At 43.9% G+C, this 144,179-nt stretch overlaps 1 protein-coding gene across 2 annotated transcripts; it reads right to left on the bottom strand.

Moving 5' to 3' along the window:
* Positions 1-35,953: 35,953 nt before the first annotated feature.
* Positions 35,954-110,494, bottom strand: SLC38A4 (solute carrier family 38 member 4). 2 transcript variants are annotated; one of them, XM_075014017.1, is made up of 18 exons: positions 110,441-110,494; positions 69,265-69,325; positions 66,888-66,944; positions 64,729-64,959; positions 63,470-63,560; positions 60,377-60,492; positions 55,757-55,830; positions 55,550-55,642; positions 52,725-52,806; positions 52,535-52,617; positions 52,370-52,428; positions 51,234-51,506; positions 51,033-51,112; positions 49,044-49,144; positions 48,058-48,182; positions 42,819-42,963; positions 40,047-40,144; positions 35,954-38,636 (listed from the first exon to the last, which is right to left on the bottom strand). In XM_075014017.1, the coding sequence occupies exons 4-18, from the start codon at positions 64,845-64,847 to the stop codon at positions 38,535-38,537; spliced, it is 1,641 nt and encodes a 546-aa protein (XP_074870118.1). In that variant the 5' UTR covers positions 64,848-64,959; positions 66,888-66,944; positions 69,265-69,325; positions 110,441-110,494; the 3' UTR covers positions 35,954-38,534. The 2 variants fall into 2 exon arrangements, with proteins under 2 accessions (XP_074870118.1, XP_074870110.1); XM_075014009.1 differs by lacking the exons at positions 66,888-66,944; positions 69,265-69,325; positions 110,441-110,494 and adding an exon at positions 66,529-66,561.
* Between the last annotated feature and the right edge of the window lie 33,685 nt (positions 110,495-144,179).

Raw genomic sequence — 144,179 nt, 5'->3', positions numbered from 1 at the left:
TGCACTGGCCCCTCTCCCCCCAGCTGCTCTCAGTGCCCCCAGGTCCACCTTCCCCCATCACTCTTCAGGCTCTTCTCTTCAGAGACTCCTTTTCCTGATAGTGCTGCCTTGCAGGGCACAGGTGGAACACCATACCTGAAAAGGACCACAAACACAGGGCTCCTGCCTCGGCGAACTCCCAGAGGCAAACTCCCTTCCCTGTTAGCTGCTGCCCCTGTTCGCTGTTCACAGAGTTTGCTGAAAGCTCCCTTCTTATAGAGAGAGCTACTAGCTGGTGAGGCCTGGCTCAAAGCCTTGCCTCCAATCTAATCAGCCCTTGAAGGCTCACCTGGCAGGGAACTCCCCCAGTTCACACCTTGCAAACTGCTCCTCTCTTCACAACACAAGCTCAGGCACACAGGCAGCTGATCAAACTGCCCTTCTTTGCAAAGTAACACAGCTGCACAGACAGACAGTCACCCACCAGCTCACCACACAGCCCCCCAAATCCCACACTCACCCAAGCTCCTCTAGGACGCTTTGCCCAGAGGCAAACTCCCTTCCCTGTTAGCTGCTGCCCCTGTTCGCTGCTCTACTAGCCCTCCACACCTGTTAAAAGATAGAGCTGGATACTAGTGTTTTTATAAGACTGCCCTTTCATGGATACCAAGAGCTGAAATCACAGGGTGGCAGCTGAGGCTACCAAGAGCCGAAATCACAGGGTTTTGCCTCAGGCCAGACCCACAGCAGTAGATGCTGCAGGTGGCTTGTAGGAGGAGCAGTGGACGAACAAACAGCAAGATGAATGAGTGGCCGGTAGGAGGAGCAGCAGATGGACGGACAGCAGGACTGGTGGATGGCTGGTAGGAGCAAGCAGAATGCTGGCCCGGTGCAAAGGTGGTATTGTCTCAGGTTCCATGAGGGAATGCATCAATGTGAGGTGTCAGGGCCCACATGGACTTGACCAAGTTATAAGTGGGGCATTTGAATTGGGGTGTGTGGAGAAAGTTGGGTGTGTGGATTGGCTTTTTACAGTATTGGACTGGTGAGCCTGAGAGGCCAAGGACACTGCTCAGTGCAGTTGAGCTGGGACAGTTACTTGAGAACTGGTTATGAACTCTGGGTGTGATAATTTTCCCAAGCTGATCTAATTGACTTTTCTGCCTCTTTTATTAAAAGTCCTTTTCTACACTCAGACTCTGTGCTTACGAGTGGGGAAGCATTGCCTCTCCGAGGCACCCAGGGGTGTGTGATGTTCCCAGGCTACTGGGTGGGGGCTTGAGCCGGTTCTGTGTGAGATGGATGAAAAGGAACCCCTAGATGTTGAACCCGGACCTGGTTGCTGCCAATTCCTTCTGGCAGAAGGGTTACATCTAGATTGGAGAAACGTTGGAATTCGGTGGAGGATAACCACTGGTGTATTATTCAATGGGCATACCGCCTGTGAGGTCATATGTAGTGTTGCTGTAGACATGTTTCATCCCAGGGCATTAGAGAGATGAGGTAAAAGAGGTAATGGTCTTTACTGCACAAATTTCTGTTGGGGAGAGATACAAACTGTCATGCTTACGCAGCTCTTGGGCAGTACAAACACTTGTCTGTCTCATCAGCCGAAGTTGGCCCAGTAAGACAGATGACCTCACCCACCGTGTCATCCATTAGGTTAGTCATTCACTCTCTCCTCTAGCTCCTGCCCCTTGTACTTGAATAGACAGCTGCTTTTGCCTTTGAGATGTTTTCCCCGATGTAATAATAACTCATTAGCCTTTTATATCTTAAATGTGCTACACAAATATTACTTACTTCATGGGGGAGCCCTGAAGACTAATTAATGAAGCATTAAGACTTGTAGTGGGGTGGAATGGCCACTCACTGGCCCAGAAGGGGAGGAACCTTTCCGGAACCCATTTTGTGACTGAGTCTGGTTCCTTCTAGTCACCTGAGCAGAAGTCAGGAGGCAGGGCCAGGACTATAAGGCCCAGCCTGAGGGCTCAGTAAAGGTCTGCCCTCCAGAGGAACCTGAGGTCTGTTCCAGGCTCCTGGACCAGGACGCTGAGAACCGGCAAGGAGCCACAGACTGGTGTGGACCTCCCAGACCCCAGATGACTCTGGAAATCCAGAGAGACTGTCTGAACACCTGGGTACACGCAGAGGGGAGATTGGGTGTGGCCCAGGGAAATCGTGAGGACCATTACAGGTCCATGGGTCAGTGTGTTGTGGTCGGGATTCCCCGCTGACCTGTGCAGCAGGTTGTGCTGCTGCAACCAGGGCCGCTGGGCTGGGATATGGTGGAGTGGGCAGGTCCGTATCCCCCCTGCCACCTACTTGCTGGGTGCCAGTCCCCTCTCTCTGCCAGCACAGGCAGAGTATCTGTTGTGTGCTGCCCTGCCCTGAGCTCAGGCCTGGGCCTCCTGAAAGGTTGGGCATTGCCCCGTCCTGAGCTCAAGACTGGGTTCTTTTCTGGAAGCCTTATGTTAATTCCCTCAAACCCTTGCCTCTCACCCACCTGGGCAAGGTGGAACTCCTCTGAACTAGTGTCTTGGGGTTGTTTGGTCCTCATGGCAGTGGGGCAGGATGGCTGCTCACTGACCCAGGTGGGGAGGAGCCCTTCCAGGAGCTCAAACCTGCTAGAGACCACATTGCCCTTGAATTGCATTTCTTATTCTTGCCTTCTAGCTTGCTTCTTGCTCTCCTTTCCTTTTCATTTACTCTTATTCTTCTGCACTCTACCTAATTTTACTGTTGGATGGAGCTGCCTGATTTATGACATCAGATTGCCTCAGCTTGTTTGCGTGAACTCCGGCTATGCTCACTTCTAGCGGTGATAAGTAGGCATGCTGTGCTGTCTGAATCTGCAGCACAAAGCTACTGTGACATAACTTGGCTATGATCTGAAGAAGTGGGCCTGTCCCACCAAAGCTCATCACCCAACAAATTATTTTGTTAGTCTTTAAAGTGCTACATGACTGCTGGTTTGTTTTGTGACAAAACAACTGATGCATTACTGTGGGCAGCTTGGAAGTAAAGGGGTTTTTAGCTGCTAAAACCGCAAGCTCCAAGCTAAAAATGTCTATTTCAAGATACTACTGATACAGCAGCAAAATGATTTAATTTGGCAGATAAGTAAGGAGCATATTTTTCCTTGTACAAGTCCTTCGTTTCACTGTCTGCAAATAAACACCCAAAATCTTTCTCTGTACTGTAATAATTTTGTATTGGACTTCTGGTGTTAGGAAGAAACAACACACCAGGGCTGATAATTCTCCTAAAGGTTACGCGAATGTCAAGAGGAAAAATAATGTGCCATTAATCCTTCCCCAATAAATAATGACCTGTTACCATTGGCATTAAAAATAGTAATTGCAGCTGTCTAGTGTACGCAGATGGACACATCTACTAAACACTTGTGTCTGCAATTTTCATGTGGGATTTAATCCAAGCCTGTGCTATATTTGATTCTAACAGACTGGCCAAATTCTACAGGTACCACACACTGGTGTGTATGGCAACCTTTGTATCCTTAGAATTTGTGATGTATCCTTTTAACATGAGGGAATGTATTGGCCTAGTTCTGATGTCATGGATACATGGAAATTTGCATCAGTTGAGGCTCTGTCCCATAGGCTGTCCTGTGCAAAAAGGATTATAATATAAATTGTCTATTCTGGGCAGGAGAGATTCATAGATTCAAAGATCCTTAGCTCTTTGCTTCATTTCTTTTAGTTCTGCTGTTGTTGTTTTTAGTGTTTTTTTAGGCAAGCCAGCCCTGAAGTCATGATAAGGACCATAATAGGCATACTGATATAGTAGTAAGAACTCCCTTATGATGCAAAAGAAGCTGTCCGTTACATTCTAAATGATCTTGAAAAATATCAATGTCCCAAAAATCATAGAATCATAGAACAGTAGAATTGGAAGGGACCTCAAGAGGTCATAGAGTTCAGTTCCTTGCCTTCTCAGCAAGACCAACCACCATCTAGACCAGCCTCGACACGTGTCTATCTAACCTGCTCTTAAATACCTCCAGTGGTAGAGATTCCACAACCTCCCTAGCTAATTTATTCCAGTGTTTAACCACCCTGACAGTTAGGACGTTTTTCCTAAAGTCTAATTTAAATCTCCTTTGCTGCAGTTTAAGCCCATTGCTCCTTGTCCTGTCGTCAGAGGCCAAGGAGAACAAGTTTTCTCCCTCCTCCTTGTAAACCTCTTTGAGGTGCTTGAAAACCGCTTTCGTGTCCCCTCTTAGTCTTCTCTTTTCTAAATGAAGCAGGCCCAGTTCTTTCAGGCTACGTCTACACGTGAAGCCTACATCGAAGTAGCTTATTTCGATGTAGCGACATCGAAATAGGCTATTTCGATGAATAACGTCTACACGTCCTCCAGGGCTGGCAACGTCAATGTTCAACTTCGACGTTGTGCAGCACCACATCGAAATAGGCGCTGCGAGGGAACGTCTACATGCCAAAGTAGCACACATTGAAATAAGAGTGCCAGGCACAGCTGCAGACAGGGTCACAGGGCGTACTCAACAGCAAGCCACTCCCTTAAAGGGCCCCTCCCAGACACAGTTGCACTAAACAACACAAGATCCACAGAGCCGACCACTGGTTGCAGACCCTGTGCCTGCAGCATGGATCCCCAGCTGCTGCAGCAGCAGCCAGAAGCCCTGGGCTAAGGGCTGCTGCCCATGGTGACCATACAGCCCCGCAGGGGCTGGAGAGAGAGCGTCTCTCAACCCCTCAGCTGATGGCCACCGTGGCAGACCCCGCAATTTCGAAGTTGCGGGACGCGCAATGACTACACGGTCCCTACTTCGACGTTGAACGTTGAAATAGGGCGCTATCCCCATCTCCTGATGAGGATAGCGACTTCGACGTCTCGCCGCCTAACATCGAAGTTAACTTCGAAATAGCGCCCGATGCATGTAGCCATGACGGGCGCTATTTCGAAGTTAGTGCCGCTACTTCGAAGTAGCGTGCACGTGTAGACATGGCTTCAGTCTTCCTTCATAGCTCAAGAAGTTCTGTTCTGACAGTTTTACTCTTGTCAGAGCCTAGATTACTGGATGATATTCAGTTCTTGAGCAGCCGGTGTGGCAGCGATGGAGAGAAGTACCGTAACATTGAGACAGAAGCCCCTCAATTTACCAAGGGGAGGCTCACAAGTGATGTTCTGTAGGGTTGAGTACCTCAGTCCTTGTGCTATGGCCTGCACAAGCAGAGTCGGACAAGTACGGGGTGAATTGACCACTAAATCTCTCTTTAACCCTGAGAGTTTTCTTGGGCCAAGAGACAGAATCTGGTAAAGAAAGGGTGCCAGGATCTATGATGGGGATAATTAGATCTAGTGGCTGGACCCAGGAGGTTAGAACTGGAATCAGGAGTTCAGCGCGTGATTGGAGTAAGGCCAGAGTGAGTGCAAGGCCTGGTGAAGAATTAGGAACAAGGCTAAAGCAAGGGCGAGGTTAGATTAGCCTAAGACTTGGCAAGTCTATTTCCATCATCAGGCGGGGGGAGGGTCCAAGACCTAAAGTGATGTGGAGCAGCGTAGCAAGTTTGTGATTCACTGGCACAGCATCTCCTGCTGGTCACACTGGGAATTAACTCAGCTCAGTGCAGGAGTGCCTTCTTCGGGCCAGTGTCTTTCCTGCTGTTACCTGTTGTCTGTTCTCTACTGCCTTCAGGACCCACACCCCTCCCAGACCTTGGAGCCCTTTCCTCAGGGTACTGCCCTGCCACAGTGGCCCCACACTCTGAGGTCTTCACCCTTAGGGAACCCCTCACCTCCCAAACCCACCTGGCTTCAGTGACCCACTGCATGTCATCTAGACCCTGCCCTAGGGGCAAACTGCAGTCTGAAATGGCCATTCATCGTAGGCAAGCAGGTGTGGACTTGCTGCCTTTTCCTACCCTGGCTGCTTCCTTGCAGCTCTACTACCCTTCAGACCCCCGTCATTAGGCTTCAGCCTAGGAGTATTCCCCTGGTTCTCCCTGCCTTTCCCCAGCACTGCTCTGTTCAAAGTACCCTTCTAGCAGGCAGCTAGGTCTCTCTTCATCCAAAGCTAGAGTGACAGTGTTCTTCTCACCAGGAGTCCTTCTTATAAGGACCTAGCTGAGCCACAATTGGCTGTGGCTAGCTTCACTCTAACTGGCTCCCAGAACAGCCCTCTTCAACAGCTGTTTTTAACCCTTTTTATCCTGGAGTGGGGTGAGCACCCTTCTACAAGTGGACTGAGCTACTGTTCCTTCTTTGAGGCCTATGTACTTGTCCTGAGAATCAACTGACCAGTTATTGGCTTGTGGATTGGCTGGAATCTATCACAGGCATGACACCACAGTCTGTGACTTAATTGGACTTTGTTCAGGGATGACACATCACTGTACAAAGGAACAGTCAAAGGTGCTTACAGGATTATTTCTGAATTACTTGACGCGTACACTTCAGGTACATTGGTAGAGTCCAGACTTTCAGTGTGAAGGATCCTCTTTGCCCTTCACTTGATGTCACCTTAAAGGTTCAGGTAAAATATTCATTTATTCAAAAATGTGACTTTTTAAAAGTCTAAATAGTCATTCAAAGCATTGAAACAAAATGCTTATTTACCCTGAAGATAGCCTCATGCCTTCTGTAAAACTTTCTCCTTTATTCTGGGACTGATAATGTAGGACCTTAATGCACAAGAAAAGCAATGTAGCAGAAAGTTAAGAAAAATGTAAGCTAGACCTTGATAGCCTGTTTCTGTGATATTAGATCAGTGGTGGTGAAAGACAATTCATATACACTGTGACAGTGCTGTTTCAAAAAGCCTTTCCTGCAGGCCATATCATATGGCTACTGAGAAAACTAAGTGAGCTGGGGTGAGAAAAGTCTCCTTCATGGTTACTAACTGGTGAGGAAAGAGGATAAGAGGACATGAGGTTGCTGGAATAACACAAGGATCTATACTATGGCTGATACCTAATAGTATTAATCCTTTGAAAGAGAAAACAGTGCAGTGCAGCAAAATATATGGATAAGAGTTTATTTGCCTCAGTCACTTCCAGAAGCTCTTTAAGTTGACTATGGAATTTATACAACGTCTTACAATGCTAGCGTATTAGGTGACATGATTGCAAATTAACTTTAATACAGACATGTGAAAAATAATGCATTTTGGAAAGGATAATTTGAGTTAGAAATTAAATGAGGCCACTCGGGAAACTAATCTAAATATCATTATGGGCGGTTCAATGAAAACATCTAGTCATTGCACACTAAAGATAAAATCAAATAATGTTAGAAAGGGATAGCATATTATTGAACATATTATGCTGCCATAATATTTGAATAGATAGAGTAGCCTAAGTTGAACTCAGAATGCTGAGTTCATCGTGACCTACTCTAATTCAAAAAGCATGTGGCAGAAAAACAAACACGGGTGTGAGAGGTATTATAGGAACAATGACCTATTCAGAAGCCATGTGATTGGCTGGATCATACTTTGGACTTGACATTTTAGGAGAGCTGGGTTCAAAGCCTGGTTCAGCTCCTGAACCACTCTGTGACCTGGAGAAAATCATTTTACCGCTGTGTGCCCTTTTCTCCTTTTATCTGTTGTCTGTCTTTTTTATTCAGACCATACATTCTTTTGGGACACGGCTTGTCCTTTTACTGACTAGACACACTGGAAATAAGACACAAATGGTGACAGGAATTAACAAGTGAATAATTTACTGAGGGCTGTGGAGGATACCGCATCACTGAACATTTTAAAATTAAGATGAGATATTTTTCTAAGGTAGATGCCCTTGATCGAACAGGAATTAATTGAAAGAAATCCTATGGCCTGTATTAAGCAGGAAGTTAGCCCAGATAGTCGTGACGGTCCCTTCTGGTTTTAAAAAGATATGAATTTCTGTGTGTTTGCACATTGCCTAGCCCAGTGAGGTCCTGATCTTGATTTGGACCTATAGATAGGCACTGCTGAAATACAGTCTTCCCAAGCCTTTATTATATGTTTCAGAGTAGCACCTTAAGGGGAGATGAAAGTAGAAGGCCTGTTTTTAGCATGGTGACATGGCCGAGGACTGTGAAATATTGAAAGACACATCAACGTTCAATCACTTGTATTTACCCTTTGCAATACTATAAAAACAAGAGGACATTTCCTAAGATAAAAAAAGCAGCATTACTATAAAGTATATAAATATAAATTATATAAGTATAAACATAAATTATAAATGGCACATGCACTATTTGGACCACTTAATAGAAAACAGGAAATCTACATGTAGCTTTTGTATTGATGTAAATTGATCATTCAGCAATGTGACCATACAGAAGATCAGATGCTGTGGTCCGGTTATCAGAGGGGTAGCCAAGTTAGTCTGTAGCTTCAAAAACAACAAGTCCTGTGGCACCTTATAGACTAACAGTTTTAGCGCATAAGCTTTCGTAGGAAAAGACCTACTTTGTTGCTCTGCAGATACTACTCATATGTGACTATTTTCAGTATGTGTTTAGATCCCTTTGCTTACAGGGATCTTATGATCTTCTGGATGTGTAACAAATTACACGGCTTGGCTTTCATATAATAGTTTGAACACTGGAGTGCCATGTCGTAAACAGGTGAAAAAAATTCTTTAAAATCAGATTACTAACCCACATGTGTGTGCAATGGCAGAAAGGCTATGTCTGCATGACAATTATATTTCAAAATAACACAACCACACACAAAATGCATTTCCAAATAGCCCCCAGCTATTTTGAAATAGCATTTCCAGGTCCATAGCGGAGCACCATTGGAGCCCATTATGGTCTATTTCGAAATAGGTGTTATTTCTCAAAAAATGAGATTTACCGGAATCGAAATAACTAATTTTGAAATTAAATAATACTTTCAAAATATTGTGCACATCATTTAGATGCTGCCAAAGTTATTTCTAAATAACTGCAGTTATTTTGAGATAGCTTGGTCATGTAGACATAGTCAAACTGCCCTGACAACTTCATAGGGTAGATTCTGACCTGCCCCATGGATGTGGTAGCCCAGGAGAGGGTTAAGATGACCTTAGACCACTTTCTTGTCTCCTGCATTAAAGGAAAGTGCCAGGCCCAGAACAAGTATCAGAGAGGTAGCCGTATTAGTCTGTAGCTTTGAGTACAACAAGAAGTCCTGTGGCACTTTATAGACTAACAGATAATTTGGAGCATAAGCTTTCATGGGCAAGGACCCGCTTCATCTGATGCATCTGATGAAGTGGGTCTTTGCCCACGAAAGCTTAGGCCCAGAACAGTGACTTACCTGGCTTTCAACAGCCTTGCTGTAGTCTGCTCTGAGAGTAGCCCAGCATGTTTCTTTCTAGCTACACTCTTGCCCTCGAGCAATGGGAATGAGGAGTGGTGTAGAACTGGGGAAGCCCCCTGCACATGAGGTATTTTCCAGATCCACCATTGCAAGCCATCCATTCACCTCTACAGTAATGAAATGGCATAAAGGGAATGGGTCACAACTGAGAACAAGTGCTAACCTGTTTATCCTTGCTCTACTAGTGATGTCTGATCAGAGTCCTGAGTAGAGACACCCATGGTCACGTAGAAGGTAAGAGAAAAAATATACCCAAAGGATTCCTAGCTCTGTCTAAAAATTCACCTTTATTGCGTGTGACCTTCAGTTAGCCCCCCCGACGAGGTGGATAAAGGGGGGCATTTGCACCAAGACTTGGAGATTCAAAGGAGCCCAGAGCTTTCTGCTGCGGCTGCTGCTATTGCAACAAAAGCTGGACCCCCAGGCCACTTTGAGTTGCTGTTAGAGCACTGGAATGTTGCTCCATGTAGCTCTGATGGCTGGGGATGAGGGGTTGGGAGGAGCTGTATTGTGGCCCGGGCAGCTCTAAGGGCTGACTGCTCAAAGCCCCACGCCTTCTGCCTGAGGCTCCACTCCTCGAAGGGGCTGGAGTGCCTCCCCACACCTTGCCCTGCGGCCCATGGTGGCTGCTGGCCCTGCTGCCTTCAGTACCTTCCAATAATAACCCCTCCAAAAAAGGTTAGCCAGCCTGCCTGGAAGAGCTGGAACAAGAGCTGATTAGAAATGATCTGGGAGATTTGGCAACTTCATAGCTCTATTTTCTTGAGCCAGAGCAAATCCCACACGAGCAAAGTGAGCTAGTCTCCTCCCAAGCATTTGGGGAGAACTATTTGTCTGTTAGAATATAGGATACTTTGGTTGCCAATAGAAATCAACTTGTATTTATTTAAATTAACTGCAGTATTTCCTATAATTTACACAGGGTGTACTGCAATTTGACGCCAAATACCACAGCGCTGATGTGTGTGGTTGCTAGTTTCTTTTTAGCTGCCTGTGATTGCTGTCCTTTGAGTGCTGCTTGATGCTGATTGCAGACTTTTTTTTCGCTATTCGTTAAATGCCTATTTAAGCATGATGGCTGCTATAGTTTATACACAGAAATGAGAAATTAAAGAATACAAGAATCTTTAAAATTCTTATATTATGTTAGTACATTAATCTGATAAACAGCAAATAGAGTCTCTTTCTTTTGTGAATTGTTCAGAGAAGATTACTCCAGCCACACTATGCTGGGGAATGTTATACTGTTTCCTCAGGAATAAGATCCCTGTGTGCCCATGGAGATGAAAATCTCCAGCCTCCACTCTTCTAGGAATATCATGTTCAGAAGTACTGCTGGATTTCAACACGGAGGCAGCTGCATTTCGGTGCTAAATGAATGATCTCTTCTGTTATACTCCATCTGAGGAACACTTTGGGAGCCTTCAGGATGAAAGGCATTAGATAAAATATTTGCAGATGCTCAGCCAGACTATCTGATTTGCTTCCGCATAGGGCGTGGTGCCAAGCAGGATGTGGAAGTGGGGACTCTTGGCTTTGTTGCATGCTATCTTCTCCCTCCCACCCCTACCTCTGTTTGTGCAGAAGCCCTTCAGAGGGTGGGAGAGGGCGGGTCAAGGTTGGGAGAGACAAAGCTGGGAGCAAAGCTTGCCACCTGAGATCATTCTCTTCAAACTGGAGGAATTGTTCAGTAGCCTCCCTATTGGCAAAGTCTTTCGTTGGGATCCTTTCAATACAGTGAAAATCCACTAAACAGGAGGAGGATTTGGGGCAGTTCCTCGCAGTGATTGCCTGGTTACCTTAAAAGGAACATTGCTTCTCTGTAAGCGTACATATCTCAGGACTTCATGATTTTGGAGAAGGGAATTAACTCCTTCCCTCCGCGATCATGGTTTCTGCTGGGGAGGCAACACATATTCTCAATAGAAAGACTAAGAGAAACTGAGTTACAGTCCTTAGTTTTCCATCCCCTTCATAGGTCTACCCTGTGCGATTAAGCTGTTGGTATGTTTGAAAAAGTTGACTATCATTTTCTTCAAGATATTTCTAACAAATTTTATTTCCTTAAGGTCCTGTGGATCAAACAATTTAAAAATAACTTGCAAAAAGCTATGCTATTTCCAAGCAAAATACTATACAGAGAAATCTTCAGAATGGCTTGTCTCCAAATTCAGAAAGACGACGTCTAAAAAAGATCTGACAGGTACTGCTCATACAATTTGTCTGGACAAGCATTTATGGAGCAGACAATGATGAATGCAGTAAACACCAACACTAACTAAACATGAGAGAGTGTTGTACAAGCATTTTAAAACTTTATAATTTGTTAAAACAAACAAACAAACAAACAAACACCAGGAAAAATAGTTAAGGTCTTAACATATTAGATTTATATGCAGTATTGCAGCAGAAGATTAGATGCACAAGGTGGGAGAGGTAATATCTTTTATAGGACCAGCTTCTTTTGGTGAGAGAGACAAGTCTTCAAGCTATGCCAAGCTCTTTTGTGGCTGTGGGAAACTTACGCCAGGCATACACTGCAATGTACTTCTGTATAACTGTATCACTCAAAAACAATGAGAAGTCCTGTGGCATAATTTAGACTAACAGATATTTGGGAGCGTAAGCTTTCATGGGCAAAGAAAAGACCCACTTAGTCAGGTGGTCTTTGCACATGGAAGCTTATGCTCCAAAATATCTGTTAGGCTAAAAGGTGCCACCGGACTTCTCGTTGTTTTTTGCGGATAGAGATTAACATGCTACCCCTCTGATTCTTGTACCACCCCCTGGAGCAACAGAATTATACCAACGTTAACTCCCTACATAAATAGCACAATAGCCGCGTCTACATGTGCTGGCTACTTCGAAGTAGCGGCGCCAACTTCGAAATAGCGCCCGTCACGGCTACACGTGGCAGGCGCTATTTCGAAGTTGACATCAACGTGAGGTGGCGAGACATCGAAGTCACTATCCCCATCACGAGATGGGAATAGCGCCCTACTTCGACGTTCAACGTTGAAGTAGGGAATGTATAGTCGTTGCGCATCCTGCAACATTGAAATAGCGGGGTCCGCCATGGTGGCCATCAGCTGAGGGGTTGAGAGACGCTCTCTCCAGCCCCTGAGCTCGATGGTCGCCACGTGCAGCGGCTCCTTAAAGCTCCCCGCCCCCTGCCTTCCTGTGCAGGAAGCTGAGAGAGTGTGCAGGCGGCAGCCCAGCCACGCGGACAGCCTGCACGCTCCTCTGCAGCCACCAGAACCCCCCAGCGCTGCGATGGCCACCCCCAGCCCCCTAAGCGCCCCCAGGGCACCCCCCGCAAGGGGAGCCAGGGCTCCCAGACCAGCAGCCAGGCAGGGAAGTGGCAGCGGGGCCCCTCCTGGACGGAGGCCGAGCTTCGGGACCTGCTGGGGCTCTGGAGTGAGGAGGAGGTGCTCCAGGTAATGGGGAGCAAGAGGCGGAACGCGGATGCGTTCGCTCGGCTGGCCGAGGGCCTGGCCTCCCGGGGTCACCCTGCCTGCACTCCGGATCATGTCCACAGTAAAGTGAAGGAGCTGCGGCAAGGTTACGCCCGGGCCCGGGATATGGCCGGCCGATCTGGAGCCGCCCCCGTCATTTGCCCCTTTTACAGGGAGCTCAGGGCCATCCTGGGCCCCCAGCACACCTCCTCCCCTCCGGCCACTCTTGATACCTCAGCCGACGAGCCCCAGCAGGCCCTGGAGGTGGAGTCCGCCCCGGAGGCAAGCTCTGCACCCCGGGGGCCCCCCCAGGAGCCCACCCCTGGGGCACCGGAGGAGGAGGAGGGGGAGTCCTCCTCCAGCGACGCAGGGCTGCACATCATTCTGCCATCAGGGAGCTCCAGCAGGGCGTCCGCCCACTGGGTGTCCCCCGACCGTGGGAGCAGACCATCAGGTATGTACCCCCCCAGTGCACACCCCCGAGGTTGAGGGGCGGGGGTAATAGATATGACCAGGGCCCTCCACATGCCCAGATGACCATGGCCCCAAGGACAGCAGTAGCATGTCTCTCACGGGAGTGCATCAGCCCCTGCCCCCCTAGCAGGACAGTGCCATGCTCCATCCCTGGGGATGGGGGGAGCGGAACCTAGGGTCCCCTGGGGGGAGGGGGTGGGACACCCATCATCATCATCATCAGCATCTCCCGGGGACGGGGATGAGGAACCTGCAGCAGAGGGGTGGGGGGACAAGGGCTCGGCTCGAGGCCCACACTAATGGCTGTCTCCACTCTTCTTCCCCACCTGTGTTCCGCAGCTACACCATCGGAAGGACCGGAGAGCGCCGGCGAGGTGTCAGTGGTCCCGGAGAGCCCACCGGGGCCATCACTCCAGGCCAGCCCCTCGTGGAGCACCGACCAGCCCCATGGTGGGGACGACGGCAGAGCCAGCCCCACTCCTGGACGGCGACAGACCCCCAGCTGTTGGAGATCTACCATCGGCAGCTGGAGGTCGCCGAGCAGCGCCTGCGGGTGGAGGAGCGGAGCTTTCAAATTCAGGAGCGGGCACTGGCCTGGCGCCAGGAGGCATGGGGGGCCTTTATGTGGACATTCGAGCGTATCGCGGACTACCTGGCCCCCCATGCCGCGCCGGCCGCCGCTCTGCCTGCCCTGCCTGCTCCACCCGCTGCTCCATCCGCTGCTCCATCCGCCGTCGCACCACCACCCGCCACCGAGGGCCCTTCCACCGAGGGGGACCTGGGGCCAGCTGACACCCGCCTGTCTTATCTCCCGGTCCGCCCGGCTCCCAGCCAGCCCTGGCCAGGGCTGAGGCCAAGGCATGGGTTGCGGCCACCCACCCCCAGCGCTGGACATTAGGGGGTGTGGGGCCCAGGATGTGGCCCCCCACCCTTTGTATATATCCCCTTCAGTTTTATCTTCTTTTATAAATAGTTTCTATTAGACCCCTGTTGTTATGTTATTATGCTGATACCTGCCCCCCCATGTACATAGTTCTCCCCTTCCCTGTCTGCCCCTTTTTTTCTTTCATCTTATCTGACTTATAATATATATATATATATATGTAATATTTATTTGGCCTGTAAATAGTTAGTTAAGATAATAATAATGAGAGTTCAACATATATCTGATCTGACGAACAAATGTCTGCTTTTATTTACAAGAAAAAGGCGGGGGGTTGTGCTCTTGGGTGCTCTGTGGTGTGGGTGTAGGAGCAGTGAGTGTTGTGGAGGATGGGGGGGATGCAGTGGGAGGCCTGCCAGCATTCACCCCGAGGCCTCATCGACCTGGGCCCGCAGGGCCTCCTGGACCCGGGTCCCTTCAGGTTCCACCTGGCAACTGAGGGCAGCGGGTGGCTGCACATCGGCCCTGCCAGCCTCCACAGCCCAGCCCTGAAAGAAGGCCTCCCCCTTGCTCTTGACCAGGTTGTGGAGTGCACTGCATGCGCCCACAATCTGGGGGATGTTGGTGGGGCCCGCATCAAGGTGGGTGAGGAGACACCTCCAGCGCCCTTTGAGGTGGCCAAATGTGCACTCCACCACCTGGCGCGCGTGGTTCAGGCGCATGTTGAAGCACTCCTGGCTGGCTGACAGGTGGCCCGTGTACCGGTGCATGAGCCAGGGCCGGAGGGGGTATGCCGCATCTGCGATGACGCAGAAGGGCATGGTGGTGTCCCCCACAGGGATCTCCCACTGGGGGATGTAGGTCCCTGCCTCCAGCTGGTGGCACAGGCCCGAGTTCCGGAATACCGGGGCATCATGGGTGCTGCCAGGCCAGCCCACATAAATGTCCAAGAAATGGCCCCGGCTGTCCACCAAGGCCTGGAGGACCACAGAATGGTAGCCCTTCCTGTTTAGGTAGCATCCTCCACTGTGCTCCGGGGCGCGGATGGGGATGTGGGTCCCATCCAGAGCCCCGAAGCAACTGGGGAGGCCCAGGGTGGCAAACCCCACGATGGCAGCATCCAGGTCCCCAAGCCTCACGAGCCTGTAGAGGAGCAGGGCGTTGATGGCGCGGACGACCTGCAGGGGAAGCACATGGGAGAGCACCAATGAGGGGTGTGCAGGGTGTGTGTGGCCCTCCCCTGCCAGAGCCCCCCTCCCTTCCCCTGCCAGGGCTGCCTCCCCCCGTGGGTCCTCTTACCTCCATGAGGACAGCCCTGACGGTGGCCTTGCCGGCGCCAAACTGGTGGCCCACGGATCGGTAGCTGTCTGGAGTGGCCAGCTTCCAGACAGTGATGCCAACCCATTTCTCCACACTGAGGGCACGCCGCATGAAGGTGTCCTGGTGCCTCAGTGCGGGGGTGAGCCACTGGCACAGCTCCAGAAATGTCTGCTGGCTCATGCGAAAGTTCCTGAGCCAGCGGTCATCGTCCCACTCTCCGAGCACCAGCCACTCCCACCAGTCGGTGCTCATGGGGTAGCTCCACAGCCGGCGGCGTATGAGGTGGGGGGGGTGCTGCAGAGGTGGGGGTTGCGTCCTGCTCCCCTGCAGGCAGCTCCTCCTCTGTGGCAAGGATGTGCTCAGCTGCCTCCTGCATGGCATGGAGCAGGGCGAGCACTGCTCCTACAGGGGTGTCTGGGTGGACCTTTGGCTGCTGCTGGGGGTCCATGACTGCATCGCTCGAGGTGTGCATGCCTATGGCTCTGCAGACCGCGTGCTGTGCAGGCTGCGTGTGTCTGGGAGGGGCCCTTTAAGGGAGCAGCTAGCTGTTGCCCCGAAAGCGCTCGTCCGCCCTGTGACCCTGTCTGCAGCTGTTCCTGGCACCCTTATTTCGATGTGTGCTACTTTGGCGTGTAGACGTTCCCTCGCAGCGCCTATTTCGATGTGGTGCTGCCCAATGTCGACGTTGAACGTCGACGGCACCAGCCCTGGAGGACGTTTAGACAATGTTCATCGAAATAGCTTATTTCGATGTCGCTACATCAAAATAAGCTATTTCGATGTAGCGTTCACGTGTAGATGTAGGCTATGTTGTCACGAGAGCTTCTCTCACTGCCATAGCTGCTTCCTTTCGTGGGAGCTGGAGTAATAACCCAGCAGGAGAGCTCTCTCTCAATAGTTTAGAGCTTCTTCACCAGATGCACTACAATGTATGCAAATTTGTAGTGTAGAACTGCCCTTTGAATAAGTTTTCAGACCTTAAGAAGAGCTTTGTGTAATCTTGAAAGCTTCTGTCTGTCACCACCAGGCATCTGTGCAATAAAAGGTATTACCTCATCTATCTTTGGCCTAATATTTGATGGCTATTTCCAGGGTACCAGAGCCTTCCAGTAGAGGTCATTGTTGTTCCAGCTGATTTGGCTCTGAAAGGTTTTACTGCAGAATTAGGCATATATACAAGAGTATCAGTACCATATAACACGAAAAAATAAGGTTTAAAGAAATCACATTGTTCCTGACCCAGCAGCCACTCATGCTGAACCTTACACACATGAATAGATAATGAAATTAATCATGTGCACAACTGCTTGGGGTATGATAAATTAAACCAATTTGCCTGAATAAAAGTGCCAACTTTGGAGGTACCTTGTTCCACGCTTTATTTAAAGCACGTAGTTACATCCTAGTACCAAAACATTCTATCCATGGATATATAATGGAACATCCTAAACGTAGGATTGGGTCAAAGCTGCAAATTGCTGAAGTGAGCCCTTACTGGTACTCACTGCTATGTCTTTGCTAGCCGTGTGTATGTGTGTGCGTGTGTTTTAATATCCCATTCAGTACTAGATAAGATTGTCTAATCAGTGGATATCAACCTCTTCCATAGTAACATCTCTTCTCTTTCCAGCCATCTGTGCCATTTAACTGTACTTGAGATACATTACCCCCTGAATGGGAAGTGTAGCATAGTAACAATTCCCTGACTGTTGTTTGCGACTTATGTGATACATAATTACCTTCTTTTCCCAGCAGATACTATTGTATAAAGCCTCCACTCAGTCTAGTACAATGAAGAAGTAAGTTCTGTAACTCTCAGTCATTGCTGGTTCTAAGTCCGGTAACTTTCTGTAAGCTTTGTAACAGTAGCATTGTTTTGTAGATGTAGCTTTATTCTATATGGTTGCATTTTGTTTCTTGAGCTGATTTCTTTCTCTGAACTTTCCTTTGTGTGAATGTGGAAAGAGTGAATGTGTGCGTGTGTATAATGGAATCAGTCCTCGAAGCCAACTTCTCTGGACAACCAGCTGCCAACAGTACCTTGATGGCCAGAGAATAATAGGAGCTGAGCCCTGCAAAAGCATCCATCCAAGAAGGAGAATGGGGCCCCATCAAGTGAAGAGCAAAGCTCCATCTGTTGTTAGCTGATGATCCATGGTCATACACAGTCCTGAGCCCGTGGTGATGACGCAGGGTCATAGAGCATCCTGGGGCAGTGGGACTGGACTGAAACATATAAACAATGGGTGCAAAACTATAGGAGTTTTTTTTTCTGTTTCTTGGCATCAGCACTCTGCAGAAATTAGTATCACCTGGCTGGGGTGGCAGAAGGAGGCTCTGGTCCTGGGTCCTGCTCTGCCTCCTCAAGACAGATGGTGCTAACTGCTCCTGAGTACTAGAACTGACAAGAGAGCAAGCTGACAAGGGGACCATACAATAAGCTCACTGCCTCAGAGTCATTATTGCAGACAGGCACACTGTACCCTGCTATGCCTTGGCTTTCTCTGCTGTCCCTGTGCAACGCTTCACCTGCATGAGTTTGCCTGTGTATGTGTGTGGGTGTAGAGGGGAATGAGTGCATGGGTGTGTGCTTGAAAGCTGGTTCCCCTTTCCCTTTTAATCCAATAGTGGCATTTAATAAAATACATGTAAGTGTAACCTTGGGGTGGTCTTTCGTGGAAATTAGGGTAACAGATAGGATATGTATGTACAGCAGGTCTCTTAAAAACCAACAAGTGGCAGCTGGCTCTGGATATTGAGAAGATACTGTGAGGGATGACTTTCCACATTAAAAAGAGGAAAACGTATTGCATAGCATGAATTAGGTCTTTCATCTTTCCTTTATCACAAGGAGACATGTAAATTCAGTTTCTATGGCAATCTGTTTACTCTTTCTTTCAGTCTCACTGGAGAGGATTTTTCCTCCTTTTCTTCCTGCTGGGCAAAGGTGTTATTCAACATCCTGTTGAGTCTGTATGCTCCCCAGCTTGAGAACTAAAAAGTTAGAGGGCTAAAGACTTATTCATTGTGTTTGACTCTTCCAAGGAATTACTATTTGCATGCTTACCTGATTACACAGAAAATTCTAAGTAATGCAAATTCAAGTACAATCACGTACATTAGACCCATGATTTATGCAGGGATGGCGTTCTTCCAACCCCACGTAAGTCAAATTGCCCGCACAAAGTGGGAGAGCCAGGAAACTGATGAGGGCACCAGCCCTGGTTAGTTTTCTGGTTCCAGGGAGTGGAGGGGAGCTGGGAACCAGGTGGCAGCCTGATTTCAGGCTTTCCTCCACTGGCGGGAGCCAGGAAACTGACCAGCACATTGCTAGTCAGTTTCCTGGCTCCAGCCAGCAGGGAGCCAGGAACGAGGCTACCACCTGGTTTCCAGCTTCCCACCACTCTAGGTGCCAGGTGCAGCTTCAGCATGGCTGCTCACAGCTGGGGGAAGCCAGGGAGAAGCCACAGTGGTGCATGTCTGTCTGTCTGCCCGGCTTCTCCCCCGCTGGGAGAAGCTGTGGCTCAGCAGATAGCTGCGGTGCGTCTTCTCCTAGCTGGGGAAAACGAGAGAGAAGCTGCAGCAGCGCAGCTGTCTTTCTCTCTGGCTTCCCCCAGCTGGGAGAAGCCTCACTGGGCAGACAGCTGCAGTGAGGCTTCACCCAGATGGGGGCAGCTGGTGAGAAGCCCCAATGTCAGACAGCCGCAGAGCAACTTCGAGTTGCGCTTAACTCACATTAATCCAAACTAAAACAAAAAAGCAGTCAAGTAGCACTTTAAAGACTAACAAAATAGTTTATTAGGTGAGCTTTCGTGGAACAGACCCACTTCTTCAGACCATAGCCAGACCAGAACAGACTCAATATTTAAGGCACAGAGAACCAAAAACAGTAATCAAGGTTGACAAATCAGAAAAAAATGATCAAGGTGAGCAAATCAGAGAGCAGAGGGGTGGCGGGAGGAGGGGGGGAAGTCAAGAATTAGATGAAGTCAAGTATGCAAACGAGCCCCTATAGTGTCCCAGAAAATTTGCATCCCGGTTCAAACTACGTGTTAATGTGTCGAATTTGAATATGAAAAAGAGTTCAGCAGTTTCTCTTTTCAAAGCAGACTGAAAATTCTTCTTCAATAAGACACAAACTCTTAAAATGTAGCCCACGGACAGCTTTGTTCACATTTCTATTCTGGCGATACCATCACTGGACCTAACCAGGTTATTCACAGAATCACGGGCACGTTCTCATGTTCCTAACTAACATCACATATGCCATCATGTGCCAACAATGCCCAGATGCTTTGTATATTGGACAGACTTCAAACTATCTCAGACCAAGAGTTAACGGGCACAAAACAGACATAAAAACATTCCTAATCCACAAACCAGTTAGTCTACATTTTAATGGATGGGCCATTCTGTTAATGACTTAAGAGTTTGCGTCTTATTGAAGAAGAATTTTCAGTCTGCTTTGGAAAGAGAAACTGCTGAACTCTGTTTCATATTCAAATTCGACACATTAACATGTGGTTTGAACCAAGATGCAAATTTTCTGGGACACTATAGGGGCTCGTTTGCATACTTGACTTCATCTAATTCTTGACCTCTACCCTGCCACCCCACCACCCCTCTGCTCTCTGATTTGCTCAACTTGATAATTTTTTTCTGATCTGTCAACCTTGATTACTATTTTTGGTTCTGTGTGCCTTAAATTTTGAGTATGTTCTGGTCTGGCTATGGTTTGAAGAAGTGGGTGTGTCCCACGAAAGCTCATCACCTAATAAATTATTTTGTTAGTCTTTAAAGTGCTACTTGACTGCTTTTTTGTTTTGATAGTATACAGACTAGCACGGCTCCCTCTCTGTTACTAATCCAAGTTAAGTGCCACTCAAAGTCATGAATTTCAGAGGTTTACTGTATATTTCTCCTTTGAAATAAACCCCTGCTGTGTTCCCTCCAGCGGGAACTGAACAGAGTCCCCTTCTTCTCAATTACACTTTGTGAAAGTTTCAGAGGACAAATTCAAAGACAGCTGATTGCAATGACCCGCTGGGCTCATCCTCAGATCAACAACTGAGCTGGGGATTCTTAAACCATCCACGTCAGCCAAACTTACAGGAAACTAACTTTGATCATAAAGGAAATGTGCCCTGATGATTACTTCAAAATATCACAGTAGGGAAACAGATTTTGGCTCATCTTGTGCTTCTACACAGGGGACAAGGGGGAGACATAAGGCAGCAGCACTTAGAATGTGCACCACAGAGTCCATTTAACTCTCACAGTGAGGCAAAATATGGGTGTATCTTCACTTCTCTTTTCCCTCCTCCCCCAGCCATAAATGGAGCTGCATATTTGTGCTGGCATATTAGGGCATGTGTGCTGCACTAGGAACAGGGCTGGCACAGTTTACACACTGCAGCAGAGGAGAACTGGAGTATGCTTCCCAAGCTGCTCCTGGACTAGTATAATAACACATTACCCCATGCACTGGGCTTTTGGCAAAGCCACTACTTGTCCTTAGTTAGAGATGGAAACATTAGTTGGAGCTCAGTCCCTGCAAATGCAATTGATTATTCCAGATGAAGACTGTAAATGTCAGATTTCAAGACTGACAGTACATTTGATCTTACTCAAAAGAGCACGGTGAAAACAGCAAACCTAGAGTTTGATGTATTTGTTAGAGCTTAATTTCTAAATTTCACCTCATTTTGGGTAGTTTAGCCAACCAGCCCTGTATTGATTGTATCAGATACAATGAAGTTGCTGTTGTGAATCATTCAATCACTCTTTGATGAATTTGTCAAGGTATATGCAGTGTCTCATTCACAGCATGAGGATTTTCGATGTGAGTGCCAATGAGTTTGATGGGCAGCTGCAGAAAAGAGGTCAAAAGCAGGCTGGAACATAGCAGCATGTTATGAAGCAGTGTGACTGCATCATTCACTTCCATACCCAGCTTGCTCAAGCAGTTTGAAGGGATGTTTAAAGAGACAGCAGTACATGTGGTGGCTCACAAAATAAGTTACTTGCGAGCTACTTTGTGCTGTTCATCACTAGAGCTATATGACTAGCTTATTTTTTGTTTGTCAGTTCCAAAAAGTTTATGAAGGGGAGTGGATATGGTTCAGGGAAAACTGAAACTGAAATTTTTCAGCAAATCATAAAGGTTGGAGAGGTCATGTGTCTGGTCAACTGACACATTTCATCTCAATGTTTGGGGTTTTGAATCTTTTGTGAAATAAAAACAAGGAAATGAATGACTAGATTCAGAAAACATAAATGCTGTGTCTACACTAGCACCCCTCTTTTGAAAGCGGGATGCTAATGAGACACTTCAGGATATGCTAATGAGGTGCTGCAATGAATATGCAGTGCCTCATTAGCATAATGGTGGCTGCGGCACTTCAAAAGTGCCCCTTTCAATCTCGCACAGATCATCTACATGGGGTCCGTTTCGAAAGGACCCTGCATGCTTTGAAATCCCCTTATTCCTATTTGGTTATAGAACTAAGGGGATTTTGAAGTATGCAGGGTCCTTTCGAAAAGAACTCCATGTAGATGAGCTGCGAGCGATTGAAAGCGGCGCTTTCGTAGTGCTGTGGCCGCCATTATGCTAATGAGGTGCTGCATATTCATTGCAGCACCTCATTAGCATATCCTGAAGTGTCTCACTACCATTCTCCTTTCGAAAGGGGGCTACTAGTGTAGACCCAGCCAAAAGGAGATAAGTGCTCTCTTTTGCCTGATACCCAGTGGCTGGGCCTTCTGTGAAAAACCTGGATTTAAAGTCCTCTTCTGGAGCATGGGCTTGCACACAGGTCTACACTCGTCCAGTTAATCATCTTAAAAACCAGTCTAAACTGCTGGGGAAGGGTGACTCTCTTAATTTCTCCTGCTGGTACATAGATCTGGCAATTGTTTCTCATGGTAGTGACACAGTAAGTTCTGCCTGTAGAAAGAGACATTCAGATGTTGTACAAAGATCATTTTCCCATTGAACTGGTCTAGAAAGCATGAACTGTAAGAGAAAATTGAAAGAACTGGGCTTATTTAGTCAGAAAAAGAGAAGACTTGTTGGACCCTTGGGTAAGATGTGTGTGTGTGTAGGACGGCTTGGTGCTGGAAGGGGGAGGACCTCGTGTAGGAGGGGTGGGGCTGGGGACAGCCGGCTCTTAGCACTGCTGGAGGGCACTACATCCTCACCCCCCAGGCAGCCCTTAGAGCCTCCTGGAGCATGCCACATGGCACTCCAGCAGCAATTTAAAGAACCCTGGGCCCTTTTGAATCACCGAGCCACAGGACAACTGCTCCATTTGCTCCCGTCAGCAGAACTGTTCTACCATATGCACTTTCTAGGAAAGAGGCAACACTTCACGAAACATTAAAACATCTATGTTCATCTCTTTTTTCCCCTCTGATCAGAAATGTACCAATCAGAGTTTGTTATAGTTGGGTTTTTGATATATCTGAATTGCATGCAGTTTAAAGGAGCATTGTTGTAGCTATGGTCATCCCAGGATATCAGGGACACAAGGTGGGAGAGGTAATTACTTTACTGGGCCAAACTGTGCTGGAGAAATAAGCTTTTGAGCTACATGGAGTTCTTCTTCAGGTTGAGGAAATGTATGAAGAACACCACAGTGAAATACAAAATCCAACAGAAAGCTTAGCATAAGTAACTAGCACGGTGAAGAGGCCTGTTAACCCCACCCTGTAGTCACAGGATAAGAAGAGGGTTACCGACTGTGAATCCATAAAGGTCATAAAATCAGTGCCTTTAATTAGACCATGATTTTTAGTGTCTAGCTAAATTAAGAATTTAAGTGCCCATATTCAGCTTTGGAACAAGTTGTGATGGTTTCCTCTGAGGATGTACTGAGAGGTCAGATATAGAGTGACTGCTTTGTGAAACAGGTTCACAAGGTGATAGGGTTTTTGTCTCTTCTTCTTCCCTTAAAACAGTGAGAAAATTAGTAAAATTATATAAACATTTATATGTTTAACTCTCTCCATGCAGTTGCCTATCGTACAGTTGATTAAATCTTATGACCCAAAATATTACTGTGGGTTCAGTGTAAAAACTACTCTCATTATTTTTTTAACTTATGCCTGTGAAAGGATCAGCTTCTTAATATCAAATGAATACCTTGATACACACACACATACACACACACACACATTTTTATTACACATCAGCAATATATTTCAGTATGGCTGAGTATAAAATAGAAGAAAAAGATAAAAGAGAAAGCTACCCACAACTTGGAAGAAATTGTTAAGTGTAGCTTGTTAGCTGTTGTTGTTACTCAACCTATATAAAACACAAAGAGCATCTGTTGTTGGGCCTAAGGCTTTAAAAAATGTCTGAATTATGCTAAGATTCTGGCCTGTGCATAAAGGTGTGTCACATTAAAAGAATCATATTTTCCTGTTTTATCACTCCTGGAACAGGTGGTGGGTGAGAACATGGGTTTCCTGGACTGCAAAGATTTGAGATTTAAAGAACTTTTACGTTTCCACATCATGACAAACCTAAGACCTTCCAAAACATTTTGCAAAAATCTTGCTCTCCACCCCAGTCTCTCCGGCCCAATGAATAGTTATATAAAAAACGAAACAACAAGCAATACTGAAAAAGATCTACCCCAGGATAGCCAGGTGATCATGGTACAGACCTAGAAAATGTAGGGTCAAGTTCCTGCTCTGAATCAGATAGACCAGAGACTTAATTCTGCACCTCTCCTTTCCCCATTCAGAACCATGATCTGGGTTAGACATATTCCTGAAGGTGTTATCACATGGTATAATCTTTAGTTCCTGGAAATGCCGGGAGAATCCTGGCGTGTTGACAGCCCTAATGTGGAGGTTCAGCCAGTCTCTCACGTCTTGATGATGAATACAGTTGCGGACCTGAGAAACCTTCCTGCTGAAAGTTTGTCAACCATTTCAGTTCTTACAAAGTTTCAGTCCTAACAAACTGGCATCTGCTGATGAAAGGTCATTTTGTCAAAAAGTTCCTGAACAGCTCTAGTCAATGTAGGATAGTATTTTGGAACAAGGCCAATCAGTTTTTGCATACTGTCCATCAAGGAGCACATGCATTTCCAAACACATAGTGATAATTCTGGCGAATGTATCTCCGCATCAGCATTTCCAAGTGGAGAGATAGGTCTTCTTCACCCGGTATGCCTCATTATGGCTGGCTGAATCTGGGAGTTAGCTCTCACCCCATCTGGCACACCTTTCCGGCACAGCTCTTTTTAACACCAGCTTCACGACTTAGCCTTCCAGCTATATCCCTTTATAGTGCTCTCCTTCCAGAGTAACAAATTGCAAGTTGTCTGGTTACTGTCTCAGATGGTTGCTGGCAAGTAGGCTGTGCTAGTGAGCTCTTCTGGTAGGAGCATTGGAGGGTAGAGAGAGAATCCAGAGGGACCTGGATAAATTGGAGGACTGGGCCAAAAGAAATCTTATGCGGTTCAATAAGGAGAAGTGTAGAGTCCTGCACCTGGGGCAGAAGAATCCCACACGTTGTTACAGGCTGGGGACCGACTGGCTCAGCAGCAGTAAGATGGAAAGGGACCTAGGGGTTATGGTGGATGAAAGGCTGGATACGAGCAAACAGTGTGCCCTTGTAGCCAAGAAGGCTAACGGCATACTGGGGTGCATTAGGAGGAGCATTTCAAGCAGATCTAGAGAAGTAGTTATTCCTCTTTATTCGGCACTGGTGAGGCCACATCTGGAATATTGTGTGCAGTTTTGGGCCCCCCACTATAAAAAGGATGTGGATTTGCTAGAGCAGGTTCAGCGAAGGGCAATAAAAATGATTAAGGGTCTGGAGCACAAGACCTATGAGGATAGGCTGAGGGATTTGGGCTTGTTTAGTTTACAGAAGAGAAGACTTAGGGCTGATTTAATAGCGGCCTTTCACTTCCTGAAGGGGAGCTCTAAAGAGGAGGGTGAGAAACTGTTCTCAGTGGTGTCAGATGGCAGAACAAGGAGTAATGGTCAGCAGTTGAAGAGGAAAGGTGTAGGTTAGATATTAGGAAAAACTTCTTCACCAGGCGGGTGGTGAAGCATTGGAATGCATTGCCTAGAGAGGTGGTGGATTCTCCATCCTTTGAGGTTTTTAAGTCCCGCCTGGACAAGGTCCTAGCTGGGATGACTTAGTAGGGGTTGATCCTGCTTGAAGCAGGGGGCTGGACTAGATGACCTCCTGAGGTCCCTTCCAACCCTGTGATTCTGTGTTCTGTGAGCAGTGTCAGAAATGCTTGAAAAAGGATAGACAGTAGTTTATAGCAGAGTTTCCCAATTTTATTTGGCCACAGAACCCTTGTAAACTGAGAAGAATTTTGTGGAGCCCCATTCCCAGGCTTTACCCCCTTTGGCTCCCAGACCTGTCCCCACACCTCTAGGCTTTATGTGCCTCAACCTCCAAATCTGTCCCCCTCATCCCCAAGCTTTACCCCCATCCCACAAACCCGCCCCCTGCATCCCCAGGCTTAACCCCTCTCAGCCCCAAACCTGCCCCCCCATGCCCACGCTTAACCCCTCCAGCCCCAAAGTTGCCTCCACCCCAAACGGGCCCCTGGAACATCTGTGACTCTGGCTGGGAAGCCTATGCCAGATGGCCATGTGCTCCCAGTGGAAGAAAGGCTGGCGTGGAGGTGTTCTGCTGGTGGGAGTGAGCCGAGCCATGCTCACCAGAGCGGTGTGGCTGCTTGGGGAGCAGGGAAAGTGAGGGGGATCTCTGTGGCTCCCTGTCCCGATGCCACTGAAATAATGGAACTAAATTCAGTTGGTTTAACAGCCGGATCCCTCCTGCCACCCTGATGGCCGTTAAACCAATTAAATTGAGTTCTACTGTTTCAGCAGCTGCAGGGCAGGGAGCCATAGAGGAATCAGCTAGTGTAATGGAATTCTCTTGTGGAATCCTTTTCTTCACTTCATAGAACCCCGGGGTTCTGAGGAACACCATGTGGGAAATGCTAGTTTATAGAATGCTGTTTGAAGGCATTATGGCTATTTTGCTTTGAACACTCATTGTTTTCCATTTTTTGTTTCTGTCAGGTGATACATCTTAACAAGCAGCTCTAGGAACTAACTTGAAAACTAGTGAATATATGAGTCGATGAAGCACTAAAGGAGATCTTCATTAAGCTGTGCAAACTAACTGTGTTGTAATGACCCCTGAAAAAAGGGAAAACTTCATGACAAACCTGAAACTCAGGCAAATTTTACCACATAGATCCTTGAGCATCACACACTTTATGGTGACCCAGAACGGAGGTTAGAATGAAACAAGGCCAATTTATAGTTGCATGTTTGATTTGGTTTTTGACTCTGAATCAGTCAAAATTTGGCAGTTTCAGTTGGTGCTAGTTGGAGAGGTCAGCCAGGTCTCTCATTCATACGTAGCTCTGCAGCCCCTTCCATCCCCATGTGTCCTTGCACCTCCACTGCTCCATAACCATGTGCCTACACTTCCATTCTGCTCCTGCCCGTCTGGCCTCTCTCACTAGCCTGTCTGACACTCCCCACCCAGCACCCCAAGGTGCCCTGAGGAAGCTGGCTCTCTCTGCCTCAGTTGGCTGTGAGCTGCACCTTTGCCCAATTACCACGGCACCCTCTCTGGGGAAAAAGGGAGTTATTTTCTGCTGGGAGCTGCTTCTGTTCTTGAACATAAGAACGGCCACACTGGATCAGACCAATGGGAGGCACTGCCACCACCCCTTAAGGCATCCAAAGGTCCACTCCACAATGTTGTAGGCCTGGCTGATGTGGATGTTGAAGGCCTCCTGGGTGAGGGTTGAGGTGGCCGATACAGGGCCACATGAGCCACGGCTGTAGTGGGTAGGTGGTATCTGCCACCATGCACAGTGGCATGATGGTGTCCCCAACTGGGCACTCCTTCTGGGGGATGTAGGTCCCAGCCTCCATACGCTGGCACAGGCCAGAATTCTGGAATACCCAGGTGTTGTGTGTTTGGCCTGCCCAGCCCACGCACATGTCCATGAACCAGCCTTTGTGATCCACCAGAGCCTGGCAGACTATTGAGCGGTAGCCCTTGTGGTTAATATAGTGACTGGCACTGTGAGCTGGTGCATGGATGGGAGTGTGCGCCCCATCCAAGGTGCCGAAGCACTTTGGGAAACAGAGTGCTGCGAATCCCTTGATGGCAGTGTCCAGGTCCCCAACGTGGATGGCTTGGTAGAGGAGCATCGCGTTTATTGCATGGATGACCTGTACAGGATGGAAGACGTGCTCTCGTGAGGGCATGGTGGGGAGTTCCCAGCCCCTGCACCCCTGCCCCCTCCCAGCCCCTCATGGCCGATGAGTCCCCCTGCTCAGGAGCTCTCTCCGCCCCTCCATGGCAGGGTGTGACCCAGCCCCTGGATTACCACCATAAAGACAGCCCCGATGGTGGCTTTGCCCACCCCGAACTGATGCCCCATTCAGCAGTAGCTGTCCGGGGTGGCCAGTTTCCAAAAAGCAATAGCAACCTGCTTCTCGAGGGGGAGAGCAGGCTGCATGCTGGTGTCCTGGTGCCTCAGTTTGGGGGTTAGCCAGTGGCAGAGCTCCTGTAAGGTCTTCTGCTCATGTGGAAGTTCCACAGCCATCTGGCATCGTCTCATTGCCCCAGGACCAGCCACTCCTACCAGTATGAGCTGCTGGGAGGGCATGTGCGGGAGGGATCCAGGCAGAGCGGGGTTCCACGTCCGTGGGAGGGGCCACTTGTCCTTTCGAAGAGGAAGGGAGTGGCCGTGATGACTGTGCACAGCAGCTGTAGCACAGTGTCCACAATATTGGGGTCTAAAGCCAGGAGCAGGCACTTGTCCTCCATTGTGCTGCTGTGCTGGGTCTGCTTGGCTTCAGGCAGCTCAGCAGGCCTCGGCTCATGCAGGATGGGGGTCTTTGGGAGAGTCCCTTTAAGGAAGCGTCTGGCTGTGGGCCGTGGCAGGGCTTGGCAGCCCTGTGACCTCAACCGTGGCATTTCCGGCTCTGTTCTTTCAAAAGAGCGCATGTGGCCGCTCCCTTATGAAAGAACGGAGCGGACATTCAAAAGAGTGGATTCAACCTTCAATCTTTTGGTGCGTAGTTGTGCACTTTCTAAAGGCTAGATTTTGATTGCTGACATTCGATTTTTAGCCATAGAGCCTGTTTTGAAATAGAGCCATTGGATGCCCTATGGCTTATTTGAAATAGGCTCTATTCCCTGTCTACACACCCCCTATTTCAAAATGAGATGACTGCTAGTTTGAAATTATTTTCTTTCAGTGGTAACAATTAATTTAGACCCCCATCATTTTATAGGTATAGTAGTTTGGATTATGTTTTCCAATGTGCATTAGTTTGCATTTATCAGCATTATATTTCTTCTGCCATTTTTGTGAGATTACTTTGTAGCCCTTCACACTCTGCCTTGAATTTAACTATCCTGACTACTGTTGTATCATCTGCAAATTTTGCCACTTCTTTATACCTTTTCCAGATTATTTATGAATATCATAAATAGATCTGGTCCCAATACAAGCCTCTGGGGAAATATGCTATTTACTCCTCTCCATTCTGAAACGTGACCATTTATTCCTACCCTTTCTTTCCCGTCTTTTAATCAGTGCGGCTGCGTTTAGATTGCTGAAAACTGGTGGCAAAATATATGCAAATTGCACACCCCATTTGCGTATCTCTTGCTGACAGCTGCATCAGGAGAGGCTTTCCTGACATTTGGCCTGTCCACATGGGACCAAATGTCGACAAAACTCTCTCTACTGAGACATCTGTTCTTCCTCACGGAACAAGGAAGATAGCGATGTCGGCAGAATGCTCCTGAGGTGGCAGACCTGCTGAGAGACCTCCAGTCTCCCAATAGAAGCCTGCAGTTTAGACATAGCCTAATTGATCCACGAGAGGACCTTCCCTCGTATCCCATGGCTGCTTGTTTTGTTTAGGAGCCTTTGGAGAGGGATCTGGCCAAAGGCTTTAAAAAATCTGAATATATTATACCCATAATAATGGGGGCTGAGAGTGGCTCACAGCTGATAAAGGCAGCTTCTCTGCCCTGGGCGTTAACATCTCCCTACTAGACTCTGACAAAGGTTCACATCCTCCTGTCTGATTTGACTTGCTTTTTCCTCTTTTGATAAGTACTGTTGATACTGGGCCATTTCCACCTTGCTGAATAGACCTTGTCAGCTCTGGCCCTCCCTCTCACTGGGACCCCACTCTTTAAATACCCCTCTGAAACCACCCCCACAACTCATGCCTCTGATGAAGCGGGTCTTTGCCCACGAAAGCTTATGCTCCGAAATATCTGTTAGTCTATAAGGTGCCACAAGACTCCTTGTTGTTCTCAAACCTACAGACTAACACGGCCGCCTCTCTGGTCATTATACCGCTTGTGTCCCCTTTGTCCACATACTTATTTTCCCCTGAAAGAGTTCTGGTAAATTGGTGAGGTATGACTTCCTTTTACAACCCCATGCTGACTCTTCTCCCAATGGATTATGTTTATCCATGTGGCTGACAATTCTGTTATTTTCCATGGTTTTAACCAGTTTGCCTGATACTAAAGTTGAGCTTATTGGCCTGTAATTGCTGGGTTCAGCTCTAAAGCTCTTGTTAAAAATTGGTGTCATATTAGCTGTCCTCCGGTCATTGGCTAGAGAATCTGATTTAAATGATAGGTTACAAACCACAGTTAGTAATCCTGAAACATCACATTTGAGTTCCTTCAGAACTCTTGGGTGCTATTTCACAGCATTCCTACCTGAGTCTGGTTACATGACATCCCTGGCCCCATGTGGCCCTGGTGCCCCTTCCCCAGCTCAGTGCTGTCATCCCCATTCTCCAGTCTGTCCCTCAACTAGTCCTTCTGTTCCCCAGTCTATGACCTCCCTGACCTGCAGCACCACGTCCCCCCCACCTCTGTATATCCTAACCTGGCCCTGTAGGCAGGCTGCAATGACAAATGCAGCTAGCTCCTAGCTGTTCTGGTGCAAGAGTGGCCTCTGGTGGGTAAAAGGCAGAGCTGCAGAACTCTTGGGCAGACAGCATTTTATGTGTGAAAAAAATTCTGGGCCAGACATGAATTCTGCTCCCGCGTGGTGACACAGAATTCTTACAGGACTAACAGTTTAAGGGCAAAGGGGAGTTTATATAGTTGTGTCTGACTTTTGGCATACCACAGTCTGTTATATTTCACCCAGTTACCCTGTTCTTAGTGCAAAAACATGTGTTCCACTAACATATCATTCAGGAAGCCATCCATTCTTGATTTTGAAGACATCCAGGCATAAAGAATCCATTCTTTCCTCTGGTAGTTTGTTTCAGTAGTTAATGACTTATGTGTACCATGCTTCTCTTAGAATTTTTCTGGCTTCAGCTTTCAGCCACTAGTTCTTGTTCTGCCTTTTCTCTGCTGGAGTAAAGAGTCTCGTGTTTTGATTGATGCCTCCCTATTTAATGGAAAGCATAGACTCTTCACCACTGCCTTCCATTGTTGACAGCTTCTTGCTGCAGTCTTAGCTTATTCCCATGACATTTTGATAGTTTTCAGTTCTGCTTCTTTTGTATGTTTCCATGTTGTACTTCATTGCCTCTTGCCCTAGGAGGTCCATGGTTTAAGAACCACAAACCAAGAGTAACTATTAATGGAATGATGCCAGATTGGACGGGGGCCTTAAGTGAAGTTCCACAGCGCTCTGTCCTAGGTCCTGTGTTATTTAACATATTTATTTATGACCTGAATGTGGGAATATAAAGCACACTGATCAGATCTGTAGAAGACACAAAGCTGGGGGTGGGGATTGCAGATACTTTGGAGGATAGTGCAAAAATTCAAAGAGATATTGATAAACTGGAGAACTGGGCTACAGACAAAAAGTGAAATTCAATAAATATAAATGTCAGGTGCTGCATTTAGGGAAGGAAAAATAAATGCATGACTACAGAATGGGGATAGGTAACTGGGTTGGAAAGAGCACTGCTGAGAAGGATCTGGGGAGTTATTGTGGACCAGAACCACAAGGACATGCTGTTGCAATCCTCTCTCCCCTCCTCTGTGACCACATGCCCTGCAAAAAAAAAAAGTGTAGTTTTGTGTTGCATTAACAAAGGCTTATCGTGCAGGTCATGGGGAAAAATTAGAGTTGGGGAAGCTGTGTCTGCTTCTGGGTGCCACAATACAGGAAGGAAGTAGACAAATTGGAGAAAACCCAGAGAAGAAGAACAAAAACGATTGCATTTCTGGAGAACATAACCTAGGAGGGAAGACTGAGAGAACTGGGTTTGTTCAGTCTGGAAAAGAGAAGGCTGAGGGGGGACATAACAGCTTGCAAGCCCCTAAAATGTTGTTACAAAGAGCAGGGAGAAAATTTATTTTCCTGAACAGCCGATGATAAGACAAGAAGCAACGGGCTTAAATTGAAGAAAGAAATGTTTAGATTGGACATTAGGAAAACCTTGCATCATTGGAGATTTTTAAGAGCAGGTTAGACAAACACCTGTCAGGGATGGCTTAGTTCTTGCTATGAGTGTAGGGGCCTGGACTTCACGTCTCGCGGTTCCTTCCAGTTCTTTGATTTTATGATCCTGTGCCATAGATGAGTTGTGCAAACTGTATAGTTAAACTTCCACTTGATGAGGTAAGTCAACGTGTCTACCAACCCTTTAATTCCTTCTGTATCTACAGTATGCATGTTCAGTTTTGGCCGAATCTTTGATTTATCAGGAAAGATTCCCTCTGTCACTTTTCTCCATCTCCCAAGTACATTATTTCTGTTTTGAAACTAACTTTTGACATTATTCACAATGCTCAATACCTTCCTCCATTGTATTTAGTACTTCTCCAGGACAGGTGGTACCTAGGTGGACAGACAAGCTAATTCCTGCATTGGCATAATTATGTTGCTCAGGGATTTGTATTTTTCAGACCCCTGCATGATCGAGCTGGGTTGACTTAACTGCTAAGTGTAGAACTAGCCTACACATGAGCTTGGCTACCACACTGTTGACATAGCTCCTGGCCTTTCTACCCATGAGGGCTTCACAGCTCCCTGCCTCACTCTGTATCACCATATGTCAGTCTAAATAACTTTTATTCCTGAGAAAAGTTCTCAGATCTCTCTCAAGTTCTTCTTAGCTCTGAGCAGCCAGGCTGTGCTTTCACAAATAATTTCCCTTAAGGGGACACATAATCACATCCAACACCCTTCCCCTTGGCACCCCACCTACCTTTCCTCCAAAGCCCCGCCGCACTCACCCCACCCCACAGTCCTCTGTCATTCATACTCGCTCACTCACGTATATTGGGCTGGAGCGGGAGTGGGGTGGGGGTTGGCATGAAGGAGAGGGTGAGAGCTCTGGCTGAGAGTGCAGACTCAAGGGTGGGACCAGGGATGAGGGGTTTTGCTATGGACAGCCACAGGGATGGGGCTCTGGGATGAGGCCAAGTGCTGGGATGGAGGAGAGGGCAAAGGGTGCAGTCTCCAGCTGGCACTTACCTCAGATGGTACCAGGAAGTAGCAACATGTCCTTTTGGCTCCTAGACATAGGTGTGGCCCTGGGGGCTCTGCTGCATGCTTCCCTGACTTTCAGGCACTGCCTCTACAGCTCCAACTGATTGCAGTTCCTGGCCAACGGGAGCTGTGGAGCTCGTGACTGGGGCAGGGGAAGCACACGGAGCTCTGTAGTCACCCTTATGCCTGGTGGCCACACCTCAGAAACTATGCAGAGCCAGGTTAAGAGCTTGCCAGCCCCATGCTGTGCTGACCACAGCCACCAAGGCCCCTTTAAGACTGAGTGTTCCAGTCAAAAATCAGACTCACCAGATTTTTACCTAGTAACTTTAGCCATCTTCCAGGACACCGCCAAGTCTGTGAGGGCATCAGATGCTTCCATGGCATGTGTCTTCTGCCATGGCAGCTCAGGATTGGCTTGATACTGAGGCCCAGTTGCAAATCTCAGACAACCCACCTGTATACATGGTAAATTATATTGTGCCTGCAGCTCTACACACCACCATCTGCTTGGCCTGTCTGTGTTAGGTGGAGAGCCACTACCTGCATTGGCAAAATACATCAAAGCCCATTTATCCCAAAGTAGCTGGATGGATCTTCAAATCAGCCTCAGGTGTCCATACAGCTCCCTGCAAGGAAACCCCACGGACCTGGCTCAGATTGTTCATTTACCCCTGAATACCCTTTCACCTCTTTAATAACTTGTAAGTCCGGTAAGGCCCAGACATTCCTTGGTGGCTTCTGAAAGCCAGATGCAAAATACCCATCCAGATGCTACCACCTGACAAGCAAAGTTAAGATCATCCACTGCTCATGAAATGTGACTTTCTTGGACTCGCTACGCTCGCTAATCAAGCCATGTAACTCTAAAGGTTTATCTTGAGGGAGTCAAGCTCAGGGCTAGTGACAGACTTCACCAGGCCCTGGGCAATATATGAGGGATTAAAGGGTTGGGACTTGAGCAGAAGGGGTGGGGCTAGTAGCAACTTCTGCCAGTCAGCTCTCAGCACCGCCCGGAACTCCAGATGCTACTTAAAGGGCCCAGAGCTCTGGCTGCTGCTACTGCTGCATGGTAGCTGCTGTGGCAGTCCAAAGCTCTGTACACTTTGAAATCGCTGGGCCCCAGAGCAACTGCTCACACTGCTCCTTCTTTCCCTCAGTCAGTGATCCTGGCTGTGATATACCTATCAGCATGCCTAACTGAACGCCCATGGAGATCAGAGCCCTCTGTCTTGTCCTCTGCAAGAGGAACTGCCAAATTATCCAACAAACGCTGGAAGGAGTCCATAAGTCTCTCATGCTTGTTTGAATCCGCCCTGCCTGTGAAAAATCATCTACTACCCAGTGTAGCATTGAATTATATTTTTCAAATGCTGACCAAAATATTGAATATCCCATGGTCTGAGACATGTAATAGGGTCCTTAAAAAGAGACCCAAAAGCTTAAAGTCAGAAGGATGCACTGGCAGTAATCAAAAAGCATAGTTGAAGCACATTTCACCATAAATGCCCTGGGCCATAAAAAGCAAACCATGTGCACAGCATGATGGAAGGAGAACTAGCAGCTGGAATATGATTAGAGATTAGATCCAGCTTTAACTGACTTTCCTCCTAGCTATTGCTGGTAGTACATTAAGTAATACCTGCCTGAGACTGCCTTAGAGCCCAAGCCTAGAGGTGAACACCAAGCTCCTTATAGATATATGACTGACATAGCCTTTCACGTCATACGGCTACACTACAGCGATCCTCTGAATGGCTTTTGAAAGAGTTCCTCCACACACCAAAAAGCAGATCAAAAGACCGATCTGCTCTTTCAAAAGAGTGTCCGTGCAGCCCCTGCTCTTTTGAAAAAATGGGCCAGGGATCAAAAAATCAGGTGCCCCGAGGACTGCTCTTTCGGAAAAAAAAGGGCTCGCAGAGCACCTACCTGCATTTGCTTTTGAAAGAAGCCGCTTCCTGAAACGGGAGTAGAAGAGCACTTGTGAAGGAGTGCCGCATTCTTCCGTTGTAATTTCGAAAGAACGCTTTCTGTGTGTGGATAAACCACTGGAACTGCCAAAAGAGCCCCCGTCTTTCGAAAAATATTTTGAAAGAACTTGCTAGTGTAGATGTAGCCTCTGTGTTCTCACACTAACCAGCTCTCATTTCAAACACACACACACACAAAATGCCACATTTTTAACTCCTAAGGACAGAAGCTCCTCAAGCTTTCATTAGTTCTGCAAAACTTTCCTCTCTGTCCCCACCACTATTTGCATGGACTGCATTGTGTACATCTAAGAAAGCTGTGCCTGCCATTGCTAGGAGTAGAGCAATCTTCTGATCATCCCCCAATTTATTTGCCCTGGTATCATTCACATACCACTTAAATTGGAAAACTTGCTTTATAGCATGCACTGCAGCACAGCTAGAGGAAGTTGGGGAAGCAGGAATTGCTGTCTGCTGTGCCTTGCCACTGTAGTAAAAGGTTAGTTACATAAACGTTTTGGATGGTTGAGTCTGAAGATTTGGTGCATTATTTGGTGCAAATTATGGACACGTAATTTTCAGAAGATGATGAGTTCTCCAAAATCAGGCCCCTGTGAGTCTCTATTGAGTATCTAAAATCATTAGTCAAAATCACTAGTCTTTTTTGGAAAGCACGGCCTGTGACTTTGATATAATACCGTCAACTTAGTTGGTGCATTTCATCCGAAGATTTCAAAGCACTTACCAACAATTGCTCAGTATTATCCTTATTTTACTTATGAAGGAAACTAATAAATAGAGACATTAGATGACTTGCCAAAGATCAGTTGGAGGCAGAGTGGAAGAATTAGGAATAGAACCAAGTTTCCTGACTCACAAGATGCTGCTCTAATCACTAGATGGCGCTGCTTCTATTTTTGATCCTTACCACATTTTACAAAAAACAAACCAGATCACAGCAACTTAAAAAATGCCAGCAGTCTTTTTGAAAAATTAATTTATTATGCATCAATATACATTTTTGTAATAAAAGTCCTCCCCAGACCTAAATATTACAATATGAACAAGAAAATTCAACTTCAGCTATCTGCAAGAAGTGCTAAATAAATTAGTCTGTAATATTGTGCCTGTCACGCAATATGTGTGGCAGTTAACTGTGTATAGTGGGAAATATGCTGTAGCTTTAATATCTGGTATTTTATAATGAATTTGAAAACTGTTTCTGAACACAGTTATGGCGGGGCAAGCTAACCACTCGGTTTTCATGGAGAACCAAACGCTGTCATGCAGTGAAAGGCAGTAGATTGCACTATTTCCCAATAGTATTTCTGGTCATATCTTTACTGCAGTTCCATTTTTAAGAGCGTGAGATTGAAGTGTTATTATACGGGAATGCATTTCTGAGTTCTAGATTAGCAGCCCCTGCAAAATTCAAATATAATTATAATTCAGCCGTGCAGTCCTTCTACATACATCTGATGTCACAGTGGGAATTTTGTGTGTGTGAAAGGTATACATTGGACACTGATGTCAAAGATACGTTCTCCATCAGTTCAATGCACTGCCCTGTTTGTATGAATCCCTTTAAAGGCCTATAACCAAAATAATATAGCTGTCTTTTCTTAGTAGTGAGCACATACATAGAAATGTGCTCCAAGCTATGAAGGTTACAGTACTTTTATATACAAATAAAATAATATACAGAAAGATATAACTCAGTTGAGACTATTTCTTTGAGATGTCAGTAGGGTGTGTGTGTGTGTGTGTGTGTACAGATAAAGCCAATTCTATATCAAATTCAATAGGTTAGTCAGACAAATCATAACTCTGCATGGCTTCAGTATGTAACTGATTTCAAATTTAAACAAATGGTGAATCGTACCCTAATTAATGTAGCTTCATTGATGCTATTGGGCCTGATTCTTCAAGCAGTTACATTTTGTATACCTCTAATCTTACTCCAACAACTTTTGATTTGCACTGGTGAGAATGGGAAGAGTGTGGGGTCTAAATTAGATCAGAACTTACCCCAAACATCATAACCTAAATAGCCAGAGCTCCAAGGATATTGAGCACTAACTAACCACCCATATAGTACATATCTTTTGTTTTGCACAACTGCCTAGAATGATAAACTTGCTCTTAAATTAATACCTTTCCCTGTGTATTGAATTCTATAGCTCAACTGTACATGTTGACTTAATACACACATATGCAAGCTAAAATCTATTAACAGTAGAAACTATCTAGATTTGTAATCTAGGGCAAAAATACAGAATTGCAGAGCAGATATTGACAATTCTTAAGAGAAGAGGGGTCTGTATTCTTGCAATATTTTATATGATGATAGTATAGTAAACATCAAAATGTCTTGTTACACAGGTAACAGGTTGGGCTTTCACAGGTATTTGTGCACTGATACATAAAAACAAACTTTTTACAGACCCAACAACCCAATCTGTTTTCTTCAAAATATTATAAAGTTTGTGACTATAAAAACAAAGAACTACACATATAAAAATCAAAAATAATGTACCATACATTAGCATTTTGACAGCTGGAGAAAAAGAATATATATAGCAAATCACAGTTTCCTGCACTGAACACATCAAATAAAAATGTATCAAACAATACTGGGTGGTGTGCTTTCACATGCCTTGTGGTCTCCTTAAATCTCTGTTATAATGGAAGACAACTTTATAGACAGAATACATCTTGTTCAGTGACCTCAGGTCACACATGTTTACAAGGATAGTTAAAAAACCCCAAACCCCACACCAGAACTGCCAGCTGCTCCCAGCACAGGTCTAGGTAATAACAGAACAATAGCTATATAGAAGTCTTATTTAAATATAGGCCCCAGTCCTGCAACTGGCTCCATGCAGGTGACCCTTGCCTCATAGGGCAGCCACCTCTGTTCAGGAGTCCATTCACTCACATCTAACTGTAAGACGGGGGTTGGGTGGGGGCACTGTTGGCATGTTTTCTTGCTTTATTTTGAATCAGGGTTCAACAGCTGTAATACACCTGACAGCTGACAGTACAGGTCACAACAAACTTAACATTCCCCTTTGTTGACTGGTTGGTCAAAGGCATCTTCTTCCTGATTCGAAAGATCAATACTTGTATTTCAGACCACCTAGGTAGCTCCTGCCCTTCCTCTCACATTCTGTCTTGCTTTAAGCTATGCCCATGTGTTTCAATTATAAAAAGGCACTTGCTAATTTTTGGACACTGCCCTGTTTTTCAACACTTTAGGAGCTGTATTTATCCAAAGAATGGGGAAAAATCTATTTTTGAAGACTATCTGCACAGTTACCCTTATTGTGCTTTTGGAAAAAAATTCACTACACACATTTTATTATAGCCTGGCTAGAAATGTTCAGCACAGGTTTTTAACGCATAAATAACTATCCCTTGTACAAAGGATTATTTAGTATTCCAGAGGGTTCTAGTGACATCACTAGTCACAGTCTTTGGAATCTTCCAATTATTAGCTAGGAATAATGCTCCCATCTAGATGTCAAGAGTCTTTCGGAACATGGTATCCAAGCATTTCCTGTCTGACACATACTTTCCCTCCTGCACAGGTTAGTGATGTTTGGAACTTGAAGAGTTGTAAATCCAGTCCAGTGCAATTAGAGTCATGCTTCCAAGCATAAAGATTATGCCAACTGTGAGAAATATCAGAGCCTGAAATTGGGGAAAAAGTTCATATTAATACAGAAATCATGTTAAGTCTCCCGGTATCATTAGGGGTCTGAACCTGTGAAGCTCTACTTGCATGGGCAGTCTTTGATAGTCCCACAGTGAACCTATCTGAGTGAAAGTTTCTCCTGTGCAGAGAACCAGTATGAAGCCAGTTCACAATGTAAATCCCTCTGCACAGCGATGAATGTCACCATTTATGAGCAAGGCTTTGCAGAATGGGCCCTAATTAACCACTTGCGAGTATTTACTTCCTTCATTAATATGAACATTAATATAATTGAAGTATTTCCTGGTTCTATGTTTAAAAATGGACATACATGATCTGATAGCAAGAATAAGCTTCCATTATTAAGTCCTTATATGTCTCAGTTTTTTAAATGTGGGAGGTGGGGTGGGACATCTGGTCACCTGACACCGAAGCAGGTGAAGGCATATAGGTAAACAGGCAGAGAGGTAATGGCTGTCCACAAGGCAGTGTGGGTTAGCAGCATTAAGTGCCCAGGAACAATGGACTGAACTACTTTGAATTGCATTGAACTCAGTTCACTTTGAAAGAAGACTCCAGAGTTTGCAATAAATGCAGACTTACTGAGCTACCATTAGGTTTGGCAGAATTTTTTGATTTCTTTGACAGGTAATATCGGTTTACTTTTAAGCATTATATGATAGTTATCCAGTTACATTTTTCCAGTAATGGGAATTACTGGGGGAATCGTGCAGGGCGTCCGATAATAATTATTTATAATAGACTTTGAGATTCAAAAAGCTAAAGCTTTATAACCACTAAAACACAAACTGTCAAATATTCAGAGCAAATATCCTTAAATCAAATGCTCATAAATCCTCGGGTTTCATTTTTATGACATTTCCTATCTGCAAATTTCAGTTCTTTTTACTGAGATTTTATTATCGCAGTTTATGCCTGTGTAAGGTAAAACTGACGTTTACTGAAATTTACCAATTAAAAGTCTAAACCTTCCAAGTCTAGCTAGAATGAATTTGTGTCTTGAGTATCCAAGAATTTTCAAACCATCTTGATTTTTCTTAATCTGGTTTGACACCCCAGTGTGGAAAACCGCAGCATTTCTCAAAAGCACCAATGTCATGAACACGACTATTCGAGGACATTAGGATTCCACTGTTTTTTTGATCGACTTTACAACCATCTTCCAGTCAGCTCCATTCTTGTGCAAAAGCCACTGTTGCTGCTCGTAATATAGCACTAAATCCCAGAGGCCTTATACAAATTATTAATGCCAATGAAGCCAACTGTAAAATTCACAAGCATAAGGTCCGCAGGATTGGGCTCATAATTGTAACAACCAATGTGAAACAACAGCTAATTGTAACAAAAGGTAACAACCCCCCTCATTTTCCCTTGACTTCACTCACCCCAATCTTCTGAGGTGACCTCAAGGGTTCCTTCTTGACAAGTCGTAGATAGAAGGCAGCAGGAAGAATGAAAATCAACATTGTGGCAGCCGATGCACCTGAACAGAAACCATAATTGACTTCTGGTTAATATGTGCAGCATTTTACAGAACAGAAAATGTATTTGCAATGATAGCTACAGGCTCAGCTAGAATTCAGATTGCACAAGGGTTTTCATGGTAACACCATGTTTTCAGTTAGTTATAACTTTCTTACATTTGCATCTTTCTGACTGAAACAAAGGATCCCCTCTAGGGGCAAAGAACAGAGTACAACGGAGTTGTCATTCCTTTGGAAGTCATCATATGCTTTTTCCTATAACAATCTGATTTCAAAAAGGAGCTGCGCATCAGAGAGGCCAGTGACTTTGGACTGTCAAGTTTTCCTCCTTGTTTATTTAGAACAACTAAAAGACATTATCTTTATCCTAATAGGATTATTCACAACATAGCAGTGTAGTGGTATTTCCCAAAATGCACATATTTAATAGTTCAAGTCAGATTCGTTCAGTGAGTAATAGATCCCAAGTTCTGGACAGGCTGGTCTTTTAATAACTGTCAAGGTTCTCCCCACTATGATTTAACTTATCATACAATTATTGATATTTATTTTAATTGCATTATAAAAGTAATTCAAAATAGAACATTTTCTAATTTATAATCTACAGTAAAACTCTTTCATATCCAGCAGCCCTGGGACCCAGAGGTTGCTGGATATTCAAATATTCTGGATAATAGAGAGTTATACCTAGCAATGCATAACACTAAAGAAAAACAAAGTTAGGTATTAAGAAACAATGAAAAATGTAAGCAGACTACTTTATTTACTAAAAACAGTAGTACTGTATGCTCAAAACATAAACTGTATTTGCTGTATTTATTTATATTTACTTTCACTATATTGTACTTAAGGAAAATGTAAGGAAAATGTACTTATAGTTAAAATGCCTGTTATTTGAGAGTTCTGGGTAATAGAATGCCAGATATGAAACTGTACTATATATTTTAGAGCGTGTCTGTCTGTGCTACATTTACTCAAAAACTCTTTAATCATAAAAGCCATGACCACGAAATTTGGCATGCAGTTTCCTCTTACCCTAACTTCAACCAAGGTCAGGGGTTGCTTGTGCCTGGAGAGGGACAGGCACTATCAGGAGGGATGACATACTGCAGACTCACTGTGTAGGGCAGCGAGTGCAAGGAACAGCCATATTGCACAGTGATCACTGGGGACAGCCACAGCAGGAAAACAGTGTCTCTCCACCCTGCTGGGAGAGGTAAGTGCCCCTCTACCCCAATCCTGCTGCTCAGAGTGTTGTACAGTGGGAGCCCTGCTGCCTCCCCACAGCTCCCCACACATTTACCCCCCAAATCATCTGCATAAACCACATTCATTTTCCTTTTATTTTCCATACAGAAAAATACTCTTATTTTACTTGAATAGCCAAGCAACACTGGGAAATCGCTAGTACAGGGGTGTCCGACAAGTGGCTGGCAGGCAAGAATCTGGCCCGCGGAGCCTTTTTACCTGGCCTGCGGGGCTGGCTGCTGTGGTGGCACCAGCTTCTGCAGGGTCAGTTGCCATGGCAGGGCCAGCTGCTGTGGAGCTGGCTGCTGTGGGGCTGGTTGCCACAGAGCTCTGGCTGCTGGGGCATGTAGCTGCTGGCAACCCCAGGGGCAAACCCCTGGCTGGGGCGAGAGGCCAGCAGCAGAGTACTAGCAGCAGGAGCACTGAGCCACCGCTGGCTCCAGGGGCGGGGGACAGAGCCTCGGCTGGGGTGCAGGGCTGGTGCCAGAGTGGTTTAGGGTTGTGCGGGAGTTTAAGCCTGGGGGTGGGCCCGAGACAGTTTGGGACTGCAGGGAGGGGGGTGGTGTGGCTTAGACTGGGGGAGGTGGGAGGTTTGGGGCTGTGGGGGGTTTAAGGCAGGGGCTAGGGATGGTTTGGGGCTGCGGGGGGCGGGGTCTAAGCCTGGAGGCTGGGGGAGCAGTTTGGTGCTGTGAAGAGTGGGGGTGGTGGTTTGGGACTATTTTGTGTTCAGACCCCCTGCCCCTGTCCCCTGGAACACATAAAAAATTGCCATGTGGCCCTGGTTGAAAAAACGTTGGACACCCCTGTGCTAGTATAATAAAAAAAGAGGCCACAAACTATTAAACTGTACTGGTAATTCTCCGCAGTGACAAAGAATTTCTTGGGAGCAGATTTTTAGACCAGTCAAAAACATATAAAATGAAAAGGAGACCAGTAGTATAAATGCAGGGGAAAACTTCCTCCAGGAGTATTTGGATTGCCTGACTCCTTAGCCAATGCATTCAAACTGACAGAAAACATACATATGTGTGCATGTGCACATATGAGTTAGAGGGCTCAGGGGAAAAAGCCTTTTTCCTGATTTTTTTTAATCCAGACTTGGAAATTCAATACCTCTTGACCAGTTCTATAGGTGGGGGAGCTTCTTAATGCTCAAATTTGAAATGAAACTTGTTGATTTTTTTTTTTTTTGTTCTCTGTCACTTCTTACGCAGGCTGCCAACTAAAATCTGATCCCATTTAACTTAGTTGAGTCATTTGCAGGCTCTTCTTTTTCTTTTAACCCTTCCAGTACAAAATCAGTAGTAAGTGCACCGAAGCTACTACATGGTAAACTAGACAAAATTCACTTCCAATACAGGAACATAAACCACTCTCTTCTGATGCAAATTAACATAGTAAACTGAAAGTATTCATGAAACCTACCGATGAATCCAAAAATATCTTTAATAGCAGGCACAAAAATTACAAGTGTGTTAGTAAATGCAAGAATTACTGCTGCGATCAGGAAATGCCTTATCCAACTGAATGCCCGCTTGGGAAACAACAATGCAGTGACGGATGAGCGGATCTGTAACAGGAAAAATAGAAGCAGAAGATAGTGGATTTTGCAACTTATTGTTCCTTTAACGTCTGTGCTAATTTTTCAGTGAGAAATTTTAAACAAGGAATAATTCATTTTCTCCCCTTAATGTAATCTCTTTTACCACCCTGCCCTAGTTTTGAGCCCTGGGTTCACAGCTGATTGTGGAAACTCAAATGTTTATAGTGCAGAAGAGAGACAAGTAAACAATGTGTAAAAATCAGGAAGAAAAAAATTCTCTTCCACTAAAAGGTGCTGCTATCAGGAAAGTACTAAGAACATAACAAATGCTAATTAGCAGAGGAAAAATATATATACGTGTGTATGAAATATAATCAAATGTGTTATTTTAGGCCAAAATCTGATTCCACTGAAGTTTGTGGGAGCCTTACCACTTACTTCAGAGGTAGCAAGAGCAAACTGTAATTTTATTTCCATTTTAAACTATAAAACAAAATAAAAATAAACAGATCTGATTATTATAACGTTGGAAATTACATTTATAAGATGTGTAGAGAATGGAGTCTCTTTGTCCATTTTAACTTCATCAAAGATTTTAAGATTCTTTGCTTTTGTACCAGCAGAGATAAGTAGGTAAAAGGTCAACAGCAAAGAGCAGATAGGCTACGTCTACACGTGAAGCCAACATCGAAATAGGCTATTTCGATGAATAACGTCTACACGTCCTCCAGGGCTGGCAACGTCGATGTTCAACTTCGACGTTGCGCGGCACCACATCGAAATAGGCGCTGCGAGGGTACGTCTACACGCCAAAGTAGCACACATCGAAATAAGGGTGCCAGGCACAGCTGCAGACAGGGTCACAGGGAGGACTCAACAGCAAGCCGCTCCCTTAAAGGGCCCCTCCCAGACACAGTTGCACTAAACAACACAAGATACACAGAGCTGACAACTGGTTGCAGACCCTGTGCCTGCAGCATGGATCCCCAGCTGCCGCAGAAGCAGCCAGAAGCCCTGGGCTAAGGGCTGCTGCCCACGGTGACCATAGAGCCCCGCAGGGGCTGGAGAGAGAGCATCTCTCAACCCCCCAGCTGATGGCCGCCATGGAGGACCCAGCAATTTCGACGTTGCGGGACGCGGATCGTCTACACGGTCCCTACTTTGACGTTGAACGTTGAAGTAGGGCGCTATTCCGATCCCCTCATGAGGTTAGCGACTTCGACGTCTCGCCGCCTAACGTCGAAGTTAACTTCGAAATAGCGCCCGACGCGTGTAGCCGCGACGGGCGCTATTTCGAAGTTAGTGCCACTACTTTGAAGTAGCGTGCACATGTAGACACAGCTATAGTGTTACACAGCAATATTGAGAAGTGGTTAAGAGATCCTGAGGGTGGAAGCAGAACAGTATATGCTCAGGTATTTAAAAAAAAAACAAACAAAAACAAAAACAAAACACCCCTCCCCTGAAGCCCATATGCTCCAAATCATTCCTATCTTTTGAAACAATAGAAAGCAGATTCTGAATGAGTGGGGCAATTCAGTAGGAGCATGAATTTCTGTTAAACTTGGGAGTCTTCACATTTTAAAAAATAGTGAGAGATCTGCATTTTAGATCTTCAGGTTTAAAATAAAATATTTTGAATTTAATTTTGAAATGCTGTAAAAATTGTCGGCCAGGCCTTCATGCTGATTTATACCAGTTAAAGAGTGAGGCTCTTTCTATTCAATTAGGTACTGTTTCCGGTATGTTCGTGTGCAGCTAGTCTACAGAAACTAAGCCACTCCGTGCTGGACGGGGAAAGATGGAATGAAATAGTGAGAGAGGCATCAGACACCAGTGGGCGCTGAGCCCATGGTTATTGATGATGATGATGATGATGATGATGATGACGACGCAGTTCCACTTGAAATTAAAGCTGTATTTAAGTTTTATTGATGATTAATGCCATACAAAGTTAAATTTAAAAACTCTAAACTTTGAAGTACATTGTTTTGTAAAAGAAGAATAAGGCTAAATATTTCAAATACAGTAAAGTCTCAGAGTACTCAAGGGTTCTGTTCCACATGCCCTCGTGTAAACCCAGATTTCGCCTATGTGCGGGGTCCAGCTTTCTCCCCAGCAGAACACATATTTTGCAGCCAAGGAAGGAGCAGAAAGGTAAGTCCTGGGCTAGGGTGGCAGTTGGGGAGAGTTAAGCCTGGTGGTGGGCTGGGGCTGTCGGAGGCGGGTGGAGGGGGCCAAGCCTGGGGTGGGTTAGGGCTGCAGGGGGGTGATGGGTGGACCTGAGCCAGAGCTGTGCACAGGTGGGGAGCTGGAGCCATGCTTAGGTAGTGGGCTGGGCTGCGGAGGGAGGGGGGTTGAGCCGGAACCAGAGCCGTGCATGGGTGGTAAGCTGGGGGCAGGGTGGGGAGGTGGGGGGGTGGCCTGAACCAGAGCCATGTGGGGGTTGTGAGCTGGCAGGGGAGTTGCACCGGAGCCACGCAGGGTGGGGGTGGGGGATGGGCAGCTTGAGCCAGAGCTGTGTGTGGGCATTTTAAACCAGGGCAGGGGGCGTGTGGTGAGCTGGAGCCATGTGTGAGGGGTGGTAAGCCAGAGCCAGGAGTGGGCATGCGGGGTGAGCCGGAGCTGTGCGCAGGTGGTGAGCCGGCATGGGGTTTGAACAGGGACCGGGGAGGGTAAGAAGGAGTTGTGCCTGAAGAGTGGTGAGCTAGAGCCAGAGGTGGGGGTGGGGGGTGAACAGGAGCTATGCACGGGTGGTGAGAGGAGCTGGGGGCGCTGAGCTGGGGCCATGCAGAGCCGGGAGGGGCGTTGAGCCAGGACAGGGGAGCGAGTTAAGCACAACTGGATATCACGGTATAGGGTTTACTATAGGAATTGGGGTCAGACATGGAAGAGTGGGCTCCCGTACTTTGAGTTCGCGTACTCTGAGACCTTACTGTAATCAAAATTATAAATATTGTTCCCAGAGTTAAAAATGTGAAGAAAAATTAACTGTTGGAGTAAATTCCATGATTCATTCTACTCTGCTCATTTGATGTATTACTTCAGTAATGCTGCACTGGCTAAGTTGATTGGCCTTATAGAATAATTGGCTTTAGAATATCTGGCACATCTTTGGAGTTACCTTAATAGAGCGCTTATGACTGTGACATCTAATTGTTCAAACTTTACTTGATATTTAGGGGACTGTTATTAGAATAATTACATAAAATGCCAAAGTGTGACATTAAAAATCTAGCAGATGTGGAGTTTTTACAGAGTAATCAAAATTGTGTTGCCTTTAAGCACATTCTCCGTTGCAAAATTATCACTATGGTTAATAGTTTAACTGTGAAAACAACAGTGACATTTAACCACAGCTTGAGGACTCACTCAAAGCAAGCTGAGCTGATAACTTTGTGGCTATGTGTGCACTACACTGATCCTTCGAAAGAAGTTCTTCCAGATGAGAGCTTCCAAAAAAACTTCTTTCAAAAGAGCGTCCACATGCAAAAAAGCGGATTGAAAAAAACGATCCACTCTTCTGCTGGAGCATATCCATACAGCCCTGGCTCTTTCAAACGAATGGGCCAGGGATCGAAACATCCGGTGCCAGGAGGACTGTTCTACTGAAAAAAGGGCCCCTGGGGCGTTTACACACTTTTTTTCCTGAAAGAACCTTTCAGAAAAAGGTGCTCTTCCTCATCTGGGAGAGAAAGAAGGATGCCTGAAGAAGTGCTGCGTTTGTCCGATTTCCAATCGAAAGAGCACATTTTGTGCATAGACACGTGGTAGGATTTTTTGAAAGAGCCCCGGATTTTTTGAAAAATCTCACTAGTGGAGATGTAGCCTGTGTGTTTTTATACTGGGGTTAGATTGTAACCTCTCAAAGATACTTCTAAGAGTATATATTATATTATTGCTGTGTCCACGCTACCTCCCTACTTCGAAGGGAAGATCGTAAGTAGGGTGTGGGGAGTTTATTAATGAAGTGCTGCGGTGCATATGCAGCACGTCATTAAGCAAATTCCCCCCATGGCAACTCCGAAGTTTTAAACTTTGAAGTGTCGGCTCGCGTCTAGCCGCGGCTCACCCGCCGGTACTTCGAAGTCCCTTTACTCCTCAAAAGTCCCTTTACTCCCGTGGAGGGGAATTTGCTTACTGAAGTGCTGCACTTTATTAATAAACTCCTGACACCCTACTTAACGTCTTCCCTTTGAAGTAGGAGGTAGTATAGGCACAGCCTATATTATATTATATTATATTACATTATATTACATTACTCGAGCGGTTATCACTGCTTTATCAGCAAGTCTGCAACAATACACATTCAGGATTTATGATGTAAATTGTAACCTTGCTGAAATGCAATATTCTTTTAATTCCATCATGCAGCAGTACCCTGAAAAACCAAGAACTGCTGATAGGATCAGTTAGCAGCACAGAAACTGCTACAGGACATGATGCAGACTGTAGGAGCTCTGTCAATAACAGTGTTGGATTTGGTTTTCTATCACTAACTCGACTGACATCCCTGAAGACAATACATCCACTACTTTAAATATGAGAATACAAAGTAGGTCGGTCAATTAATCACAGTTAACTCAAGTAATTAGCTTAAAAAATTAATCCTGCTTAATGACCGTTATTTTCTCACTGTTAATAGAAAATAGAAAACCCTATTTTCTCACTGTTAATAGAATATCAATTTAAGTGTATTATTAATATTTTGGAACTATATTAATTTCAATCACAACACAGAAAACAAAGTGTACAGTGCTCATTTTTATTTATTTATTTATTACTAATATTTGTCTGAGGAAGGGTCTCTGGATCACTAACACACCAACCTCACTTTGCTAATCTTGTTAAATACAGTACACAGGAGCCCACAGATATACTTCGCAAAGGTCCTTTGGCTTTGATATGCTTCAGTTTTTAAATGTTCAGTACTTCAAGTTACCCAAAAGTACAACTATTTGTCTTAGGTGAAATAAGAATGAAAAAACAGAAAAGTCATAAAATCTCCAGGCTTAGTTCTCTTAAATGTTAAAGCATGACAAAATTAATGTAAGCATAGGTAACTACAGTCCATGTTCATAGGCTGCTCAGATTTTATCTCCAGAATCTGCATTTACTTACTGGAAAAAGGACAATGGGGACAGTCAAGGTGACAGCCATCAGCACTGCCAGGCGAACCAGCAGAAGAAGGGTATCAAAGGTGTATACTTTGGTGTATGTATGAAGTAATTCATCTTCAACTTCTCCTGCAAAAGCAAATGAAAACATGGCTCAGCTCATTCAGGTGCAAGCTATACTTTCAAAACTAAGGTTGCATAACTTAGCAAGATGAACAATGCCATGTCCCTGCAGTTGTGATCAGATACATGAACTGATTAGATCCAAAAAAATGCAGTTTTCTTTAATATCAGTCCCTCCATGGTAGAAATGTTGATGGCAATAACATTCAGGGTTTATATACGGCTTTTCATCTAAGGATCTCAAATGACTTTGCAAAATATGCTACAAAAGCTGCATCTGGGGAAACAGAGTCACAGACAGGCAAACTGACTTCCCCAAAGCCACAGAGGACGTAAATGGCAGAACTGTGTGTAGAACTCTTAGCTTTCAGTCTTGCCCCGTAGCTAAGCTGAACTGTTTCTCTAAAAGGGAAAGTGGACATGTGTTTTGGAAATACTCCACAGGCAGTACTGACTGTTCTAGGTCGTCTGCTTCTGTGTCATAATAAAGCAAATAATAAGTAAAAAGCAGTACACGTTTACGCTGAGTAGAGCAGCAGCAGCAGTAACGTATGTTCTACTATGTTTACAGACAAAGTTATACCAGGGAGTCCCTCCCTATGGCCTTCTGTACACTGAACGGTGAAGCTGGCACAGTGGTGTAGCAGTGGCTAAGCTACAGATGGATGCGCTCCATTGTATTATAAAACCTGCTGAGCATTAAGTGTACTGTCAATTTGGCTTCCTTTCATTATGCAGAAAGAGTGACTCCGACAGCATCTTGTTCACTGAATGCCTGCAGTCCTGACGATAGTCTGCAGGTATTGATGACCTCTAAAAGAAGAAAGACACGTCTACAGAGAGTATAGCTTTGACCCATTGACTCACCGTAGAAGGTAAGATAACCAAAAAGAGCAGCAAGCAGATACATGATGAGCATTCCAGCAATGGAGATGTTTGAAACGTTCTGCATCCTCTTTCGTGATCGGCTGGGTAGGAAGGGAAGAGTAACAGAGTGAATAGTTTTAAAGTCCCTATTTGTACATACCTTCCAGTGAACTACTACAAAGAATCCAAGTTATATTCTGCTAACATTGTAACTTGTTAGAGAATGCAAAGCAACTAAATCTAAATCAATATTATAACAAACTCAGCGGAGTTTTAAAGCCCTTTCTTTCAAACCTCCGCATCACACCACAGAGAATGACTCAGAATGATTTGTATATATTAATTTTTTTGTCTTTGATTGCTAACTTGATAGCATTAAAATAAAATATAGTATAACTATTTATATATTTATAAAACATCAACTTCAGGCTGAGGTTTTTAAAGTAAAAATGTATGTGCTAAAATCTAAAAGTGCCGTTTCTGACTCTGAGCTCCAGGCCTCCCATCAGATTTCCACAAAAGAATACTTGTCTGAATGCAAAATTCACTGAAGATCAGGGACCAACAGAAGAATGGTAAGGTCACTTTTTCTTTAAAATGTACATGGGTTAAATATTTTTTGCAAGAAAGTCCTGAATTAGGATTAGCTGGAAATGGCATTAAGTATCAGTAAATTTACTCCTTCAGAGCTCCACAATGCTAAGGTATGAAGTAATGTAAAGCAGCATGCATGGATGTGAGAGAAATTATTGCACCTGATTGGTTGTAGCATAAATTTGGAAGAAATAATTACTGACTAATAAGAATTCATTCAGACCACATGAGGAAAGTTTCTCCACATAAGACAGGCCTTACTCCTAAAGCCCGATCCTTCACAGCAGATCTTTTCACCTGCCTAGAGTCAGTGGGACTCCAGGGCTAGGTCTATGTGGCAGAACTATTTTGGGATACCTCGGTATCCCAAAATAGCTACTCCTTGTCTTTGAAATGTGTCTGTTATTTTGAAATATTGTTTTGAAATATAAAAAATAATGGGCACTCTGTTTCAGCATCCCTGTATACCTTGTTGCAGGAGGAGTAGGGGATGCCTTGAAATAGTGCATTATTGTGACATTTGGTGCTGTTTAGAAAGCGCCAAATGCCAAAATAGGCTATTTCGAACTACACTTGAAATAAGTTGCATAATTTGCACAGCACAAATTGCATATCTTATTTTGAATTTAGGCTGTCATGAAGGCATAGCCCAGAAGATGCAAACATGACACACAGAGGTGCAGGACTGGTGCCTCACTCATCAGGATATTTTTGGTGTTCTGCAACACTTGGAATACATAACCATAATAGAAAAGTTTCCAAATATTGCTGGTGATTGACATTCTATAACATTTCACTTCATTTCAAGAAATACTAAGATTTATTGTCTCTTAGTCTATGGCTACACTGGAAGCATCTGTCGCAGATTGCATCTATGCACAACTTGCTCTGTCAACAGAGAACTGCCGGACTGCACTGCCCTCTGATGACAGAAAGTGGAATGGCAGCTCTGTAACAGGGCTGACCGGCAACTGGAAGCCCTCTCTGTCGACAGAATTATCTACGACAGTCGACAGAGCATTGTTCCTCAAATTATTGAGGGACAAAACTGCTGGGGCAAATGCAGAGTTCTGTCGAGACTCTGTTGACAGAACGCTTTATGGGCGTAGATGGTCCCTGAGTTATGTCGACAGAAAGCCCCTTCTGTCGACAGAGCTCTCTAGCGTAGACAAAGCCTTAAGGTAAACACAGAACAAAGTAAACCTCAGATCAATAATCTTCATGAATGCTTTATCATCAATATTTGCTTATTGTGGAATGCAACAAACCATTAGTGGGTGAAGCTGTACAATATTGATTCAAGCAAGACAACTACAAAGTGATCTAATAAATGCTACTAGTTTAACTATAGAAATAGTTGAACACAGTTTTTAAAAGTAAAGTTAAGAGCCTTACTCTTTAAGTTCACTGTATATTGGTAGCACCTCAGGGTGGCATACGAAAGCAAATGCCAGGATGGGTATTGTATAGGCAGTCTGAAAAACAAAGGCATTTATTATGAATACTCGCTACTGAATCATCTGAGTTTATTGTTAGGGATATCAGTTTAGTTGTGTGGTTAATGGCGATACACAAATTCTGTGAAATCTCCCTTACCTGTGAATTAAACACAAAATATTTGGGTTGGCACATGTCATCACGATGGGCTTCATATTCCACTCCACTTGCATGTAGAGCGTCTTTTACTTCCTCAAAACCAGTAGTGTGTCCATGTGTATTGTCCAACATGAAATTCACTCTGGAATTAACAGACTCATTTGGTAACATCACTAAGTGCATTGGAACTGAGTTGTTGTTGTAGGTCCAGTTTCCAACACTATTTTCCAGGACAGGGAGAGGGCAAGGTACTTGGGACTTCTTGTAGATTACCTACAGTAAAAATAGAAAAATGTCAACACAAGATTATACCTTTGAAAAGGTGGCTTCTATTTACACCATTGACTGAAAACATTAGTGACTGAAAACTTAGTGTTTAAAGGTGGCAAGTTGTGATCACTATCACTGCCACTGCTCAGCTCGGAAATGAGCATATTCTATTAGTTCCATTACTCTACTTCCACCTTGTTTTTGTCTCATTTCCCTGTTGGATTTTGCTTTTTAGATTGTAAACTCTTTGGCCATTTCTACACATGCCACTTTTGCATGCTAATAAACGGCCTGAAATATGCTAATGAGGCAGAGATGCAAATTCTCTGCACCTCATTAGCATAAGGTCACGTGATTTGGAGTCCGGAAGACGTTCTTCCGGACTCCAAAACGCCATTTAGAAAAGCGGCCCCCGGGGGGTCTTCCGGAAGGAAGTCCTTCTTCCACAGGCCCCTACTTCCTGAAAATTTTTGGGAAGAGGAGGCCTCCGGAAGAAGGACTTCCTTCCAGAAGACCCCTCGGGGGGCTGCGCTTCTACATGGCATTTTAGAGTCCAGAAGAACGTCTTCCAGACTCCAAATCATGTGACCTTATGCTAATGAGGCATGGGAAATTTGCATCTGTGCCTCATTAACATATTTCGGGCCATTTATTAGTATAAATAATACTTCGAAAGTGGCATGTGTAGAAACGGCCTTTGGGATAGTGAGTGCCATGTACTAGCACTGTAGGGTCTTAACCAGGATGGGCTCAAAAGCTAGTAATAAATAAGTACAGGGAGACATCTGAAGTTTCTTAATTACTTAAAGAATCTCTGTGTCTTATTTCTGGTTATAGCTAGTGATATATTTTGTATAGTCACATACCACAGTGAGAAAGAAAACCATGCAGGAAAGTGAAAATCCACTCGTATAACCAAGGTAACCTTCAAGGAAAGAATTAAAAAAAAATGCAGTTAAACCACACATAAATTCAGATGGCTAGTTAAGATAAGAAACAAAATAACATTTTAAGTAAGGAAACAGTTTTACCTAAATTTTTTAGAAGGGAAAGTGGAAGAATAATTCCAACCGATACAAATATAACGAGGTAGTTACCATTCAGGTACCATTCTCTAAAGGGGAATAAACAAGTCAAATCCATATTAATCCTTTCTGCCACAGTTCATTGGAATATTTTCAATGAAGTCATAGATTGTGGCATTGCACTAAACACACGTACCCAGAATTCTCTTCCAGATGCAGAAATGCTCGGATTACTTCAGGAAGTTCATATTTAATAATAAAGAGGTAGCTTGACATTGCTGAAAAAACAAATAGATCAGCTAAGTAAAGCAGAATAATATGGTTCCAATACAGGGTCTTTATTATTATAATTCTTTAAAACAATAAGAGATACAACATACAATGCTACATATTATTTTGATAATTCAATACATACATTGATTTTAGTCAAATTTTCTGAACTATATGAACATGTGGATGAAATGAAGCAGAGTCCAGGTTTCAGAACTGGATTTCTATGTTATGGTATGTAGTCAGTTCTGTATTTTGGCATTCAAATCACTGCGAATAAACAGATGATAACTTGCCAGTGTTTCCTATTAATAAGGTAAGAGCCATATTCTGAACTATAAATAGCTTTCAGGCTTAGAATACGATAGAGTTATTACTGAATTAGCAATGCAGTTGAATTGTTATTATGCTGAAATATGCATTCTTACCCCATCTCTTTTCTTTATTATTATAAATCCTGGCTTGATGGAACTGTTTTCCTCAGAACTCTCCATTTGCAATTCTTAATAAGCTTGGTTGCCTCAACTTCTTACCCCTCTCATTCTAAACTGTCTGGGCTTGTCTACACTAGCTCCCTACTTCAAAGGAGCATGGTAAGTAGGGTATTGGGAGTTTATTAATGAAGTGCTGCAGTGCATATGCAGCACTTCATTAAGCAAATTACCCCCCGTGGCAGCTTCGAAGTGTTAAACGTCTAGCTGTGGCTCACCTGCTGGTACTGCGAAGTCCCTTTACTCCTCCACTTCATTAATAATCTACCGACACCCTACGTACCATGCTCCCTTCGAAGTAGGGAGCTAGTGTAGACAAGCCCTCAATCTATTCAACCTTTATTGTCCCTGTGCTATATTTCTCATCAGCTAAGCATAATCCCCTTTCAGTTAAACTCCTTTTGAAATCTGGGCTTCAGTAGGGAAGGGCAAAAGCTGAGACATGCATGTGGGCTTTAACAGTCATAGTTAAGACCCTATTAAATTCGTGGTCCACTTTGGTCAATTTTTTGACGAGAGGGTTATAAACATTACAAATTTCATGATTTTAGCTCTATAAATCTGAAATTTCAGGGTGTGGTAATTATAAAGGTCTTTATCCAAAAAGGAGGTTGTGAAGAATCACAAAGATATTGTATAGTAACAGAGAGGAAGCCGTGCTAGGAGAGGTTGCAGTACTGTTATCCTTACTTCTGTACTGCTTGCTGGCAGTGGTGCTGCCTTCAGAGCTGGGCAGCTGGAGAGTGGTTGCAGCTGGCCAGGATCCTAGTTCTGAAGGCAGAGCCACTGCCAGCAGCAACACAGAACTAAGGGGGGCAGGGTACGGTGTTGCCACAGTTGCTTCTGCACTGCTGCTGGGAAGGGGGGTACTGCCTTCAGAGCTGGGTGCCCAGCCAACGGCCACTGATCTCCAGCTGCCTAACCCAGAAGGCACTGCAGAAATAATGCCGACTATAGTATGACACCTTTAAAATAACTTGGGACAGGATCCCCAATTTGAGGAACACTGGTTTCCCCTGTGGCATCTGTATAGCAGAGGGTAAAAATACATGAAAGACAGATTTCATAGGGAGAGACCAGATTTCACAGTCTGTGACATGTTTTTCATGTCTGTAAATTTGGTAAGGCCCAAGTCATAGTATTCAATCAGAAGAGAAGGACTGATAAAAGCCAATCACAACAGAGAGAACTGCACCATCTTAGTGTAGCTAGTGAAGAAATTACTACATAATTGATAAGTATCTTTCACTCTGGATGGCTGAGTGTACTTGACAGCCAGATATTAGAGATTTCCAAACAGTACAAAGTTTTAAAACACTGAGCTCATACATATTTAATTTTGCAAACTAGTATTTAAATTATTTCACTCATTTGTGGTTAATGAAGCAGAAAGAGTTACAAAGCTCCCCAGCTTTCAAATACTTGATTACACATCTTTTATTCCAAGAAGAGATGAATTTAAAAAGATGGGACTCCCCAGTGAGCCCAATCCTGCAACTTTTGCTCATGTGGGAAATAACTTGGGGCAGTTATGCATGTAACAGGCTGTGTCATGTGAGTAAAATCTACTTGTGTGAATGATGGCCATGGGATCATTTAGAGAGTGAGAGCTGAGAGTGCTCAACATCTCACAGGACCACACCCAAAATAAAATGTGGTATCAAGAGATAATTGACCTGGAAAATCTATTTCAGGTTAAACCTCTCTAATCTAGAACGCTCTTGTCCGACAACATCTGTAATCAAGCATGATTTTAGTGATTTTAGTTAGCTGGATGACCACTTATCATAGGTGTGACCAAGTTTCCCATGATCCCATAAAGTTTGTTTACAGCCACCAGTTCTGGTTCTCAGTGTTCTGTGCTGTTATTTAGCTGTAATTTACTGCTAAATGTCTTCTAAGAGCCCAGCAAGCCGTGGAAGTGTTGGTAATGTGCTAGACAACATTGACATCCTGTGATCCAGCAAATTCCCTTGTCTGGCACCAATCAGGTCCCGAGGGTGCTGGATTACAGAGGTTCAGTCTGTATAAGTACCTTTTTCCTATTTTTTCAGTTAGTGTGGAGTCAAAGTAATATGACTGCCTTTTTTGTTATGCACATTTGGGGGGGGGGGCACCATACACTTTGCTGTACTCAATCCATGAGGGCATGTGCATCAGCCCAAGACAAGTGCTAGTAAAGGAAACCAGTGTGCATTTTCATTATGGTGAAAAATATTAAACTTCAAAATATTTGTATATAAGAACATGTTGCCCTTACCGCCAATATTCTGCATTATAATTGAAATAAAAGCACCATATTTTCCAGGCCATCCAAATGCCTTTTCACCTAGTTTTTCATATATTAGGGAACCTAAATGCAAAAAGAAAACATATCTGTAAAAGAGCACATTGTTAAATACAAGTAAAGAAGAAATATGTGCATGCACCATGAACATTCAGTTAACCTACAGGGACCTCTTCATACCTCCTTCTTTCGAGGTCTTCAGCAAAAGGTGAACTGAATAAAGTGATAATATTGCTACGCTGAACAGTAGGATTCTGTAAGGAAAAACAGAAATTAGGATCTTGAAGATGACAATAAAGATTCTACATTGCTTTAACAGGACACAGATTGAGTCGCTCTCCAGGAGATTAAAATGTGCATAGTCCTGAGACCAGTCTGAGTATTGGATTCACTGGATGTAATGCAGAGGTAAGCTCAGGCTGTTATTTATACATCCTATGGTAACTTGAACATGGATTTCACACCATCTGACCTTGCCTCTAGAGACTTTCTTAAACTCACTAATTCTCTGGATTTATGTTGTTCTGCGAATGCAGATTCCTGTACCCACAAAGCCTCAGTGAAGTCAACTGGACTCCACATGTGTGGATCTTGTAGGCTCCAGGACCTTAGACTCCCACCCATTCACCAACAGGTAATTTAACTCCTCTCCTTACCCAGCATCTCCAAACCATCTGAAAAACTGTATCACTACTGGCTACTCACTACGTTAAAAAATCAGAACATATGGCTGGCTGTAACCCCGGAAGCCTGATTTTAGGAGCTCATTTTTGGCAATCTCACATAATGATCAGGGAGATCAGAGAAATCTCACATAATGACCAGGGATAGTAAAGTGTATGACACTGGAAGTTTTGCATGTGGATGGCATACAGCATTTGCTTCTAAACCAAACAGGATGTGAGATACATACCTCACAGAGCTGGAAGGGACCTCAAAAGATCACTGAGTCCAGTCTCCTGCCCTCACGGCAGGGACAAGCACCATTCCTAGTAGACTTTTTAAAAACAAATCTATTTGCCCCAGCTCCCTAAATAGCACCTTGGGTTTACAAGGCGAATGCTCGTACCACTGAGCTAACGCTGATTACCTTCATTCTTCCTTCACACACTACTTCAATTCTTACTGAGTCCAAGAGCTGGTATTTTGAGAATTACTGATGCAAGATATGAATGCTTTATGTGACTTTTTTAGCACAAACATCAACCAGAAACTATCTCCTGTGGTTAGAGATGGGGCACTAGATGAGGTAGTCTCTTACTTACTACAAAGAATTCTTTTCCAACTATCTGCCTGGTGGGTCTTACTCTCCTGCTCAATGTTTAACTAATCACAGTATTCGGGGTTTGGAAAGAATTTCGCCCAGGGCCTGACTCAGAGAGAGGCTGGGACTTTTCACCTTCCTCTGCATCAGAGGGCACAGGTCACTGGCAGGTTTAAAAGATTGTAAATAGCAGAGTCTTTTTGAAAGATCAATGGAGGACTTTAGTAATTCAGCCAAGATTATCAGTCTGTTACAGGAATGGGTGTATGAGGTTCTGTGTGTTGCCATGTAAGGAGGTCAGAGTAGATGGTCCCTTTTAGTCTAACAGACCCATGAGACACTATGTTCCAGGCAGCATACTGCTAATACCTTGCCTTCAGCCTGTGTTAAGCTCTTATAAACACTGCATTGTACATATTTTGGGGGAGATATTCAAGGGTGCTCTGTGTAGTCAACTCCTCTACTAATCAGAAGATCTGTGTGAAAAATCCACAGGGTATTTTATGCTGGTCATTGCAGCATTACAGTATCAAGCCACAGCTTTCTACCCCACTCAGAAAGAAAGTGAAGTACTGGTTGAACCTTTCAAGTCTGGCACCCTTGGGACCTGCCTGTGCTGGATGAGAGAATTTGCTGGACCACGGGAGGTCAGTATTGTCTAGCAGCATTACCAAACGCTTCCACTGCTTACTGGGCTCTTAGAAGACATTTAGGGGTAAATTACAGCTAAAGAACAGCACAGAACACTGAGAGCCAAAACTAGTGGCTGTAAACAACCGTTAAAGGAACACAGGAAATTTGGCCACCCCTATGATAAGTGCTCACCTGGCTAACTAAAATCATGCCAGATTACAGATTTTGCTGGATGACAGAGTTCCAGATCAGAGAGGTTCAACCTGTACATTAAGATTCCTGAATAAGCTACACTACGGCTATGTCCACACTAGCCAAAAACTTCGAAATGCCATGCAAATAGCCATTTCGAAGTTTACTAATGAAGCGCTGAAATGCATATTTAGCACCTCATTAGCATGCGGGCGGCCGCGGCACTTAGAAATTGATGTGCCTTGCTGCCGCGCGGCTCGTCTGGACGGGGCTCCTTTTCAAAAGGACCCCGGCTGCTTCGAAGTCCCTTTATTCCTATCTGCTCATAGGAATAAGGGGACTTCGAAGTAGCTGGGGTCCTTTCAAAAAGGAGCCCCATCCGGATGAGCCGCGTGGCGGCAAGGCACATCAATTTCTAAGTGCCGCGGCCGCCCGCATGCTAATGTGGCGCTGAATATGTATTTCAGCGCTTCATTAGTAAACTTCGAAATGGCCATTTGCATGGACATTTCGAAGTTTTTGGCTAGTGTAGACACGGCCTACAAGACTAAAGAGGAACTGCGGTCTATGTAAGAATAGCTGTCTTCCAGGCAGATCCTTAGGAACATAAGTTTCTTGTGGATTTTGCAGAGTTATGGAATTTCAAGGTCAGATCCTCTGTCCCCTGCATACAGTTGCAACCCATTCCCCCATATGCGGAGAATGCAGTGAGGATACTGCTGGATTAAACTTTCTGAACTTTAGGGACTTTTCTTCCCTCATGTGGAAAAACTCACTGAAAGGGAGCATCTGGGCCATCTCTGAACAATATATTTGTGATGGTAAACACTACCTTAATTAGGAGTAGTACAGTAGTTTTCATTTGGCAAATGGAATTTTTCAACCCTTTTGAAAGGTAAAGTCACAATCTACAAGAACAGGATCTTGTATAGCAAGTCTATGCTTGACACTGAAGTAACAATATCCTCCACATACTTGTCTGCTTTTAAACAAGATTCTTCCCGACAAGAAGGGAGAATGTTCTCATTCCCAAAGTATGAAAATATGATAGCACAGAAAATGAGTTGCTGGGTGTAGAATGGGGTTTATGTCTGTTTTTTATTAGATGACACTGCTTAAACATTATATCATTCTAAGAGTGACAGTTTTTATTTCTGCCAAAGCTAACATGACTAGGCTTATGACAAGTATCAGAGGGGTAGCTGTGTTAGCCTGTATCTGCAAAAACAAAGAGAAGTCCTGTGGCATTTTATAGGCTAACAGACTTACTGGAGCATAAGCTTTTGTGGGCAAAAACCCACTTGCTGCATCTGACACAGTGGGTCTTTGCCCACAAAAGCTTATGCTCCAAGAAATCTGTTAGTCTATAAGGTGCCACAGGACAGCTCATTTTTAGGCTTATGACAGTGTTTATGCTAAATGTAAGAACTGTTAGCGATAGTTTTGAACATGCTGAACCCTAAAAGGATTTAGAGGATGCTGTAGACTTTTTTTTGGTGGTGTTGTTCAGGGCTAATATACAGTGGATAGACACAATTCCTAATCAAGTTGGTTACTACTGAACACCCAAAGGAAAAAGAGATTTTGAATGCTAGAGTTGTTTTAAAAAACTTTGGGAAGTTTCTTGGCTCTAGAGCACTCCTTTTTAAAACCAGTTTCCATTTTTGTGGGACAGTTAACTACCTGATTTGCAGGTTAGGTATTTAGCCGTCATAGTGGCAGCATCTGCGCTCATAATTAATTTCAGGCAAAAACTCTGTAACCAAAAATAGGAGATGCCATTCTCTCTCAGGACCTAAGTATACAGTTTCAAAGCCTGCTGCAGAGCTTTTATTACACAATTTCCAGAAGTCTAGAAGACTGACACAGAGAAAACTCTGTAAGCTGATCTGAAGTTTTTCTTTTTTCCACTAACGTAAAGCAGTGACCCACTCTGCATTCTAGGCTTTCTACTAAACAAAGAAGGATTAGCATTAAGGCCCACATAAACAACTAGTTTATAAAAACTAAAACAACTTGTTATAGCTGGACAACTTTTAAATGTTCTCTCTCAAACTCACAGGGGTAGCCAAGGGATGTTTCCGTCGCCACAGGGACGTCTGTTGGTGTCTATCAAAGCATATGCTATATACATACCGTATGCCAGCGACATGCCATTTCTGTCTTCAGTGGTAGCACATTTGGTAGAGGCAGACTTTACCGAGAGTGGCTGACATTAAACATTGGTAAATCTATAACCATATTTGTATTCAGCCCCTACTTCAGTTTCAGGGCTAAAGCTACATGGGCACAAAGTATTCTTCCTCCATCTCTACAGTTATCATTATAAACATATAAATAAATATATACTTGTACTAAAATAGTGGGGATGCTGTTATTTTAGAAGAATGAATTATACTGTCCTTCCAATTTGATTTTTGACTGAACAGTATAAATTCACAGCAATGAATCTAATACAAAAACAAATACTAATGACTAAATTTCCAGCAATGAATCTAACATAAAACTGAAATGAGGGTGGTTTACTATAATTAGACACAGTCTTGTAAGGGTGTTGAAATGTTTTAATTACTGGAATTACCTTAAAAAAACCTCTTCAGCTATAAAATGTGGTTCTTCACATAAACATTTGTCCCTAAGCACAGAAACACTGGTGAGAGCTCGCTAAGAAAACTCTCCCCACTTTTCTGAACCACCTTTTGAATACTTACACAAAAAGTATAATTCCTGTGTTGGCCATGGCATATGACAGCCCCAAGATGCCGCTGCCCATGATGGCATTGCTCAGGTTAAATGCTGACATTCCAAAGGAAGTGGTTCCTGGATGCTATTGAAAACAACAACCGAAAAATGGGAATTATATTGTGCTTTAATGACTGCAGTGTAAAGCTTCCTTCCTTTTTCCTTCCTCTGTTCTGTTGTCTTACTACAATGCCTGATCCAACCAACATTTTTACTAGAGGCCTAGTATGTACCATTTATTATTTGTATTACCACAGAGAGTAGGAGCCCTAGCTGTTGCAAAGGGTTTACAGCATAGATATAGAACTTCAGTTACTGACACAGTAGTATATGTTTGAACCATCAACACTGAAGCTCTTCTTTTGTCCAAATGGGGAGGAGAGTTATATCCATACTAGCCAGCAGTGTTCCCTGTAAGCTGTGCGCTAGTGCGGCTCCTCAGGAGATATTCACATGCTGCCCAGCTGATTAACAGAGTGCCCACAGCTAGGTTTTTTTGTTTCTATTATTTGTGCACATTCACCAATGCCTTGATGCACATAAAAATGTTTATTCTGCATGTATAAAAAATCTGCACATGTATGAACTAGCTGAGAGGGAACAATGCTAGCAACTGATCAAAATGAAACTTTCAGCAATGACTAGTTACCCAGCATCATTAAGAACAGTAAAATGCCATATTTTTTTGATCGTAACAAGCCTGAATAAAGAAAACCACCAACATATGAAAGTGGAAAAAATCCTAGCTCATTTACACCCATTGAGTAACTTCACTGTGCAGTGAATGACTTGTAAGTGTTATCAGATATTTATATTACAGCAGGGTTCTGGTTCAGGGTATTTGATAGGCCACAAACCCACATGAATGAACCCTTCAGAAGAAACTGTCCTGTCCCAAAAAATTAACAACAGAAGGTCCCAGTCCTCTAACAGGCCTAGATTCATAAAAGGATTTAGGTGGCTAAACCCCAGACATAGGGATCCACCTCTGGGCTAAGCCACCTAAAACCCAGATTCACAGAGCTCCCACTAGACTCCCTAAGTGCCCTTTTGTGGCTCCAAAAAGTTGCCTGGTCACGTGGGTTTCTGATGTTGGGCGTTTGCACTGCCTTCCTCCAGCTGTCCAGTGCCCATCTCCCAGAGTGATTCAAAAGCAGGGAAAGAGAAGCATTTGCCTGCCTAAGTTATAGTTAGGGATGGATTTGGATCAGGCCCCTCGTGAGGACACCCAAGCAGCTGGAATCTCCACCATAGATTTTAGACCAGTAATTAGGGTATCACTTAGGTTGTGCGAGGCTCCAGAAGGGGAGAAGTATCTGCTGCGTTTCAGGTGATTGCTCTAACCAATGTGCTGCAGGATACCCTGATGTAGAGCTCCCTCAGTCTCTCGTGTTGAAGTTGCTGCATGCTGAATAAATTATGAATCACTGGAGAATGGGGACTGGATCCAAGGTCTCTCCCATGACATCCCAGGTGAGTGCCCTGACCACTAGATTATAGAGTCATTCTTACTCACTTGTGCTCTTTGCTTTACCTCCTCCCCTATGAATCTTTAATTTTTGATCCACATTGGAACAGACACAACAGGAGAGACTGATGGAGTCCTATGTCCGAAAATCCCTTTGACCGAAGAGGGAGCCCTCCATATTCTTACAGAAACAGCATAGGTACCTGACTCCAAAGGGGTTCCTTGGCTGAGAACCAGTGGCCTCCCTGCAGGCTGGATTTAGGTACCTCTTTGCAAGAGGCAGGGGTTAGGGCACACCTTTCTGATCAGCATCTCCCATTGGCTAGCTTAGATGGCTCCCTGGCTAGCATGCTTGCTTTTGTGAATCACAGGCCAGGTCTACACTAGGAGGTAAAGTCAATGTTAGATATGCAAATACAGCTACCATAATTGCGTAGCTGGAGGCAACACATCTAAAACCGATTTTTGCTGCTGTCTACACAGTGGGAAGCTGATGGGAGAAACTCTCCTGTCGACTTTCCTTACTCTCATGACTGACAGGAGTACTGGGTCAATGGCAGCACCATGACAGTTCGATTTAGCATGTCCCCATTAGGTGCACTAAATCAAACTCCATAAGAGTGACTGCCAGTGGGTTGATCTTCACCTGAGTGTAGATGTACCCACAGTCTAAGGAGGCTAACTCAGGCTTTCTGGATTGCAGTGTGCTCCTGTGATTTTCTAGATGCCTAAGTATTAGATGCTGTGATGTTCAGCATCACAACACTGAACTCCATTGGTGCATCCAGGCCTAAGACACATTCTTCTTTGCATATGAGAGAAGTCTTTTACAGTTCAATGGCACTACTTGTGTGTAAAGCTAAGCATGTGTATACATGCATGTCTGGGGCCTAAGATTCATGTAAATAAGATTACATTTGACCCCATTCCTGTGAAGTCTGGCTGTAAACTAAAATGTGACTAAAACTGGATCTGCTGGTTAAATGTTGATTTGCTCCAGATTACAAAATTTCTTTCTAACTAACTGAAAGTAGGGTTACCATATTCAACCTTTCAAAAAAGAGGGAACTCTGAGAGGGATCGTATCTAAATCATTATTCACCAGCTCACATTATATTAATGTGTTATAGTATATATAGTAAATTAATACAATGTGAGTTGGTAGATACTGATATAAATACACTCCTCAAGGTTTCCTCTTTTTTGAAAGTTCAAATATAGTAATGCAACATGAAAGTTGAAGCATGGGATTTAAAATTCAAGCCTTTCTAGCATTAGCAGTAACAGATATTCTGTGGGGCAAATATTACCCTCAGGAACATCTATGTAAATCCACTGAAAACTAATAGTTGTAACTAGAACTTCTGGGACAGTGGGCTGGCACAGAGTTAATGAGGGCAGCATTAACACTTGATGTTAAAGGCAGACAAATAGTAGCCACTTTGCTAAGTCAGGAATAAATGGAACGTGCTGGTAAGATTCTTTGGTGAGCTTTGCAGTAACATTGCTCACATTTGAAAAGAGACTCGTGTTGACACTTCCCAATTCCCCAACATTCCTGTTTCCACAAATTAAAAACTATTAATAAACTTACATATTCCTCCTGATAGTCTGCCAATTTCTTTTTACCCAGAAATCCATTTGGAAGGAACTTCTGACTTTCTGCATCATCGTGAGCAAATTGACTGAACAGAAAAAAAAAAAAGCAAAATAAGAAAACTGAGGACAGATCCAATGCTCACTGACATAAATGGAAAGCCTCTCCTGGCATCAGTCAGGCCCAGTATTCAGAACTCCGCACTCTGTTTTATTCAGAAGTCGTTGGGAATTTTATAGAAGGAAGCGCTGCATTAAAAGTGAATGAGATACTCAGGATCTGGCCTACCGGCTTTGTTTAGTTTTAAAGAAGCCTAAACCACACATGGGAGATTCGTAGCATTGAATACACCTCCCAACTTCTGTCAACAGCACTTCCTTCTTCAGCAGCATTTTTCTTCACAGTATCATACATCCTGTTCATTCTATTTACATTCTTTCAGGCTACCCTTTACCCTCTACCTGGGAAGCCCTGTCTACCAAGTGTCCACATCTCCATTTTGTACCTTTCCTCAAAACACATTTCTTTGTACCCTGCCACTGTTAACTCTGCCCCTGAATAATTTCTATTATTTACTGACATTAAACAAAACCACTTACAGAAAGCTGTATTGCACCACAATGTGGTCATTCCAACTATTGGTCGCTCTGTACTTTACGTACACTATCTGAACCCTTGTGTTATTATTTGTTGTTTGATCTCAATCTGTTATCATGCAACCCCCCACCCCCCGAGCAGTAGTTCCCAAACCCCAGTAACTCCCCAAACCCCGATTGGCCCCAAGCCCTCAATCACCCTCCCAAAACCTTTTGTGGACCCCCATCAAAGCCGATTCCGGTGAAAACAATGTGCTAAACTTAACAATCATTTATATCTAGGTGTCAAAGAACCCTGTAATTGCCTTTATAAATATATAGATATTACAAGAACTTAGTGTTTTTTTATACTGGCTAGCATGTGTTCATAGTCATGAACTGGGCCGTCAGTGCTGGCAAATCTCAGTACAGATTTTAGCTATGCAGCTCACTATTGACCTGGAATATCTCAGCTTGTCGACCCAGAATGATAATCATGTCAAAAGAGTGCACTGATTTTGTGCTTGGGGAATAGCCACAGAGCAATTACACTAATTTTAATCTGTGACCTAATCTGAATTTAATTTCAGGGTGACCAAAGTGAAGGACTTAATGCACCTGTTAGTCTTTGATTACCTCCTTTTAGTGTGAACATAAAGCCCTTTTCATTTACGTACATACCTGCTAATAGTAGCTTTTTCTGGATCTATTATATCATTGTAGCTGTCTTCAATGCTTTCTCCGCTATTGCTCTCCTCATCAAGTTTGATGTTGACATTTTGCAGTTCCATGCGATCCATTTGAGCAGTCAGCGCTTTCTAGTTCACACACCAGCTTCCACAGTGTAAACAATACTGTACCTTCTGCTTACTGGTTCTCTCCACCATGTGTTAACTTTTGGAACACTCTGTTCTGCAAACAGAACACAAAAGAACTCAGAATTTTCCTCAAATTAGAGAAATGATTGTGATTCACTCTGTTGGTGTTTGTTCTTTGGAATAACATTCAGAGAAGCTACTATAGCAGACTGGGAAAATTCTGTATAAATACAAGCACAATATTCTTCTTTGTACATCATCTTTTCACTTGGTCTTTCTCAAAATGTAAGAAGACATATCTACAAAATAGATTTTCAACATTTCCTCGAATATTAATAAATCACTGGTATATAGGGTCTGTCTATAAATACTTATCATTGTAAATAGGTGTAATATAAAATCTGGCAAAATTAATTTGTTAAATTCTTTCCTTTTACTTGATATCCTGGATAATCCTGTTACAATGCATGCTTAACTAGATATTAAATATATCAGGGTTGGGTTGTTGATAAGAAAATGGTACGCGTAAACGTTAATGACTATCATATGAGGTTGCTACAATAAAATTATTCTTCTGAAGGAACAAGTTGGTGTCTTGAAGCATGTATTACCAGATAAATATGGTTATATATTAAAAAGAATCAAGCTGCTGGTGCCTGCTCTATGCACTTCACTACCTCACATCTCAGTTTAATACTTGTTCATCAAAACTATGAGATCGTTTTAGATTATGTAAACTATCACTCACACAGAATCCTTACATATTTATACAGTTTGTTATGCCTCCCTCTCGTAAGAGGAGGGGTATGGATAAATAATAATTACCACCTGGAAAAATAATAATCTTTTTATGTGATCCACCATAAACCATGTAATTTATCCTATAGACAGTATGATTGTGTGTTCTGGCATTTACATTGGTTTATCCTTACAATTTCAGTTTACCGATACACATTTACATTTGTTTACTCATTCCCACGTCTAATAATAAACTATTGCTATTATGCTGCTGTACCACACTTTTTCACTTCTAAAAGTGTTTTAGCAAACTGACTTAACAATAGCATCCCCATTTCATGGATGGGAAAACAAAGGCACAGAGAGATGAATGACTTGCCACAAGTCGTACAGATGGTTATTGACACAGCTGGGTATAGAAATACAGACCCCTGACTCTTTGTGCCTCCCACTACAACACACTAAATGAATCCATTATATGTTTCCTGAGCTGTATACAAGCAAATAAAATGCTGTATTCTTAATGTATAATTAAATGTCCTGAAACATTGCAGAATAAAAATTACTATTAAAAACCAGCAAAATCACTATTCTGTTTTTCCTTACTGTGTCCCTAATCCTGAAATTACTTCCTAAATTTCTCCATTTTTTGCGTTAATGGATGTTTAGTTCCTTGCTCAATTATCAAACCTTCAGTTATCTATATTGCCGTTAATATGCCATTCCCAACATGAATGCTCTCTAACCTATTTTTAGCAGCACAATGTTAAAGTGTGCATGTAAAATATAAACTTTAAACAACAGTGCAGATTAAAACTGACCTTATATTAAAAATTAAGACAAACTATCTTACTCTAGTAACAGTTATTTTTATTTAATCATTGAAAAGCAGAATAATATCATGATATTTTTGCCAATCTCCTACCAGTTGCTCTGTTTATTCCTTTCTGCTGCCACTCCAGCAGTTAGTCTGACTGATTACTGAATCTGGCATTAGGTCAGAGATAGCTAGGCAGGCTTGCATTCCAAGGATCTGATTTTGCCCACTGGGAACATGAATAACTTTTCAGCTGAAGCAATGAAAAGAACTGGTTCCTCACTGAGTCAGTGATAAACTCAATTACGACAATACCCCTAAAACTAAAATATTTTGCTTTCCAAAACGCAGTCACATAGGATCCAGACGTTTCTTTTAGATCTATGTCTATGAAAAGCAGACCAGTCAAACACAGAACCTGCCAGTGATAAAGAAAATCTCTGTTGTGAACACTAACAAATACTCACTTTAGAGAAGATTCTTCCGGTTGTATCAGCCCTGCTAAACTGATTTTTTTTAAAGAGCTGAGAAACAAAGAGAATAGTGTAAGAGAAACACTGCCATGGACTGATACAGTGATTAGGCTAAGAAAGACATTCTGTACGACACAGTCTATACTGTATTTGGAAAGGAAAGAAGAATCTCACAGAAAAAAATTCTACTAAGGGTATAGGTACTATTTTAAAGGCTAATTCTTCAAACACTTAAGTGCTTTATTTTACTGATTGTCTGAAAGGATTACGAAGTCGCTCGTGTGGGACTGTTGTCAGCATCAGGCATTTGGTACTGAATCACAGTCAATCTTAGGTCCCAATTCTGCAAACGCTAAAGAGTATAGGGTGTATTACCACCCAGATCTTTATCAGTGTTTGGAGGATCAGGCTCTTTATTTCTTGAAATCCTCTCTCCAGTTCCCTAGTTTCACAAACTCTTGCACATGCAAGTAACTTTGAGTATGTGAGTTGTCCCAGACGCCATTGGAATACACACATGCCCAAAGCTACTCTCATGCATAAGGGCTTGCAGGATAGGGGCCTGCGTACAATTATGTTGCTGCACATCAACTACGTGAGCACTTAGTTTGAAAAATTGTAATCAGTTCCTCTGTCGTGCCAGTGTTCCTTATGCTGCACACTTCTCACGCATAAGAAAATCTTACGATGAAATGTGCAGTGCTTTTGCAGCTCTGTTGCTCCCAAGAGCAGAGAGAGATGACACAGGTGAAGCAATATCTTTTTTGAACCAACTTTTGTTGATGAAAAAGACAAGCTTTAGAGCTATATAGAACTGAAGAAAATTGTGTGTGTAGTTCAACAACTTGTCTCTTACCCTAACACAAGCTGGTCCAGTAAAAGACATTATCACACCCTCCTTTCCTCCCTGAAATTGTATACATTTTTACATAATAAAAAGACTACTAATTACTATGTGTATATATGTTCTTTAGATTTCATTACCATGTATTTTTTAGATAACCAACTTTTTACCATCCAGTCCTTAAAGTCTTAGGCCCTGTCCTGCAAACATATGTACGTATACGTAACCTTACTCATATAAGAAATTTTATTAAAATTACTGGGACAACTCATGTAAGCAAACTTGGGCACTTGCATAAGTTTTTGCAGATTCAGGGTCTATGTTATTTATTCATGGAACTGGAAGGTCAATTTTTTCAGAAATTTATTAATATTTCAAGGCATGTTTTATGCAAGGCAGTGAATGCATTGAATTGTTAATAATCTTACCCAAATCTTTGTGCAACCAGTTATTTATTGCGCAAACTTTTGAAATTTGATCACCTCAGATATGTAACTACATGCAAATCTATTTTTATCTTGTGTCTGGGTGGAAAAAATGCCGCATGCATAAAATCTCTGTTGCACTTTACCTCCAAAAGAATTTATTCACATAAAATATACTGTTCACATAAAATCCCAGGTGTGTGCAAGAGGGTTCTAAAAAGCTGAATTTTCCAACAGCTGGCGTATATATCAAAAATATAATACAGCTTTCACCAACTCAGCTACCAGCCAATGCTGTGTATAGCTACTGTTACCCCGAGAAGCACAAGCGGCAATGTCTTTTCTCCACAAAGCACTTCCAAAGGCACAAACGTAAAAAAAGGGAAGAACGGCTAAGCAGCAATATTATGCACCAGCTCCATTTTTCTAGGTAACACCAGCGCTAATTCTCCCGCTTAGGTATATGTCTCAGAAAAGTCTGCTGGCTTAACTATGTTCTTTAAACCCAGCTGCGACAGACCTAGTCTTTTGCTCCTTCTTGTGGAACAAGAAGGAAGACGGAAACAAAAGCATGTTTTTTTTTCTTTTAAGATATGACACTGAAATGAACATTTTGGATGCACAAAGAATTATCCCTCTAAAGTATATTCTAAAAACCTAAGTAAGCTTAAGTTAATCTGCTGGTAATGAAATTTGCGTTACAATAGAACATAATTTTCTTAAAAGGCCCTCAGATAATATATTCAAATAACTCCTTTTCAATATGTAATGAAATACGAAAAACGTGAACTTGTTTTTCTATTTTATTTCACAGCAATTTTGATTTATATTCTGTGTTGCATCTAGGATTACGAATGAGCCGAGGTTTATCAAATAGGTTTATCTTTCACCTTATTTTATTCGCCTAACAGTTGCATTCTCAAGCATTTTGTAATGGCTGGTATTTTTGTGTCCCATCAATTCTCTTATTCTCAATGACAATGAATTTAAAAAATGAATGTTGTTTCTAAAGCAATTTTAAGATGAAATGTGCTATAATTACTACTTTAAAATAAACAGACAATTAAAATGAGCAATTTATTTCATATTCGTGTATACTTACTTGGATGTTAGCAGGTAAACCAAAAGTCTTGATAAAAATTCTCAGTAGTTAGCCAGAGGCCCTAAAAGAACAGAAGCATATCATTCTTAATTATCTAGTCAACTGCAGATAGCTCTTGCTGCTTCCTGTCTTTCTTAAATTTTGATTTTTCTGACCAAAAATGAAGATTGTATTTCGTGTCTGAGGCAAAACCAAATGCACCTGCTAATGCCAGTTACAGCTACAGCATAGCAAATCTTAACTGTCAGTCCTTCGCACTTCACTTAAATTGACAAATGAATTACACTTGCACAAAGTTACTTGTGTTAAGTGGAAGAAGTATAAAATAAAATTAATAGTCATTGTAAAAGTACATTTTTAGGTTTACCTCCAAAGTCAAACATGTAATCTTGCTTAGTTGGTTACTTTCTAAGTAATACCTTAACTTGCACCTGTAATAGAAAATTGGCTTATCTGAGACCTTGTACAGCTGGACAATCATTTAAAGACAAATGGGAGTGTACTGGACGAACCAATCAGCACTAATGATACCCCAACACCTCCCTTTGTCAAACTTGCGTCAGCGCTTTAAAAAAAGGTAAATCAATTTACTGGTGCAAACATTGGTCACAGAAGTATTTACTCTCTCAGCTTGGCATTGTAACAAAACACATATCTGCAGAAAGTTTTACCTAGACTTGTGTCATACTCAGGATGATGTAGATTGGCTGACTATCTTGTTTGCTAATCTTGATGTTCGAGTTACAATATTTGTAAACTAATTTTGCATCAGCATCAAAGTTACTGTAACACAATTAAGATATGATATTGAGTGACAACATGGTTTAGGACCTATAGCCAGGGCTTCTGCATTCTCATTCCCAGTCTACTATTGAATTAGGTCCAGATCCTAAATGGAGTTCTATCTAGGCAGTATGGGGGCCATAGGGTGTCGTTTTGACATACAGGTTGAACCTCTCTCATCCGAAACCCAGGGGACCTGACTGGTGGCGGACCGCGGGAGGTCAATATTGTCAAGCAGCATTATCAACACTTCCACTGCTTACTGGGATCTTAGAAGACATTTACAGGTACACTAGGCTAAATAACAGCACAGAACACAGAGCTCCAGGACTGGTGGCTGTAAACAAACTTTATGGGACCACCAGAAGCCTGGCAACACCCATGATAAATGGTCATCTGGCTAACTAAAGTCATGCGGGATTACTGCTGTTGTCAGATGAGAGAGTTCTGGAATCGAAACGTTCAGCCTGTACTGTTTGGCCTGTCTTTGTGGTAGTTCCCTATCTGGAAAATGATGACTATTTACTGTATTTATTTTCCTCTTTAGGCTATTGGAAGGATTCATTCTAATATCTGTAGTGCACTATATATGTGAAGTGTTAAATATTATTTATTTATTTGAATCACGTACATAAGAAGAAGCTACATTTCAATACATCAATCACATAATCTATGATTTATGCTTCTTTATTGAAATGAATAATTCTTCATAAACTATATGGGCATAGTGATTAAAACGCTGATTGCAAGAAAGAGAAAGTGCAAGTTAGGATGTTTTTTAATTCTTTTAATTTCATGCAAAGGATTACACTCCTTTAATTAAAACTGGCTAAGTAAACACATACACACACACACAAGGAAAAGCTAAATCATAAAAATTAAAAACATTACTGACAACCTGTCTAAAGGAGCTTGTGTCATTTAAAAATTTAAACAGGCCCCAATCAACCCAAAAATCACAATTCTGCCCCAAAATATTTAACTACTATTGTTACAAGTAATCCCTAATATTACTGTAACTGAAAGAAAGTAGAGAAAAAAATATTGATTTTCAGTTTGTTTACTTTGTAAACTGGGTGTAGTCGGTTTTGCCATTTCCTCTTACTGTTTGTCTGGCATTTTAAACAAATGAAAATGTGATAGCAAACCACAAAAACTGGCAGGGGAATTTGCTGATACATGTAGTGTCAACTCTGAAGCAGCTGTAAAAATTGCTTTTAATTATTTTCTTGACCTGATTGAAAATAAAGATAGATAGATAGATAGATAATCTTTAATTTCTTTTTTAAATGACAAGAACATGACTTCTAATTTAGCAATCTGCCATGACTGTCTATTTATAGCCAAATTAAGAGGACTCAAAAGAGTGACTTTCTTTTCTTCCTCCCATAATCGTGGTGATGCTAGTTTGCTCTTATGAATGGGTACATTGCCATTGATTGGAACATCTAGGACAGCATCTAGACATTTAACTCCAGGACCAGTTCCTGGACCTGCTACTGAAAAGTTGAAATGGGAGATAGATGTAATACCCTTTATTACAGTGGTTTTCAACCAGAATGCCATGGGACACTGGTGCGCCGTGAGAGCTTTCCAAGTGAGCTGAGGTTCAAGCTGCAAAGCTGCCTTAGTCCCAGATGGTGTAGGGTTCATCAATTTCCCTGCAGTGGCTCTTTGAAGAGCCACTGTAAGGGGAAGTGATGGACCGACAGGATCCTGTTCGCATTAGGAGGTAGCTGAAATCCTGCTTCCTGGCCTGAACGAGCGGCAGGGAGCCAGCCCCAACTCCCTGTGGGGGGCAAGTGGGAAGGAGGAAGGGTGGGAGCCTTTTGGAGCTGGGATGCAGTTTAAATACCTCATCCTGGCTCCCATGGGCTGGCAGGGAGGGTAGCCTGCTTTCAGTGGTCACTCATTTACTCAACATCCCTAGTACGGCATTGAGCAGATCTTGAAAACACGCCTGTGTTTGCTGTCTAAGATGGTGTTTCCTGTGATGGTTTTGAAACGTCAATGCATTTGATCCTTGTTTAGCTTGTGTGCACAGCTGTGTTGCAAACCTGTCCGGTGAGACTGCAACCATAGTAAATGTGATGTTTATGAGCAATCAATTCAGCTGAAAAAGTGGGTGCACCGTGGAATGGTTTGTCTCGTTGAAGTGTGCTGTGTTACTGTAAAGTTTGGGAAACACTGCTTTACTGGACCATGCTCTGTTGGTAGGTGGGACAAGCTTTCCAGCTTACACAGACCTCTTTTTCAGGTTTGTCTCTCTAACATCCTGGGACCAACACGGCTATGACACTGCTGCATACAATTCTGAAAAGATGTCCTTTGAGAGAAAACTAAGTCTGCTGGTCCTGGCATAAAGAGTCCAAATATCCATTACAGGTCTTATCTGTCCAGGAGGCTTGAAGTCGCCCTCAAACATGGAAATGCTAGAAAATGGATGTATTAGTTCAACCATCTTCTGTACTTACAAGGCTTTGTGTGCGGAAAGAGCTCTGTTTCTCTGGCTGAGATCTGCATTAGTACTAGCAGATGCTTTGTACATTGGACAGACTTCTAACTCCCTTAGACAAAGGGTCAACGGGCACAAAACAGACATCAAAACACTCCAGATCCACAAACCAGTTAGTCAACATTTTAATGGAATGGGGCATTCTGTCAATGACCTAAAGGTATGTGTGTTACTGAAGAGACATTATCGCACCGTTTTGGAAAGAGAAGTGGATGAGCTGACTTTTATATTCAAATTCAGCACATTAACACATAGTTTAAATCGTGATGGGAACTTTCTGAGTCACTATAGGGGTTCGTCTGCATACTTGGCTCAATCTAATTCTTGACCTTCCCCCCCGCCCCTCCACTCTCTGATTTGCTCACCTTGATTGTCTTTTTCTGATTTGTCCTCCTTGCTTGCTGTTTTTGGTTCTCTGTGTCTTAAATATTGAGTCTGTTCTGGTCTGGCTATGGCCTGAAGAAGTGGGTCTGTCCCACGGAAGCTCACCTAATAAACTATTTTGCTAGTCTTTAAAGTGCTACTTGACTGCTTTTTGGTTTGGTTATAGTCAGTGTCAGTTAGGCCTTGATATTTGACAGCATGTACAAATTGGGTGAGTCCTCTCTGCAGGTATTAGCAGTACAAATGAAGAATGGTTTGCAAGTGCAAACAAAATGCCTCCCACTTATTCACAACAATCAGTACTTTTGGTTTATGTGCACCATACATCATTCAAGGCCAAACATCATTAATAACATCTATCAGACATTTTTAATAAGAATTTGTGCCATCATTTCAGTCAGCAGTTGTCAACCAAAGCTTGCTTTGCTTACAGGTGGTGCTACATAGTATGGATAGAATAAACCTAAGGTTGCCAACTTTCTGAATGCAGAAAACCAAGTGTCCTGGTCCCATCCACAGCTGGGAACAGGGTTGGGATGTAGGAAGGGGTGAGAGCTTTGGCAAGGGGTGCAGACTCTTGGCTTGGACCAGCAATGAGGAGTTCAGAGTGTGTGAGGGAGCTATGGGCTCGTCATAGGATGTGGGAGGTCTGGGCTAAGGTGGCAGGATCTGGGATTCAGGGTCTGGTGGAAGGCTCTGGGCTGGGCCAGGCACTGGGGTATACATGGGGGGAAGAGTGCTGTGCCTGGAGATGTGGTTTCTGGGGTGGGGCTCAGGATGAGGTATGTGGTGTCAGAGCTCTGGGCTGGGACTGAGGGGTTCAGAGTGTGGAATTCAGTGGGGTATTGGGGATGGAGTCTGGGTGTAGGAGAAGGCTCATGGTTGGGGCAGCAGATGAGGGTGAAGGAGGAGGTGAGGGGTGGGGTCTGGGATTTTGAGGGGAGGCAGCGTGCAGCACCTCTGGGTTGCAGCGCAGCCTAGGAGCCAGAGAAAAATGATGCCTGCTTCCGAGAGCTGCATGGAGCCCTGCTGCACTGCTGACCGGACTTCTAATGGCCTGCACAACAGCATTGCCTGGAGTTGCTATAGAATATTGCTATAGGCAGTCTGCTAATCAGCTGGGGTGGCCTTTTAAGTGCACAGCTTACAGGGAATATTGCCTATAATACTTGTTTATGCCATTGATGTCATTGATATTGTTGCTAGATTCTTGAAAGAGAAGCTGAAAGCAGATAGTGAGGACATATATTAATACGTGCAAAATATTTTAAACGTATTGAAAAAATAAATTGTAACTAAATTCAAAACACGTTCTTGTTTGAATGCTTCCAGTAATGGACATAAACATACTCTCTGGGCTTTCACCTCAGGGCTTCTTGTTGTTCCATCCCCTAAAATAATAAAGACTATTTCAGTGAAGCCAATTTTTTCAGATCACTTGTTACAAAAATATATTTTTTGCATAACACGCTCAAGAGTATCGTACGTGGTTAGAAGGACTATTATTGATCCTGATCCTACACAGATAGTTGTACAGATGCAGAGGGTCTGCCCAGGGGATTCTTATTGCAAGCTTCTGGCTTTATATATATTCAAAAGCGCACATAATGTCTTAAGTGCTATGCAAAGAAGAAAGACGGCAGTCCCCGTTCTACAAAAACACAGGCAGAGATGTAGGGGATGAGAAAATGCAACAAGTAGCATAGCTGGGTGCTAACTGGCCGTAGCTCAGTATTTCTGTAATTATTTTGTTTATGTACAATGCATGCAAATAAAGGAATTACAGAAATACTGGGATATGATGCATAGGGAACCCCAAACTACCCTAGAGCCACGACATGTTAGTTATTTGCAAATATTACAGATCTTTTATAGTTCTGTCTACTTTGACGTGATGCTCTAACTTCCCATTCCCCAAATCACTTCTTTTTACACCATGTATTTGTTTTGGAGAACTTTCTTTGGTGGTAATACGAGAACAGACATCTACGTTTTTTTCCTTACCACCTTTCTCAAACTCATGCAATCGTAAATGCTGACTCCATGGGTGCTCTGGGGCTGAAGTGCCCAGAGGGAAAAATCAGCAGGCGCTCAGCACCTGTGGGCAGCCAAACTCCTCCCTCTTTTCCCTTCCCCTCAGTGCCTCTTGGCGGCTGACAGCCCGGCCAGCCAACTCCTTCTCCTCTCCTCACACCTCATGCCCATGGAGGACAGCTGCTTTGCAGCGTTCAGGAAGCTCTGAAAGGGTGGGGGAGGAGTAGGAGGGGCTGCACTCAGGGAACGAGGTGGGGAAAAGGTGAGTCGGGGCTGGGGGGCAAGACAGGCAGAGCAGGGGTGAGATGAGGTGGGGTTGGGAATTTATGGGAAGGGATGGAGTGTGACTGGAGCCTGGGGCAAAGAGAGGATGAAGTACCCCTGGCTACAGGAGAATCCGAAGGCCTGTGCATGCAAACATTAAGGCTGAAAGCTGACATAAAGGAATCACAATGAGAAGTCCTATGGTTCCTTATAGACTAACAGATATTTTGGAGCATAAGCTTTCGTGGGCAATGACCCACTTCGTCAGATTGCATCTGATGAAGCAGGTCTTTGCCTGTGAAAGCTTATGCTCCAAAATATCTGTTTGTCTGCGCCTAGACTACCCCTCCCTTTTGGAAGGGGCATGCAAATGCGGTGGATCGCAAAAGCAAATAAGGTATTAATTTGCATATTTCACACATCATTTGCATAATGATGGGCACTCACCATTCTGGAAATGCTGTTTGCAAAATGCAAATCAGCTGTGTAGATGAGAGTCCTTGGAAAGGAAGTCCGTCCCATTAGAAAGTACCCTTAAGAAGAAGGGTACTTTCGAAAGCAGGGCTGTTTTGTATTTTGAAAGCAGCTCTTCACGAATGACAAATGGCCATCATTATGCAAATGATATTCTGAATATGCAAATTAATGCTTCCCTTGCATTTTGATCCAGCACGTTTGCGTGCTCCTTTCGAAAGGGAGGGTCAGTATAGATGTAGACTTAGTCTATAAGATGCCACAGGACTTCTCATTGTTTTGGTGGATATAGATTAATACGGTTGCAGCAGGTGAAGGGAAAGGACTATTACAGACATAAATTTCAGCTTGCATTCCTCTCAGTGTGGGGAAAAGCCAGCTGGCGGGTGAAGAAGTGGCAAGGTCATAGCTGAATATCCTCTCTTCCCTCATAGACTCACCAAGACTTCAGTATCATAAAGCAGCATCATGATCATTTAGGCTTGGTTACACTTGCAGACTGTTTTCATTGACAATTTTGTTGGTGACAGAAAAGCAAGAAAATAAAAGTGCAGGTTTGTGGTCACATTGTTTTCCACAGGTATCAGAGTCTCTACATATGCAGCCCTTGCATAGCCAGTCAGAGGAGTGCCCTGTGGTAGCTATCGTGCTATTTACTGTGCTGGGGCACAAAGCAAATCCTTATTGTGGCAGGGGTGTGTGACAGCCATCAGAAGCAACCAGTCCTGTGGCAGAGGGAGGGGAAGACCCTACCCTCAGCCTCTTCTGCCCTCCTGGACTCTGCACAGCACACGTTGTCCGTCTGCCTCTGACGGCAGTGTGGGAGGCATGAGCATTTCACAATAACGATTTGTTTTGTGTCTCAGAACAATGACAGGGCCAGCCATCAGAATAGAGCTACAGGGGCGTGGCACATATCTGTAGGCAGGCCTCCTGTTCTGCATTGTGGGGCAGCTTTGGGGGATAATTAGCCTGGTAAAACCAAACAAGAATCTTCCCTGGCCCATTGCTGAAAATCATCAGTACCAAAAAAGACTTTCATTGGGGTGGTTTCATCTTTGTGCTGAACCTCGGCAGTTTTGGCACAAAATGTAGATTTCCAGTAATGAGGGTAGCATGTTTTTTGCGCAAAACATGATGTTCTCTGCTAAAGCTGGTAAATGTACATATGGCCTTAGTCTGACTTCCTGCACATTGCAGGTCACAAAACCTCACTCATCCAATTTATTGTGACTAATTTTGCTGCAGTTTATGACCCTTAGCAGTGCTTGTGCGCCTCTCTAAATGCAACGACTGTAGCTATGCCCACATGTTATCCTCTATCCCTTGTATCTGCAGGTGATCCATAAACTGGCCTATTGTGAATTTCAGTTTTTCAATACTATTGTGAATCAAATAGGTTTTGGATTTACTAAAACAGGTCAATGTTAGTCTGACCATTTTTCTTCTAAAAGACTCTCATCTACTTTTTCTATTCACAAGAATAATGACACTTTCAAATAAACCAGATGAGATGAGCACTAAACCAGCTAATGGAAACAATCTGAATTCCTTGTCATTAGCATACTCTGCCATAGAGTATTACCACTATTTATAATGATTTAGCGCTCCAAAAATGTAATATTTTGTAGCATTTAAAATATAGGCATACATTATAATTATTATAACATGAGAACATAAGCATGCCCATATTGGGGCAGACCAATGGTCCATCTAAGTCGGTGTCCTGCCTTTTCATAGTAGCCAATGCCAGGTGATTCAAGGGGAATGACAGAATTGGATGATTATTAAATGATCCTTTCCCCCCACTTCGTGTTTTAGTTCTAGCATCCGTCAGTCATAGGCTTAGGGAAACCCAGAGTATGGGAATACATCCCTGATCATCTTGGTTAATAGCCACTGATGGGACCATCTTCTATGAACTTATCTAGTTCTTTTTTGAACCCAGTTATCATTTTGGCTTTCAGAGCAGCCTCTCGCAACCAGTTCCATGGATTGATTATGCCTTCTGTGAAGAAGTACTTCCTTTTGCTTTAAATCTGCTCCTTTTTAATTTTGAGCTGCTCCATTTTTGTGTGTGTGTTGTGTGATGGGGTAAATGATGTTTCCTTATTTTCTCCATACATTTCATGACTTTATAGACCTCTATCATATCCCCACCCTTACCCCGCTTGCAACATTTCTAAGCTGAATGATCCCAGGCTTTTAATTCTCAACTTGTGTGGAAGCTGTTCCATATTCCTAATAATTTTTGTTGCCCTTCTCTTTGCTGCTTCCTATTTTAATATAACAACAGAAACAAAACAAAACAGCAGAATGTTGCACTTTAAAGACTAATAAAATGATTTATTCAGTGATGAGCTTGCGTGGGTCAGATCCACTTTATCAGGTCTTTAAAGTGCTACATTTCTGCTGTTTAGTTTTGTTGGACTACAGACTAACATGGCTACCTCTCTGTTACTATTTTAATATATTTTCTTTGAAACAAGATGACCAGGGCCTCACAGAATATTAAAGCTGGGGGTATACCATGGATTTACTTAGTGGCATTATGCTATTTCTTGTCTGATTATCTATCCCTTTTCTAAAATTCCTGAAATTTTGTTCGTTTTTCTGATTATCGCTGCATAGTGAATGGGTATTTTCAGAGAACTATCCACAACGACTCCAGCATCTTTCTTGAATGGCAGGCAACAGCTAATTTAGACTCATGAATTTTGTATATATTGTTGGGATTGTGTCTTCCAATGTGAACTACTTTGCATTTATCAACCTAGAATTTCATTTGCTATTTTGTTGCCCAGCAATCCACTTTTGTGATATCCTTTTGTAACTCTTTGCAGGCTTCTTTGGACTTAAGTATCTTGAGCAATTTTGTATCATCTGCAAATTTTAACACTTCACTGTTTATCCCTTTTTCAGATTTTTTATGAATGTGTTGAATAACACTGGTTACCAAATAGATCCTTGGCCAAGACCACTATTTAACTGCTCTCCATTCTGAAAACTGTATCCTACTACCCCTGATATTTAACCAATTACTGACCCATAAGAGGATTTTACCCCATGATTGCTTGTTTTGATCAAGAGCCTTTGGTGAGGGATTTTGTGTAAGGCTTTCTGAAAGCCCAAGTACACTGTATCAGTGTACAAGTACACTGTATCTCAATCATCCAGTGGCCTCACAGACAATTTTGCAGTCTTCTTGTCTCTGATGTACTTTTTTTCATGGAGGCTGTTAGTTTTTGTGTCTTTTCCTAGTTATTCTTCGTGTTCTTTTTTGGCTTGCCTATTTATAGTTTTACACTGTATTTATCAGATTTTATGTTCATAAAATTATACAGTACTAGAACTGGAAGGGACCTTGAGAGGTCATCAAGTCCAGTCCCCTGAACTCACAGCAGGACTGAGCACAATCTAGATCATCCCTGACAAATATTTGTCTAACCTACTCTAAAGTATCTCCAATAATAGAGATTCTACAACCTCCCTAGGCAATTTATTCCAGTGTTTGATCACCCTGGCTACATCTACACGTGAAGCCAACATCGAAATAGCTTATTTTGATGTAGCAACATCGAAATAACGTCTACACGTCCTCCAGGGCTGGCAACGTCGATGTTCAACTTCGACATTGCGCGGCACCACATCGAAATAGGCGCTGCGAGGGAACGTCTACACGCCAAAGTAGCACACATCGAAATAAGGGTGCCAGGCACAGCTGCAGACAGGGTCACAGGGCGGACTCAACAGCAAGCCGCTCCCTTAAAGGGCCCCTCCCAGACACAGTTGCACTAAACAACACAAGATACACAGAGCCGACAACTGGTTGCAGACCCTGTGCATGCAGCATGGATCCCCAGCTGCCGCAGCAGCAGCCAGAAGCCCTGGGCTAAGGGCTGCTGCCCATGGTGACCATAGAGCCCCGCAGGGGCTGGAGAGAGAGCATCTCTCAACCCCCCAGCTGATGGCCGCCATGGAGGACCCAGCAATTTCGACGTTGCGGGACGCGGATCGTCTACACGGTCCCTATTTCGACGTTGAACGTCGAAGTAGGGCGTTATTCCGATCCCCTCATGAGGTTAGCGAGTTCGACGTCTCGCCGCCTAACGTCGAAGTTAACTTCGAAATAGTGCCCGACACGTGTAGCCGCGACGGGCGCTATTTCGAAGTTAGTGCCGCTACTTCGAAGTAGCGTGCACGTGTAGACACAGCTCCTGACAGGTAGGAAGTTGTTTCTAATGTCTAACCTAAACTTCCCTTGATGCCCATCACTGCTTTTCCTATTATCAGAGGTTAAGGAGAAAAAAAATGTCTCCCTCCTCCTTGTATGTCTTTTTAGATACTTGAAAGCTGTGATTATATCCCCTCTGAGTCGTCTCTTTTCAAAACTAAGCAAACTAAGTTCCTTCAGTCTTTCCTCATAGATCTTCCCTCTTCTCTTGACCCTGTCCAATTTCTCCACATCATTCCTGAAATGTGATGTCCAGAACTGGACACAATACTCCAAATGAGGCTTAATCAGCACAGAGTAGAGTGGAAGAATTACTTCTCATTTCTTGCTTACAACAATCCTGTTTTTTTCCCTTTTCCTAAGTAGAATTTGACTTCCAATTTTTAAAGGATGCCTTGTGCCTCTAATCACTTCTTTTTATGCTGTTTAGACACACACATTTTTTTAAAAACTCGGGATATACATTTAAGTTGAGCCTCCATTATGTTTTTGTAGAAAAATTTCCAATAATCAGGGCATTAACAGAGGACTTGGGCAACATAGGTTCAATTCCATGTTTTGCTACAGACATCCAATCACTTAGCCTTTCTGTACATCTGCTCTTTATCTGTAAAATGGGAATATTCCTACCTCACAGGGATTTTGTGTGGATAAATACGTTAAAAGTAGGTGCTCAGGTACTATGGTGATAGAGGCCTTATAGGTATTGAAGGTAGACTGGTTATTAATTAACGGTTTTAATGATAAAATTTAAAATCTTGTAAAATATAATGGGGAAAAACTACCTCAGAAAATGCATTCTAATGTGAAAAATATTCTGTTTCTTGTTTAAACTTTTAAAAGTTTAGCACTGGAATAGTATTCTTTCGTGTCAGTTCCATGTATTTATATTATCCAGTGTCCCCTAACCCCCATGGCTAGTTGCTTTGTGTAATGCTTTATCGGTGTTTACAGAAATAACAGACAACCATATGGCTTATAACAAAACATGATTCATATTATTGTTATTACTCATTATCATTGTGACAGGAGACTATGCCTGGATGTGCATTTTTCCCATTTAAAAGAGAAATCTGGCTCAACTCTTTAGACTCTAAATCTTATTTAGTACACTAATGTGATACTTTTGTTTCTTTTCTTAACCTGTGAAAACAGGTTTTTGCTCTGATCAAACTGAGCATACTGTGAGATTTGCCATTCGTGATCAAACTTACTGATTCACTGACCTCTGTCATCTCCCTCGACATTGGCCAATGTCTGATGTTTTAGAGGAAAGTAATCTTGGTCTTAAGCTCTAGTAGTTCCCCTAATTCTGTGAGTATGGACATGGGGGCAAATTTCTTTTTGACTCCTAGAGCTAAAACATCCTTTATGTTTCTCCATTCCTTCTTAACTATACCGCCTTAAAACTCTTTGAGACAGGGACACTCATGCACTCTGTGTTTGTTCAGTAACTATCTCAAAGATGCTCCAGCCAGCTTGCCCACTAGGAGATTCTGCAATATAAAATGTTAAATAAATAACAACAAAGTAACAAAAGTCCTATTTTAACACATTACAATTGCACTTGTTCTGCAGACATACAGAAACTTTATTCAAAAGGTCTCAAAAAATTACTTAAACCTGTACTCTATTTCTCTTTCCCCAAAAACCAGTGGTTCTAATTCTATTTACCACTGTGGGCGGCCCAAAATGTATTATATGGGACATATCCTGTACTACCTTGGTGACCCCCAAGGATGTTACATGGGTGCAGCTCTGTGTTGAGTGGTCTGCAAGTGTTAAACTAACAATATGAGTGTAGAACTTCTGTCATTTGTATGTAACACAAGAAATATCATAGGAAGAAGCGCATTGTAGAGACCTATCCTCAAATGACCAGCTCTTAAAACTGTTGCATCCCATTCTATTGCAAATAAATGGAGGTATACCTATCTCACAGAGCTGGAGGGGACGTTCAGAGGTTACTGAGTCCAGTCCCTTGTGCTCATGGCAGGGCCTATCACTATCCCTGACAGTTTTCCTTTTTTAATCTATTTGCCCCACGCCCCTAAATGGCCCCCTCAAGGACTGAATTAATAACACTAGGGTTAAGGGGCCAGTGCTCAAACCACTGAGCTATCCCTCCCCCAAAAGGATGCTAAAGGAACTATAAAATTATATGGTATTTGGTAAAGGATGGGATTTTACTATACACATGCCCACAGATCACCATGGTACAAAGTGACTACCAAAATGTTTTGCCTGGTTTGTAGCAAAAGGATTATTTATTGACATTGCCACAGAAACAAAAAGTTTCAGGGATCAGAGATTCCAAAGCTAGGGAGGCCCATTCTGAGTCTGACCTCCTGTACCACACAGGCCATAGAACTCCCTGCAAGCCCCCATCCCTAAAGTATAGCTTTGGGGCGGGGGGAAATCGAATACTGATTTAAAAACTGACCATGGTGGGAAAATCTACCTTCTAAATTGTTGCTCTGGATAATTATTTTAAATTTATGCCTTATTTCCAGCCTAAATTTGCCTAGCTTCAGCTTCCACTTGCAGAAGTGGTTGACTTACTGCACACGAGCTACTATACTAAGAGACGTGGTTAAAGTGTTTACAAGTTGACTATTTCAGAGGGCATGTGTGGGGAGGGCTGAGTGAGCACGACCTCCAAATGCTGTGGGCAGCAGGGGATAGGGGCCAGTGTGTGTTTGTGTGGTGGGCTGGCATCCGCAGCAGGGGTCAGGGCCCTCACACTCATTGACAGAGGGAAGTGGAGTGACATGGCTCTGTTCCCTGGCTCCCAGCCACATCACTTGGGCAGGGGAATAGAATCACCCCTGCACTTATGGTGGGAAGTGGAGAAACGTGGCAGGGAGTGGAACAAGCTAACACCTAGTTGCTCTGCTTCCCTCCCTGCCCCTGTTGGTGAGCGTAGGAGGAGGGGAGATTGACCCTTCTTCCAGGTCCAGCCCCATGTTTGTCCCTTAGGTCATGTTGGTCAGGGGAGGCAGCTGGTGGGGGGAAGGAGAGGCACGGAGGGGGCAGGGAGGAGCAGGGCCTGGGGCAGAGGGTGTTGTTCTGGCCCTCACCAGAGCTAGGAGTGGGGCAGGGAGGAGTCATGTGGGGAGCAATCACATGGCCAGTGCCCTTCCTCTCCAGTTGCCCATTCGGTATTTGTGTTGGATATTGGACACAGTACAGTGTCGGGCAGAAGCAACTCTAACTTACACTGCTGAATAAAATTTCCCTCAGTGACATTACCCCATGGGAGGGTAGAAGCAGACAGCACAGCAGCTGGCTCTACTACCACCTCCTGCTTTGCACTAGTGGGGACCTCCTTGGCAATGGAGGAATTCTCTACTGGCTATTTCTGACCAGTCTGAGTCTGCTTTCCACCAGCAGGGCAATGCCATGTGGATTTAGTGACTGGACAATCTCTCTCATTCCATCCAGACTACGCTAACAGGCTCAAGCCAATTTTCAAATGCCATTGTACATGAGATAGAGAAAATGCTAATGCAAGTGTTTAAACCAATCTATGTATAGCTGGTGTGCTTCATACATAAAATATTTCACCTTAAACATGATTTTATTCAAGATTATAGAGCAGCAATTCCTACTGAAACATGATCCAGCCAAGCTGTACTTTTAAATCTTAAATTTTAGAGTTTCAGGAAACTACATTACGATTAATGATCACCATAAAAGCATTGCACAAAACTATGTCAGGTCATTCAGTACAGTTTTTCAATGTTACTGCAATATTTTGGCACAGTGAGTGAGTTGATTGTGTTTCTAATTAATAAAAGACAAGTTCACTTAAGCAATATGCAAATTTTAAATTAGTGAATCCCAACTGCTATCAAAAAGCCTTAAATATTTGTTTTTCATTCTCTCTATAATCCTAAAACAACAATATCCCTGCTCATTGGAATTCCTGAGAACAAACTGATTTTGGAATTTTGTTAATGCTGTGACTTCCTGGAGATCTACTTCTATCCAAGAAGTAACATCATTAGACATTATGGAATAATCTAAAGTAGCTTGCAGTGTTTTAGCTTTTCCATCTATGGCTATGGCTACACTAGAAGGATCTGTCAACAGACATTTCTGTTAGAAGAGATTTTCCAACTAAATGTCTGTCAACAGAGTGTGGCTACACACTAAAGTGGATTGAAAGAGTGATCCACTTTGTCAACAGAGCAGCTGGACTGCCCAGTTGCTCTCTTGACAAAACAGCCACCTGGAAGCACAGCAGATGGGGCTGCCCGGTGTCCTGGAAGCCCTGTCTGTCAACAGAAGGCCTCCCAGGCTGTGGCCACACTTGGCCAAAACTTCAAAATGGCCATGCAAATGGCCATTTAGAAGATTACTAATGAGGCGCTGAACTGAATATTCAGCGCCTCATTAGCATTAGGATACTTCTGGCTGCGGCACTTCGAAAGTGCCGCTTTTGAACATGCGTGGCTCAGCGCAGCTACAGAGCGGTCCTTTTTGAAAGAACCCCACACATTTAGAAATCCCCTTATTTCCCTCAGCTGAGAGGAATAAGGGGATTTCATAATGTGTGGGGTCCTTTCGAAAAGGACCCCCATGTAGCTGCGCTGAGCTGCATGCGTTCGAAAGCAGTGCTTTCGAAACGCCACGGTCAGAAGCATCCTAATGCTAATGAGGTGCTGAATATTCAATTCAGTGTCTCATTAGTAATATTCAAAATGTCCATTTGTATGGCCATTTTGAAGTTTTGGCCAAGTGTGGCCGCAGCCCTGGAGTGTCCACACAGCATTTTTGTCAACAGACTCTGTCAAGGAAGGAGCTCTTCCTCATCTGGGAGAGGGCAGAAGGTTGTTGGTGGAAGTGCTAAGTTTTGTCAACAGATCATCAACAAAATGCATTTTTTGTGTGGACATGCAGTGAGTTTTGTCGACAAAACTCACTAGTGTATCTGTAGCTAATTTGTTTCTTCATTGGCCTCTGTGGTTTCTTGCAACCTAGGAGTAATTTTGGCCATGCCTACATGACAGCCCTATTTCAAAATAAGGTATTAGTATTGATATTAGTATTGATATTAGTATCAATATCTTATTTTGAAATAATACAACCAAACACAAAATGCAAAATGAAGAAATAACACATAGCTATTTTAAGAACATAAGAACATAAGAACATAAGAATGGCCATACTGGGTCAGACCAAAGGTCCATCGAGCCCAGCATCCCATCTGCCGACGGTGGCCAATGCCAGGTGCCCCAGAGAAGGAGAACAGAAGACAATGATCAGTGATTTATCTCCTGCCATCCATCTCCTGCCCTTGTTATGAAGGCTGGGGCACCATACTTTATCCCTGGCTAATAGCCATTTATGGACCTAACCTGCAAAAATTTATCAAGCTCTTTTTTAAACCCTAATAGAGTCCTGGCCTTCACAGCCTCCTCGGGCAAGGAGTTCCACAGGTTGACTGTGCGCTGTGTGAAGAAAAATTTCCTTTTATTAGTTTTGAACCTACTACCCATCAATTTCATTTGGTGTCCCCTAGTTCTTGTATTATGGGAAAAGGTAAATAATTTATCTATATTCACTTTCTCCACACCATTCATGATTTTATATACCTCTATCATATCGCCCCTCAATCGCCTTTTTTCCAAACTGAAAAGTCCCAGTCTCTCTAGCCTCTCCCCATATGGGACCCTTTCCAAACCCCTAATCATCTTAGTCGCCCTTTTCTGAACCTTTTCTAATGCCAATATATCTTTTTTGAGGTGAGGAGACCACATCTGCACGCAGTACTCGAGATGTGGGCGTACCATAGTTTTATATAGGGGAAGTATGATCTCTTTTGTCTTATTATCGATCCCTTTTTTAATAATTCCTAACATCCTATTTGCCTTACTAACTGCCGCTGCACACTGCATGGATGTCTTCAGAGAACTATCCACTATAACTCCAAGATCCCTTTCCTGATCTGTCGTAGCTAAATTTGACCCCATCATGTAGTACGTGTAATTTGGGTTATTTTTTCCAACATGCATTACCTTACACTTACCCACATTAAATTTCATTTACCATTTTGCTGCCCAATCACTCAGTTTGCTGAGATCTTTTTGTAGTTCTTCACAATCCCTTTTGCTTTCGACTGTCCTGAACAACTTGGTGTCATCTGCAAACTTTGCCACCTCACTGCTTACACCATTTTCTAGATCATTGATGAACAAGTTGAACAGGATCGGTCCCAGGACTGACCCCTGGGGAACACCACTAGTTACCCTCCTCCATTGTGAAAATTTACCATTTATTCCCACCCTTTGTTTTCTGTCTTTTAACCAATTCCCGATCCATGAAAGGACCTTTCCTCCTATCCCATGACCACCTAATTTACATAAAAGCCTTTGGTGTGGGACCGTGTCAAAGGCCTTCTGGAAATCTAGGTATATTATGTCCACTGGGTGCCCCTTGTCCGCATGTTTATTAACCCCTTCAAAGAATTCTAGTAGATTAGTTAGACACGACTTCCCTCTGCAGAAACCATGCTGACTTTTGCCCAACAATTCGTGCTCTTCTATGTGCCTTGCAATTTTACTCTTTACTAGTGTTTCTACTAATTTGCCTGGTACTGATGTTAAACTTATCGGTCTATAATTGCCAGGATCTCCTCTAGAGCCTTTTTTAAATATTGGTGTTATATTGGCCGTCTTCCAGTCATTTGGTACCAAAGTGGATTTAAAGGATAGGTTACAAACCACTGTTAATAACTCCGCAATTTCACATTTGAGTTCTTTCAGAACCCTTGGGTGAATGCCGTCCGGTCCTGGAGACTTGTTACTATTTAGCTTATCAATTAATTCCAAAACCTCCTCTAATGTCACTTCAATCTGAGTGAGTTCCTCAGATTTGTCACCTAAAAAGGCTGGCTCAGATTTAGGAACCTCTGTAACATCCTCAGCCGTGAAGACTGAAGCAAAGAAATCATTTAATTGCTCCGCAATGGCACTGTCTTCCGTGATCGCTCCTTTTATATCTTTATCATCCAAGGGCCCCACTGCTTTTTTAGCAGGCTTCCTGCTTCTAATGTATTTAAAAAACATTTTACTATCGTTTTTTGAATTTTTGGCTAGCTGTTCCTCAAACTCTTTTTTGGCTTTTCTCACTACATTATGACACTTAATTTGGGAGTGTTTATGTTCCTTCCTATTTTCCTCACTAGGATTTGACTTCCACTTTTTAAAAGCTGCCCTTTTCTCTCTCACTGCCTTTTTAACATGGCTGTTAAGCCATGGTGGTTCTTTGTTAGGTCTCTTACTGTGTTTTTTTATTTGGGGTATACATTTAAGTTGGGCCTCTAGTATGGTGTCTTTAAACAGTTTCCATGCAGCTTCCAGGGATTTTAGTTTAATTACTCTACCTTTTAGTTTCTGTTTAACTAGCTTCCTCATTTTAGTGTAATTCCCCTTTTTGAAATTAAATGCCAGAGTGTTTGACCGCTGCGGTGTTCTTCCCAACACAGGAATATTAAAAGTTATTATATTGTGGTCACTATTTCCAAGCGGTCCAATAACAGTTACCTCTTGGACCAGATCCTGCGTTCCAGTCAAGACTAGATCGAGAATCGACTCTCCCCTTGTGGGTTCCTGTACTAGCTGCTCCAAGAAGCAGTCATTTAAGGCATCAAGAAATTTAATCTCTGAATCCCGTCCTGAGGTGACATGCACCCAATCAATATGGGGATAATTGAAATCTCCTATTATTACTGTGTTTTTTATTTTGATAGCCTCTCTAATCTCCCTTATCATTTCAGCATCACTATCACTGTCCTGGTTAGGTGGTCGGTAATATATTCCTAATGCCATATTCATATTAGAGGAATGAATTGTTATCCATAATGATTCTATGGAACATTTTGATTCCTTTAGGATTTTTACTTCATTTGATTCTATATTATCCTTCACATATAGTACCACTCCGCCACCCGCACGACCTGTTCTGTCTTTCCGATATAATTTATATCCCGGTATGATAGTGTCCCACTGATTGTCCTCATTCCACCATGTTTCTGAGATGCCTATTATGTCAACTTCCTCCTTTGATATGAGGTACTCCAGTTCACCCATCTTATTAGACAGACTCCTAGCATTAGTGTAAAAGCATGTTAGAAAACTACCACTATTTATATGTCCGCCTTTCACAGACGCGTTGGATTTTTTTATGCACGATTGTTTCACATCTGATCTTGCCCATATATTATTTCCCACGTTCCCTATCTGACTAACTTCTAGGGAATCCCTATCTATGGAGCCTCGTGTAAGAGAAGTCTCCATCCGATCCAGGTGCTCCCCCGCACCAATCGGCTTTCCCCCACCTCTTAGTTTAAAAACTGCTCTACGACCTTTGAAGTAGCATTTCCAGTCCATGGTACTATTTTGAAATAGTGCCACTGGAGACTGTTATAGACTACTTTGGAATAGGCATTCTTTATCAGGGAATGAGGGTTACCAGAAGCAAAATAACGCACCCACTATTTCAAATTTCTTTTGAAGTAGCATGTGTGTCATTTAGAGGCTGACAAAGTCAGCCTGGTAGACATAGCCTTTGGTATTACACATGGACTCGTGGCCCTTTTAAAAAATGTAACAAGCTGTAAGGCACTGTTGAGGAAATGCATATTTATTCAGATATTTGTGCTATCACCTTGAAATGTATTTCCTTTTGCTTTGCTTGAATGTCATAGAAAAGGGTGGATGGACAATTTAAATAATTGATTTAAATCAAGTAACCAAAAAATCTAAGATTGTCTGTGCTCTAGTAAGTGGAATTTCCAGTCAGACCACATATTTTCTCTCTTTGCTCCCAGTAACAATGCTTAAGGCAAAACATGATATTTTATCACAAAATGCTCAAGAGGAGCCTAGAGATTTTTGATTGCTCCAATACCAGGAGCCTTTCAAGGTGAGACACTGTTAGCCAATATCTAATCTGACTTCCAGATATTGGGACTGGATGACAGGAAGTGGACCATTTGCTAACTGTCCTGTTCTGTTCATTCCCTTTGACACATCTGGAAGTGGCCACTGTTGAAAGACAGGATATTGGGACAGATGGACTATTTCTCTGATCCAGTTTGACCATTCTTATGTCCCTATGTTCTTATCATAGACTTGCCATTAAAAATCTGAGACAAATAAAAACACACATTTCACTGAGATGTGGAGCACTCAAGTCACAAAGCATAGTGTATGCTAATGATGTCTGAGAGTCTGAAAAGCCCTTCTGGACAAAAAGATTAGCAAAATATTCAGAAAAACAGGAAAGAAATACAAATACTAATGGTCTGAATTTTAATCTGTCTGAAACTGATTATCTAAAAAAATACGGCAGAAATGACATCTAAAGAGAAAACCTGTTAGTATTTTTGTTAGTATTAATAACATACAAGCCTATGAATTTGAATATGCAGTTGTTATTGTACTTTTTATCAAATTCCCTTTTGTAATCACTGTTCCTGAGTTAACTGGCTATGTCGACATTCTAAATGACAGAGCCCTTCTTGAAGATCCCTTCTTCAAGAAGGGTGACAAATCAGACTGTGCAAACTATTGTTGCATCTCCCTCCTGGCAAAGACAGAGAAAATCCCAGCTCAAATCCTTGCAAACAGACTCCTGCCACTCAGAAGAAATTCTCCCTAAATTCCACCATGGCTTCCGACCTTTCTGAAGAACAACATATATGATCTACGCTGGCTGGCCACTGCAAGAAAAATGTCATGAACAAAACCAAGCCTCATACACGAATTCCATCGACCTGACCAAAGCATTTAACTCAGTCAATTACAGCACCCCGTGGATCATCCTCTCAAAGATTGGCGGGCCCAAAAACTTCATTAACATCTTGAGGCTGCTTCATGACAACATAACCCTTTACCTCATTGATAGCGATCTTCCAGGTGGTATAAAGACTGTCTGTAGAATGAACAGGAAGCTTTTCAATCTCAGGAGATTGAAGGCTAAAAGCAAGACATCCACCTCAATGATGGAGCTCCAGTATGCAGATGGCAATATGGTTACTGCCATTTCTCCTGTAGTCTTTCAGACCATCTTAAGCGCCTTCGCTGCAGCACACCAGAATCTCGGTCTCACACTGAACATCATAAAGATCAAGGTGCTGCATCAACCCTCACTAGCGGGACACTCTCCTGTACCTTCTATTGAAGTCAGTGGAGAACTACTGGAAAATGTGAAGCATTTACCATACCTTGGAAGTCATCTTTCTGCTAAAGTCGATGTTGATGCAGAAGACCAGTATTTTCTGAGTTGTGCAAGCTCTGCTTCACCTGCCTGAGACAAAGGGTCTTCGAGAACTGGGACATCTAACCCAAGACAAAGCTCCTTGTATACTGTGAAGTGGTTGTTCCAACGCCACTGTATACATGTGAAACTTGGACAACGTACCAGAGTCATTTGACAGCACTCAAACAGTATTATCAACGCTACCTAAGGAGAATTCTAAAAATCTCTTGGGAGGATAGGCGCATGAACACTAGCATCTTGGAAGAGTCGATCATGATCAGCATTGAATACATTATCATTCATTAACCACTTGGGTGGACTGGTCACACGGTTCAGACGTCTGTGCCTCTCAAAACAGATTCAGTGCCTCTCAAAACAGATTCGCTATTCCAACCTGAAGAAACGATGGAGGAGCATTGGGGTCTAGCAGAAGCGATATAAGTACATGCCGAAAGCACACATGAAAAAGCACAGCTTTGATGTCAACATTTGGGAGAACCTTGCCCAAGACCATCCCCAATGGAGATGGTAATCCGTGAGGGGGTAGTGGAATTTGAGGGGTCCTGCCGCAGTTCAGACAAGAAGTGAAGAAGAAAAGAATGTCAAAAACTGTTCCGTGCCCCTCCAACAGCTACTAACATCTGCCCCTTCTGTGATAAGATCTGTGGCTCCAGAATTGGGCTGATCAGCCATCAACAGATTCACAAATAGGACGGTGACATGAAGATGTCCTACTCGTTATCAAATGACCACCAAGAGAGAATGGAGCAAGTACATCACACCCAACATTAGGACCCCCTATCCTGCAAACACTCATATACATGAGTGACTTTATATATGTGAATAATAGTCCTACTGAGTATTTAATAGATGACCATACCTCAGTTTTTCTTTAATAACTGTCATTTCAGCTGACTGTAAAATGTACTCATTAATTTTAAGTGCCTATTTTCTTACAGTCAGGCTATAAGTTATTCAATATAACATACATTGTTACTTTTTCAATTTGACTGTATTAAAATACAGTTTAAATGTAACATCAGGAAACCAGTAATGAAAGCTCATTGGTTTGCAACACTTGCTTCTAAATTGTTATTTTTTCATCATGATATTGTGTAATTTTATAAAAATGTTGATTAGCAATTTCGTAAATCTGCAAAACACAATTCACAGGCTATGACCATGACTCCTGAAAAAAAAGTGAGAGAACAACCTCATTACGAGAGACGCCTTGCAGTAGATGTTTGTTTAACTTGAACTCCGCAAGTGCAGTTGCCCAGTGCAACTGTACATATTTGCTCCCGAATCCTTTCTCAAAGGCACTATTTAAACATGTTGATGCACTTCATTGAGATTTTTTTTGTATCCATTCCAGCAAGGTTGAAAATAACAAGGAGACTCAGAAGATAAATGTACTTTTTTTAATTGCAAGACACACTATAAGGTGAGTGAACTATGCTTTACATTATATATTGCCATACAAAATATAAATACTATAAATAAATAAAACTTGAAAGGCACGAAAACTCTTGTGGAGGGGCATAGTATGGTTATGTTACTCAGTCAGATTTCTGTTTTTGATTGCATTAATGTATTTGGACTCTAACTGTCCACCTGTGGTTTTAAGTTTGGTGATGACTTTGTTATTATAGGTCCATTCATGGTTAGGAGGAAAGGAGAAATTGGTGTGTAAGCAAAACTGTGTGGTCCCATCAATCTAACCCATGCTCAGATCCCAGATGTATTTCTTGTGTCTGATCCCAGGTGGTTTGGGTTTAGGTGAAACTGCAAACAAGTGTTTACAATGGCATAGACTTTTATGGTGTAGGCATTTGGACTAGCCATCAAGTCATTTTTCATAAGCTACTGAACAGCCACCAGATGGTAATAGTGACTTTCTGTCATTACTGTTCTAAGCTAGATTCAAGGCTGTGACTAAGAGGTGAAAGGTTCTGTCTCCTGAACCAGTCTCACCTTACATGTCTCAGTTGAGTTCTGTTTCAGACATACTCCACCCAATGTCAGGATGAGACACCTTGTGGTCTGCCAACCATCCCTTAATAAGCTGGAGAAGTTATGCCTAACCAACGCAAAACACTCCTCATCTCCTTTCCACATATTCATGCTTTCTGCAGCATTTCCAGCTCTGAAAGCAGAAAGCCATAAAGGGCAATGTTAATAGAACACAGTACCTATGATGCACTTTCACAGGAGCTGCAGCATTAGTCTTTTTTAACTTAATTCTCTTTGTTTGCTAGCTAAAGACAAGCTAAGGTCCAGATCCTACAAGCCTTTAGTCATGCAAGTAGCATTACTGTATGTGAGTAGCTCCACTGAATTCCATGAGATTGCATGAGGAAAGAAGACACAGCCACAGTTCAATACTGCACGCCTGAAGTGATGATTTTCAGATGTAAACTAAAACTGGAGAATGCTCTAGCACTGGAAAGAAAAGACATTTTCTACTGAAAATAAAGTTGAAAGCAAATAACATTCCTTCATTATTTTCCTTAGTTTTTATCTCTGGTGACTGCATCAGTGTATTTAAGCAGTAAAAAGCAAAGTAAAACCATGGGTCTAATCCTGAATTTCTTATTCCAGGTAAACAGCTGTTTTGCACAAAGATCATAATTGGGCCCTAATATTTACTCTTTCTCTCTTAAATCACAAGACATTCATAGTCCTGCAGCACATAGCAGTTTTGCTCCTTGCTGTTGTTAACCTAGTCAGATCACCACACATTAATTTGTTTTAACAGCAGTAGGAAGTACTACCTTAGAACAGGGAAGCGACATAGGGGACTCATGAAGTATTCATTTCCTGACTATCTGTGGACCTCTAGGCTCTTAGGGTATGTTGACGCAGAGAAAAAGTACCTGGGACTGGCCTGAGTCAGCTGACTTCGGTTCAGCGGGCTCAGGCTCCAGAGCTGAAAAATTGCAGGGTAGGCATTCAGGCTTGGGCTGGAACCTGTGCTCTGAGATCCTTCAAGGATGGAGGAGGTTCCAGAACTTGGGGTGGAGTACAAATGTCTACACTGCTATTTTGAGCCCCTTGCTTCAGAGTCACCAGCCCAGGGCCAGTTGTGGCTGTGCTATGAACCTTTTATCCCTGTGCAGAGATACCTTTACTTTCAGTGCAAACGTCTATCTCCTGTTAGCTTACCACGTCTCCTCTCCTTCTCTGTAATTTGCTTTACATTCATTTTTGAAATATGCAACTTTTCTTTTGTCCTTTAAAAATTATAAAAGAAAAGGAAAAAGTAGAAAGCATGAACTATGCCAAGACTGAAAATGTTCTGTAACAACACCAGTTCAAAGTTCAGGACTTGCAATTTGTTCGTGCTGGTAGAAAAATAGGAAAAATTCACAAGCATGCTGTGACATTTTCTTTTGCTTTTTTTATCAATATTTTTCAAAACTTGGATCATCTCCACCCACTTTTTGTAAGGGAGTACTGAAAAACCAAGCCTTTCAGTTTTAAGATCAAGACTGAAAGCAAACTGTGGACATTTCTGATTGCAAAGCTTTTCTGCGAAATATGAAGTTTACTTTTTCAACCCTTATATATACAATTTGTATGTAAGGATATTTACATCATAGGGGTATTGTGTTAGTGTCTGCACAGGATTTTGAGCATGAAAAACACTATATAAGAGTTTTTGTTATTATTAGACCACTTAATTTAAAATATCAATGCTAACTGTACTCTTGCTTCTAAATTATGGCCCCTTTCAGTCTGATGTGATTTTAGCATCAGATACCTATTATGCAGTTAAAGTTATCTACAGTATATTTTAGAGAGTTTGTCTGCTTCTCTGCTTGATCAAGAAGTCTTCCTAAATAGTAATAGCTAGGACCACCAAATGTGGTATACAGCTCTCTCTTACCATAACTTAAATCAACACAAGGGTTTGGCTGTGCCAAGAAAATGGGATATTCCTGGAATGGCATTGCTTATAGCTCTGTGGTTTGTGCAGTAGCCTGCTAAACTCAGGGTTGTGAGTTCAGCCCTGGAGGGGGCCATTTAGGCATCTTGGGCCAATAGATTAAAGGGGGAAAAAAAATAAAGTAGGGATAGTGTTTGGCCCTGTCAAGAGGGCAGGGGACTGGACTTGAAGTCCCTTCCAGCCCTGGTAGGGTCATAAATTGATCTATAAAATAACACATGCTGGGAAAAAATTACATTTAAACTTGTAATACTGAGAACTTTAAACCCCCTTCAAAACCCAATAGCTTTGTTCATCTATTAAATGAATGTCTAGAGGTTGCACCTGTCTGAGGTATATGACCCTTCTTCGGCAATATGGTCTGCAGTCAATGAAGCATACGCTACTCAGTCTTAGATACAGACAGACTCCCTGCCAGGCAGTGACTATTTAATATATAGTTTCAGGCCTGCCAGAGAGATCCATGTTTTTATCACTTCGAAACTAAGCTTGGGAACGTATTCTATTTGGGGCTGCCATTAAAGGAATCAGGGAGACTTCAGCTATTGCAATAGGTAGCCTCCTGAAGCACCGGTGGTGGGGTTGTTGTAAGCACATTGTCCTGAAGTTTCATACTGTGTGCTTTGTCTACCTGTTTCTAAGTTCTTACTACCTTTAAGGAACCTTGGGATCCACTTACAGGAAGGATTATCTATGCCCTCTCACAGTGATCACGACTTGCTTGTTTGCCCTTGCAGATGCTGCTTGGAATGGCCCTCTCTAGAGCAGCCAAAATAGTGTTCTCTGACAGTTTGCCAGACTCCATCCCCTCATTTAGCAACCTTTATTGCCGAATGCATTGCATGTTTATTTATACACACCCTTGATTAATCATTCTAGAATGTCAGAAGGTTGCGGGTAAATCCTGGTTTGACTGAGATAAATGATAATACTCCCATCGATTTCATTTCCCAGATTTCATGCTATTCCAGTTTTCATGAACTGAGATTTTATTTTGGTCAGAGTTGTTACAGAATGCAGATGCTGAGGCCACAGCAAGGCACAAATATTATGTGAGTGAGAGAGAAACAGGGTGCCATGGTGTTTTAGAATGGCATTGTTGAATGGCACCAACTAGGCAAAAAACCCTAAAACTTAGAATAATTGAGAAAGCAAGTGTACAATTAGCATTGATATTGTAAAGTAACTAACCCTAAAACTGATGCAAATAAAGAGACTGTTAAGAAGAAGAAAAAAAAGATTGATTACCCGTGCCTTTGCTGTAAGCTCATTTTTGAAAAGTGCAGTCTGCTGGGTAAAAAATCATCCTTTGTTAATGGCTTAGACAGAATCCATTCTTCTATATATTTAATATCCATTTGTTTATTTATGAAGTATATTCTATTATTTTATATGGCTGCAGCTATTGGTCCCTGAATGCTGAAATCTCAGAAAACAATATTAGCATAAGGCATGGGGTTGCAATACGCTTTCTGTTTAATACCGTTCGTCTTTCTCTACAAGTCCATTTTTCACAATGAGCCTTGATTTATATCTTAAATAAACCTAATTTCTATGGTTGTTTCTACACATGCCACTTGTTCCGAAAGTGGCATGCTAATAAATGGCCCGGAAAATGCTAATGAGGCGTGGATCTAAATTTCCGGCACCTTTTTAGTATACGGTCACATGATTGAGAGTCTGGAAGGAGCTCTTCCGGACTCCCAAACAGCATGTAGAAACATGGCCCCCGGGGGATCTCAGGAATTTTCAGGAAGAAGAGGCTTCCGAAACGAGGATTTCCTTCCAGGAGATCCCCTGGGGGTCTGCTTCTACATGCTGCTTGGAGTCCGGAAGAGCTCCTTCCAGACTCTCAATCATGTGACCGTATGCTAATGAGGCACCAGAAATTTACATCTGTACCTCATTAGCATTTTCCGGGCTGTTTATTAGCATGCCACTTTCGGAAAAAGTGACGTGTAGAAACAGCCTATGTGTGGCATATGGCATGATTAGGCAGAATGTGATGCTTTATCTCATCTCTCTTTCTGGCCGTGGCACTGGACAGCCAGTAAAATAGCTTTCCCCCTTGTTCGCCAGGTGATGATGTACAGAAAGGTTGATGTATTTGTTTATCTCACCCTCCCCTTTTCTCTGAGCTGCTAGGAAAGATGTGTTTGCTTAACCTCAAATGTTCAGGCAGGAGGAACACTCTGATTCTGAGAACTCCATTCCCTCTGACTGATAGGAGCGGCAATAGTCTCCCAGGGGAAGGATAGCTCAGTGGTTTAGCATTGGCTCGCTAAACCCAGGTTGTGTCTACACTACAGGAATAACTTCGAAAGTGCTTACTTTGAAATACAACTTAGAAGTTTATCTTTGAAGTAGGGTGTGTGCGGATGCTCAGCTTGAAAGTTGCTTACTTCAAAGTAGGGCACTACTCCATTCCTGGGAATGGAGTAAGGACTTTGAATTTGGGCTCCCTACTTTGAAATAAGGGAAAATATGTGTAGATTCTCTGCTGGCTACTTCGAACTAGTGCCTCACTTCAAAGTTAACTTTGAAGCCCCAGAGTTGGGAGCTCAATCCTTGAGGAGGCCAAGCAGTGAAAGGCAAACAAAAGGGGTGAAAAAAAACAGCTGTCAGAGATGGTGCTTGGTCCTGCCAAGAGGGTAGGAGACTGGATTCAATGAGCTCCCAAGGTCCCTTCCAGTTCTATGAAATGTGTACCTCCAAATATTATATTATAAAATTTGCAGCCTCCAGAAGTGCCGCAGGTTAGCTTCTATGCGAGTCCCAGTATTACACACACAAAAATAAGGTGTAATTGGGTTTTACAAAAAGAGCTACTAGAAAATAGCAGATGAGAAGTATTCCATGGAAAATGCTGATTTTTAACCAGAAAGTCCAAAAATGCAGAACAATGAACATTTTATTTTGAAAATCAGTTTGTGGGAGAGAGGTTATTTTATTTTTGTGTCTGTTTCTGGCTGAAAAATTCTGACTTTCCTGTTGAGGGGGATTTTTCTTTTGTTTTTGATTTTTTTTCCTCAGTGAGGAAAGCAGACACTTCCAGTAATAATTTCCATTTAGTTTAAAACCTGATTTTAACAAAATATATGTTGATGGAAATATATCAATCAGTTCTACTTACAAACTACAGAAAACTCTTTCATATCTGGCATTCTATCATCCAGAACTCTCAGATAACCGACATGTTAACCATAAGTAAATTTTAGTTACGTTATCCATAAGTACAGTACAGTGAAAATAAATACAAATAACTACAGCAAATACAACATAAGTTTATGGTGTACAATACTACTGTTGTTGGTAAATAAAATACTCTGCCTACATTTTGTTTGTTTCTTAATATCTAATATTGTTTTTCTTTAGCGTTATGCATTGCTAGGTATACCTCTCTATTATTCAGAATATTTGAATATCCGGCAACCTCCTGGTTCCAAGGCTGGTGGATATGAAAGGGTTTGCTGTATTGTGTGTAAAGACTGATGGAGACATACCAAACACAAATGCAGGATCTCACCAAGTGTAAAGATAGTCTCTCTCAGAAATGTATTTACCTTTTTCCCAAGCTAAAGATTAGAAAAATAAATAGATTTATAAAAGAATTACTCTTGTCAGTGTCACACTGTATTATACGTTATCTTGGAATACCGATAAAATAATTGTTTTAGAACAATGGACTGTCAAATCTGTAATTTAAATTATGGGGCTGCTTAGTTAAACTGGGTCCTTAAAACAGGTAATTAAAGGCATGATTCTCATTTACACAAATACCCTCTTACATTGTCTGGACGTATAAAGACACTGTAAATTGACTAAAATGTAATTTACATCTTTTGTGAGTGGTTCCTTATGCCAGGGCAGTGTAAATGAAAACTGAGCCTCAAATAATAAAAGATTTCCTAATTACAAACATTACAATTAATATCTTATATTAACACTGCAAACATTTCAGAAAACCAAAAAAAAAAAAAAAAAGCCCTGTGGGACTGAGAGAATTTCAGGGAATGACACAATAGACTTATCCTTTTTTAACAAAAAAAAACAAAAACCCTCAACACACATTTCAAATGTATATGTACACATGCATCCATATTGCACATATAAAACATATGCATTCAAAACACAGGCATTGTTGGTTTGGTTTTGAAAAGCCTTTTTTTTCCTTCTTCTCCTTTGGCTTAGATCTTTTAGATCAAGTTTCAGCATAAAAACAAGTATTTGTGATAAAAATGCTGACATGGCCCTACTAATAGCAGCACTAATAGATATTGATACAATGTCTATTTACTTTGGTACAGTATTAAATAAGATATGTGAACTCACCATAGCAACTCGTGCACTACATAGCAGGTATGCTGCTTCTAAGATACCGTGGAACCTTTCTGAAGACATACATTCAGACAAACATCTATCAATTTCAAACTGTGTTTTTAAAATATATTGCTACACAGTACAACACAACACAACACAATTTATCAGTTTGTTTTTGCTTTTGATTCACATCTTCATTGTCCAGGAAAAAATACACTTGACTATCTACCTAATATCTTCAGAGGTAAAAACTGCTGCAAATAAATTATTTAGTCTCTCAGAAATGTCATAGATTTGAATAGCTTCTTTTAGTCCCTGACAATCCAGAATACCCATTCATCTCTCACAATCTTCTTGCTTCTGGATATCCTGGGGCTCCCGAGACATATATGAGAAGTCTGATTGTCTTCCATGAAGGAAAAATACTTCAGTGGAACTACTGTGAGGAGCAAAGTTAAGCACACCATGCTTTTGCAGAACTGCGTCTGTTTCCTTTTAAGTCTTTTGCTATGTCTACACTATGGACCTTACAGTGGCCCAGCTGTACTGCTACAAGTGTGCCACTGTCAGGTCTCCCAGGTAGCTGCCTTTGTAGGCGGGAAAGAGTTCTCCTGCTGGCATAAAGAAATACCCCCAACAAGTGGTGTAAGCTATGTTGGCAGGAAATCAGCATTCACATCAGCACTTTTGTCAGTAAACTTATGTTAGTCGGGGTGTATTTTTTTCACACGTGAAATTGACAAAAATTTTGCTAACAAAAATGCCAGTGCAGAGAAAGCCTTTGATTACTTGTTCTTTATTTTAAAGGTTAAACCTCTCTAATCCAGAACTCTCTCATCCCACAACATCCGTAGTGTGGCAGGATTTTAGTTAGCTAGATGACCACTTATCATGGGTGTGGCCAAACTTCCTGTGGTCCCATAAAATTTCTTTCCAGCCACCAGTCCTGGTTCTTAGTGTTGTATGCTTTTTAGCTTTAATTTACCCCTACATGATTTCTAAGAGACAAATAAGCAAAGGAAATGTTGGTAATGCCGCTGGACAATGTAGACCTCCTGTGGTCTGGCAAATTCTCTCATCCAGCACTGATCAGGTCCCAAAAGTGTGCTGGATTAGAGAGGTTCAACCAGCATTAATTGTCATCATGCATCTTACCTGTCATGCTGTATGCTCTTTTTAATTGTCTTGACTGGTCTGGCTTTCCATTTTTGCAAAAATGAAAAATCTCTTCTTGCTTATCTTTTAATCGGGCAACTATTTCTTTCATTTTTGTTTAGGGGTATGTGTGCTTCCTTTCAGTCTGCAAGATGCGAGTAGCTTCCCTGGTAAATCTAACTTCTTCATTCTCATCATACCATAGGCACAATTTTCTACCTCAAAAAATCCAATATCCATGGAATATTGCTTGTTCATGGACATGAAATCATTCATGTCCTTGCTTTCCAATTATGTCTAATGATTATTAGTGACCAAGTTCCTGGTTTGACTAAACTAGTACCTAAGCCTCATCAAAGCAGACCACATCCCTGCTGATAAGCCATCCACATATCTTTGGCCCAAATAGCTCCACAGAGGAGGGAGAAAAATTATACTCCTTAGCCTCTGATGATAAGACAAGAAGTAATGGGCTTAGGTTGCAACAAGGGAGGTTTAGGTTGAACATTAGGAAAAAAGTTCCTGTCAGGTTGGTTAAGTACTGGAGAAAAATGCCTAGGGTGGCTGTAGAATTTCCATCTTTAGAGATATTTAAGACTCGGTTGGATAAATATCTAGCGGGATGATATAGATGGTGCTTTGTCCTGCCATGATGGCAAGACACTGGACTCGAGGACCTCTTGAGGTCCCTTCCACTTCTAGTATTCTATGATTCTTCAAAAAGCTAGTATTAGTTTCAGCTGTGTACAGGACATGCTACTAACTGGGGTTCATTGGAGTAGAACTGCCAGTTTCCCTTCCAAATAACATTTTCAGAATTACCTCAAGCCAATCAAATCTTAGAATTGCCATTATGTGTCAGCCACAGAATCACATCCCCACTAGAGTTCTAAAATATCACCTAGTATAATAATTGCTTTAATTATTAGATATGCTCCAGCAGTAAGTGCAAATCTTCACAGAGAACATCAACAACAATACTTGATAATAGTTTTGCATTTCAGTAGTGCTTTTTGTGCAAGATTCTTATGGTGCTTTTATTAATTAATTAAGCCACTATGAGGTGAGTAGTTTTATAACTCCTTTTAAAAGGGGTGAACTAAATAATCCTCAAGGACATTGAGGAATTGGGTAACCGGCCATGATCAAACACAGAAACAGTGATGGAGATCAATGAAATAGATCCTCTACCTTCAACAGTAAAATAAATCCTGACCTTAAATTTAAGATGTGCCAACCACTATAAAGCCGTAACTTTTGCCCATCCAGTTATCCACAGCAGACCAATAATGAGCTCCACCTAAATGATTAGACGGACACATCCCCTGCAATAAGCCATAAGAAGGACCATAGAAACCAACCACAAGTCTGTCTAGCCCAGTATCCTGTCTTCTGACAGTGACCAATGTCAAATGCTCCAGAGGGAATGGATAGAACAGTCCCTATCTTGTGTGAATTTATTTAGTTCTTTTTTGAACCCTGTTACAGCCTTGGACTTTACCACACCTTCTGGCAAAGAGTGCTACAGGTTGTCTGTGCATTTTGTGAGGAAATACTTCCTTTTGTTTGTTTTAAACCTGCCGACTAGTTCTTGTGTTATCAAAGGAGTAAATAACACGTCTCTTTTACTTTCTCTATGCCAGTCATGGTTTTAAAGACCTCAGTCATAGTCCCTTTCCAAGCTGAAAAACCCCAGTCTTATTAAGCTCTTCTTATGTGGAAGTTCTTCTATATCCCTGTTCATTTTTGTGGCCTTTTCTGTACCTTTTCCAATTCCAGTGTATCTTTTTGAGAGGAGGTGCCAACACCTGCATGCAGTATTCAAAATGTGGGCATTCCATGGCTTATAGAGGCACTATGATATTTTCTGTTCTATTATCCATTTGCTTCTTAGTGGTTCCCAACATTCTGTTCATTTTTTGACTGCCACTGCACACTCAGAAAACTATTCACAATGATTACTAGATCTTTTTTGAGCGGTAACAGCTAATTTAGACCCCATATTTTGTATGTATGGTTAGGACTGTGTTTTCCAGCATGCATTACTTTGCGTTTTTAAATACTGAATTTCATCTGCTGTTTTGTTGCCCAGTCACCCAGTTTTGTGAGATCCTTTGTAACTCTTTGCAGTTTGCTTTGGGCTTAACGATCTCAAGTAGGACATAACTATCTTGACTCAAGTGGTGTGAGGTAGTAGCCATGAAATCCTCAGCCACCCCAGAAGAGCTATTGTACACACACACACACACACACACACACACCTAGACCAATAAGCCTGGGCACCTTTAGTATCATGAGAGGATGAGAATTCTGATGTAGTGGTGTTTACACTATAACTCGTCTCATCTTAAACCTGTCCCCAGAATCACAAAATAGGACAGAAATAAGTTATGATTACACTGGCAGTTGAATGACAAAACCTGTCTTTCAGAGGTGCAAACTCCCCTCCCCCAAAAGACAGACATTTTGCCGTAACAAGTATTAAGATAGTGTGTTGATGCAGGATTGCTTACTTGCTCGCAAAGCTGACCTTGCTCATTGGGGGTGGAAGTATTTTGTCAGCAAAAGAGCTAACCAAACAGCAGCTACTTTGCTCAACCTTTAACAACATGGCTGTATTGAAAGTGTCATGTTTCTAGAAGCATCATAGTGCATATCCGGTATCTGCAACCTGCAGCTCTAGAACTACATGCAGCTCTTTTAGGAGTTCCTTGTGGCTCCCGACGCTACAACTGCAAAGTAAAAAAAACAAACAAACGAACAAAAAAAACAAAAAACAAAACAACCAACCAACCAAAATCCACCTCCTGATTATTTTCGATATTTCAGTGAACATCTACAAGCATAACAATGAACAACTCATATCTAATAGCAAACGATACGTGATCTTGAACTGTTGGATAACTCTCCCTTTAATATGCGCAGTACATTGTGAGATGTGTGCGTGTGCTGTTCTTACAACAGGTGTTAAAAAAAGTATCATTTGATGTTATTGATTAATGGCCATCTCATATTGACATGCATTAAGGCTCTTACATTATTGATCTTTTTTTCAAAATTTTAAAAAAATGGCTCTTCTTGCTCTTTTGTTTGCTGACCCCTGGTGTTGATAAAGTCTTAGTTGCAGGAAGAATGTAACACCCTCAGATTTAGAAAGAAAATAAAAAGAGGTACACCATAGAGAGAATTAAGCCATGGTCTTCAGTACAAGAGGTATGGAAACAAGGTTTCATCTGGTAAAAAATATTTAGATATCTTTAATATTTGGAATTTCTCTTAAATGTTTGATTCTACCAAATAGCCATGAGATTTAGATCACTGAAGTGTTCCAGTTTGACCCACTTAATTTTAATATTCAAAATAGTGTGCTGTAAACATTGGATAAAATAAATATATTTCTTATCCATGAATAGAGAAAATACACCTTGATATATTAAAAACAGGTGCATCAGCAAAAATACCAATTGAAAATTATGGGTAGATTCCTGTTCTCTCCTGAGAAGAAACAAAAATCAGGCAGCTTTGCACCAAGGCTACAGAAATGCCTAGAAACACCATAAAACTGTAAGGAAATAAATAAATACGTCAAACCATAAGATGCAGGTAAAACAAGAGTTCAGAGCTATGTAACAATAACAATTAATAACAAAACCAATCCCTATTAACCAGCAAGAACATGCAATTTCTCATATTTCTCAAGGCTGTGAACATACAGCTAGATGTTTATTAACTTCAGTGTTTATCAATAGTGTAACCTCCCTGGACATTCAACAATGGATTGAAAAGTAGCCATTCTTCTACAAAAGAATTTTACTACAAGATTACAGAGGGAGACATCTGAACTGGAATTAATTTGCAAATTTAACACCTTTAAACTAGGCCTGAACAGAGATCTCAACCATGCTATGCATTACAAAGGCAATTTCCCCGTCTTTGATATTTGCAGGAATGGGACACATCCTACGTAATTTGCTTCAAGTGGTCCTGTTAGTGACAGGTAAACCTCTTTTTTATTCCTTTCTCCCCTTCCTTCCTCCTCACTATATAAACCCTGGATTCTGTTTTTCTACTCCATTTTTCATCTAAAGAAGTGGATCTTATCCACAAAAGCTCATGACCTAATACGTTTGTTAGTCTCTAAGGTGCTACAGGACTGTTTGTTAATTGTGAAGCAACAAACTAACACAGGTTCCCTTTGAGAAGCTTGGATGAAATAAGATCTTCCTCATTAGGCTTGATAGGAGTACATCCTCTAAATTTTTCCATCCACATGAAGAATAAATTTTGTAATGTGTTGTGCATTACCAATAGAAGCACATGCTGCTGGCTGTGGGAATGGTGGCACTCTGCTGATCAACTGAGCAGCATTTGAATCCCCCCTGGGTGACCTTCCAAGCACTCAGTTTACAGGGACCTCTGCTTGATAGATAAACTTGTTTGAAATAGATAAAGGGCTTGTCTTCTCTGCCACTTTACTGCACTGTAACTTTCTGAGTCAGAAGTCTGAAAATCAGGCACCAGCACTGTTAGCTACTCTCTCATGGAGGTGGTTTACCTCTCTCTCCTTTAGTACCAGTGCCATGGCTACACTTTACAATTTAGCAGGACAGAGAAATCCTGAGTCAAAATAAATTACTGCTTAGGAACTTTGTCTTTGTCAGACAATTGGGAGTATTTTGTACATGGTATTACCCTAAAATGCCCTGTCACTTATCATGAGGACTTTTATAATTCCTGAATCACATAGTCTAGGGACCTCTTATTAATACACTACAGAGTCAGAATGTTCAGCCAAATAAGCTGCATTTTGGTGACCGAGGAACAGATTCAATTAAAATGTCCTAGCAATCTGAACAGAAAAAGAAAAAAAATTGACTTTCAGCCTCTCCTTCATCATCAAATTACACCTTTGTTCCCTAGAGAATTTTACAGACTGTACACAGAAATCACTTGACTGAGAAAAGCACCATCTAGCTAGTACATGTATCTCAATGATCATGCGTTTAGGTTGCACTCTTATCTTCCTTCCTATAAATTTGATGTTTCCTCACTTGTTGAACATTATTTGCTTTTGAAATACAGATTGTGACAGTGAAGCCAGACTAAAGCATGAAATCCCATGATATTTTAAGTTTCTTGCATGAGTAATTTTTTAAGTCCTTCACTTTAGCCTTGTGTCACGTGTTGCCTCCCACATTTTGTCCCTCTGTAAGGGACGAGCATAGAGATCACACATGGGCTGAGCATGGACTATTCCTGCCTTATAATTCCACTTTGCTGTCCATTCTTGACTTAATTAGTTGAACCCCCAGAGTTTCAAAATTTCATCCTGTATAAAATGGTGATTATCACCCCTCCCCACAGCAATGTTGTGAGGACTAGGTAACTAGTATGGATGCTGCACTGGACACCTAAAGGGCCAAATAGTTTACTATATGCAGTGCAGTTGTAGCCCTGTTGGTCCCAGGATATTAGATTTTTAGCATTAAGGCGAGGTAATATTTTTGATTGGACCAAATTTTGTTGGCAAGAGAGACAAGCTTTCAAACTTACAAAAAGTTTGGAAAGAGATCAGAGTGCTCCCAGCTAAATACAAGGTGGACAAAAGACATAGCATAGTCTCAGAGGGGTAGCCACGTTAGTCTGTATCTTCACAAAACAAAGCAAGCAGTCCTGTAGCACCTTAAAGATTAACAAAGTTATTTTTTAGGTAATGAGCTTTTGTGAGAAAGACCCACTTCTTCAGATTCTGGAGCAGAAGATTAAAGATTAGTCTTCAAGGGGCTACAGAACTGCTTGCTTTGTTTTATTTTAGTGTGAGTACGGTGCTCATATTTTAAAACAGGGGTTCTCAACCTTCTTCTGGGACCCCCCCCCACCATGCTATACAAATTCCATGACCATAGCAACTGTCTTTCAGTAGATTAAAAGCCAGGGACAGCTCTATGGCCAGGCAGTTTGGGCACTTGCCCAGGGCACCATAGCTTTGGGCTTCACATTGTTGGTTGTAGTGCGGACACCTTTTGTCTCCTGCCCCACCCACTCTATGCTGCTCCTGAGTCCTTGCCTTCCCAGCTCTTCTCCACTGAACATTTGAGCCTCAGCTGGTTGCCTGAGGGCTCCAGCTCTGCCCAGATCCCCCTGGGAGACCAGAGCTGCACAGAATCCCTCTCTGCCTCCACCAGGGCTAGGAGTGAAAGTGAGTGAGCCGGGGAGCTGTGCTGGGTGTGTGTGAGGGGGAAGGCTGGGGACACAGTGGGGAGCGGATACCCATAGGCTGTGAAGAGAGGGAGGAACCAAGCTCAGAGGGTAAAGCTGGGCACAGGACTTCAGGGAGCAGGGAAGGAGGTGAAGGAGGAACCGAGATGGAGATGCCTGGAAAGGGAAAGGGAGGAAATTTCTTCGGTTCAATGAACGAGCAGCAAACAGGGTAGGGTTTCCTGGGGAGTAGGCTGATGGCTGGAAGGGAGAATAGCTGTTGCAAGCTTCCCCACACTGCACCACTCTATTCATCTGCCCTTTCACCCTGCCCTGATGGCAACTCCTTGGAGCTCTCTCTCCTAATCTCCTTTTCATTCTGTCTCCCCGTTATCTGAAGTTTAAGCCCAGATGCCAAGGATCCCCTTAGAACCTTTTCCTCTCCTCCCTTCCCCAGCAGAGATCAGCAGTCGCTGCAGACTGAGAGAAGGGAGAGGCACACCCAACCTGGCTGGAGAGGAGGAAAAGTTAAAGGAAAATAAAGGGTGGTGGTATTTGCTTTTCCTGCTCATTCACAATATTCTGGCTTCAAAAAGAAACTGACACAAGAAGGAATAGTAACAGAGAGAAAGCCATGCTAGTCTATATACTATCAAAACAAAAAAGCAGTAAAGTAGCACTTTGAAGACAAACAAAATAATTTATTAGGCGATGGGCTTTTGTGGGACAGACCCACTTCTTCAGACCTGTCCCACAAAAGCTCACCTAATAAATTATTTCGTTAGTCTTTAAAGTGCTACTTTACTGCTTTTTTGTTTTGACACAAAGAGGATGACCCAAGAGCGGAAAAGCAGCCATCAGGGCTCAGAATGAAAGGGAATGAGCAACATCTGAGTTGGAGAGAAAAGATCGACTCACTCTTGGCAAAGTTGGAGTAGCTGAAAATTTTTATTTTGGGAAAAGGGACTTTTTTTTCCCTCCCTTGTGGTTCAAATATCTCCAGGGCTGTCTCTCAGGCCGGCCACATTTTGATGGAGGGAGAGCTCAAACAATGTAGAGTTGAGTGGGATTTTAAAGTTCATACAAGTATGCAGCACATTCCTTTTCACCCATGGGAAAGACTTTTAAAAACTGCCTTAAATAATCCCAAGCAAGAGCTACAATTCAAATAAGGCATTGCTAGCATATGGCTCCCACCTCATTGTTGAAACTGTGTGCTGAGTTATATCAAGTACAATCCACTGAACCCTGTGTGGCAAGTGAGTATGTAAATCACAGGAGAAAAAGAGACTGGTGCATGAATATAATTGCATTTTTATTAAACTGCACATCCCAAGCACCTCTTTCCAGAATTAGAAGGAAATGCTCTACTTTAGGGAGAATGAAAGGCCATTTGCAAGCTGATGGCCCAAAGTGGTGGCAAGCAAGAGCCTGCAATGAGGGCTGGACTCAGCCACTGGCATCAACGTTTTATTTTTTGGTCATTCAGATGGATTTTGGGTCATGGCTGACATCCCAGCCATCACACAGAACACTTCCCTGTGACCTTTTGCCATACACACAGAGATATCTCACAGCCAAGTCTCTATCCAAGGAGAGAAAGGGGAAAACTACAGGGTGATATCCCACCTGTGGCCTGTTTGCCTCTATATTTATTGACAAATACAATTTGCAGAATTTTGAAATACTGTGTGCAGACTTTTTAATTTTTGGTACTGAATTCTCTCAGGAAAATAAGGGTGCAGGGCAGTTGTGGGGGGACTGTGAGAGACGCCCTGGGCAGCGTGAGAGAGGGGCTGTGGGTTGGGAGAGCATTCGACATAGAAGTCTGCGGTGAAGATCTCTGAGTGAGAGGCCACTAGACATGGGGCTGCTGGGCATAATCAGGTGGGGCTATTGGGCATGCGGGCAGTAGGGCAGGCATCCTGGCAGACGAGGGCTACGGTTGAGGGTGCAGGTGGGAGGAAAGTGCAGGGATTGGGGTGAAGGCACTACAGTGCATGGATTGGGGCAAAGTATAGGAGTTAGGGTACAGGAAGGGTTAGTGACAAAGCAGGTGAAGGACAGGGGTGCAGAGGCTGGGGAACCAGTGAGGGCCAGAGGAAACTGGGAGGTGCAATGCCTAGAAGGGCCAGGGTCACCAAAATACAAGCTCACTCAGCGTGCCATTTTCTGTAAGGCCAGCTGTGAAGCTAGCCTTAGCAGGTAGGTATGAGTGCAACTACCCAGAGCCCCACAGCAAAGTGGGCATGGACCCTGGTTGAGAACTGCTGTTGAAAGGGACCATTCAAGGGCGAGTGACCCATGAACATCCCTGTAAGTCCTGAGCCAAAATAAGAAGTTAGTGGGTTACAGGGTTGTGAGAAGCCATAAATTCAGTATCTCAGGTATTATATGGGCAGAGTGAAACACAGTAGTACATGGATGGGGCTGCACGGTCTATGCCAGTGGGAACTACAAGGGGCACCTTATTGCCCAGTGTAATTCTTCAGCTGAAATGCCACAAATTGGGTAGAGGACACAGAAAAAGATCTAGGGGTAGTAGTGGACCACAAGCTGAGTATGAGTCAACAGTGTGACACTGTTGCAAAATAAGGAAGCATGATTCTGGGATGCATTAACCAGAGTGTTGTGAGCAAGACACAGCGAGTCATTCTTCAGCTCTACTCTGCCCTGATTAGGCCTCAATTGGAGTACTGTGTCCAGTTCTGGGCTTTGCTCAGAAAAGAGGTGAAGAAACTGGAGAGAGTCCTGAGAAGAAAACTTTCAGGAGGAGGAGGAGGAGGGATAGCTCAGTGGTTTGGGTATTGGCCTGCTAAACCTGGTGTTGTGAGGCCAGTCCTTGATGGGGTCATTGATGGATCTAGGATAAACAGGGTTTTTTTTTTTTAATTTATTTATTAAAGGGATGGTGTTTGGCCCTGCCAAGGGGGCAGGGGACTGGAATTGATAACCTCCCCAGGTCCCTTCCAGCTCTAGCTGCGTATCCCCCTATACACATATAAACTAGAGTTCTAGACCTTGGGACCTAGAAGACTGAAGGAACTGGGGCTGTTCGGGTTGGAAAAGAGAAGGCTGAGAGGGGACATCATACCAGCTTTCCAGTACCAAAAAAGGGGGCTACAAGGAGGAGGGAGGAAAATTGTTCTCCATGTCCTCTGAGGACAGGACAAGAAGCCAGAGGCTTAAACTGCAGCGAGGCAGGTTTAAATTGGAGGTTAGGAAGAATTTCCTGTCAGGGTCGCTACGCGGTGCAGTAAATTGCCTAAGGTGCTTGTAGACGCTTCCTCACTGGAGATCTTTAGGGCGCTCCCCCGCCTCAGCCGAGCCCCGCCCTGCTCAGAGCAGACAATGGGAAGCCGACCCCTCCCCCATCGCCGCGGGCCAGCGGAGTCCACGCACCGCCCCTGCCAGTCCCCCGGAGCTGCCGCATAGCGGGCGGCGCGCAGGCTGGGCTCGCGTTACCGTCCCTGCCCGGAGACCGCAAGGCCGGGGACAGGTGGCGGGGGCCGCCGGGAGGGCAGCGCAGCGCGCCCCGGCACGAGGGGCAGCAGCCGCCCGCCACTCCCGGGCACTGCGCCGCTCTCTGCAGTAAGTCGCAGCGCCCCGGCCACGCGCGATCACAGCCGGGCCAGCACTGCAGCCAGCAGCAGCAGCAGCCGCCGCCGAGCGGGATGGGCCCATGTCGCACGCACTCCCCAAGCCTGGCAGGCGGGATGCCCCCGGGCGCTGGCGTGGTGGCCCGGCGCTGTGTGCGGCGCGGAACGTGGCAGGGGTTTGCTCCTCTGGAGGGCGGCGTACACAGCAATCCGCCGCCTCCCGCCCCAGCTAGCGCCTCCTGCTGCCCCGCCCGCAGGACAGCCGCCCCCGCCTGCGCACTGTGAATTGCCGCCCCTCCCCACACTCACCGAGCCCCAGCCACACACACCCCAGTGCAGTCCCGCCAGGGGGCTCCCCGCCTTTGCAATCTGGTCCTGTGCCACCCCCACCCCACTCCGGGCAAGCTTGCTACCCTCTCAGAGGGGTGCAACGCTCCCCCCTTTCCGCATCGCACTCCCCCCGCACGCCCCTTTGCAAACCTGCCACCCTGCCCAGCACACCCTCCCCGGCAGCCGCCCACGCCCTCGGAGCGCTTCCCGCAGCCTTCCAAACACCAGCAGAGGGCTTGTCCTGTACCCACGCAAGCACAAAGCACGAGGAAACCCCGCGCGAGACGCAAATCGCAGGGGTTCGTTGCCACTTCCAAGAACCGGGCTCCCCGGTGCAGTGCAAACGCCCGCACGCGTGCAGCGAGCAAGCTGTCCCCGTTCACCCGCCGTACGATGGGCCGTACCGCATGCCCGCAGCGAGTACGGTCATTACACGCCAAGCCACTCAAAGCGGGCTCGTTTGAAATGGTGAGAGCCAACCTGTTAAATTCCCCTCTGCCAAGCCCACACGCAGGCTGTACTCACCCCGGGATATGCCGGGGTGTTGCACCCTGCAGTAAGCACTACCTGTAGCTCCAAATGCACAAATAGCTTAAGTTCCCATTTCACAAGCTTCCCCGGTCTTAGAAATCCCTTAGATTTGTATTCAAAGAGCTAGAATTACCCACCTGGCTTTTGGCAAATTCGTTTAAGTTGAAGCACGTGTGAAAATGGCATGACCCTAGGAGGAATGTTAAAAAGTGTGGCTTGAGACCCTCTCTTTCTTTTCTTTTCTTTCCTGCTTTCTAAGAGTGGAAATTTCCATCATGTGATAGGGGGCAGCATCCCCAGCCTCTCATTTCCTCCGGACCCCTCCCTTCCAGAAAAACCACCAATAGTAGTGAGCTTAGCAACCTGAGATGTAAACAAAAAGCATCCTCCCAGGTGGACTGTTCAGCTGTTCTGCCTGGGAAGAGGCAAAAAGGAGCTTGGCTGTGAAGAAGAGTAGCACAATTGTTTTCTAAACGCACTAGAATTGACTCCAGTCCAAGTTATTTTGTTCTGTTAGAATTTAAGCTGGAGGCTTTTCGGGAATTGTGTTTTAATGTCTGTTTTCCGCATAATGCAGTGTGATGTCTGTACATATTCAGGACATAGGAAAGAAAGCACTTGATGTTGAGTAGGGTGTACTTAACCACACTTTCAAAACTCCACCATAATTATTTGTCAAGAGAAGATGCAAAGCCGGAGTTTAAATGAGTGGTTTTGCCTTCCTCAGTGAAGTAGTGCCAGTCAATGGCTCTATTATTTGTCATTATAGATGTTGAAAAGAATCTTTTAAGCCTGACCCCTCATACATTTTTTTTAATCATGCCACTAACATTTCCTGTTTCTGAAAGAAATCTACTAGTTGCCAGATAACATACTGAGAACTGTGCTTGAATTTTGGTCCCTTCTGTTTTCCCATATTCCTGTGGCAGCACAGTTTGGCATAGAGCATATTTTAGCTGTGGACAGAGTAAAAATTGTTTAGCATAGGATCACAACTCACTGATCTGTATATTTCCCTTGGAGTGTGATGCTGTTATGAATAAGAAGGGTGCTGAATATTTACATATTAACTGATATTTTGCTATTTCAGGTGAGCTCATGCACAAGTTTGCTACTGCCATTCTTTGAGCCAGTGCCTTTGTTTTTACTTTCCCTTGTATGCTAGCTGGATTCAGTATAAATTAAACAGGTTGATGCAGTGCATGGCTCCCGTAGCAGGACATCAGTACCTTACCCACTCTTGGAGATGATGGATTGCTACAAAGGCCCCTTAGATGATTGAAACAAAAATAACTTTTTTTCATAAAGCTAGCGTACTGTTCAAGGTTCATATTGTTATGTCAAATTTTCATTCTGTTTAAAAATGGAGCAGACTAGTCAGTTTTATTTATTTCTAGTAAGCTTCACTTTGATTGGTTTGGCGCACAAACAGAAGGCTCTTGTGACTGAATTGGGGATAGTTAAATCCAATCTCCATGTCATAGCCTGTACTTTTTTGATGTAAACTCCACTAAGTGTTTATTTGAACACAAGGTGTTTTTAAAATTAATACCCACACCCTACCTCAAAAAGAAAAACCTAGATAATGAGGCATTAATATCCCTTATGACAACTTAGTAACTATTGTTTTAGATATAAATTGACTAGTTCCAGTCATTGAAAAGGACATCCCTTTGCCTTAATATTCTCTTCTCCCAACAATATATTTCCTCTCTCCTTTTCCTCCACCTGCATTATTCCAATGGAAATAATCTATTTCACAGATTATTTGATCTGACATCATGAAATTATTTATAGTTTTATGAACGTTGTTTTCTTAAAAACACGTTTCTTTCAGACAAATTCACCCATGTTAAGATTCAACTTTTCCAGAGGAAATTATTCAGATGTCTGTAACATGTTTTCTGAATTCTTTGTACACCTCTATGTTGGTTAAAATTAAATTTCTGACACTATGTAGTTCAAAGCAATATCTTTTTTTTTCACACTATTACTATGATAGCTGCCAGCCATTTTAGATTTCTGATAAATCTGACAGATTTTCCTTATTTTAGTTCATAGACCCACAAAAGTATGACATGTTACTGTATTTTTTTATATTTTTTTGAGTAACAGAGATTGCATCTACACTATGAGATAAATTCAAATTTAAGCCAGTTAGCTCAATATTACCATGTGGCTGTCTTCACTTTAAATACCATTAGCTCAATTTAGGGAGCACTAATATCAATATTACAATATCGTTGGTACCAGAAGGGTGTGGTGTCAAGCTCGACTTTAAAAGTTCAATTAAAAGCCAGTGTGGAAGCACCATATGTTACAATTGAATTTATTAGCCTCCAGAGGTGTCCCGTGTGTAACCCACAAGGCCTCTCAGTGCTCCACTTTGGCTGCTGCTCCTCAGGTGCATAGGAATTAGCTAACAGGGAAACCATGCGTTTCAAGTTGGGACCAGGAAGCCTGTGGCTGTGGGCTCATGTTTGTATGAGAGCCTGAGAAATGTCTTTCTTTGTTTGCAATTAGCGCTGTGAGCACATCTACCCATTACAAATAGCCCCTACAGGGAGTCTGTAGTTCTGTCTCTACACTTGGTATTTTTTGCTGCTCTGCCTGGTGCCAGCTGCTGCCCCATCGCACCATGTGGCAGCAAGGCTGTTTTGGGGGTCATGCTTACCTAAGAGATCAAGAAACTTCTCAGCAGTTTATATCTGTGCACAAACTTCCTTCCCTCCCCCACAGGCACCACTCAGCTGGGTCTTTTCCCACTCTCAGCCACATCACATGGGTAGCCCCCGATCCAACAAAAGGATGTGCCTGCTGTTCGGTGCTGACCATGCTGGCAGGCAGCACCATGTCCTAGCTTGCACACATTTAGGGGTCCAAGAGCAGGAAAGACATTTAGGGGCTTGCAGCCACTGGGGAGAAATCTCCTTCCCAGTGACTAAGATATCTGGGGGCTTGCTGCCCCTGGGAAGAAGTCTTCCCTAGCAGCTAAGATAGTCAGGGGACTACTTCAACTACTTCAACATTTCAACCGGCTCTCCTGCCACAGGCCATGGCCCTCCCCCTGCCAAGAATACTTTTGGGAGCTTGCTGTCCATTGCAGACACCTGCTGCTTTGATATTTCTGTTATAAAAACTTTTTCTTAGCATTTCCTATCTTTCTTCATGCTTTGACCTCCCCAAAAACACAGGGTGGAGGGTCAGTTGAGATTCCCATTTCCATTAAAAGTTCAGCGTATGAGATTTCACTGCCATCTCCTGTGCTGGCAATTTCTGTGTAGTGAAGAGGGAAGACAAAGATTTTTTCATAGTCTTTTCTATCCTCTTTCTTCTAACTTTGAGAATACGTTCAGGATCTCTGTGTTGTTTTCAGGGATCGGATGCAATCATGGGAGGAGGGGCAGTCAGTGGATGGCTAGTTGAGAACAGCCTGTGCACAAAAGCCTTGTAGTGCACCAGAAAACCAAAAACTCTCCCTTTACTAACTCTCTTTTTTCAAAAACTTTCCTATAATCTGTTTCTTCAAGCTCTCCCGGGTTCGGATGCAATCATGGGAGGAGGGACAGTCAGTGGATGGCTAGTTTAGAATTTACAGAAGAAAGAGATTTCTGTAAACTTTTTGCTTTTTCTGTGGGTGTCCTAACTTTTCCTTCCTTCCGATGGGAAAAATGGACATTTGCTTAGTGCAGTAAGGGAATGAGGAAAATGCAATGTTGGAAGATGATGTCAAAGACCAGCGAGCATACTCAGAATGCTACGGGGATTAGGAAGCTGTGGGATAGGTTCCCACAATGCACTACTGCAGCAGTCCATGTTTGCCAATTGAGTGTGGCAGCAGTAAGTCAACTTTGTGAGGAGCATGTGGGGAGGTGAGTGTCGCAGTAGGTATCTCTCATGACCAGCTGGCCCTGGGTAGCCAACCAGAGGCTGAGACCCTCTGCCCTATAAGGTCTCCCAGGAAACTACCCTCAAGGAGGGACGCTTAGACAGGACCCACCCCCGCCTGGAGTGGAAGAAACGGGGGTTGTGCACCTGGGCTCCACCCAATTCCCCTGGAAGGCAGTGGCTGGCCCGGAATAGCGAAGGCTGAACACCGATTAAAGGATACAACAGAACAACAGTTTATTTAGGAACATGAAGTAACAACAAAATGCTAATTATGACTAACTATATCTATCTTTATACCTATATTAACTAACACAGCTAAACACTTACAAGTATTAAAAGATCCATGGTATAATCCTGTATTGAAATCTTTATTTATCTGGAAGGCAAATGTTTGGTTAGTTGGAAATAAGAAAAAGCAATAGGTTTTAGAAATAGTTTGAGTTCTTTGAAAAAAGGTAGGGCGAGGGTGCTGGTCCTCGCCTCTTACCTGGGGCCAGGTCACTACTCCGGCCCAAAATAGTTAGGAGTAGAATAGGAGAATTGGGGTAGGTTTTAAAATCCCTTTACGCTTCCTCAAAAGGTGGGGCGAGGGCGCTACTCCTTGCCTCCTACCTGGGGCCGGGTCGCTACTCTGGCCTGAAGGTGGTTGGTGCTGGAGAGGCCATGGCTCTCTACCAAAAGCCCAACCTAATTGCCCTGGGAGCCCTTGCACTCACTCCAGGTTTAAATGGAAGCAGGGAGGCCAATAATTGGCTAGGCCAGGAAACCTGGCTACTATTTGGAAGGGTAAAGGTAAGTATGGGTAAAGGGAGGTAATGCCTCCACCTTTATAGTATACAATTGAACAAATATAATACAGCAGCGGAAGATAGATTTCTAATTATTAATACTTAAATACTTGATACTACTAATACTAATTAACATAATAACAATAAATTATTAATTGTGAGCATAGTTTGATTGTCTGAATGTGGGTTTCTAGGCCCGGCCCTGAGGGGTCAGGCCCCTGGGCATTGCCCTCCCCCTGCCAAAGGAAGGCACAAGGGAATGACTCTCATCCCCCTATAAGGGGTCCCAGTACCCTAGTTGATTTAGTTTTTCCCTTGAATATATGTGAAGTGACAATATTGGTAATGCGGCTCCGGGGTATGCCCCAGGCCTAATGGGAATTTTACGTGTCTTGTCAATCCGGTGCTTGTTGAGTCCAGCAGTGAAGTCTTGTCAAAGGTAAGTCGTTGTCTGCAAAGGCAGCGCGGGTGATGGTATTGCAGGAATGCTGATGACGATGGCAGACCCCAGGTTACGCCACCAGGTACGCAGTACCCCCCACCGAAGTGGAGGGCCAGTTTGCCACCTGGCGGTTTGGCTGAAGGGTCTGCTTGTCGCTCCTCGATGCAAACGCGCTGCTTGTGGGCACTGAGGCGCTGATGCTGGAGAGCGCCGCTTCTGCGCCGGTAGGGCTACTCAGGTAGGCCAGGCGCGGTGGTGATTTATTCAGCTCTGGGCAGGTGCCGCCAAAAAGAGGCTGACACCGCAGTGATTTCAGGTCTTTGGCGATTCGCGCCTGGCCTCAGAGTTCAGCGGACGCAGCCAGAGCTGCCACGCCGCTCCATACAGGATAACGGGGGCTAGTCCAAGTCCCCAAGGGCCGCAGGACTGCGGGCGAGCCCTGCTTTTATCCTCTGTCCTCATACATAATTCATAAGGTAGTTATAATATGAAAATTCCATGCACCTGTTTTCAGTCAGGTCCTCCAAGGCTCCAAAGGCGCTAGAAAGATTCACCTTGGGCCAATCAGAGGCCTGGAATTTAAACTCCTGATCATGAATAATTCATGAGTTCAGGTTACCGGGGAAACCAACTGACTCAGAGTGACCCTGCGGGGTGGGGGCGCGGGGCTGCTAAATGGCAGCCTATGAGACTTTGGATTTTTCATGTGCCTGCATTGATGTCTTACAGCCAAAGGCTTGTTTTCCCTGGCCCACGGGGACGATTGTGCCCAAGGGATGATAAAAATCCCTGACAGTGAGGATAGTCAAAATTGAATTTATAAATTCCGGAGTTACAAAATTGATATTAATAAATTCAATTTTATCTTGTAGTGTAAAAGTGAGCTCTCTCTCCTACAGTAGATAGTTCTAAGATTCCAATACACTGATGATGCTTACAGGATCTTCAAAGTGAGTTATATTATGTAGCATTCATATTTTGTCCAAACAGACGTGGACCCCATGGTGGTAGGTGTTGCACAAACATAGAAAATGACAGTCCTTGTACCAGCTTAATGAGATAGCTAGTCTCTTTCCTAATGACAATCCAATGTAAGTTTAATTAATTAAAAGTTGCTTCTTTAGAGGTTTTCTTGAAAACTGTTTTTGTCCATTACTTAAAAGTATAAGAAGACTTTAAGACACGCAAGGTTTATATATAGGTACTGGAAGCATTTTAAGAATTTGTTTCCATTTATTTTTACCGTTTTCTTCCCTACTGAAGAAACCTATACATATAGCAATATATTTTTCAACAAAGTAATAAAACAACATTGCAGAGTTTGGTTACATGCATAACCCTTACTGAAATGAAATCTTTTCTTGGCTGAACCAAACAATAAAACTTTTGGAACTCAAAATAAATTACATAAAGTATTGCTTGTCACCTATAAAATGGCATTGCTGGGTTCCATAGCTATTTTCTTTCAGTGACTTACTTATAAACCTTATCTAAGTTTATAAATAAAAACCACAGTATTCTTGACGGCTAGCTCTGAAAATTCACCGTGGGATCTGAAAGTCAAGCTGTTTTCTTTGTGGCTGGTGCCAAAATAGACTCCAGCTGACTGAGCTGCTGTGCAGTGCTGACAGGAATGAAAAGCAAATATATTTTTGTCAGTAAAGTGAATAGCGGTAACACTGAATACACACAGTGAACAAATTCTTTACTAAGTATTCGGACACCGTGTTTATAGTGAGTTTATATGGAAGAGATGTGTTTAAACCAAGTTCTCATGCTGTTATGTTACAGGGGAGTTTAAAGGCTCCTCAGTGAGGCACATAACTGCACTTTACTGACCCCTTTTTGCAGTGTGTAAGTACTGAGTTAACACATCTGCTTTTTTTTTCTGTAACTCATCATGCTCTGTTTATGTATTGCAGCATCTGCTGTCAGTTATGTAAGATCTGTTGCAAGAACCTGCAATATCTGAAGAGTAAAGGACAGGGTTCATATTTAACTCTAAAATTTCTAGGTATCAAGGATTCAAATGTAGCTATTCCCTACCTCTGTTCATTGCAATATAATTTAATTTGCTTTGTTATTATCATCAGTGGCAGTAATAATATTGTAGTAGAGCTCACATATTCCACCCTTTTTGGACAAGCATAGGCTGTGTCTACACTAGAGGGGATTGTTTGCAAAACAGTCGTTTTGCCCACAACACCCACAAAGTGTCCAGGTTCCCAATGTGTTCTGTTGACAGTAAGTTGACAGAATGCAGAACTTTTGTCGACAGCTGTACATCACTCCCCATGGGGAATAACACCAGAGATCTGTCAACAGAGTTGGTCCGAATATGCTGGGGTGGCCCTTTGTTGACAGACAGGTCTTCTGGGACACCGGTCAGCCTTGTTTGATGTGCTTCTTGTTGACTGTTTTGCTGATAGAGTGGCAAGTGGCCAGTCTGTCTGGCCAGTCTCTGTAGACAGAGCAGATAGCTCTTGCGATCCTTTTGGCAGTCTGGCTGCCACCTGTCAACAGTTTTGTTGGAAGATATCTTCTGACAAAACCTTCTATTGACAAATCCCTGTAATCTAGACGTAGCCATGGGTTAAAAAAGCCTACCAATTAAGTAGGGCTAAAGAGAAATATATAAATAAGTTATCAGTCAGTGGACTTAATCCTGTTCAGTCAATTCTATGAGTATTCAGCTGAGCATAGTTTTGTCCAGTTTTACTTATTAGTAGCTGAAATAACAAGTTACACCATTATGTGATAAATTCCTCCTTTAACAAGGATACCAAGAAGAGACAACAGGGAGTCATTAGTATCTGTCTATGGACCAGGATCTGTTTAACCTTAAGTAACTTGCAGAAAGTTGAGACAGAATATTTTTCTTGGTAGTAGCTGACAGCATTTAGTATCAGAGAACAGATAGGCTGACACTGTTGAACTACTGTAATTGATTAGATCAACATTTTTAAAGTCTGGACTGACAAGTTGAACTTACAAAACCACTGAATCCTGCATTTGAGTTCTGTGTTTTGTAAACAAAGCCTGTACATTCACTCTTTGAAATATATAGAGATTTTTCTGAGGAAAATCTGGTATATGATAGTTTAATTATAGAAGGTATCCATATGCATACACAAGGGGAAGATTTAATGGCATACGCCTTACTTCTAGCATTTTCTAACTTTTCAGTGCTTGAATTTGCTATCTTAACATTGTATAACACACCACCACACTTCACACACACACTATAATATCTATGCATTGTGGCAGGGTGGACAGTAAACTCTTCATTGGTCCCACTGTTTTAAATACATATTTAGGGATGTCAGAATTCAGTTTTTATTTTTTTGTACATTTTTTATCATTTTATGTTTTCACACTTTCACAAATGTGTGGGGTTTAAGCTTTTTTTCTTTCTATCTAATACAATTTTTCACAGTTGAGAAAAAATCTAAAAGACATATCCTTTAAAACACAAATTGTAAACATCACATTCACATGTCAAAATATATAGAGTAAATATCCTTAAATTGAACAAGATCTTAAGCAACATTTTAAAATACTGTATTTGCCTATCTATATATTTCTATTATGATTGCTGGAAATATTTTTATTGTCTTGTGTGCATGCAGTAAAATACAAATTTACTGACATTTACCAATAAAACTCTAATCCTTCCAATCTTATATGACTGTATGTTGATAGTATGTGTGTGTGTGTATTGCAGATAGGAAACAACATTCAACGTATGTTAAAGTTGAAGGGTTAAGCACTCAGAAGTCAGATATGCTAAAGTTACATGCAATTTTAGCTATACCCCTTTGTATTTATGTTATGACAGTCTTAACCAACATGTTCACATGCTATTTCTCAAAAATATATTGTTTGCATTAGTAAAGGTAGAAAAAGTATGATAATATATTCCAATGCTTTAGAAATAGTGTATGGTCAAGTGAGGAAAGGCTATGTTAATACATGTGAATAAGGTATGCGAGCTAAGGTTACCCAGACAACATTAATGACACTTCTTGTTTTTAATTGTACAATGTAGCTACTCCCTTAACACTCCCTTAAGTTACTGCCTGGAATTTCCTCTGTTTTGTGTAAAAAATTGAAGGACAATAGAAGAATTTTAAGACTTTAGAAGTGGGCTGCTGTACTTCTCAGGAAAAATGAGTCTGAAGTCGAAATAGACTGCCTGGCTGCATCTATGCCAAAAAAGGTCTTTTGGAAAATCAGGCCTTTTCTGAAAGAACACGTGGAGCACAAAATGCACTCTTTTGATTCGAAATCAAAAGAAAGCAGCTCCTCTTCTAGAAGCCGTCTTTCGCTCCCGGAACAGGAAGAGCGCCTCCTTTCAAAAGACTATTCCTAAATAAAGCATGTGTAGACTCTCCACAGGCCCCTCTTTTGAAAGAGTGGCCCTCCATGGCACTGGCCAGCTGGGCCTCTGGCAGGACCAGGACGTCCTCCCCACCCCACCAGGCAAGAGGAGGAACTTATGGACAGTTAGTCACCACCCTTGCTGCCAGAGGCCACCCTGCACGTACCTGGGAGCAAGTTCTCTCCAAGGTGAAGGAGATGTGGCAGGTATACGTGAGGACCTGGGATACTACAAAGGTGCTTGGGGTGGGACTGGCCACCTGCCCTTTTTACGGGGAGCTACATGGGTTCCTTGGGGTGAGGACAGTTCCCCACCACCCAATGTCCTCGACAGGATGGGTGAGCCACCCCCTGCCGCAGTGTCTGAAGAGAAACCAGGGTCACCTGAACACTCCACAGACCCCAGCCAGCTGTGGCCAGAGACCAAGGGCCCCTTGGACAATGGCGAGTTGTCTGATGGGACCCGCATTATTGTGATCCCATTAAGTTCATCCAGCCAGGTGGCCTCCAGCCGGGCATCCCCGGACATCCCCCTGGAACACTCCAGTAAGATCCTGGTGCCTCGCACACCCTGGCGCAGCGGGAGGGTGGGAGCGGGGATGGGCAGGTTTTTGGCCCTGCCAGAGCCTGAGGCAGGCCAGCTGCTTGGGTGACAGCCTGATCACAGATGGCCCATGGAGGAGCACACCCCCAGCAAGCGGGCAAGCTTGCAGGCGACACTCAGCACGTGCCCTGTGGACAGCACTGTGAGCTGCATGCATGATGGGGTAGGCCCCGTGTGCCTGGACTGCCCTGCTTGCCCGCTAGCTCATTACCTTGGGGGGCAGGGGAGCTCCGCAAAGTTTAGCCCCACCCCCAAAGCACCATAGAGTCCATGTGTGGCAGGGACCACTGTACAGGGCACGTATGCCACCACTCCTGGGACATCCCTCTCCCTCAGGCCGGGGGTGGGGGCATGGCACGAGGGCCTGGGCTGCGGGCTGATGTACTGTCTCTCTCTCCCCTTCCATCCTTGCAGCTGCACTGTCCAAGGACTGGGAGAGCCCTGTCCACCACGTGGAGCTAAACAGTCCCCCATCAGCAGCCGAGAGGACCAGGATTCCCCCACCACCAGTGGCTGGGCAGGCACACAGTCAAAGGGACCGTCATTCTGGCCAGGAAGACGAGGCCACCGCATACACAGATGCCCTCTGGGAGCAGAACCAGATGTTCCGGGACTGGCTGAACCTGGACCATGCTAACCTGTCCTGGCGACAGGAGGCCTGGGGTGAGGTCATTGAGACTCTCTGGACTATTTGCAGGGTCCTCATGGAGGTGCTGGCCCTGCTATCCCCTCCCACTGGCCCCCAAGCTGCCCCTTCCCTCCTGCCTTGCCCTTCACATTCCTTGCTAGCTGCAATTCCAAGTATGATTTTGCTTTCCTGATTACGCCCCCACCCCCCTTAGCAGCCTTACCTGCCACCTTCCCCACACCCCTCTCTGCCCTACTCCTGCCCAACGTCTCCCTGCTGCCCTGCAGGGCCTCACTGAATGGCTCATGGCCAGAGCAGTCCCCCGTTTTCCCCCTCCCATCTTATCCCCCGCACAGAGGCCAAGGCCACTGACCCCCCATGATCCTGGCCCCATCTCAGCCCCAAAGGGGACACACCCCTGGGGCAGGAGGGTCATGGCTAGCAGCCTTTCATGCCGTCCGAGGACTGAGGCCTCATCCCCTGTCCCAGACACCCCATACCAGTTCATGTGCCCCCACCTCCTGTCCCAGGACCCCTCACTCTGTATAGTTCCCTTCTGTACATAGTTCAGAGACTCTTTATCTGCTTGCAAATGTTCTGGTTTATTTTACAACATGCTTTTTGTCTCAGCTCCCCCGTGTCCCTCATTATTGGGGGAACAGGGTGGGGGGTAGATGAGTGGGAGGGATTGTGGGGGGATGGGGCAGGGCTGCAGGCTACAAGCCTGCAGGGGGTGCCTAGGGAGAGGTCACTGGGGTCTGCGGGCAAAAGCCTCTTCGTGGGCCTCCTGAGTGTGAACCCTGTTGCGGTGGCACTGGTGGTTTTGGGCCACAGCAGACTGCTTGTATCCTGGCCTGGCCTCAATCACCCACTCCACAAAGAAGGTCTTCTCTTTTGCCTTGACAAGGTTGTGCAGGGCACAGCATGTCCCCATGACCTGCGCGATGTTCTGTACCCTGACAACGAGGCGTGTGAGGAGGTACCTGAAGCTCGCTTTCAAATGCCCAAACGCACAGTCGACTGGGTAGCATGCCCAAGCAAGATGGCTGTTGAACAGCTCCTGGAATAGATTGGGATGGCCTGTGTATGGCTGCATGAGCCAGGGCTGCAGAGGGTAGACCAGGTCGCCCACCGTGCACAGGGGTATGGTGACATCCCCTAGCATGAGCTCCTGCTGGGGGATATAGGTCCCTGTCTCCATCCTCTGGCAGAGCTGGAGTTGCGAAAGACCCATGTGCTGTGGGCCCGGCCCGACCAGCCCACATAAATGTCCATGAACCCTGCTTCTTTGGTCCACCAGGGCCTGCAACACCACAGAATGGTAGCCCTTGTGGTTGACGTACCAGCCAGCGCTGTGGCCCAGGGCTTGGATGGCAACGTGGGTGTCATCGATTGTGCCAAAGCATTGGGGAAACCCAGGTCAGCAAAGCCTGTGATGGCTGCGCCCAGGTCACCAACTTGCATGAGCCTTCGGACCAGCACCTGGTTGATTGCTGTCATGCCCTGCGGGGGACAGAGAGCGAGCACACTCATGAGTTCATGAGGGAGTGCCCATGGCCCCAGCGGGCTTCCCAGTGCCCTCCTGGCCTCCTATGTCCCCTGCCCCCCCAGCAAGAGGCCTGTGTGAGCGTGGGGCACCACAGTGCCCTGGGGCCAGACTTCCCCAGGTCCCATGCCTCACCCCTTCTCAGCCCTGGCCCCTGAAGGTCCCCTTCCCCAGCAGCTCCCTCCTTCCCCCCCATCCCCATGCCAGGCCAGCAAGTGGAGCATGCCTTACCTCAAGGAGGACAGCCCTGATGGTAGACTCGCCCACACCGAACTGAAGCCTCATGGAGCAGTAGCTGTGTGGGGAGGCGAGCTTCCAAACGGCAATGACCATGTGCTTTTCCCAGTTCAGGGCTGGCCTCATGCAGGTGTCCTGGCATGGGAGGGTGGGCATGAGCCTGCTGCATAGCTCCACGAAGTTGTCCTTCATTCGGCGGTTCTGTAGCCAGCACGCATTGTCCCACTCGGACACGACCTGGCAATCCCACCAGTGGGAGCTGGTGAGGTAGCTCCAGAGATGCCGGCAGGATTGGGGCAGGGGTGCGTGGCCAGGTCCATGGTGGGTTGGGGCCCCAAGGATGGGGCTCGGCCACCAGATCACATGGAGGGCAGCTGTGAGGAGGGTGGCCAGCAGCCCAGCCAGGGCGTGCAGGTGGCTCTGGGGCTGCTGTAGGTCCACGGCTCTCTGATGCGAGGGCTGTTCACTGTGAATGGCTTGGCAGGCCTCAACAGCATGTGCAGGAAGAGGGTGTTTGTGAGTGCATGGCCAGCGGTCCTGGAAGGGCTTGCCAGCCATGCGACCCTGTCCATGGCGTTTCCTGTCCCGTTCTTTCGAAAGAGTGCCCAGGGCTGCGTGACCATGCTGTTTCAAAAGAGTGGAACAATCTTTCAATCTGCTTTTTGTGTGTGGATGGGATCTTTCAAAAGAAGATTTTCCAGAAGGGATCTTCCGGAGCATCTTCTTTTGAAAGATTGCTGTAGTGCAGATGCAGACCATGTGTAGACCAGGACCATGAGGAGTAACATATCAAAATAGTTATTTCAAAATAGCAGTAGTGTGGACATACTATTTTGATTGATTTATTTCGGGAGTTATTAACTCAATTGTAGTTATTTCAAAATAGTTTCCTAGTGTACACATATAAAAACTAGCAGAATAAAATCTATCATATAATTTATATAAGATAATACTTACAATCTGATTAATTTACATTCTTATGTCAGTGTTTACTTAAATGCCAGAAGCAGAATAATGAATCTTTAATGGTGGGTGAGTAATTCTATGTCAGAATAATTCAGGCTTAGACACACTGATTCTGTTTATCTAACAAAGCAAATGGATTTGGCATCCATTCAGCTTTTTTATACAAAGTTCTTTTTTATACAAAGTCCTAATGCAAAGCATTTGAGCTTACCATTGTTAGGAAAGATGTTAAAAACAACACACAGAAGATGAGGACATTCCCCGCTCAAAATGGCCAGAACTAATTTTGATAGTCCGAGTTCACTTTTGATCTGTGAACTCAAAGAAAATGATGATGAACCAAATAAAACCAAGAGACATACAGCCATCTTAATAGTCTTCTGTGAATGAAAGACATGGAATGACTCTTCAGAAATGTTTGCATAAATATTCAGAAATGCCTTTTCTGAAAGGGATATACAGCTTATATAGATGTAATATCATTACACAAAATGGAGTTATTGTTGTGGATTAGCCCCAGAGCAAAGGATGCAGAACTACGAATGAGACAATCCCCTGTATAGAGGTTTGCTCTAACTTCATCCACTGGGAGATTACCTGGGAGGTCTAGACTTTGGGGAAGCCAAGGGGAGTGACTCTTCTGGGAGATGGCAGTGCAGAAAAGGCTGCTAGGTCACTCTGCTTCCCACAGTTCCCACCACCATTGTAAGTGTGGAAGGGCCTGACCCCTGGTGCCATTCTGCACCAGACCCCCTCCCCCTCAAGTAATTCTGCGGGTAATTTTACTTGTGGGAGGCTCCATTCAGCTTTGGGGCAGGAGTGGAGTGGAGGTGAAAGAGAGCTGAGTCAGGGCAGGAAGAGGTGGGTCCTGGGGCTGTGCAGGTTGTTCCAGGCCACACACCACTAGGCACAGCCCTGTGGTGTGAAGTAGAAAATATATGTTTATTCATTAATTTGTTATTTATATAAATTATAAAAGATTGCCTATTCCAGAGTCTAGGATCCCTGGGAAGTAATTAAGTATAATTAAAAGACATGTAGTAGCAAAACAATTTTTTCTGGATAAAAGAAGTCTGAGTACAAAACTGGAAATCCCCCATCTCAATGCCTACAAACTCAAACCCTCTCCCATCTCAAATAGAACCATAGAAAGGTAGGGCTGAAAAGGACTCTGAGAAGATATCTAGTAAAGTTCCTGTACTATCACAGGACTGTGTAACCCTAGGAGATCTCTAATGGGTGTTTGTCTAACCTGTTCTTAAAACCTTCGAGTGATGGAGATTCCATAACCTCCCAAAGTAAACTTAGGTAACCTATTTCAGTGCTTAATTATAAAGGTCCATTTTGGGTTTGTGCACTTGATGTTTGAATACCTAAATGTAGTACTTTGCACTTGTCTTTACTGACTTCTATCTCACTGAGTTCAGAGCAGCTCTACAATTTACCAAGGTTATTTGGAACTCTAATCCTGTTTACTGAAGTGCTTACAAATCCTCCCCACTTAATGATAAGTGCACCTCCCGAGGTAACCTGTTCCAGTGCTTAACTATAGTTAAGAAGTATTTCCTAATATCTAACCTAAATCTCCCTTGCTGAAGATTACACCAGTTACTTGCTGTCTTAAGGGACATGGAGAACATTTGCTCACCATCCTTTTCATAACATCCCTTAACATATTTGAAGGTCCAGGTTTATAACTTTTTTCTCAGAGTTCATGTTTTCTAAATCTTCTATCATTTTATCGTTCTGGACTCTATGGCTACGTCTACACGTGAAGCCTACATCGAAGTAGCCTATTTCGATGTGGCGACATCAAAATAGGCTATTTCGATGAGTAACGTCTACACGTCCTCCAGGGCTGGCAACGTCGATGTTCAACATCGACGTTGCGCAGCACCACATCGAAATAGGCGCAGCGAGGGAACGTCTACATGCCACAGTAGCACACATCGAAATAAGGGTGCCAGGCACAGCTGCAGACAGGGTCACAGGGCAGACTCAACAGCCAGCCGCTCCCTTAAAGGGCCCCTGCCAGACACACTTGCACTAAACAACACAAGATACACAGAGCCGAAAACGAGTTGCAGACCCTGTGCATGCAGCATGAATCCCCCGCTGCAGCAGCAGCAGCCAGAAGCCCTGGGCTAAGGGCTGCTGCACACGGTGACCATAGAGCCCCTCAGGGGCTGGAGAGACAGCGTCTCTCAACCCCTCAGCTGATGGCTGCCATGGAGGACCCCACAATTTCGACATTGCGGGACGCGGATCGTCTACACGGTCCCTACTTCGACGTTGAACGTCGAAGTAGGGTGCTATTCCGATCCCCTCATGAGGTTAGCGACTTCGACGTCTCGCCGCCTAACGTCGAAGTTAACTTCGAAATAGCGCCCGACGCATGTAGCCACGACGGGCGCTATTTCAAAATTAGTGCCGCTACTTCGAAGTAGTGTGCACGTGTAGACACAGCTTATAATATGTTACGTGTTCAAAGCACAGCTCCCATTGACTTCAGTAGCGGCTGTAAGTGCCTTGTGCTTCTGCAAATCAAATCTCAGTGTTTCAAGTCCAGCATCCGGAAAATGAGGCACACACAATTAGTAAATATCTATGAAATGTCTGCTGCAAGTGATTAGCCCAGCATCACACAGGACCTCTGTGGCCGAGGCAGAGATAGAATCCAATTTTCAAAGGCAGCATTCAACCGTAGAGGCAGGAAGAAGGGGTATGGGGTGTGTCCTTAAAAATGTGGAACTAGGTCAAATTACAAAGGATGAATATAAACAAACAAAACAAGTATGTAGAGGCAAAATTAGATAGATGAAGGCAAAAAGTGAGCTCAAACTAGCTAGATACATAAAGGGAAACAAGAAAACGTTCTACAAATACATTAGAAGCAAGAGGGAGACCAAGAACAGGGTAGGCACTTATTCAGTGAAGACAGAAAAACAATGACATAAAATTTGGAAATGGTAGAAATACTTAATGACTTCTTTCTTTAGGTTTTCACCAAGAAGGGTGTGGTGGTTTGTAGCTGCCTACCAGAGTGAATGTTGGAAAAAATGAGATAGGTTCAGACCTTAAAACTGCAAAAGAAGAAGTTAAAATTACTTAGACAAGTTAAATGTCTTCAAGTCACCAGGCCCTGATTAAATGGGTCCTAGAATATTCAAGGAACTGATTAAGGAGATATCTGAGCCATTAGCTGTCATCTTTGAAAAGTCATGGAAGACGGGAGATATTCTAAAAGACTGGAAAAGGAAAAATATAGAGCCCATCCATAAAAAGGGAAATAAGAATAAACCAGGAAACTATAGACCACTCAGCTTCATTTCTATGCCAAGAAAGACAATGGAGCAAATATTTAAGGAATCCATTTGCAAACATCTGGAAGATAAAAAAGTGATAACAGTCAGTGTGGACTTATAAAGAACAAATCAAGTCAAAATAATCTGACAGCGTTCTTTGATAGGATACTAAGCCTTGTGGATAGGGGGAAAGTAGTAGATGTGGTATACATAAACTTTAGTAAAGCATTTGATACAGTCCTGCATAACCTTCTTATACATAAACCAGGGAAATACAACCTAGATGGGGCTACTATAACTGTTTGGATAACCATTCCAGAGACTAGTTTTCAATGGTTCACAGTCATGCTGGAAAGGGATAACAAATGGGGTTCTGCAGGGATTAGTTTTGGGACCAGTTCTGTTCAATATCTTCATCGACATTTTAGATAATGGCATTGAGAATACACTGATAAAGTTTGTGGATGATACCAAGCTGGGAGGAGTTGCAAGTGCTTTGGAGGATAGGCTTAAAACTCAAAATGACCTGGACAAACTGGAGAAAAGGTCTGACGTTAAATAAGGTGAAAATCAATAAAGATAAAGTACTCCACTTAGGAAAGAACAATCAGTTTCATGCATGCAAAATGGGAAATGGCTTGTATAGGAAGGAGTACTGCTGACAGAGATCTAGGGGCAGTCATACTTCAGACAAGGATATTACAATGGACGATAAACTGAACATGAACGAACATGAGTCAACAATGTGTTTCATTGCAAAAAAGGTTAATACTGTAGGGTATATTTATAGGAGCGATGTCAGACACAAGACGTAATTATTTTGCAGTACTTCGCACTGATGATGCCTCACCTGAAGTTCTGGGTGATACTCTTAAGAAAGATGTGGACACATAAGCCGTGTCTACACGTGCACGCTACTTCGAAGTAGCGGCACTAACTTCGAAATAGCGCCCGTCACGGCTACACGTGTTGGGCGCTATTTTGATGTTAACATCAACGTTAGGCGGTGAGACGTCGAAGCCGCTAACCCCATGAGGGGATGGGGATAGCGCCCTACTTCGACGTTGAACGTCGAAGTAGGGACCGTGTAGTCGTTGCGCGTCCCGCAACTTCGAAATAGCGGGGTCCTCCATGGCGGCCATCAGCTGAGGGGTTGAGAGACGCTCTCTCTCCAGCCCCTGCGGGGCTCTATGGTCACCGTGTGCAGCAGCCCTTAGCCCAGGGCTTCTGGCTGCTGCTGCTGCAGCAGGGGATTCATGCTGCATGCACAGGGTCTGCAACTTGTTTTCGGCTCTGTGTATCTTGTGTTGTTTAGTGCAAGTGTGTCTGGCAGGGGCCCTTTAAGGGAGCAGCTGGCTGTTGAGTCTGCCCTGTGACCCTGTCTGCAGCTGTGCCTGGCACCCTTATTTCAATGTGTGCTACTGTGGCGTGTAGACGTTCCCTCGCTGCACCTATTTCGATGTGGTGCTGCGCAACGTCGATGTTGAACATCGACGTTGCCAGCCCTGGAGGATGTGTAGACGTTATTCATCGAAATAGCCTATTTTGATGTCGCCACATCGAAATAGGCTACTTCGATGTAGGCTTCACGTGTAGACGTAGCCATATAGTGCTAAGTACTCTGAAAAATGAGGCCTTAGGCATCACATATTGGATACTCCATATTAGTTCGTTATTTTGATCTTACTCTTTCTAGGCCTTCATTCCCATCCTATAAAATATGGATAATAAAGCCCCGATCTCACAGGGGAATTGTAAAAAGAAGTTTATTAATGTTTGTGGACAGTTCAGATAGTATAGTGATTGGTATTGTAAGAAAGCCCAGGAGGAAATAATTCTGTCATCAGAGCAGCGTATAAAAAATTACATTAAATAATTCCTGGGACCATACACTGAACAATGGTAAGAAAACAGATTATTGCATATATACCATCTGCTGGAGGGCAATGTATTGAGGTAAAAAAAATAGAACCAGATATCAGCAGGATAGGAAACAGTGTTTTAGCTGCCACAAAAGACACACTTCTCTGATAGGATATAACTGACCAAATTCTGTTCTTTGACTAGGCGTAACATAGCAGAATTTCTCTTGTGTTGTATTTAAAGACAGAAAAATATTTATGGAACCCATAAGCTCACCAAAAGCCTTCCTTGTTCATTCCTGGAGGATCTAAGCTATCGTAATCATGTCAGATACTCTTCTGCTAAATCATTTATGTAAAGTGACAAAACTATAGTGTATAAGGCAAAGCGGATGGATGGCACATCAAATTTGGAATTTCACCAGGTCACTTCTTTGTAGAATGAGAACGAAAAGGAGGCTTCATTGTCTTAAAGCATGCTCAGTGATTTAGTTTTATGAATTTCCTGGACTCACTGATATTTTATTTGCTGTAAGCTAAGGTTGTTAGGCATGTAGCCAAAGATGCAGAGGGCATTCTGTGACACCTGATGTCAATGATAAACATATGAAGTCAAAGGATTTGTTGCATTTTCCAAATCTTGTTTGGCACACATTTAATAAAGTGTCAGTAGCAGAGCTGAGACAACCATCCCACTTCTACTTTAAACAGCATTTCATGAACTTTTGGATCTGGTTTGTAGAACCAGTTAAAAAATTTCAACCAGGACAGCTCATTTGCACACAAATTGCAAGTTGTGGCTTTACAAACAGCACGTTTTTGAAGGTTCCATTAAGTTAATCTTATATAGCATATCTCAATATGTAGATATTATGCAGAATAGAGACATAGGATTATGGTAGTTCTAATCAAACACTAAGCTGCAATCAAAAGAGAGATTGTTTTAAGGAAACAAATGAGGGTTTGGTTTTTTTTTGTTTACCCAGAATCTAATAACTCTTAATGATATGTTAATGATATATTTGCTAATGGTGAGTGACTTTTGTGATATTCCTAATCTTTACTCAGTCAGAAATACACATTTTTTAATCAGATGCATGTCAAGGAAATAGTTCCTGTGTGGCTGTAAATTAAGTGTCCTTTGATTTTGACAAGTTGGCTGGTTATTTCCAAATCTCAGATCTTCACTTTTAAGTAGGAGTATTGACAAGGTTGTGCTGATGCAACATTTTCCATAAGTCAAATCCTGAGAGCTTCCCATTCTTTATCAACCTATTTTTGATAGGTCTTTGCCTCTCTTAGACCATTAACGTTGGTGCATCTGTCTTCCTATTTCATCTTGAGGATCTTGCTGCGACAGCATTAGTGATGCCTCTCAAGGGCCGTGTCTATGCTAGCCCCAAACTTCAAAATGGCCATGCAAATGGCCATTTCGAAGTTTACTAATGAAGAGCTGAAATGAATATTCAGCGCTTCATTAGCATGCGGTTGGCCTCAGTGCTTCGAAATTGACGCGGCTAGCCGCTGTGTGGCTCGTCCCAACGGGGCTCCTTTTCGAAAGGAACCCAGCTACTTTGAAGTCCCCTTATTCCTATGAGCAAATGGGAATAAGGGGACTTCGAAGTAGCCGGGGTCCTTTCGAAAAGGAGCCTCGTCGGGATGAGCCACGCAGCGGCGAGCTGCATCAATTTCGAAGCGCCGAGGCCACCCGCATGCTAATGAAGTGCTGAATATGCATTTCAGCACTTCATTAGTAAACTTCAAAATGGCCATTTGCGTGGCCATTTCGAAGTTTGGGGCTAGTGTAGACGTAGCCAAGGACTTTCAAGCAATACCTGTAGTGCCCAGGTTTCAGACCCATACGACAATGTTGGGAGAATAACAGCTTGATAAACAAGAAGATTGGTGTCTGGTCAAATGTTGGGATCTTCAAAAATCCTGTACCATAAACAAGCAAAAGTTGCACTGGCACAGCTGAGAAGGTGTTGGATTTCTGTATTGGTATCTTTCTTGGATGAGAGGTGTCTTCCAAGTTAGAGGAAATAGTCAACAATCTCCACTGATTTTAATAAATGGCGCATGTGGTACCTTGTTTGGGGAGGGCTGATCATAGAATCAAGAAATCCTAGGGTTGGAAGGGACCTTAGGAGGTCATCTAGTCCAGCCCCCTGCCTAAAGCAGGATCAACCCTAACTAGATCATCCCAGCCAGGACTTTGTCAAGCCGGGACTTAAAAACCTCTAGGGAAGAGATTCAATCACTTCTCTTGGTAAAGCATTCCAGTGCTTGACCACTCTTCTGGTGAAATAGTTTTTCCAAATATTCAGCCTACACCTCTCCCTCTGTAACTTCAGACCATTGTTCCTTGTTCTGTCATTCATCACTACTGAGAACAGCCTCTCTCCATCCTCTTTAGAGCCCCCTTTCATGAAGCTGAAAGCTGCTATCGAATCACCCCTCACTCTTCTGCAATCTAAATAAGCCCAAATCCCTCAGCTTCTCCTCATAAGTCATGTGCTCCAGCCCCCTAAATATTTTTGTTGCCCTCTACTGGACATGCTGCAATGCATCCACATCCTTGCTATACTGGGAGGACTCAGAACTGGATGAAATACTCCAGATGAAGCCTCACCAGTGCCAAATAGAGGGGATTAATAGCTTCTCTAGAGCTCCTGGAAATGCTTCTTCTAAGGCACCCCTTCTTCATTACAAGGGCACGCTGTTGATTTATATACAGCCTCTCATCCACCATAATCCCCAGCCTCTCATCCACCATAATTCCTGCACTGCTACATAGCCAGTCAGCACCCAGCCTGTAACAATGCTTGGGAGTCTTCTGTCCCAAGTTCTGGACTCTGCATTTCTCCTTGTTGAATATCATCAGGTTCCTTTTGAGTCAATCCTCTAATTTATCTAGGTCATTGTGGATCTTATCCCTACCTTCCAGTGTAATTACCTGTCCCCCTAGCTTAGTGTCATCTGCAAATTTGTTGAGGGTTCAATCCATCCCCTCATCCAAGTCATTAATAAAGATGTTGAACAATACTGGCCTGAGAACCGATCCTTGGGGCACCTCACTTGAAACTGACTGCCAACCAGACATTGAGCCATTGATCACTACCTGTTGGGCCCGGCCATCTAGCCAGCTTTCTATCCATCTTGCAGCCCATATATCCAATCCATACTTCCTTAACTTATGGGCAAGAATGCTGTGGGAGACTGTATCAAAACCTTTGTTGAAGTCAAGGTACATCACATCCATTGACTTCCCCATATCCACAGAGTCAGTTACCTCAGTGTAGAAGCTAATCAGACTGGCGAGGTAAGACTTGCCCTTGGTGAATCTATGTTGACTACTCGACCAATTTCTTCTCCTCCAAGTGCTTCGAAATGAATTCCTTGAGGATCTCCTCCATGATTTTTCCAGGGATTGAGGTAAGGCTGACTGGTCTATAGTTCCCTGGATTGTTTTTCTTTCCTTTTTTAAAGACGTACACTGTATTTGCCTTTTTCCAATCATCCAGGACCTCTCCCAATTTCCACATGTTTTCAAAGATAATAGCCAAAGGCTCTGCAATAACTTCTGTCTATTCCCTCAGTACCCTTGGTGCATTAAATCCAGACCCATGGATTTGTATACCACAAGCTTTTCTAAATAGCTCTTAACCTGTTCTTTCCCCACCTCCTTCCCATACTGCATTGCCTAGCACTGTAGTCTGGAAACTCACCTGGTCTGTGAAAACTGAGGTAAGAAAGCACTGAGTACTTCAGTCTTTCCCCTATCATCTGTCATCAGGTTACCTCCTTCATCCAGTCATGGCCCTACACTTTCTCTGAAAATGTTCTTATTTTTAACAAGCCCGTAGAAACCCTTCTTGTTGCCCTTCACATTCCTTGCTAGCTGCAATTCCAATTATGAGTTTGCTTTCCTGATTACCTCCCTGCCCCCTGGCATTCTTCAGCTACATATTTATACTCACCCTTAGTCATCTGTCCAAGTTTCCACTTCTTATATGCATCCATTTTGGGTTTAAGCTCACCAAGGATTTCCCTTGTAAGCCAAGTTGGTTGCCTACCATATCTGCATTTCTTACTATGCAGCAGGATGGTTTGTTCCTGTGCTTTCAATAAGATTTCTTTAAAATACTGCCAGTTCTCTGGAATTCCGTTTTCCTTCATATTAGCTTCCCATGGAATCCTGCCCATCAGTTCTCTCAGGGAGTTGAAGTCTGCTTTTCTGAAACCCAGGGCCTGTATTTACTGCTCACCTTTCTTCCTTTGGTCAGAATCCTGAAATCTACGATCTCATGATCGCTGCAGCCCAGGTTGCCACCCACTTCCATTTATCCTACTCATTCTTCCCTGTTTGTGAGTGGCAGATTAAGCTGTGCATGGCCTCCAGTCGGTTCCTTCAGCACATGTATCAGGAAGTTATCTCCAATATTCTCCAAAAACTTCCTGGATTACCTGTGTGCTGCTGTATTGGTCTCCCAACAAATGTCTGGGTGATTAAAGTCTCCCATGAGAACCAGGGCCTGTGATTTGGAATCTTCTCTTCGTTGCCTGAAGAAATCCTCATCTACCTCATCTAACTGATCTGAAGGTCTGTAGTAGACACCAACAACAACATCACCTCTGTTGCTTCTGCTTCTAAGCTTAACCCAAAGACTCTCAACTGGCTTTCTCCCTCCATATACCGGAGGTATGAGCAATCATATTGCTCTGTCACATACATCACAACTCCTCCTCCTTTTCTCCCCTGCCTGTCCTTCCTGAACAGTTTATACCCGTTCATGACAGTGCTCCAGTTATTCCAGTCACTTCATAATCCTTTGACTATGCCAGGGCCTCCAATTCTACCTGTTTGTTTCCCAGGGTTTTTGCATTTGTGTACAAACACCTTAGACAATTAGGTGATTGCCGTACTTTCTCCTTTTGAACCAGGCATCCTCCTTTGTTGTTCCTTCTTCCTTCCCCATTTACCTCAGCACTTGTGTCACCATCCCTCCAATGGACCTAGTTTAAATCCCTCTTCAGTAGGTTTGCAAGCCTGCCCACAAAGATGTTCTCTCATCTCTTCATTAGGTAGATCCTGTCACTTCCTAGCAATCCTTGTTCCTGAAACAGCATGCCATGGTCAAAGAAATCAAATCCCTCTCTCGGACATCACCTACGCAACCATGCATTTACTTTCATGATTCAACAATCTTTACCTGGACCCTTGCATTCAACAGGGCAGATGGACGAGGACAACACTTTCGCTCCATATTCCTTGATCTTCTTTCCTAGAGTTACATAATCTGCAGTGATATGCTCAAGGTCATTCTGTGCTGTGTCATTAGTTCCTACATAGAGAAGTAGAGAGGGGTAATAATCTGTAGGTTTGATGATCTTTGGAAGTCTCTCTATCACATTCTGGATTCTAGCTCCTGGTAAGCAGCAAACTTCCTGAGATTCCAGGTCTGGATGGCATATGGATGATGGAACACTTCGGTCTTCTTGATGTTGAGTGTGAGGCCAAGACATGTGTAAGTATTGGCAAACATGCATAATAGTTTGAAGATCTTTCTCAGCATGGGCAAAAATGCATTGTCATCAGCATACTGAAGTTACATGATAGATGTGATGGAAATCTTACTCTTAGTTTTCAACCTGCTAAGCCTGAACATCTTTCCACCCATTCTGTAACTGATTTCAATGCCAGCTGGGAGCCTCCCATCAATTAGGTAAAGAATAACAGCAGTAAAAACCACAAACATGGTTGGTTATCCATCTGAGGATCCAAAACTCCTGTGGAAGATGGTCATACTTGGCATTGAGTGGTCACCTTCATGTTTTTGATAGGCATGGCAGAGGATTGAACTAATCTTTCTTTATGGAAAGATTCTGGTGCTGGAGGACTGGGGTGATGACCGGTGGCTACAGAACTTCAGGATGACCAAGGGAACATTCCTGGAGCTGTGCCACTGGCTCACCCCAGCCCTCAAGCACTGCAACACCCACATGAGGCTGGCACTCCCCCTGCAGAAAAGGGTGGCCATCGCCCTGTGGAAGCTGGCCACCCCAGACAGTTACCGACAGTTATCGATCTGTCAGCCACCAGTTCAGGATGGGCAGGGCTACCGTCAGGGCTGTCCTCATTGAGGTAAGCCTTGCCCAGGTCACACCTAGAATGCATGCGTGAGGTGGGGGGCACCCTGGCAAGGAGCACCATTGGGACAGGGACAGGGGCAGGGATGGGGACATGTGGGCACACTGGGGAAAGGGACAGGGTTGAGGAAGGATGGGCACACCAGGGACAGGTGTGGGGACGGGGATGGGTGAGCAATCCCCTCCCCATGGTCACAAGAGCACCCCCTATGCCCTGCAGGTCGTCTGGGCCATCAACAAGGTGCTCATGAGGCAGCTGGTCCATGCTGGGGACCTGGACAGTGCCATCTGGAGCTTCGAGGAACTGGGCTTCCCAAACTTCTTCAAGCCCCTGGACGGCACCTACGTTGCCATCTGGGCCCCAGAGCACAGCTGTGGGGCGTATGTGAATCACAAGAGCTACTACTTGGTGGTCCTGCAGGTGCTCGTCGATGCCAAAGGCTGATTCCAGGACATCTGCATGGACTGGTCCAGCTGCGCCCATGATGCCAGGGTGTTCTGGAACTCAGGGCTGGGGCATCATATGGCCGAGGGGACCTTCATCCCCCAGTGGAAGCTCCCCGTTGTGGACACAACAATGCTGCCCTGCATTGTGGCAGATGTGGCCTACCTCCTGTAGGCTTGGCTGATGTGGCCGTGCACCAGGCACACTCAGCCAAGCCAGGGCCTTTTTAATGAGCGGCTGAACCAGGCTTGAAGCACAGTGGAGAGGGCGTTAGGCCACCTCAAGGGGCGTTTTAGATGCCCGCACACCAGGCTGGAGGTGGGCCTCCCCAACATCCTGGTGGTGGTTGGGGCCTGGTGCACCCTTCATAACCTGGTGGGGCCAAAACATGAGCCCTTCATTCAGGGGTGGGCCACCGAGGTGGGGTGTGGGTATGAACAGCCCTCTGCTGCCCCATGCCACCAGGCCCAGCAGGTGGGAGTGTGGGTACGGGAGGCCCTGTAACAGGCCTTCGAGTGGGGGCCATGGTGACCTCCCACCCTGCACCCTCCTCCCCACCCACACCCTGTGTGCACATGCACACCCGCCCCCCACACATGCACAGGGGACACGGGGTAAAAAATAACAAGAAACTTTTTACTGGCTTACAAAACTGTGCCCCTCCATTCGTGGGGAACTATTTACAGATGGGAGGAGAAACAGTGAACGGGGAGCCAGGGGGAATTATTTACAGATGGTGGGTGAAGGTGAATGGGGAGCTGGGGGGAACCCTTTCAGAGAGTGTAGCGGCCCCTGGTGGGCACCCTGGAGGTCCTGAGGGGTCAGGTTCAGAGTGGGGGGCCTTACCCCTTGACGGGGGCCTGACAGCTGGGATCCTTGTTGCCTGCCCCTTCCACCCCATGTCCAGGGGCCCTGCTGGGGCCGGGCTGGGGCTGGCAGCAAGGGGAGGCAGGGATGAGGGTTGGGCAAGGGGGGAGTGGCGGGGGGTGGAGGCTCGGCCTCCAGCTGGCTGGCCCTGGCCATAAGTGTGTGGGCCAGGCACACAAGGCTGGCTGGGGGGAGCAGGGCCTCCAGGTCGGGCTCATCGGGGGGTGCTGTTGTGGGGGGGTGGAGTGATGGGGGATTGTGGAGGGGGGGAACCACGGGGGGGAGGGGAGGAAATCAATGGGGCAACAGTGGGGGGGTGGAATGAGGGGGCTGGGTACAGGAGTGGCCCACGATGGGGCGTTGGCTGGGACCCGGTGGCCAACCACGGTCTGGGTGAGGGAGTCTAGGTTGGCCGCCGCCACCCCCCAGTCCCAGGCCTGCCACTCCATGGCAAGCCACTCCCACCCAATGCCCGTCAGCTGCTATAGGGTGGCTGTGTGGGCCGCGTCCCCTGCCTTGTCCTCCCTGCCCTGGTGGGGCTGGCGGAGGTGCTGGTGGAGGGGCTGGCGGCAGCCCCGCGCTGTCCCTTTTCAGGTCCTGGGCTGCTTCCCCTCACCCTCGGTCGAGGCGCTCCCCGGGTCCGTCGTGGGGCTGGTCCGGCTACCGGATGCTGGAGCTGTGGACACATAAGAGGAGAAGAATGGGCCATTCGTCCTGGTGAGGGACCCGTTGAACCTCCCCCGTTCCCTCCACCCCATGCTGGGGTCCCTGCAGGGACTGTATCCAGGGTTCCCAGTCTAGGTTGTGGGAGCACTGGCTCTCCTCCACCTCCCTCGGTCCCTCTGCAGCCCATGGTGCTGTCCGGGTTGCATGCTGCTGGGTGCCATGCATCAGCCCTGTGAGGCTGGGGCAGTGGGGCCATCTGGCCTGCCTGCGTCCTGGGGCTGACGGCGCTGTGGGTGGGATGTGGCCGCCCTGGGCGGGACTGCGCACCCCCTTCCCCAGCCCCACAGCCACCAGCATGCATGGCACATACCTGTGGGTCCCTCCAGGAACTCGAGTGAGGTGTGGTCAGAGGGGGTCAGGCTGGATGGGCCAGATGGGACTTGGATGGTGAGGGTCCCCTCACTCGAGCCCTTGTCATCACTGCTGCCTGAGATCCTGGATGGGCACCTGTGGGTGGCTGGTGGTTCAGGGCAGTTCTCCCCCTCAGTCCCCATCTCCTGTGGCTCTGTGGGGAAGTTGGCGGTATCAAGGACCACAGCTGGGGGTCCCGGCTCCTTGGGCCCAAGGAGGTGTCCAGTTCTTTAAAGTAGGTGCAGCAGGTGGGCACTGCCCTTGACCACCCAGCCGTGTCCTGAGACTGGCAGTAACCCTGCTGGAGCTCCTTGACCTTCAATCTCACCTGGTCCGGGGTCTGGATGGGGTGACCCCAGCCGGTGGGGCCCTTGGTCAGGTGCTTGAATGCTGCCACATGCTTGTGCTGAACCCCTGTCTGGTGCAGGACTTCCTCGTTTCCCCACAGGGCGAGGAGGTCCTGCAGCTCGGCGTAAGCCCAGGAGGGGGCCCGCCACTTGGGTGCTTGGCTCCCCTTCTGGGAGGACTCTCCCAAGTCCCTGGATGGCCCCTGGGGTGGGCGGGAGTCCTGGCTGCTGGCCATGGTGCTGGAGGTGGTGCAGCTTCTCCCACGGCGTCGCAGCTGGCAGTGGGCTGAGCAGCAGCTTGGGCTCCCTGCTGCCTGCATGGTCTCAGCTTCCTGCCTGAGGGCTTCTGAGTGCCTGTGTCCTTAAGCGCTGCCAGACGCTGGAGCCATAGAGCTTGGTCTGTGATGTGAATGGTGCTGCCACCTGCCAGCTGATCACCACCATGGAGGACTCCCATGGCTGCGGAGCATCTACACTTGCTCTCTTTCGAAATTATCTTTCGAAGGAGGGCGCTCTTCGACTTCGAAAGAACAGGGGAGTTCTTTCAAAGTTAATTTCGAAAGAGTGTCATGTGAGTGTAGTCACTCCGTGAGTTCTTTCAAAAGAGCTCAGTCTTCTGACCCGGATTTCAAATGTTCTTGCTAGTGTAGACGCACCCAAGATGAAAGTGATTTCAATAAAGAGACTGTGGCACTGGCAATTGATTACAAAGAAAAGCTACCACAACATGTATCATGTGACTCAGATCTAAAGCTTGAAGAAAGTCAGGTAATATCACCATTAGCACCATTACATCCAGAAGGTTTATAAGAAGCAAGAGAAACTTGTGGCCATACAACATAATGGATTTTATCTGTTGAAAAATTATTTTCTCTGGTCTCCCGACTTTGGAAGACATGCGAAAACCAGCAAAGCCAATGCCAAAAGATGCTGATGGACATATTTTTTTTCCTGAATTTCTTCTTAAGTGTAAGATTTCCAATGAGAGAAAAAAGATATCAAGAGGTGCTAGAACTAGGAGTGTGGAGTGTGCTGTAGTGCCCCCTGTATTGAAGTGGTTCCTGTTATACAGATGGTTTGGTTCAATTGCTCTTCATACTGCCACTGTAAAATAGTTCCAGCTCCCCTGGACTGGCTTGTTTGGAGTGCTACAAACCGACCATTCTATTGTTTTCCACATCAGCTATTTCCCAAAGGAAAGCATAAACAGCGCCGCATGTTATCATAAATGAAGAGTAGTTATGAACTGTGAAAAATGGCGTAAGCTATAAATTAAACTTCCAGAACTGGAAAGAGCCGTGAGCATAATGAAACATTTGAGCCTGAGAAATCAGGTTCTACCATCTCTGAAAATGAATCATTCTTTCTTCAGAAGCAGGGACAATGCGTTGGGAGTGTTTGTGTGTGTGTGTGTGTGTCACATGCGCCCATCCGGCATCCTTCTGTTCCCACCCCCTCACTCTCCTGGAGGGGTGCAGCCTGAGAGCAGTGCAAGGCTGCTCTTGGGCCATGCTGTTCTGTGGGGGGCACCCACATACTTACCAGAAGTGGCGGGAGGAGGCAGAACGGGGGGAGGAAACAGGGCATGGATGTAGAAGAGGTGCAAGCGGGGAGGGATGTGCATGAAACATGTATGGGGAGGGGCCAAGGCATGGGTAGGGGCAGGGCAGGGGCACATGGCTGGTGCTCCACCTGGATCCCGGCACTAGTTACCACTGTTCAGAAGAAATGTTTTTGAAGCAACTTTGAACAATGTCATCTGCAAAGCAGAGCACAGATTCAAAGCAGCCAATAACATTTGGTTTGCATTTCATTCAGTCCTAAAATATTTGACATAGAGCCTGGGGAACTGGAAGAAGCTTCCTAATGTTCTGCCTACAGATCTTTTGGAGTATTTTCCTTGTGAAATGTTGCACTTGAAAAAAAGTCATCTGCTTTTGAAAAAGAATATGAACTCCCCATACATTAAATGAGATTTCCAAAAACCCCTGCAACTAATTTTCAGTAGAGTACATTGCCCTATGGATATTTTGCACAATACCCATGACTGTGGCAAAAATTGGAAGTAGTTTCAGCAAATTAGTGCTCTTCAAAAACTGTGGGCATTTTACAGTAGGGGAAGAACAGTTAAGTCACCTAGCTGTCTTGTTATTGAGCATGAACTTGCAAGAGGAGGGCTAATTCATGCCTTTGAATGGAGAAAAGGCTAGAAAAATAATGCTTTGAAGTTAATTAGCCTCATTATAAAATGTTTGCAGTCATATTGGTCCCTTAGAATAATAAAAATCAAGATATCAACAGCATATAATACGTTTATAATGACCAAAAAGTTACAAAACAGTCAGCGAACTTGTAGAAAACTCAGCCTGGGGTGGGGGAGCAGGGGGCATTTTTGAGAAATGTAGACTATATAACATTAATTTCAGAATTAAAACACTGGCTCATGAAATTGTACATATGGAATGAGGGAGTGTCATAAGTATGTGGGAGGGGGCTCAGGTTACAAGTTTGTACTGTAACTGAAAAAATTCTGCTGGGGCCCCGATTATGCTGTGGCCCCTGTGCCTTTTTTTAAGGCAGGTCCTGTTTGGAGCATCTGGGATATTACCTCTGTGTCTGAGCCAAAGTCAGACTTTTTCCTTCTTTCCTTCACTTGCCTCATCACAGGCCTCCCCTAGTCTGGCAGAGTGTTGTGTTGTAGGTAGTGTCTGGTGAACCCCATAGCCTACATGTGCCATCCCTCAAAATTTCCAGATTTTGATCCTCATCATCTTGCCCCCCTGCATTTCTTCTGCTGCCTTCTGCCTCTGCCCTGTCTCTCAGGCCCCTTATTGATTGTGTGCTAGGTTTCTCATCAGCATTTTGACTGGTTCTGTTTCAGATCACTAGCTGTCATCCAAGACCCAGTTTTTTAAAGGTTTCCATTTTGGGAAAGTATGGGGGTTTTCAGTGAAGGCAAACAATAAAAGGTTCCTCAAGTTGCACAGACACCACAGGGATGGGTATTGTATAACATCTAGATAGGTAAGACCATTACGTTGGGAGTGAAAGTTAAAAACTGTGCTGACTAGCCTTTTTAATTCAGTCTGTGAAACCATCCATTTTGAGTGAACATTTCATCATAGTATAAATGTTCATGATCTGGAAATACTGAAACATAGCATTAAACTTTTTGCAAGCCGTTTAGATTCTGAGTTAGTGCTGACATCTGCTGTTTGCTGTTACGATGTACATCAGACAATGCAGGACGCAGTTGCAACTTGCTTTTCTTTCACTCAGGCTATGTTGACACAGCAGAGCTATTTTGGGATACTGAGGCTACTCCATGTCTATGGAACACACCTTTATTTTGAAATATTTTTCAAAATAACAGGCAAGCTATTTTGGCATCCCTGTACCCTTTGTTGCAGGAGGAGTAAAGGAAGCCTCAAAATAGTGCAGTATTTTGCTGTTTGGATCTGTGTAGACAGAGCCAAATGCCAAAATAAAAAAATTGTGCATCGTATTTGAAGTTTAAGGCTCAATGTAGCTGTAGCCTCAGTGGTATTTCCTGCTTATGAAAATATCATAGAGTTTAGTGTCCAACAAGACAAAAATAAGATGAGCAATATCGTTAGCTAGATGCTCTTTTTGTTTAAGGTAATTAAGATGCTAAGTGAAATGACAGAGGCATCTCTGAGGAAATTCAGCCAAAACAGAGATTTACCTTTTCCAAAAGTAGTTTGCTTTAATGATTTTGAATGAATCTAGTGCCTGCAAAAGGGGCAATGATGACAGGGCTAGAAAATGATGTACAGAGTACATCTTTTGGGGGTCAGAGATTATCCTTCTGTTTTGTGGTCTACAGATTGTATCACAATGGTGTCCTGATCTTTCACAAGAACTTCCCACGTACTTTTCTGATACAAATAGATAATAATTAATACCTCATGAGCAGCAGATGCCCAAGCTTCCTTACACATGTTAATTATATGAGTGGCACCAAAGAATCTCAGTGAGAGACAGGAACCCCCATTATACACATGCAAACAAAGATGGGCCTTGCCCCAAGGTACTTAAAATCTACTGTATATTTTAGAACAGAGGTCAGCAACCTTTCCGAGGCAGAGTGCAGAAATTTGACCTTTTGATACTTTGACTGGTGTTGCTTTTCAAAAGTCACTAACAGTCCAACTTACAACAGTTTCATTAATAAATAAATTAAGATGCAGAGTTTTATTGTTTAGGTGGTGGATGGTAGCATTATCAGGTCTTTTGATAATCCACAAGCAATACGGCTTTGAGCAAGCTCCCAGCTGCATGGGATAGGAGGGTTGGGGCTGAGTTCCCACCTCATGTACCAATGAAAACCAGATCATGTGATACTCTTGGCACCTGTGCTGGGGTTTGCTGATGCCTATTTTAGAGAGTTTTTCTGTTTGATCAAGAACTCTTGAATAGAATGTAGGTCAGTGGTGCACTGGACTAGATCTTCGGGGTCTAATCCAGGCTCTATCACTGACTTGCTCTGTGTTCTTGGTCAAGTCACTTTGCCTCTGTTTCTCTTCCTACCTTTTGTTCTTTTGTCTATTTGGACTGTAAATGCTTAGGCTGAGGCTGTCTGTTGCTGTGCACCTCACCTAGCACAATGGCCGTGTCTACACTAGCCCAAAACTTCGAAATGGCCATACAAAAGGCCATTTCGAAGTTTACTAATGAAGTACTGAAATACATATTCAGCGCCTCATTAGCATGTGGGCGGCTGCAGCACTTCCAAATTGACACGGCTCGCCGCTGAGCGGCTCGTCCAGACAGGGCTACTTTTCGAAAGGATCCCAGCTACTTCGAAGTCCCCTTATTCCTATGAACAGATGGGAATAAGGGGACTTCGAAGTAGCCAGGGTCCTTTTGAAAAGAAGCCCCATCTGGATGAGCTGTGTGGCGGCGAGCCACATCAATTTTCAAGTGCCATGGCTTCCTGCATGCTAATGAGGCGCTGAATATGTATTTCAGCGCTTCATTAGTAAACTTAGAAATGGCCATTTGCATGGCCATTTCGAAGTTTTTGGCTAGTGTAGACGTAGCCAATGTGTTCCTGACTTTATTTTATCACTAACAAATAATGGTACAGGGTAGCCTCCATACAAATGTTATAGGGATGTCATCTCCAGGGATGCTGTGGCACCTGGGATGCGGAAACGAGCTGCTTCTTGATTCCGGTGTAATAAGATGCCAGAGAAAATTAATTGCAGGTTACTTTCTATTTCATGTTTGCTCTGCTTTAGTGCTAGTGGTGGCTTTTAGAATCTGTTCTGAATAAATCAAACAAAGGCACAGAACTTGATAGCTACATAGAGTGTTTTCTGCCTCTGGTTTACAAGTAGCACGTTAACTGCGTACAGTAGATAATGATTTACTGACATGCAATAAGTTAAAAAAATTATGTAAGTTGCCTAGAATCATGCATCATAATAAGCGATAGAATATGCTTAACATAGTACTGTAGTTATGTAATAATGATTTGGCGATAGTATTGAACATAATATGCATGATGGCTGTTGTGCGCTTTCATGCTATGCTACATTTATGGAATTTTCCATTGAGCTTTAAATATGCAGGTCACATATACGGTTAGATTTCCAGCAGGAATAGTACAGATAAAAGCACTGCAAACGTATGCCATAATTGTGCTGTTTTTAGAGAGAGCAGCAACTCATGCATTTTCACAGCAGTCATCTCAGATGTTATACATTGTTTCATACATGCCAATTCATTATCACATATAGAACATACTACGTTGTTTTCAAAATACAATGTTGTAATGAGGAATAAATGTGGTGGTATGCTTTGTTTTAATCACAAGAATAATATAGACTAGCTAATATAACTCCTTCTTTTAATCTAATGTAAAGCCAACAGATCATAGGCGCAAAAACCCTGTGCTCTACCGCATAAGCTAAATGCCAGCTGGCTCTCAGCCAAGGCTGTAGAGCAGAGACTGTTCTCACCCTAGTATGAGGTCTCGCTGCCTCTGAGTACTACACTAAGATAAGAAACTATGGAAGATCAAGGCTCATTCCAAAGGAGGTCTAAAGCACCAGCAATTTGAGCTGTCCATAAAATAGCTGTAAAAAAGTAATGGCTTGCTCAATAGTCTAAGAGTTTAAAGATTGCAATACATTGTTGTTGATAGTAAAATAGTATATCATGGCCAGGAACTTCTCCCTTTTACAACAAATGATCGTGTTCAGATTGGTTTCCAAATTACTAGCAGTAATGCTGATCCAGCAACATTTTAAAAATGACAATTCTAATCAGAAGGACAAAAACAGTAAATTTATTTTAAAACTCCTTCAGGTAAA

Source organism: Carettochelys insculpta, chromosome 1 (genome assembly GCF_033958435.1).
Source record: "Carettochelys insculpta isolate YL-2023 chromosome 1, ASM3395843v1, whole genome shotgun sequence".
Classification (NCBI taxonomy): Eukaryota; Metazoa; Chordata; order Testudines; family Carettochelyidae; genus Carettochelys; species Carettochelys insculpta.
This window is presented reverse-complemented; position numbering and strand designations above follow the sequence as displayed.

Bases quoted from the DNA above. Each gene is read 5' to 3' on its own strand.
- SLC38A4 (XM_075014017.1), bottom strand. From the start codon at position 64,847: ATGGATCGCATGGAACTGCAAAATGTCAACATCAAACTTGATGAGGAG. The intron at 60,493-63,469 runs GTAAGTTTATTA...TGTTTTCAATAG, and splicing joins CAGACTATCAGGAGGAATAT to CATCCAGGAACCACTTCCTT. The intron at 52,429-52,534 runs GTAAAACTGTTT...CTTTCCTTGAAG, and splicing joins TTCCCTTCTAAAAAATTTAG to GTTACCTTGGTTATACGAGT.